General features: G+C 42.9%; 2 protein-coding genes across 6 annotated transcripts in view; both read right to left on the reverse strand.

Annotated features, from left to right (window-relative positions):
• Nucleotides 1-1,518: 1,518 nt before the first annotated feature.
• Nucleotides 1,519-72,844, reverse strand: ENTREP3 (endosomal transmembrane epsin interactor 3). Of its 4 annotated transcripts, none has more exons than XM_069218431.1 (12): nucleotides 68,961-72,844; nucleotides 34,456-34,512; nucleotides 33,386-33,550; nucleotides 31,054-31,176; nucleotides 27,841-27,948; nucleotides 26,665-26,825; nucleotides 25,111-25,210; nucleotides 21,755-21,845; nucleotides 17,660-18,256; nucleotides 14,023-14,088; nucleotides 9,274-9,527; nucleotides 1,519-6,683 (listed from the first exon to the last, which is right to left on the reverse strand). In XM_069218431.1, exons 1-12 carry the CDS (start codon nucleotides 69,234-69,236, stop codon nucleotides 6,513-6,515), a joined length of 2,169 nt encoding a protein of 722 aa, XP_069074532.1. In that variant the 5' UTR covers nucleotides 69,237-72,844; the 3' UTR covers nucleotides 1,519-6,512. The 4 variants fall into 4 exon arrangements, with proteins under 4 accessions (XP_069074532.1, XP_069074531.1, XP_069074534.1 ...); XM_069218430.1 differs by having other exon boundaries at nucleotides 31,054-31,182; XM_069218433.1 differs by lacking the exon at nucleotides 27,841-27,948 and having other exon boundaries at nucleotides 31,054-31,182; nucleotides 72,379-72,844.
• Nucleotides 72,845-100,641: 27,797 nt separating this feature from the next.
• Nucleotides 100,642-144,179, reverse strand: part of SCAMP3 (secretory carrier membrane protein 3) — a 68,724-nt gene continuing 25,186 nt past the window's right edge. The window contains exons 2-9 of one of the 2 annotated variants that reach the window (XM_069218436.1): nucleotides 132,554-132,631; nucleotides 125,994-126,158; nucleotides 122,830-122,950; nucleotides 117,117-117,245; nucleotides 116,844-117,003; nucleotides 112,725-112,826; nucleotides 108,720-108,837; nucleotides 100,642-103,594 (exon numbers count right to left, since the gene is read on the reverse strand). In XM_069218436.1, coding sequence (XP_069074537.1) covers nucleotides 103,448-103,594; nucleotides 108,720-108,837; nucleotides 112,725-112,826; nucleotides 116,844-117,003; nucleotides 117,117-117,245; nucleotides 122,830-122,950; nucleotides 125,994-126,158; nucleotides 132,554-132,631 — 1,020 coding nt within the window. In that variant the 3' untranslated portion in view covers nucleotides 100,642-103,447. The remainder of the gene's footprint in view (nucleotides 103,595-108,719; nucleotides 108,838-112,724; nucleotides 112,827-116,843; nucleotides 117,004-117,116; nucleotides 117,246-122,829; nucleotides 122,951-125,993; nucleotides 126,159-132,553; nucleotides 132,632-144,179) is intronic. The other variant, XM_069218437.1, reaches the window with a different exon arrangement.

The raw sequence follows: 144,179 nt of genomic DNA on the forward strand, positions 1-144,179 counted from the left end.
TGGCCAGCATTTTTGAAGTTTCGCAAGAGATGCTAATTACTGATTGGGCATGCGTGAAGTAAAATATACCTGTATGCCACTGTGCCCTCCATCTGGAAACGTTAACCAAATGCACTTCTTGAATTTACTCAAGTGCATTGAAGCATTCAGTTTACTGTGTGCACTATGGGAAAGATTCTCAGGCCCTAAAACTGAGAATCTCTTGAAGGAAAAATAATGCATGCTTATGTCCTGCATTACAGAAATGCTGTGTAAAATAATTACATTGGGTTGATGTGATAACTGTAGATTTTTGACAATGTTATTCAACAACAAAAGCTGGAACCCTGAGGCATTTTTCTGCAGATAAGGACTCTACCCGTAATGTTAGCCCCTGTCTGCTAAGTAATGGACAGTCAATGCCATTAAGTCTACCCATTTCCATATAAGTAATGCTGAAATGAGTATCCAGTCTTACAGTTTTCCCACATATAATCAGGGCAATTGAAATTATGCTGCAAAGCAAGAACAAATTATGCATCCGGACTCAGGAAATCATGCAGCAAGGAAAGAAAATTATTGTGTGTAATCCAGCACATTCTATGGCAGTATCATATGCGTTTTTTATATTTTAGCACACAATAAAAACATCTGGGGAAACATATCACCTCATTAGTACTAGTTTAATACCCAAATACAAACCTGCGCAACTAAAAGGGGAATAATAAGTCTTCCACCTTTGCAAAAGCGTTGCAACAGGACTGCACCACACATAGGGGGTCTTTGACCGCCAGGGCTGTTTTGGCGATTGCACCACCAACAGGCTGCCGGTGCAATCTTGTGTATTTTGACCGCGGCGGACCCGCCACATTTGCCCCGGCGGTGATAATCCGCCTGGGCAGCGGGATTACAAGTCCCCGATCGCCAGCCTTTTGCCAGGAAAAGGCTGGCGGTACGGGGAGTCGCGGGGCCCCTGCACTGCCCATGACACTGGCATGGGCAGTGCAGGGGCCCCCTGACAGGGCCCCATGCAGATTTTCGCGACGGGTCCATTTGCGTGTGTTGCAGCCCAGCGGGAATCTCAAAATGACCGCGGCGGGAGTGCGGCTGCATTGGCAGCCGCCCGGCGGTCAGATCTTGGCGGGCGGGAGGGCCATAATTCTTTTTAAAGTAACCTTTGACCCTTTTGCACTATAAAGATATTTTATTGAATTCTGTAAATTATGCTGCGCCTCGTGAATTATGTGGTTATTTCAGTAAATCCTTAACTATGCGGAAAATACTACAACTGCAAAATCGCATAATTCCAGTGGCCCTGCATATAAGGAAATATTGCTTATCCAGCGTACCTATTTTCCTGTAGATAAGGAATTTAGGACCATATGACTACCCACTGTTGACACTCAGATCCTACATGGTCTCTGCACATCTCACCTCTTTAGAAGGCTATGAGGGCATTAATTATATTAAGCTGATGCATCACATCGCCCTCTCTGTACCCCATGTAAAACCTAGAAATAACGGTTGGAAAGAATGTTTAATTTGCAAGTGTGGTTTAATTCTATTTTTCTCATTGGCATCTTGCTATCGGACCAGAGGCTTTGGTGTCGACACAGTTCGGGGTTGGCGTGGATACTTCCTTACGCCAATTCTCTGCATGCTTTGAACACATTACAATCAAGGGAAAGGAAATTAATACTGGGAGCACCATTTTGCACCTCACACCTGCCTACGGAAACAGGGGCATGTCTTTTGTCATGCAGAAGATGAGTCAAGGCAATCATCCCTAAAATGGGCGTCAATGTCCAGAGGGTGATGGGGCGGTGGGTGCAAGGCCTCAAGTACGACATTTACATGTATAGCGTAAACATCCACAGTCCGGGCTGCGAAAAGTAATTAGCATTGTAATCTGATTCCTTTCCACGGCTAACAATTATTTCTTTAAATATATTTCAGCAGAGTAACTGGAATATGTCAGCAGACAGACAAAAGGTAATGATGAAAATACTTGTACATGTTTGTCTCCTGAATTTCTCACAGCACCTGTAGTTTTCAACCATAGATATGTTAGAGGACACAGAGTGTGCTCCTTGATTCACAAGACTGTGCAGAAGGAGTCTAAAAGTAATCAGTACTTTGCATGGTATTTTTTTGCAATTCAATAAGGCAAAACGGAATATATGTTGGTACAGTAAATCAGTACCCTTTAAAAAAAAAAAAAAAGCTAAGTAGCTAGTTAAGAGCACAATTGTGAACAACAGTATTAGTCAGCAGAAGGCAATATATAAACAGAAAAAACATCAGGATGTACTAATGCTCAAATCGAGGTATTAATGCAGGTGCTCAACTCTTTGTGTGGGTGAGTACGCAGTTAACATGATGATCATCTGTGCTATCATACGTGTGTACAAATGTACCGGTACCATGACTGTCAAGTAGTCCTTGGCACAGGTGAAACAGTGTACAACTTCGTCATTTTGTTTATAGTATGGAGTTTCTTTCTAATAGGTTTAAGATTTTCACAGTAAGCCCTATATGCATGGTACCACTGCACTGATCTGTCCCTGTAAGAGTGTTCTGTCTCTTCACTGTCACTTCAAAAGTAAGTCAGTGTGCTTGAACCAGTGTGCTTAAGTGCAGCATTCCAGGCGTCAGGCAATGCCCAAGTGATCTGGACTAATGGTATGCATCAATTATACAGATAAACGTTGAAGGGGAGAGAGTTGTGCAAGGATGTGTGTGAATGGCCTGGTTCAGTGTACAGCAATGGAGATATACAAGTGCAGTAGTATAAAATGATACAGGTTTATCACTGTAAATAATGGGTCTGTGCAGATATTGGTGCATAGCTGTCGTTGTCAAGGGTATAATCATTGATTAGTATAAGGTGTGGCTACAAAGATGTATCTCTGCAGATGTGTGTTAGGTGTTTCAGTGTGCAAACTAAGAAAACTGTACATCGGCATCCGTGTGGAAGTGTATGACGGCGCAAGTGAATCCGGGCACACAGTCCGACTGGTGTTTTGTTGGATATTTGGCTGTTGTGGCATATACGGGCAAATGTGGAACTGCACAAGTGCTTCATTGTAGAGTGCTGGACTTTAAGTGAACTTAAGTGTTCAAACGTGCTTGTGTGAGTATCTCAATGATAGAGAATGAGTGGGCAGGTGTATGTCTCTATGTATGTGTACATGGGTTATGAAGGTATATCAATGTAGAATATGTATCAGTGGAGATCTAGGGTTTATGTAAGAGACGCAATTACTTGCTTGACTCTCAGAGCTGACCACTTTCTACACAAAAAGTGTAGTGCAACTGCTGTCTGGCTCAGTTCAACTTTTGCAGTTGTTCTTGAAAGTAGGATCGATGTTGACGTTGTCAACAGCTGCCAGCAAAGATTTCCAAAGAGTGAAAGCATGTCCGCTTTGCTTCGAGATATAACAGAGTGACTAACAAGTACGAGGGAGATATGTCAGCAACTGTGAGCAGAAGGTCGATATATTGGAAATTAACACCTTATGCAAACCAAACGTGATCTTACGCGTAGGTCTTTCAGTTATCGAGCTAGTGAAGGGATGAAAGTGTCGTGATGTGTCTGTTTTTTCATACTGTTCAATAGGTCAGCGACCAAACTGCAGATTAAATGCAATTTTTCAAGAAGGCACTGAGGCAGCGCCTTACAAGAGACAATACCAAAGCTCATCCATAATGAGGTCATTACTGTTTCTGCCCTATCTTGGGGGAAATCTAGAAAGAAATCCTTTGAAGATTCAACTCAGTCGTACCCCTAGAGGGTACAACTGAGTCATACAGCTTGCCAGCTGTTTCAAGCCAACTGACAAGCTGGGAGGCTCATTTCCACTTGGTCGACTACAGTTTGTTGGTTAAGCAGTTTCTATCTGTGCCCAAACAAAGGACATGGCAGCATAAATGTAATGTTTTGATAAGGTTTGTTGGAACAAGCAAGACAACTATCAGGTTCACTTGTGCAACTAAAGTTAACTGGCTGCCAAGCAGAAAGTTGGGTTTTTATCTCGGAAGGCGGTTTAAGCAGGAGCTGGTGGACAGCTTGACAGAAAACTTGCTTCTTTCTTGAAAATAAGCGACACACTTTTGCTGAAGTCTAACTTCAGCGAGTGCTTCTCTGATTCGCTGGAAAGGTACTAGTCATATGCATGTGTGAAAAAATCACGTATGCCTTGGTTCTTTTCAACTTGCACGCCTTACATTCATCTATAACAGCCAGGTATAGTTTTCCACCATTTTTTTATGCTTAATCCATGTTTAATGGACTCCTATGTTGTGCTTATGGTGAAGGTCTTAACTAAAAAGTCATTAACTCAGTTTAGGATGTTGGCGGAGTCTACTTGCACTAAGACGATGGGTGGCACAACACACGGTGGTGGGTCTAAAGCATATGCTCTGATTTCTGGCATGGTCTGGATGGCGTTAAAACTGGGGTGCGGCAAGTGCAGAGCGCCTGACAGTATCTGTGTATGAAGAGTACCATATACGGCTGTACAGAATAAGACAAGTGTACGTTCATGTCAGTATGGAATGCCTGTACAGGTGTAACAGATGGAATATATGTGCGTACAAGTGTCACAATGCAGATTTCATCCATGTTAGGTTTATAGGTGGAAATGTATGACTATCCTTACCCTGTACTACAACCTTTGGAATGAAACGGCTCAAGATGCAGGTGTCTAACTGTAAAATCTAAGTGTGTGCATGTGCATCACTTATGAGTGGGTAAAGGTATAAGTGCATCTCAGTAGAACGACAGTACCGGTACGGCAGTGCTGAATGCATTATGGTACAGGTACATTATTACAGAACGCATGACTGCACTAGTGTGTCAGTGTGGAATGTTGCAGGATCAGCTGCATCACTGTAGAAGTTATGAGTCAAGATGTGCCTTGGATCAGCATACAACGCACAGCTGTAGAAAAGTGTCATTGCATAATACGTGACTGTACTGTGTCTCAGCAAAGAATGTATGGCTGTACAGTATATCTGCAGCGTTGTTTATCCTACAGGGGTATCCTTGCACACGAGATCTGATTACACTACAAGGGTAGTGCCAAGGTAGAGGGCTACAGATTGTTGGGAAAGCACTCTATGTGGATGATGATGCTGAGAGCCTCGTGGAAGGAAGGAACTAGATGGTTTCAAGGGGAAAGACGTTGATATAGACTTATCCTTGGGGTATAATATGAATGGAGTAAGATTTATGTTGAACAACTCTGAGGGAGGTGAGCTTTGTGAAAGAATGACTGAGGGAAAAGACTTACTGTGAGAATGATTTGGATGGAGGAATTATGTTGCAATGGATGGATGTGTTGAGGTACGGATTGGTTCTGGAAAGAAGTTTGGGAATGCAAACAAGGACTCAATGGTTGAATAACTTTCAGGGAAAAGGACCACAAAGGGAAAATGGCGTTAATGGTGGAAGACTCCATGGGAAGCGAGGTTGATGGATCAGGGTCCATGGGTAATGATGCTGACGTAGAAGGACACAGGTAAGAACAACACTGATAGGGTTAGACCGCTAGGGAATGGTGTTAATTCATATGACTTCCTGGGGTGAATAACGCTGAAAGAGGACTCCATGCACTAATGATGCTGATCTGGGAAGGTTCAAAGGGGAATTGTGTGGATGCAGAAACACTCTACTATCAAGTGATGCTGATGGAAATGAATGCATTGAGGAATGACCTTGATGAACAAGGGCTCAAGAGCGAATGATGATGATTTGCAAAGGATGGGTCAATTTAGTTTACGTTAGCCAATTGAATGGATTGTTGCAAACTCATTAGCTATGCTGGGTTTGCACAAAAAAATAACCATCATCGGATTTCCATTAACTGCATGCAAGTCATCCACAGAGCAGGGCACCATTATGCCATGAGAGAAGCATGATTCCCCACAGATAAGAAGAAGGATTCACTCGACTGGAAGAGTGTGCACGGATCTCCTTCAGCCACGAAGAACTAAACAGTCTTTGTTCCTTCTCAAAAAGGTGATCAGGGACAGATGAGTGTCATTCTGACTGGAAAGCAAAACAGTTTGGAGGGGGTAATATGTCTCAACTCATGGTTAAGCCACAAAATGCACCAAGAGTGGTCCTAACCCAAATCTTCAGAAAACTCCTATTTGAAATACCATAGTCTACCATTTTGCTTTTGTGGATACATCTGAGGCTCTCCATTGGTGTTGAAGATGTGTCAAGCTCACAAGTCCCATAAAGGATTTGGGAGGTTTCATCCAATTTGGTTGGTCTGGCTGGAAATCCAGAGGATCACTTGGATTGTCAGGTGCTTGACAGGCGGTTCTTGGCAAATGACTGATCCTACCTGGCACTATAATACTTTACAGATATGCTGATGTTTAGCGAGTATTCTCCACTGATTTCCTACAGCTTCCAATCATTTAATGCAATAAATGGAGGTGCTGCACGATCATCATGAGGAATACACCTCAGGGTTCCCTGCCATTCTGGCACGCTCGGCAGTCAAAGCCTCCACTGTATGTCAAACCATGCTCTCCTTGTAGGTTTCGTTGAGACTATGTGGTCGCTGGCGCCCACTCTCCAACCTTCCTCCAGATAGTAGGCGGCGCAGGGAGGAAGTGGAACTTATGTCGCCACAGCTTCGTAGATGCATGGCTTCCTGGCCTGGTACTCGTAAAAGATCCTGCGGCATCTGCAAAAACGAGAAATTATAAAGTGGGAAATAAGATACGGGGGCAAACGTCCATTAATGTAATTATAAAATAACGGAGAACTATTCTATTCTTAGACTAACACTTAAAAATGTCCTTAGTTCACGCTAAAGGTGAGACCAGAAGTGACCTGAAATCACTTCCTGGAACTGAATTCTCTTGCCAGAGTTGACACAAAATTACCTCCCTGCGATTAACTGTAACTTAAACATTCAGCGTAGCGATCTGCCATTTTTTCAGCTTGCGTTCATGTCAGCTTCCACGGAGAATCATAACCAGCTTTTTAAAAAAATAATCTTAATTACCTTAATTTGATTGGCAAGGAAGAAAATATATTTTTTATGACGTAATATAACCTCTCTCTAATTACAGCCCAGTGTCTAAGCTACTGTTGGCGTATTCAGGGCACCTAGCGCAAATAAGGAAACTGGACCCTCCATCGCCTGGTTTTAAGGTAAAAGGCCACTCACTGGAATGGATTTGGGCCCCTGTACCTGCTGCATTATAGCTACTACCCTGTTTGCTCCCTCTTTGATGTAAAATACTGGAGAACATTGTTTTAGGTGCCTAACTCTGAATCTCCGTTCTAATAACTTGTTCAATACACTTCAGACTGGCCTCCCTGCACTATACTCTATTAAGTCAACAATGCTCACATATACAACTGGCTTCATCAAAGCAGCTCATCTTAATTGTGCATCATGAGTACTCATACTTCTTGATCTTTCTGCAGCATTTTACATGGTTGACCACGCCAATCTACTCTCCTTGCTCAACGTCTAAGCTTCGCTTGCTCTCCCTTAAACTTGTTCTCCTCCTAATTCTCAGATGTTTCTTTTTTCTGGTAGCAGGTATTTGCAAGTCATCATCGGACACTGCTGTTTGTGAGCGCACCTCGAGACTTCGTCCTGTGTCCATGCTTGTTTTCTCTGTACATCATCTGCTTTGCTCATATCACCTCCTCCTTTGGCTTCTCATAGCATCTCGAGGCTTAATAACACCCAAATATTTTTCAGTTTCTCATCTTTCTCACTACTCATTTAAACAATTCATAGTGCTTTACCGCCCTTTGCCACTGGATGGCACTACGACCCCACAACTACATGTTTTTCTTTTGCTTTCCATTCTAAACAGCCAAAGCACTGATAAATCCCCTTGTCCCCAGTAAGTAGGTTTCATGTTACTTGTGCTTGTGGCCCTCCACAATTATTGCTTTGCCCCACTAGACAAGGTCTTAAACTGTGTTAATTGAACCCTCTACAATCTACCAGGGCACTCTCATCTTTCCCTAACAGCACCAGGCTTAATGGGTCTGTACAAAAAAATGGATCCCCTCAGAAGTTACATAGAGGCTGATTTAAAGGCAGTCAGTCCTGCGGACAACTCAAAACATTCACCAGAACAGGTGTCACGGCTGTTCCTGTCAATGTTATAAAAGTGTGAAATACAGCTCCGTTAAACATGACGGCAACCCATCAAACTTTCACGATGTTTTACTTTTTCCAAAAAACAAAACTCCCACAACAGGAGTTTGTTTTTGGAAAAAGTAAAACCAATGGCCTCCATACGATGAGAAATGTCTCCCCTGGTGTAGGGTCATTATTATTATAATTTTTTTTTTTTTTACTGTCTCTCACCGCCAGGTTTTACGTTACAGTACAAACAGCAAAAACATATAACACTTTAAATCGGATGGACTGTGTTGTATGTGAACCTCCGATGGCCCATAGTTTGCCCCGCCGTTGAAGGAGTATGTCAGTGATGGAGTAATCTTGGTTACTGACATATTTAAGGTCTGCATGTCTGTAAATCGGGCAGGCGGACCTTCTGTTTGTCGGAGAGGGTATTCCATCACAGTTGCAACACAGTATTCTCTCTGTCAAACTCTAAATCAGCCCTTTAAACTTATTGCTAAAGCTAGTCACCGATTATGACCTGTCCACCTTACTTCCACCTTCACCCACAAGCACCCAACCCGAAACCCGAGATCTTCTGGCTTCACTGAGCCTGTGCTGCTGCTCTAGTATACTACCTTCTTCTTTTCTGTGGATAGCAAATGACAGGGCCACCGAGACCATGCAGGAATTTAACACTTGAAGCTAAGGAGTATATGCTAATTTCCGACAGCCCTCACCATATATGTGTATGCTCTTGTATCTTCACATTCCTGATTCCTTTTCCTTAAGAGCAAGAGAGTGAAAGAGTGAGTGAGTGATTGAGTGAGTGAGTGATTGAGCGAGCGTGTGTCATGTGTTGTTAACCACAAACAGGTTGGGGTGCGATGTAACATGGCTGTTCTACTATAAAATATTTACTTTTTGAAATGCAGTGATGCAAAATAAATAAGCATTTATGCTCAGCCCTTTCATCAGCTGCTGTTATCTATGGGGATCAAAAAATCAAGATTACACACACCACTCTCGACGGACTCGGATGCAGATTTGCTCCCTACTATAGAAGTCTTTGTTGCCATGCCACAGTGGATGGATGCGAACTGGTCTGGCATAAATGGAGGCGTAAGAGATACCTGTAGCTTGGTTGTACCTTGAGCACTTGGGCATGAGTACCTACCTGCTTCTGGCAGGGGGAGCTGTTGCTGGCATGCTCTGCACCTGGGGCCAGGTTGCGCTTGGATCTCTGGAGGAAGCGGGCTACCAAGACCCTAGTGCCACGGCACACTTTCAAGTCACCGAGAGAGAGTGCGCCACTCTGCGAGAGCCGCTGTACCACCTCCTTTGTCGCACGCAACTGCCTCTTCCCGACTGAGCATGCACGTACCAGGCGACGAGAGCCAACACGTGTCAGATGCGCCTCCGAGCCCAGACCTGTGAAGGGGAGAAGCAGAGTGTGAATCGTATTGTTGAAAAATCTGTCACACGCCACCTCTAGAGGAACACAGGAGTGGTTTGGAAGACTGAAGGCTTTAGAAAGGGCAGTCCTTCAGAGAATCCTTGCACTAACTCACAATCATGTCCTTCCTTTATCTCCCAGTCTCTTTCAATACCAAAAAGTGTGCTTAAAACATGCTGTCTTACATTGCCCCACAGTATTCACTACAAGTTAACAATCTTTTCCTTACGTGCACACCAAGGGAGATGGAAGCTAAGCAGGAAGAGGGGTATGAGTGAGTAGGGCAAGGAAACACTACCTAAGATAAAGGACATTGGCTTGAGACTTACCTCCATTTGCCAGGTTTTGAGGTGGATGACATGAAAGACATATGTACAAGCAGGTACGGCTGAGATGGAAATAGCCAACTTAAACAAATGAGACCATCAACTTCTGCAGAAATCACACAGGGGTTGAAATAGACCTCACTATTCTCCAGCCCACCCCTGACCACACATCTCCTGCACACATAAGTATCCTTTATACATGTACCAGACAAGATGAAGGCACAATATCTCGGTTACTCACATTAGTGTCAAACTCAACGCTGGGAAACATGGGGCCTGATTCACAAATGTAAGCTTACAGTTTTGTGAAAGTGTACTACTTTTTATTATTCATAAACTATGTGCTGAGTTTTACAGCTCTGCTCTTCCTATATTTGTGTGTGCGAAGTTCTCTACACCGATGGCAGAGTCTCCAGGCGCAGAGAACTCAGTTCAGCTTCCTTGTGTCCTATGTCAGTGAGCAGCCTCATGATCTCTTCCAAAATCTAGACACGGAGGAGGAGACAGGCACCAGCAGGGTCCTCTGCCTGGAAAACATCTTCTCAGGGCTGGTGTGGATAATCTTCCCCCTAAATACAGAAACATTTCATGTTACCTGTTCCAGGAGGGCCATTATTAATCCTGCTTTAGTGGTGCTGGTGACAAGCAAGAGCCAACCGTGGCAGAACCTCCTTTAGAATTCAAACACAGGGGATGTGACAAGCCGTCTACAGAGGTGACTGTGTTTCCCCCCAGGAATTTCGGCAATACTCTGATCTTACCCCTAGCAACCGAGTCTTGGCAATTTGTAACTGCAGATGAAAGAGGTGCTTGAGGTGCAGGAGGGTTCTCTGGTTGGATTGATGTGTTGGTATGGCAACATCGGAGAGTGTGACCTATCTGGGAGTAGAGCGGGCACTGGAGCTATTGCAGTCAATGTCCTTGGAGACTGTCACCCTTCCAGCCACGGTGCACTTCTAAAGGAGGGAGCAAATAGGAGCTAGCCAGCACTCACCATTTACAGTGAGGAGGCAGGATGCAGCTGGTAGACAGTGCAACAGGTGACAGCGGCTGGACCGTTGTGTATGTCTATGAAGTCAAACTGGCATCAGGCCTACAGAAGTGTGCTTACAGTGAAGAAATGCAGAGTCTGGTGACCGCCTGGGTGGTGAGGCTGCTGTATTACAGCTCACAGTCTGGTGTAAACAGAGAAGAGGGAATGTGAAGGTAAGGATCATCTTAAAAACAAACAACAGGGTTGTAACTTGAAGCCTGGCTTGGGCGAAGAAAAGGGACTACTACTGAATTAGGCACCAATTTAGGCATTTACGTTTATCTGAGCGGGGAAAGAAGAAACTTGCGGAGTATCAATAAAATCAATGAGGTCGTCAATGCAAGGGCCAACGAGAAGGAAAAAATTTATAGCAGTGGACATCTTTGTCCTTCAAAGAAATGAAGGCAAATGGAAAACAAGAGGCAATCTCATATTAACACATCTCCCACTAAAGACCAGAGGCCGATATATAAACATGAATTCGCCAACCACACATTTGTAAACCAGAATGTGCAATCTGCACAGCTGCTGGTGTGTGAATGAGTGTTCAATCTGCAATAAGGCAAAGTTGCACTGCCAACTATCTATTCGTAGGGGGTCGCAAAACAACCTCCCTAATGAATAATGATTAGCAAGTCACAATCTGCACCCCAGGTGATTGGCTACAAGGGCAGGGATTGAGGACTGCTAGGGACGGACTACTCCCAATCCTGCATCTGCATTTTCCTACGGGAATCATTTTTTTTTTTTTTTTTTATAAAGACTTTTTTATTTTGCAAAAAGAAAAGAAAAGGGTAAATACAATGGTACATACATGTAACAGGATGCCAACGTGCATCTAACAACAGCCGAGCCCATACTCCCAGACAGTACAATATGATTGGTGGCTATACTTTGTTTAATCTAAGGACCTGCAGCAGCCTCCCACTTCCCCCATATCTTATTATATTTGTTTGGACAGCCTCTGGCCTCATATACAAGTTTTTCATTCTGCGCACACCAGTCTACCCCTTTTCTCCATTTAGTCAGTGTTGGGGCACTTATAGCCTTCCAGCCCGCCACTATATCCCTCTTGGCTACCAGGCACGCCACCCCCAGGAAAGCTCGGTCCGGTCTCCTCAACCCAGTGTCGCCCATGATCCCCAGTAGAAGGGGCAGAGGATTCCTCTCTATGTCTTCCTGTAGGACCTCGGAGATTTCCTGCAAAACAGCCTCCCAGTATGTCACCATGACTGGGCAGGTCCATACCATGTGGAAAATGTCGGCTGTAGGGTTTCTGCAGCGAGGGCATTCCGCTGTGGGGCGTAAGCCCGCTCTGTGTAGTTTGATGGGTGTGAGATAGGCTGTGTGAAGATAATATGTTTGTATCAATCGAAGGCATGTAGCCATCGCTAGGGCGCGTGGGGCCATCAATGCTTCGTCCCAGTCCATCTCCTCCATGGGGCCCGTCCATCCCTCCCACCTTCGGCGGATCATTTTGTTTTTAATGCTGCTCATGTCCATTAAATGTACAGGTTCTGCGTTTTAAAAAATGGCTCCCACTTGGGAAGACAGCAGACAGTGGTCCACAGTACCCCCTTATACCACCTCAACTATGGCAAGAAAGACTATGGCTCTTATTCAGAGGTTGGAGGGAAATGAAAATCTTCAAACATGTAAGACATGGAAAACAAAAAGCAGAGCCCACTGATCAAATATCCTCTACATTTCTGTATTTATGGTTAAGACAATTCAGCTGTATACTTAATGTGTCCTCCATAAAATTTAAGAGGGGATTTTCAGTTCACCTAAAACTCCTAAACTTGTCTAGGGTCGGGGAATCCTTAAAAGGCTCAGGATCATTACAGCCTAACTATGAAGGCATCTCTAGAAGGTGGAGGGGTGGTTGATGTCCTCTGCTGTTGGGAGTCTTTTGCACGCCCAAGAAAGCCTTTTGCAGTTAAAATGGTATTGTAACCTGTTTGCTGCATATTGCCATTAGACAGTGAAATGCTTTCAGTGGGATTTTGTCTGTCTATCATAAAACATCGGTGAGTACAATGGAGTGTATGAACCACAATTAAAAAGAAGGTAAAGAGGTGCTGCTGCAGAGGTGGCGGTCAAACACAAGAGCAGCATTGAAAGACATGACATAAATGAGCATGACAAGAAAGCCAGCACGTTTTAAGCAATGGGCTGGTCCTTCACCTTCTTTAAGTATTGGTATTGATCACAATAGGTTTAAAAAAAAAAACCTTAGTGACAGGTTTGACAACTCTAGTCCACCCGCAGAATGGTGGGAGAGGAAGGACAAGGAGCGGGCCTAGACCACTATCAGGACAAGGAGGATTAGGACCACAAGTACCAAATCCAGGAAGCGCAAAAAGAATCAGTCAATGAGTACAAAGATATTGGCCATAAGGACTAAGGTCAGGAGTACCACAGGGCCAGGAACATAAGAACTGGCTCTAGAGTACCACATCCACTGAGGGACAGATGAAGCCTCCAGGAGAACCACCATTTTGTGAAGACATATTTACTGGTCCTTCATTGACATCATTTGTGCAACCTTAAAGCTACTGTACTCTCTTGTGCTCTCTCTCTCTCACAAATACACTGTGATCTACACACCTTTCGCCATGCACCAATTTTGTGGACTGCTCAGTGTATGGAAATTTCCAGTAGGCCATCTCTGGGTGGGCAAAAAGGCTTTCAGCCACAAACTAGTCACCCTTTATCCTGGTGTTAGGTTGCAGTAGTGATCCTACCCTATGGGTGGGCATATCTTTTTGGTAAACCTCCTAAAAGGTAGGACATGACCTCTACTGCTGAACATCCAACCAAAAACAAAGAGTAAATGCTGTGAACTCCCAGACTGCCCAAGCCACTGGAGAAAAAAAAAGCAGAGGACACAAATGAACACTCTTCGGAATTCCTACACTTGGGAGGCAGACATCCCACCCCTTCATGAGGGGCAGGTGTGAGGACCAACTCATCAAACGTCAAAGGCCCAGTTCCACAGTCCAGTGACCAAAGAATGACCTGTCACCATGCAGGGTAAGGACCAAGCCTTGATTACTGAAGGATGACTTTCCACCACTGAACATTACATTCTCTTTCTGAGAGCCTCACCAGTGTCTCCGGAAAAGTTAGAAGCATCTTCCTCCAAAGCCTTAGTGTAGAGAAGCTCCTGGTAACCTGTATGACAAAAATGAACATGAAAAAGTCCCATAACTCTACAGAAATACGCTTAGATCCTTTTTATCTGTGTATACTTTAGCAGAGTGAACAAAAAAAGACAAGCTCAAATCACCTACTAACACAGGCATAAAGACGTGTTATGACAGTCACATATGTAATTAGAGATACAAGTAATTCCTCAGTGTGACCGTCATAGAGTGCATCCATCACTTATGTCAGTGGTTCTTTTGACTGCTGTGGACCCCCACTTTATCATTACTGGAACCCAGGGACCCCCACTGAATCATTATTGGAATCCGGGGACCCTCATTGAGTCATTACTGAAAGCTGGGGACCCAATCTGTTAATATTTTTTAAGCAGTCGTGGACCCCCTGAGAAGGCTTTGCGGACTCCCATGGGTCCCTGGACCACAGGTTGGGAACCATTGACTTATGTTATTATTAATCATGTGACGTTATTGTGCATTTATCATGCCAGTTGGGATGTTGTGTCAATAAGCATACCCCATTGGTTTACAAAGAATCATTCCCTATCAGACACTTTGCTGCACTTGTCACATAATCCATGATGTGATGGATAATTTTCAATTGTTAATAAACAAAAAGTTTCAAGCTCAGATGTATCAAATGCTACAAAAAGTGGTACATGGAAAGATTGAAGACAACACACTCAATCTTTTGAAAAAGTTAACATGCCATCTTTCTTCTATTAATTTTATTATTTAATAGAGTAGTGAGAATTTTGTTTAGAGAAGATCTTTTGCCTTCCTCAGGAAACCAATACTCTACATATGAATGTGTATTTGAAACTGGGTTGATAAAGTCAATGTATATTTGTCAAGGGTATTTTGTTGTTTCAAAATGCAAGCATGTTCATGTTTATCTTGGAAAGTTCTAATGGCATCAGCTACTTCAAGAGGCTATTCAAAGTTTAGAAGACCTAAACGTTTTGAATAATTAATTTTGGTCTGATATTCTTAATCCTAATGTGTTTATTAGGGTGTACTGTAAGTTGCTCAAGATAATTAACAAACTTTGTAAAAAGAAGACTTGTAAAATAATCTTGTAGAAAGACAGAAAACGTAACTTCAACAAACAAATACATATTTTAAGGAATATGGCAAGTAAAAATAGGAGCCTTTGGAAAAAAAAAACGGGCATAATGGAAATAAACGGCGGCGCTGCTCAAAGGCGAGCTTAGCTGAGTGTCTTGCAACTCAAACGAAGACGAAAGACTCAAGGCTACTGCACCAGACACCCTACAACTAAGTCTTCCATGGCAGAGTAATGTGAGGTTAAACGGAAGTGCTTAGAAGATTACACCACTGACAAATAATTGTAGATAAGTCACGACTAGGGTATAATAGAGCAGTGAGAAAGTGGGGCAGCTGTGCTGCTATGTGTAGCAATAGATGCAAACAGACAAAATGGAACGAGATTCAAACAAAAAAAAATTACAACAAAAATAAGGGATGGCGTATTCAAAGTCGGTAGGAGGGTGTGAGAAAAGGTGTCGACTGAGTGGAAATAGCCACCCTTCAAATCAACCATAAAAGAAGAAATGTTTGCTATACGAAGGGCAAAAGAGGTTAGCGATGGGTCATGGGCAAATATGAAAGCGTATATTGCCAGGTTTTTAGAAGCAACAGGAAAAGCAAGTTGCAGAAAAGAAGGTATACGGGGGTACCTACAGGTGTGAATGGGACTTTAGGGCATACATTGATTATTTTAAAAAACTTGTTACATCTCACAGGATGTACTCCAATAAAAAAACATAAAAATATAAACAGAACCAAGGGGCACTTGTATAAATTAGCCTGACAGGGAAAATAGTGTTGCCAATTCACCGTCTTAAAAATTATTTTGCAGGGAAGCGACTCTAAATTAGACCTATATCCCATCCAAATAGGGCTCTAACATATTACGTTTTTGTATAGTGTTTCGTATTGGAAACAAGAGCATTCAGCGACTGTATACTGTCCGAACAGAATAACCATGAATCTAAATTCGAGAAGGTATGTTTTAAATCAAAGTTGGGATTCAAGTGTGTATTCAAGTAGGCTTGTGTTCGGCTAAGAGTAACATTGTTTATATTGAACATAAATAAAACAGAAGCATATATTGTTGGTAAAATAACATTTTAATTAGAATCTGGTGAATGTGTACATGTTTCTTTCCTAAAAACCCTCTATATTGGCCATTGTATTTGGATGCCCTTGTAATGCTGACTGTGTGTTACAATGTCAAAATAGCTAGAAAATTCCACTGAATGTGCTGTGCAATTTCCTTTAATCATTTAAGAAGGTTATCCTTGTCTTAACACAGCCCACTTCAGGATATGGTTCATCACTGCCACATAATATTACAACCACCATTCATTTAATCAGTCATTCGAGTCACATCACTGCCACTTGTACCAAACAGTATACTAACTTTCTCCCAAAGACACAAGCCTTTCAGGGTCACAGTGATAAGTAAGCTCCTCTAGTTTGATGTGAAAGACGTCAAATAGACCTACTATTAACAATACACATAAGTGGGCTTTGTGTCCTCCTTCTTCATCCATTGGATTTCTTCAACAAGCCTCTTGAGACAATCTTGCCCAGATCTAACAATATTTGACGCAATGCAGCAACACAACTTGCTGTGCTGCATCAAATGGAGAGAGCAGGAATGCACCATAGTTACTAAAATATGTTGCATTCCTGCTCGCTCTCTGCGCTGGTGCACTGAGTGCTGCATAGCGCCAACAAAGACATCCTTGCACCACAGTGCAAGGGTGCCGGTGTTACAGGCAGGATTGTTTTCATGCTAGAAGGGACACCTTTCTACACAAAAACAACCCTTAGAAGCATATTCCTGTTTCGATTATTCCATTATTTAGACAGTGCAACACCAGAAGTTTGACATAATTAGCTTCTATCGTGCTCCGCAGACCTTGATGAACTTTTGGAGGTCATTACGATTGAGACTTAGCATCATAGGATTCTCATCCCTTAACATGGTCTTTGGGAGGATTTTGTGAATGATTTTGGTCATCGATATTATACAATGGTCTAACTTAAGTTTGATTCCTTCTTTTCTGACCTCCCTATCAGCACTCCATAATCGACACATTATAGTTCAGATGATGACCCTTGAGTAATTGGGGTCGAAATGGCATCGACAATCGAGACAGCGAAAATAGGCTTTTGGGATTTACTACATGATACTTCTTAATCCTTCTCTCAACATTTGGTGCATGTACTAAAAGCAATATATTTTTTGCGTACGTGCTGTTTGCTTTTCTTCTTTAATGTGTATCACATGCGCCGTTCATGGGCACTAGTCCACAAGCACTATGTGTTCACTTTGGTTTATACACTGCACTTATTGTTTTTGATATATGTTGATGATGCTGTGTATAATCTTCTGTTTATTAATTGACAGCACAAATGTAGTAACTTCTGAGTGTTTTCCCCTTAAACGCAGGGCACGACTGCAAATATATTTACTTATAGCACACACACATGCATTCAAGTGCCTGTGTGGCCATGCAACAATCCTCACACATATCGGGTTCACTTACCAGCTTCGTAAGACATGGAGATGCCTGGGTCACTGTGCGACTTCTGGAGTTTTCGGGGAGCCGTAGCTCCAACTGGTGTGCGAGGTTGGGACAGCTCGCTGTACCTGCGCTGCGGGCACTGCGCAGCCTGGCAGGAAGAACCATGGTGCGGGCAGGCTTGGCCTCTATCCCGTGTCACTCCAGCAGAGTTTTTACCCTTCACCCGCACCTCTGGGAAGCAGGGTCCAACAGAGTGGGCAATGCTCTCTAAGCGGTTGCAGCTGCGGGTTTCGGCTCCTCCCACGTGGGGCAGAGTGTCATTGCGTTCGCCAGGTGTGGAGCACGAATATGACCGCTCTCCTCGTGCCCTGGGTGTTGGGGTTTCCTCGAAGGGTCCCTGGAGGCCAAAGGTAGGGCTGCGCAGGTGATGACCACACTGCACGCAGTCCACACTGAGGCAGTAGTCTGCGCGGCTCCGCTGGATGGACCGGAAGAGGACGTAGTCCACTGATCGGATGGATCCCTGCATGTCCAACAGGCACGAGTCCTCAGAGGGGCTACTGTCATCCGGGATATCAACAATCTCTGACATGACCAAAGAGGCGCTGTCCATGGACACTGAAAGAAGGGAAGCTCATGAGGATCAACACTTCAACACACAAGCTTAATGAGTCAAACACACTAGCATCATGTATTATATCAAAATGGACAAATAAGTGGGTAAACAGGTTTCACATAAGAGAATTACCTCCTCAACCCTCTTCCGTGCTCTAGTCCTTCATCACATCATGAGAGCATTCCCCTTGTACACTCATGCTGGTATTTCAGGTGGAGCCATGAACATGGGGTAAGTGTGCCTTTTTTCTTGTTTTGAATCAGGTAAAATGTGGCACTGATGATTGTGGTAATTCGCTTTTGTTACCAATCACCTTGGTTTCCACTTATGTGTCTGATGAGGGTGAAGAAGGAATAGGTATTTTAGGTCGTACCACATTTCCCTCACTTCCGTTGGTCTGTCTCTTGTGATTTTCTGGAGACTTCCATTGTTAGTGAAGAGGCTGAATACTAAGTGATCCAAAGACAGATTTGAATGGGGCAGTTCAAATGTCTCATCAACTTTACGAATCTAAGACTCATGACAAGAACCATGATCACCACTGAGCTTCCTTAAAATCGTGGTGTGATGGTCACGGCCAACATCCATGTTTGCTTGGGGTTAGTACTCTACAATATGATGGAGCAATCTGCAGCTCTTACGGGTTTTAGGGAGTCATATGGGCCTACATGGAGAAGAAATGTTTGCAATCAGTCTTCTGAAGGGTTCTTGTTTACTCTATCGACAACTAAAGGCTCCTCCTTAGCTCTGCAGTTTTCCGAAGGGCTTGATTTGAGCCTCTCCCTGAGATACTGGTGCAGCACCTTAAGTTTAGGGTTATATTTCTGGTTGCTATCAGGATTCTGACACTTATGGGCTTTAAGTAAAATTTATCATGGGCATTTTGCTTAATGATTGGTATCTGGGCATTTTGCCCGACATACTGCTTTTAAATCATGGCCATAGAGTAATCTCTAATACATCCTCTGAGTTTCACATGAAGCATTAAATTGTGTTGACCTCATATTTCTGGATCCAGGATCAGAGAATGTTAGAACAAATCTTCTGGGTGTCAGACCACCATAGTAACTTACTTCGACTCAGTAGCAGAGGTCATCAAATACAGTAAGCTATTTGTTAATTTGGGTCCTGCGAGGTGTGGTTGGAATCCTTCAACATCTCATCCACTAGTTGGGCTCAGACCATCATGTCTGTGGCCCATGAATGGGCATAAGTGGATCATCCAGGGTTTTCTCTCTACAACTCTAGCTGTTTACTGGACCGTGGCTCAAGGGGTCTCTCTGAAGGATATTTATAGATCTGCATTAAGGCGACCACATCAAACTTTGTGGAGAACTGAGAGCTCTGGAGTTTGTGTCTAAGGTGGTGTTCTATGTACTGATGGAGTATTTGTACAAGCATTACATTCGTCTGTGTAGCTGCTCTTAGAGTGATGGCTGTTTTGCCCTGTATTCAAAGCCATTAAACAGAGATTTTGTATATCTTCATGATGGAATTAATGAAAGAGACAAGGAAAAGAGCTGATGAGGCAATGCAACCTTTACTTACAGGTAAACTCTTTACACTCATCCTTTTTCCTCATCAGAGGCCAGGGTAATTACACAAGACGAATGGTGGCGACCTGCATGCCCCTGCTGCGTAGAGGGAGAGGGCAAACTAGTCTTGTTGGGTTTATACTGACATGGACACATGTCAAAAGTGCTCTCCATAGACGGAGCAAAGTCCTTCACACTGTCAATACAGGTCACAACACACAAGTTAAAAAGGAAGAAGGATGCACCAAATCGTTTTTTTCATTTTCCAATTTATTTCTCCATGAACAAGTTCAATTATACCTACAGTATGTCCATACTGAAAATTCCAATTTGATTTATAAACCACAGTTCTCTTTTGTATAGTGTTTGCCAAACACAATTCTATCTTGCATGCCAGTGGGTGTTTTGCAACTTTAACAGCGCTGCTTCATCCTTGAATTGATAATCATATTATTTGGCATGTTGAACCAGAGTTTATTTTATTTACCAATACCTATAGAATGAATACAAATAAGGTGTAAGCAGAACTAATTGCTGATCAGTATGTAAACTAGACTATGGTTCCATTAAAAATTCACACATATCATTCCATGAAAGAATTTGTAATGAATTAATACCTACATTCACGTCATTGTAGAAAACAAAATTTTCTTCAGATATTTTGACCATATATCGTTGAGAAACTGGGAAATCATAATAGCAAAAAATAAATAATTTATCAGAAGCAAAACCCTAAATTCATTAACATTTATATCCACAAGGTAATAAAATGTTCACTATTCTAACTGACAGGCCTGCGATTAATAGTTCGATTAATAGATAACCTTGTGTTCTTGTTTGCTACCTCATAAGTTCACTAAAAGGTTTAATCCAACACAATACTCTAATTGGAAACATGAAGATCTATCTAATTTTCATCATTATTTATATTCTATTGTATTTCTATTCATTCTATTGACATCCGTGTATAAAGATGAACTCTGGATTAATATGATTATCAATTCAAGGATATACTGTCTCTACCATGATAAAGCGACATGCGTGAAGTCATGGAAACGTGTTTGCAGGCCATTAACAAGAGAGAATTGTTGTTGGTAAAAATAGTCAAGAGAGAATTGATATTTATAGATCAAATATGACATTTCAACTATGAAGATACAGAAGACATAGTTGAACTTGTTAGTGAAGAAATAACCTGGAACTTGTTAAAATATTTTGATGCCCCCTGTTCACATTTCCATTTTAAGATTGCAGCCTTATTGAGAGTAAGTATTTTAAGATAGCTGGAGTCTACGTGAACGTGGAATAATCATGATGTAAGGAAGGACGGCAATGAGGTAGTTTGAATGGAAGTAATGAGATTACCCACAAATAATTAAGATATTAGCTTTATAATCAAGCATCACAAATTAAACTCAACAATGAAAACGGGATACATTGAAAATAAAATGATAGTAAAATGCTGCACTTGAGTTATGATCAAACTCAACTACATCAATATGTTAAAATTGCATCCACCGTCTTGATAAACTCATGAGTGTCAAAATATTAAGCTTGGACGTTTAACACACTAACATCAAGAATATGACGTGGTTAAGATGACTAGACTCTTAGCGGTAAATGCTTGATAGTCAATGTGTTAACTCCTAAGCAATGGGGTATGAGTATTAGTATTATGTTTCACTCACAAGTTCCAACATGGTGAACATTTCCATACACGCAGACATCACAGAACGGATCTCATGAGCGTCTTCACAACAAGCTTGCAAATGTCATTTCTATTAAATTCATGAGTATTTCAATAAATATGTGGCCATTACTATTTTAAAGGTATCTCTTTTCCTCTTCCCCTCTTTATTTCTTCTTTCTTCTTGCTCTCCACTTCGTCTCCCTCTTCCCACCCTTACATCTTCCCACCACCTTCGTATTTCTTGTTGAGGATGGTTCACGTAAGAGACTTCTTACCTTCTCCACTGAGGACTGTTGAGCTCACCCCGTTGCACGGACTTGTCCGGGATCCTTCTTGTGGCTGGGTATCAAACACATTCAGGGTGGCCTGCAGCACACAAAGCAAGCAAGATGAAGCTTTGATGAAATGGGTGAATGATGAAACATAGCTATGATCCCATGCAGCGATCAAGTCGAGGTGCTTGAGGTGAACAATCAGATAATTGTTTCATACAGGAACCTTTAAGGGAGCAGTCGCATTTCATTTCTTGTATCATATTTCAGCGCCCACCCTTTCTGCTCTTGATCAAGTACTATAGACCGAAATGAACCCCTGAATTTTGCCTTTTTAATGTCCAATACATCCAAGATTTCACTCTTTGTCAGGCAAACGGACTACATTTCTTGCACCAATATCCCTTACACTTCAAAAATATTCCCTAAAACATTGTTTGAATTATGTCCAGTGCATCCAATAATACATAATTCACAAGAGCAATTCAGCACCATCTGGTACTGCCAACCATTTAGGACCGTAAACACCTCTCAACCCACATCTCAATGAAAAACGCTTACAGCGGATGCAGCATAGTCTAGAGATGTGCCTTGCAGAAGCACAGAAGGGACCATGTAGCTGGGAGATATGGACGTCAGCCTGAACCCTTCACTGGCAGCGGCACAGGATGCGGCCTAGACTTGTGTGCACAATCGAGTCCTTAGGAAAAGTCGCACTTTCAGGCTAGGTGGCCGTCAGATGGTGTTTACCTCGTTGAAGCTGTTCTGGGGCAAACTAGAAGTCCAGTCAAACTGTGCTTGCCTTAGGAAAAGGTTGTTTTCTAGCAAAGACCCTGTTCTTCGGCCACTAAGGTCTTCCCATTGCGCTCTTACTTCACACCTTTCTCATCATTGTCTTTGCAGTGCCCTAGGTGCGCACAGTTGTATCTGTCTGTGCCTGTGGCTTTACGGAAGCCCCCGCTGCTGGGCTCATCTATGCCTGGGCAAAAGGAGGGTGATTCAGCCTGGGCATTTGAGGTTTAGGCACTAGGAGGAGACATGCAGTCATGTGGCAACCTGATTCTTACCCCTCTAACAGAGCCGCACTCCACTCCTGTCACCCAGTTCACAGTACAGTGGCAGCTGTCATTCTTCAAATACAAATAAACTGCAAGAGACAAAGGCAGCATTGGCCTGTTCAATCCCCCATAACTCAAACCAGCTGTCAGCCCATGCATAAGCTGCCGTTACCACTGCTGACTGACAATCTACCCCCCTCCACACACACACATCATACGATTTGTTGCTTAGGATCCGGGAACTAGGTATTGTGGTAACAAATGTATACCATATTGAGTGTTTACCCAAGGAGCCACTTCTTTCAGTGCAATGACTTCCATACCACGCCTGTGAAGTCACCTCCTGCTGTGTCACTTGGTCAAAAGTATTGTCCTAAGGCTGATGAGTTCCATCTTAGGAAAGTTGAAAGCTTTAGTGCTTTCTGCATAATCACTCCCAAACCACAGAAGAACACTCAGAAGGCCACAACCACATGAGCAGCTGATCAGGTAGGTTGGGGGTGAGGCCCAGAGTACTGGAAGCCCAGGACAGACTTCCATGGGTAGCATGGCGCCATGGCCTACCCCTAGGTAGGATGCTGAACAGATAATTGATTTTTACCCTCAGCATCCAATGGCTACCACCCTTGCACTACAACTTCATCCTTGCCTCTTATGACATATTTGTTTCTGCATCTCTGTAGTATGTCTCTCATCATCTGCGAGACATAAAGGGATCCGTTTGAATACACAGTGGAGTCATCTGCAACACATCAGTCACCTGTTTCAATAAGATCTCTCTGTCGATTGAACTGTGAGACTTATTCCAATGTTTCCAATGTCCAACTCCCTCTCAGGCTTTGATTCCTCTCTTCACATGGCCCTGATTTCCAGCTCACTGTCACGTCCTGTGTCCTCTTACTCTCAAACCTTGCTCCGTTTTAACAGACTGACATACCTTGCATTCTGTCATAGTCACCCCTATATTCAGGGTCACACCAGGGTCTTTACTAGTAATGATGCAGTTCAGGGTGCGAGCCCTACAACCAATCAGCACAGCACATCACAACCAAACAGAGCAACCAACATTACACCAACACCATTCTGCGCAGCCGACTGCGCACCGCCCTCCATAAACAGTAGACATACAGGGACCAGGAGAGGGCCAGGAGTTCCAGATCCCAGCACGCAAGGCCTTCTTATAGACCTTACGTTTTTCTACTACTCCACGTCGGATCACCAGCCTTGCTGTCAAATTCACAGCATCGCATTGCTTGACTTCCCGTAAGGAGCTGAGATGTTATCACTTTTCTGCCTTGACACGTCATTCTCTAATGGCATCCGCTCCAACCAGTCTCTTCAGAGTCCTATTGTAACACTGTCTCTGCTATGCACTTATACCTATTTTCTTCTTCTAAACCCATTAACCTCTGTTTTTGTGGCACATTAAGTGCCTGTCTCTAATATGCTCCATCACCTGGCCGCCTCCTTCGGCCCCACCTTGTGACTGTCTCTTCTGAGTCCAGTTACCTATCATCTCTGAGCCCTGTCACCTTGCAGTCTTCTAAGAGTTCGGTAACGAGGTTATATCCTCTCTCTAAATGTCTTCACCTAGCTATATCTTATAAGTCTTGTTTCCCTAGCTGTCTCTCATTAGTTTCGTTCCCTGGCAGTCTCTTCTGAGCACCCTGAGCCTTGTTAGCCCCCTCTTTCCCATCAGTTGCTTTATCTGGCTGAATGTCTTTACCCGCAGTCTCATCCGAGTCCCACCGTCAGACTGTCTCTTTGGGCTCTTTATAGATCTGAGTCTCGAGACCTGGTTGTCCCCTGGGTGCCTTTATCGGGCTATCGCATCCAAGAATAATTTCTTAGCTGTCTTCTCTGACCTTCGTTGCCCAGATCTTCGCTCGAGTGCCTCACTTAGCACTCTCCATAGTGTCACTGCATGACTGTCCCCTCCAGGTCTTGTAATCTACCACTCTCCTTCAAGCCACCTGAGCCTTCCTATCTGGCTGTCTGTCTTATTTTGCTGTGTCCTATCAGACTTGGTACTTGGCTGTCTCGTGAATGCCTTTACTTTGCAATTTCCCACTGCATGACTCTCTCCTTCGACTCAAACTCCCACTGCATGACTCTCTCCTTCGACTCAAACTCCCACTGCATGACTCTCTCCTTCGACTCAAACTCCCACTGCATGACTCTCTCCTTCGATTCTTACCTGATCTCTTTTGAGTCCCATTCCCTGGCTTTTCCCTCTGTCTCGATTTATTTGACTTGTCTCTCTGCATCGCTTTACCTGGCTGTCTCTTCGCATCTTTTTACCTGGCTGTCTCCTCTGATTCCCATGACGCTCTCATACGATGGGGGGAAGTCTGTAGGGTGCAGAGGAATCGGGCTGTCCATCGATCCGTTATAGGTTATACTGTGAATAAAAAGTGCAGAGGTCACAGGAAATCAGACGCACTCTCCGCAAATTTGATACCTGGTGGGATGACCTCACCCTTGAGCTGTATTCACATGCCTCACAGAGCCGCATAAGTGTCCTAGGGGCATCCAACCTCTATCTCGCAAACTAACCACATTATTTCTCGGAGTCCTATCACCCGCATAGCCTTTGCCGCATTTCTTTTCCAGGTCTGATGTGACAGTGCAGTGGTTTGAAGACCACCTTTTACAAATTGCTAAAATAAACTGAGAGGTCTGGCCCCAACCATTGTAATGTTTCTGCTTCACATCATATCCTGACTGTTTAGTGTTTCATTCCATCTCCTAGGGATTGCTTCACTGGCAATGCACGAGGGACTACTTTACATCTCAAAAGTGCTCTGAATCATCACACATTAAATTATTTATCATACAGATACTTTTTTTTTTTTTTTACAAAAAGCAACTGTTCTGTATTTTTCATTGCCGCAGTTTTTTAACGCTTTAATTGGGACTCAAAAGGCAATACAGACCTTCTGGCTTTGCCAATGCATGTTTCCTTGTGTGTTCCCTGAGAAGGAAACGTACAATATACACCCCCCTTTGGCTTTACCCTTTGGATCTCACCTTTCTATATTTCCTTTTATCTTCAGCCTCATATATGGGTGTCAAATTTTCCCCTTGCAGCCAATTTTAGGACGAGCGCAAGCGCTCTGGCCTGTTGTAATCTATCTGAGGGGCTTTTAACCACACCCACTGCACGCCCATCACTATCACTCGTTGATGGGCTTGCCTTTCAAAACTCCTTTGCTATCATTGATAAATGCTTACGTTTGTCCTTCCTTGGGGTAGTTTTGTTACCGCCTTGGACACTGACCCTGTTACATGGATAACTGCACATTTGCCGATTCGTTTGTATGCGAGCGAAATTCTTTTTCCTTTTGTGTCTCTCCTTCATGCTCATGGCGGCCGTGGCGCTTTGAATCGGCTCACTTATATCAACTGTTTTACTGTAAATTTTCAATTTATGTGGCAAGAAAAGTCCAGTTAGGAATTTACAACGATGATAGCTCTAACTCAAGCAAACACAGGACTAATTGCATTGCAAATTCTTCTTAATACTTAAAAGGTGTAAGGAGGAGCCCTATGATGAAGCATGCCACTTGTGGTCTTGGCAATGGCTTTAGTCTTTCAGCAAAAGGGTTTATTGCACAACATACCTATGTCAAAAGATAGAATACTTTTTCCTAGAGTATTCATAATAGGATAGGTAGTAAATTTGACTGGTTGTACTGTAGGCATGGCCTCCCTCCTTCCCTGAGTGAGCGATGAATGCAGTCACATATATTCAGGACTTGCATGGCAACCTCAGCTCTCATATGCATGCAACTCTGATTTGCCATTCTCGTCAACCTAAAAAGAAACTCCATGCAAAGCCTCATTTATACATACCTCTGTGCATCAGTCTCTGAACTGCATGTGTATTCCGGGGGGTAGTAGGGAGGTGGAGGTACTGGAGGGACAAACTCCTCGAAGTCCAGGATATTGTGCAGGAAGGTCTCGTGGGGTGAGATACACTCAAGATTGACAGAGGTCGATCTCTGTGGCACAAGCTGATGAGGCAGGAAGAGAAATGGATCATCTCACCCACACCTTCCCACCAAAGAAGCAAGAACATGAGGGTAAGCTTCTGAAAGCCCACCAAGGAAGGTTACCAATAGGAGTGACGTATACTCTTGTGGCAAGGTGTCACATGCAGGGTAGATGATCAAAGGAACAAGTCTGCTTGACCAGGAGTGGTAACTTAAGTAGGCATTGTTTTAGGATGCAGGTTTGGTAGAGAACTAGAAGAACAAGCATGCTAAGCAAGAGTGGAGACAAGGAGTATTGTGGTTATGGGAGGCAGGTCCGGTGTAGAATGATAGGAGGAGGTGTGCTTGAACCACACTGGGGACAGTGAGTAGAGGTGGTTATACAGGACAGGTGAGGTGAAGGGCCATAGGAAGAAGAGTTCTTGAATAGGAGTGGACACAGTGAGTAGAAGTGATAATAGCATGCAGGTGCGATGGAGGACCATAGGAAGTAGGATGCTGGACCAGTAGTAGAGTCAGTGAGTAGAAGTGGTTAAAAGAATCAGGTGCGGTGGAGGACCATAGGAGCAAGAGTGATTAAACACAAGTGGAGACAGTAAGTAGAAATAGTTGTATAAAGCAGGTGTGGTGAAGGGAAAGAGCAGCCATGAGCAGACATAAATGTTCTGAGAGGAAACATGCTTTGTGACAAGAAGCTGAGAAGTAGTGATTTGATGCAGGTCAGTTAAGTGGTAAGACAATGTTTCAGGAGAAGTGGTGAGCAGAAAACTGCTGAGCAAAAGTGTTGGTGGATTAGACCCAGTGACAAATATTGCCCTGCAGTAGTGAGTGAAACAGTCATCAGTGGTGGAAATGAGGGGTGAGGGGTTAGGGGATGGGGGAGTAGGAAGGCATGAGGAGTAGAGTGGTGAGCAGGGGTGTTCAGCAGGCATGGTGGTTAAGGTGAAGAGCGGGATTAACAGGTTATTGAGCAACTGTGGGATGCCTGGTTGTTGAGCAGTGACCATGAGCACAGCGGTAAGTGGCAAACACTTACAACATGAATGATATCCAGAGAGAAGATCTGGATGCAGCAGATGACAGCCGACAAGGTGCAGATGATGGTGGAGAGTATGGTGAGACCACAAACACTGAACAGGAGGTCCTAGACACCGGGAGAGAGGTGAACACAGCACAGTGTGAATACAGAGAGCGAGGTGAACACAGCACCGTGTGAATACAAAGAGAGACAGGTGAACACAGCACAGAGTGAATTACAGAGAGCGATGTGGACACAGCACAGTGTGAATACAAAGAGAGACAGGTGAACACAGCACAGTGTGAATACAGAGAGCGAGGTGAACACAGCACAGTGTGAATACAGAGAGCGATGTGGACAGCACAGTGTGAATACAAAGAGAGACAGGTGGACACAGCACAGTGTGAATACAAAGAGAGACAGGTGGACACAGCACAGTGTGAATACAAAGAGAGACAGGTGGACACAGCACAGTGTGAATACAAAGAGAGACAGGTGAACACAGCACAGTGTGAGTACACAGACCAAGGTGAACATAGCACAGTCTGAGTACACAGCCCAAGGTGAAAACAGCACAGTCTGAGTACACACACCAAGGTGAACACAGCACAGTCTGAGTACACACACCAAGGTGAACATAGCACAGTCTGAGTACACACACCAAGGTGAACATAGCATAGTGTGAGTATACACACCAAGGTGAACACAGCACAGTCTGAGTACACACACACCAAGGTGAACACAGCACAGTCAGAGTACACACACCAAGGTGAACATAGTATAGTGTAAGTATACACACCAAGGTGAACACAGCACAGTGTGAGTACACACCAAGGTGAACACAGCACAGTCTGAATACACAGACCAAGGTGAACATAGCACAGTCGGAATACACAGACCAAGGTGAACATAGCACAGTCTGAGTACACAGACAAAGGTGAACACAGCACAGTCTGAGTACACACACCAAGGTGAACACAGCACAGTCTGAGTACACACACCAAGGTGAACATAGCACAGTGTGAGTATACACACCAAGGTGAACACAGCACAGTGTGAGTACACACCAAGGTGAACACAGCACAGTGTGAGTACACAGACCAAGGTGAACATACCACAGTGTGAGTACACAGACCAATGTGAAGACAGCCCAGTGTGAGTACACAAACCAAGGTGAACATAACAGTGTGAGTACACAAAGCAAGATGAAGACAGCATAGTGTCAGTACACGTGAACACAGCACATTGTGGGTACACAAAGGCAGGCGAACACAGCATACTGTGAGCAGTGACAGCAAGGTGAACACAGCACATGTGAATGCCAACAACAACATCAGTATTACACAGTACAAGTAGAGCAAGGAGAAGTGAATTCATCACAATGTCAGCAATACGGGCACAGTGAACACTGCACTGAGTGAGGACTGATTGCATGGTGAACACAACAAAATGTGAACCCTGACTGCTAGGTGAACACAGCACTGTGCGAGTACTGGCAGCGAGGTGAAGAGAGAAAAGGGCAAGTACACAAAGAACAGAGTAACAACAGAATGCAAGGTGGGCAGAGGACCTTGTAAACACAGTACAATGAGTACAAAGAGCAATGTGTGCACAGCACAGAGTAACAATAGCGAGTAACCGGAATACAGATAGGAACATGAACACAGCAAGTCGAGAGTAGTAAAAGCCGTCAAAGCTAAAATGAGGGACCACTGAGACGAGTGACCTTTTGCAATCAAGACATGAGGTATTAGATAATGGCATGGAAGAGTACGGAGGTGCATTTCATTTGTGGATTTATTTTGCAAGCTGACTGAATATTGAGTCTCAGAGGGGGAATATGGCCCAAGGGCGGGGTGAATAATCACAATGGTCATAACCTACTGACAACTGTCTGGTGACCAGGAGGTTTCTGTCATTTAAATATTTAACGCATGACTTGAAAAAGTATATTGTACAAACAATTCACATACACAGAAAAATGACTTTGTAGTCCTTTATACTAAGAGGCCTTTGTTAGTTTGCTATATAACACATGATCAAGTTAGAGATTTCAGGCTGTCAATTGGGTTGATTTAAAAGACTCTGCTCATTTTTGGCGTCCGACCCAGGAAAGGTGCTAAGAGCAGGGTGTCTGTCAATAAATAACTCAGTCCTGATTCACAAGAGTTTTCCTCTGAGTAGCTGTGGCTCACTCTATCCTACTTAACAGGAATTTTCAAGGACCAAGGCCAAGAATATCCTTGTAGCACTGGGTTTTACCAAAATGTATAACACTTAACGTTGTGAATGTCATCCTCACTGTCATTGCAGTGGCGAATCCTTAGACATACTCAAATAAAAAACTGAATGAAGTGAAATACAAAGCCTAGGCCACGTTAGTAAGTTTTATCTAGCTTCATTTGAAATAGGAACTTGATTCTGTTTTTTGTTCAAATTCGAAATTCATTCCGATTTATCATGCCGGTGGTACCCATGTATCATTCAAAGCAACATGTACTGCATGTTTTATAGCATGGTGGATTTGTATATCTACATTATTTTCATATGTCTAATGGTAGCCTGCAAAATCCAAACTTTTGAATTCTCTTTTCAAAATCTGTTTAGCTATTGATTCTAAGTATTGTGTCAGTAGTAGAGAGAACAAGAGACACAACAAGGAAATACCATATTCAACAAAAACAAGACAAAATTAATGATTGAATGTAAAGAATGACAGAATGAATCCAAAAAATGACTACCCTAGAAATTAGAATGCAGGATAATAGCTCAGGAATGACAGAAGGGGTTTGTAGACCAAGAATTTCAGAGCACTCAAATATCTAAAGGAGGGTCAGACGTGGACCCCAGCAGTGACAATGGCACAGGCACAGACCAAGGGACATCTCAGTACAGCGAATACAAGGGATGGGGATATCCTTGAAAAGAGAAAACAAAGAAATATGCAAAGACAGAAAGAAATATCACCATAGAGAGAAAACAGGAATGTTCCAACAGGCTGATTTTCCTAAATTACAGAATTGGGCAGTGACCTATGGTATAGATCAGGAGACTATTCCCAGGCCAGAAACCAGGATAACATCACAGGATAGAAAAAACCTGCATAGTCCGGTATATTCAGCAAAGAGAAATGTCACAACATTTATGGCTATTTGTAAAGGTGCTACTTTACCACCACCAATGTTTGGTGTCCTTCGCCGCCATTGCCCACTTCCCTGGGCAAGAACTCACCTTTAGGGTGCCACGGATGGCCTTGCACTCGGGGTTTGGGTACATAGTGATCATTTCCTCGTCTTTCTTGCACACCGTGGGCTGAGCCTGCTCAGTCTGAGCCTGGCAGCACACACACCAGTCCTTCTCCTCGTGGTGGGATGGAGTGGAAAGAAGAGACAAAATTAAACAAGGAGGCAGGGGCTCTTAAATGCAAGAAATACCAGCTTTACTACAGTGTGATCCTCACATTAAGATGGATAACATTTTTAAAAAGCAGCCTTTCAGCCTACCCAGATCTGGTTATTTGAAGACTGCATTAGGGTATATCTAAGCCAAAATATTGACGGATTACTTAAAGAAGATATAGAAATTTCACCAAGCTACGTGTATGTAGAGCTAGGTATAGAACATTTGTACAAACTTAACTTTTGATAGTTTGTCTTTCGATAGTCTTATAATAATATTGTAACCCATTGATATTCTGGCTTCGATATTACCAGCCTGATTGTTTTTGACGTACCCATAAACTCATTTGCTCACAGTCTACCACCAACTTGTAATTTAACACACCAAACAGTATTACATTGCATTCTACTGCCTATGAAACTACAAGCTTCATTTAGAGAGTGACCAGATTCCAATTATCTCAGAAGATGTCATGGCCCACCTATTTACTTTTATATATTAGTGAGAAACGGCACTGTGACAGTATTGTTTTCTTAGATTAATTTTAAGCATTGGGGTGCGTTGATCAACTGAGTACTGAACCCAACTAAACAGTGCACAATGAACATGTATGAAAATCATTTGTAAATAATCAAAGACGTAGACAATTTGCTTATTTGCTGGTCTCTGGTGGATCTTACTATTCTATGACTTAACAAGACCAGTTCTAGTGATACCTGTCAGTGTTTTAAGACAATTGTGCTTTGAGAAAGGCACATCAAATGAAAGAAGACTACGTGAGCTGATTATCAAAACATGACAGAAATGGACTAGATTTGAAGATTCACATATTCTCACTCTAAAATTGCTAATGTTGGTGGCTTCCGGTGAAAAAATATGCAAGGTTCACAGGACACTTGCAAATCATACAAATCAACTTACAGATGTTGAATACTAAATAAAATGAAAAACACTGTAATATTCAAGTAATCTTTACTGTACTAACTCGAACAATAAAGGAAATCTAAAATGACACCTTCTTAGCCTTTAATGTATGTATAACCCGTCAGACTAAAGCTAGGAATTCTGAGGCCACCTTGGTTCTCACATCATATATGCTAACATTTGCCCAGCTTCAAGACTTTTACCCAAGTTTTGGAAAGCTATGTTGCATGTCACTGGAGCAGTGACGGCCTGTGAAATAGTGGGGATATGTGTAGTTGTGGCTGAGAAGTTAACTGAAGAACCTGGTGACCTATGTTCTAATCCTGAATCACCAGTGCGAGAAATGGTACGATCCCAAGCAGATGATTTCATCTTTTTTGCCTAAGTTTCTTGTGCAGGAGGAAGCTACCAGGGGCCTGAAAAGCGTTGAAAAGAAAATGTGATAATTTGTTCTTAAAGCTATATCGATCCATTTGTTTAGAGAAAAACATATATTTTTCATCCCTCAACATTTATAAAGCGAATGTACTTTATCATTTGGATGTTAGAAAGCATTTTATACTGCACTTGTGAGAGATTTTTCTTTGGATTACGAATCATTTCATCTTCATGTGACTCAGTTGCTTCTCTACCAAAGGTGGGAGCACTTAGAAACAGCCTACTGTATTGACCACTGTATTGAGTGATTCAAACAATGTCATAGCCAATAGTTTCAGCTTATGTATAGTGAAAATACGTTCTCTTGTTTCACAAGTACACATGGAGAAACACGGTATGGCCAACAGAAGCAAAAACTTCCCGACAAACTCAGCCGGCACAATATGAGCACAAGTTGTGCGTGCTACTTTATTTAGTCGTACACCCGAATGCATCATATGCTGTAATGTAGAGACTGGCTTTCAGGTTAATAATGCTCCTATATGAATCCTTTGTTTACCAATGTTGTGATCTCTGTGCACTACTCTCTTGTTCAAACTTATTCCATAGGTTACAAGTTAGAAAGCTACAAGGCTATGTTTTAGCATAGTGACAAAGTTTGCTAGAAATACTACATTCTTCCGACATCTACATTCCTGATAAACCCCTTCTTCACCCCTCATACCAGCACTCTGTGTAGTGAGCCACATTATGTGCCAGGAAATCTCAGGCTCACAATGCCTCATCTCGTGTGTAAAGTGTGGCCCTGGGTATAGAAGCACGGTGAGGGGTCCCTTGGATGTACCCAAACAGAAACACAAACCTGTAGGAAGGCATCGGTGTATATCCGACTGTACTGAGTGTAGGAACTCTTCACCCTTTGGCACAGGTCAAACGATCTCACCAGCTGGGCATTCTGGCAAGACAGGATGGATCCAGCCAGGCTTAACATCACGCAGAGGGCAGAGAGCAGGGTGAAGAATGTTATCTGTGAGAGAGAGCGAGAGAGACCTACTCACTACTGGGTTGTCCGCAAGATCAAGGTTGTCCTCACTGCTCAATGGGATGGGCAAATAACCCTTTCTCGTGTAACACACAGAAGCTCTGTAATATTTCTGTCAAGTCCAGATGCATAGTTTCTTAAGTCAGGCTTATTAGGAGGAAACGATTACTCTGTAATAATCAAAGACAGGCTGCGTCTGACTTCATAATACCCCAAGCTGTTTACGGTGTAAAACCAATGCCTTCAAACCAAGAGCATTGGTCACTTCAACATCCAATAACATGAATATCAACTCTGTCCCGAAACTACAGCCAGCAAAAAAATGCTTTTTGTAGCGCTAAATTAATGTGTTTCATGACAGAAACAGAGTTCGCCCAAAAGCCTTCTCCACATACTTAGCAGCAGAGGCTGCGTTCTGAAAGTGTGCCACACTGAACAGAATTGACAATTCCTTCCAATAGATAGAAATCCTTAGATTACAAGCTGCATATTGTCGTACTTTGTGCCCAAGACTGATGCTATACTTAGCTCACGAAAAGACACTGGAGATCACTTGCACCAGGGCGCGTATGTACCCAAATGTTGAAGAATGAGGAGATGGTGACCATCTTACATGCTCCTCAACTAGGCATCATTCGTGTACAAATGTGACACAGGCAGCATAATGTATGCTACTGAAAAGTAGAGAAAGACTGAACTACGCAAACATGCAACAATTGACGGATCACTATTGGCACAAACAATCCAGGGCATGTAGGTTTTTTGTGGCTGTTGATGCACTTCATATTGTCCTCTATGGTCACAGAGTGTTACTTGCTTAAACACGCCAAAGATGGCAGGTCCCCATGAGGGTTGTCGTGCCTCGGTACACAATTCATACATTGACTTACCATGAGTGTGAAAGGACGCTTCCAGGACACAACTCCGATCAGTCCAGATAGCGCCAACTGTAGGTAGAGCAAGAACAGGTATCATGGCATGGAACAAAGAGAGTCCTGGACGGGGTGGAGACTTTCAGACAAAGGCGTACAAGACCAAATCATGAAAATTATAGGAACATAATTATTAATGACATTTAAGGACTCACAGACACTTAATTGTGGTCCACGGGGTTTAACTTAACAATCTCTCAGTAAGTTGCATGTCTTAGGTACTTGTTTATTTTTCATTTTAACTCCTTTCCCAGAGGCTGAAATATTCTTCTGCAAGTAAGTACTTATTTAAGTCACCTTCAAATATCTCGGTTTCCAACAATCATCACCAGGCACTTTAATTAAGAATCTATTTTCTATTTAAGAAGGTTGGTCTCAATCACACCTCCCAGAACTTGACAGTACAAAATAGCAGCCAACTGAACACCCACTCATAAGCTCGGGATACAAATCCTGGAGGACCCCGGGCTTCCTCTTGGCCATTCTCCATTGTCCACCCAAGTTAGGACAATTTAGCAGCTGGAACCACTCTTTTCTGTTAAACATTATCTTTTCAGGACTCTGGCACTGAGATGTCTATATTGAATGGATTTTTTGGGTACAAAACAACGTTAACAGCTTGAACAAATGCCCTATTGTAACAGATTTGTGAAGACAACTCAGAGGAATATGAAAGTTATGATTTTGTGCACTAAAATGAGTGTTTTGCTCTGCTATTAGCTGTACATCTCCCGGGCATTTTCAATCCACGTCCTTAGGCAGGAATATTCCTTATCTGGACGTTTTCCTAGGAATGAAGAACGTAGATGCAGTAACACTCGCATAGTATCCAAAGTCAGCATGGCGATACTGTGGAGGGGGATTCCCACAGGAGGGTCTTCAAGAGCTGTGCATAAAGTACAAAGTTGGAAAATTAAGTGTATCAAGTTAGGAAGAATACTTGTCAGATGCAATGTAGCAGTGTGTGGAATTTGCTTTTGCATAATTACATGAAATTATGGAAAAAATAAACACTCTTTTGCAAAATGCAAACATTGAGTGTTATATTTTAATGCAAAATGCATCCTAACATCCATTTTGAACACAGGAACTCCTTTTACACTTAAGAAAAAGTGCAGAAACTACAAGTGCCACAAACAGCATGTTGCTTGCATTGTGTGTATTTGCTTTGTTCCCATATACTTACACAAAATCTTTGCTGTGAACAGTGCTTACTTGCATGACGTGACATAAAATCATCATTTTGGGAAGTTTGTTTAACATGCCTAACTCAAAATTATGAAAGGTTATGCCTGCGTAATGGAAAATTTGCCTGGGCCTAATGCGAAGTCATGGCCAGGGATTGAAAGTCACTGGAGTGATCATCAAAGGCACATCAAACAATGCAGGCTCAATACCAATCCACGGCTGAGTGAAACAGCACCATAAGTATGAACCTATTGTGGGCATGTTTCCCATCCTGGTTCAAGGCACCCTCAAGTCCAAACCATGAATCATTAGAATAAAGTTTTAGAAGTAGTGTTTGCAAATGAGACATGGACAGGCATGCTGCTCACCTTCAGCAAAGGAGAGATGTTATCTTTGATTCAATTTGGACTCATGTCCACTGCTTCATTTGCGCATGTGGATAGAGGGGAGGGGCGCTGGCTCTCAAATCTGGGAATCAGGACTCATACTTTGATGTCGAGCAAGAGAGAGGCAGAAAAGGGAGAAACGATGAAAGCAGGGATTAAAAATTACCTGCAAGACTGACAAAAGGGATAGGGAATGGAGGGCTGTGGAAGAAAGAGGCAAGAGTTTGAATCAAGACTCGGCAGCCTGGCTCATAAGAAAACTTTAGGTCGCTGCAGTTATGTTTTCACTAACTAAATGCACGTCTAAGATTATAGCATATTCAAGATAGCACAAACTGCACCTTTAGGACAAAGCACATTCACCCTGGTGCAGAAACCATCCGTAGGTATAGTTGATCCCAAGAAATATCAGCCTACATCTAATGTGCCATGGTTGTTAAAACATCTGAGAGGTTGCCTGGCAGATTCTTCCAGGGGTGCTGCCAGAACCAAGGCCTTGTAAGAAACAACCTTTTGTTTTCTGGAAGGTCCTCACTGCAGGAGTGATGCTGATCATATGAAATTGAGGGAGAGTGCCATACCAGCAATGATTTTCAACCAGCTGCAGTTTACAATTATTGCTGTTTCTTTTAGAGGGACGTTGCTCTACAACCGCATTATCACTACCCACATTACCACCACCACCAAGTTCTGTTTGCAGGCACTGGTGGGCTTTCGCCAAAACGCATCAAGTGCTCCATGTCCAGCCTCAGTTTGTCTCATGGGCAGCACTGACTCAGAAAAGATGGTATCCCTATGTTTCTCTGGTAATGCTTAGGGGACAGTGTGACAATTATTACTTGTCCTTGACAAAGGGTGTGCCTCTTGACAGTCCCTCGGTGATCACTCAGTCCTCTAAACACAGCAGCACAGCCCCACCATGCATGTCAGAGGAAGGGCTGGGAATAGTCTCTTGATTCATCACTCAGCCCACCGGAATCTACATGACATCAAAGTGCATTAATCATCCCCAACTCAACTTCTTCTGCTATTACTCATTGATTTTAAGCTTGCCTTTAACTATGTACAGCACACCACTGTGTTTTGGCTAGATTTCTGCTGTAGAAATACCATATACCAGGGGTCACCAACCTTTTTCTGTAACAAAAGCTACTTATGTTCAATGAAAATCACACCAAGCTACTAGATATTAGTCTGGTAATAGTGACCAAGTCACACAAGTTTACACTAAGGACCGCCCTATGCAAGATTGCCAACAGTGATCACCTCAGTGCATCAGGCGGGATTGTCAGCAATCTGAAATGTGAAAAAGGTTTTATCAATTTGGAATGCCCCTGTAGGGTTAATGCATGACAGCTGTAGTTGCAATGCCCATGCTTCAACGTAAAAAGTCAAGCAATAAATCTCCATAACACCTCATGATTTATCACTCAAATAGCATTAAATAGATTTTGGAAATCCAGCCATTTGGTTCCAAATATCAACTAAGCTTGTAAGGCCTGGAATTACATTTACTTGTGTCTCAAATAAATGTTTTTCAATTTTTAGCTGTATGTACTATTGCAACATAGCAAAAGCTTCTAATTTAGAAGGATGGGGTGCACAAAGGAGAGCTACTTACAGGTAGCTCGAAAGCTACCAGTAGCTCACGTGTGACTCGCTGGAGAAGCCTGCTGTATACGTGCGTGCATACCAATCTCCTCAGTTGAGGCAGTGCAGGTCTGGAGAATGGGTGGGCATTGCACAAAGCTGGAAAGAGAGCCCCTATTTCTTTATAACCCTGTTTTACAAGTACTCTGTATATGTACGTGTGCTAGTATAGCAGGAAGACAGAAGAATGGCAACCTTTGAGCACTGCATAGCACTGCATAGCAGGACGCAGCAGCCAGAAAAGAGTGCTGAACATGTCCAGCCATTATCCCAGCACCGTTGGGTGGCAGGTCCCAACTGGAGCAGAACAAGGACTTCAGCAAAGGACCAGACATGGTGGGGTTGCAGTAAAGTTCCACAAGTTGGCTGCTTATAAGCAGGAGGAAGAGACTGGAGGTGATGGGAGGTAGGCAGCAAGGTGTTTGACATGTTCCTCCCTCTACTTTCACCTGGCACTCTGCTGAAATCGAGGCTGCTCACCGTGTGCTCCAAAACAACCCCCCTTGAGTTGAGCACCAGTGTGTAAGCAAGACTGGGGGAGAGTGGGACAGGTTCTAAACACAATGGAGGATGTGACCAGAACGTGATGTTGGCAAGGAGAAGAAGAAAGAAGGAAGTCAAACCACCACAGGAATGGAGAATAATGGAAGACAGGCAAGTAGGATAAAGCAACAATGGCTTCCAAGCCAGCAAGATTCATCCATCTGAGCACTATTTTGTGCTCTCAGGGGCATTTTAAGATTAACTGAGCAATTCATGCTCAACACATAAAAGCTTTTTTTCAGATAAATCCAAAATAGATGTTTATTTTATTCAGCATTTGATCATATGCAAATGAAAATAAATTATTTTCATTTACCAAGAATTACTGTCACAGCCAACAGGTTTTCGCAGTCTTCATTGTTTCCTCAGGGTTCAGGTAAAGATACCTTGAGTTGCGGTTTATTGGTTCACTCTATTGCCTCTTGTATCTACCGATCTTACATACATTTCATGTGTGTGCCCAGAATCTGGCTTACGTATCTTCATATAAGATAACTCGCCTTCAATGTTGTTTGCAAGTTCACACTCTGCTGTCTACCAATATTGCTCAGAGCACCACTTCCGGCCAAAGTCTTCAAAAACAAAAGAACAACTAGTTTGTGATCAACTGCGGCACCGCGGCATTATATCTTCCTCTCTATAATACACCCTCTTTCCCTCAAACCCTACCTTTTTCTCTAGTTGGCACGCTTTCCTCTAATATACCCTCTTTCAATATGCACTGAGGTCTCCAGACATAGTCACATTATATATAACATCATGTACTCTCTGAGCACTTTTCTAGAGAGCTATTGTCCCTGTTCTATCCACACACAGCTCTCTTGTTTATTCCATAAAAAAACTTACCACTACCAACTGAGGCCCAAACATGCTTTTCTGGAACAGACAGACCCAAAACAAAATTACGGATGATCCATGCTACTAAGCGGCTCATCCAAGGCAGGCCCATGGGTGTTAGATCTCCCCACGCCTATAATATGGGAGTGACATAAGGTGTCCATCATTTGGCCAGCATGAATTAAGCATTGCCAAAGAAAAAAGAACTGGCTTTTGTATAATGTACACACACACATAAAACACACATGTAGGTATGCAAACATAAAAGTACCCATGTACGCATACTGAAAGACCCACGGGAATAGATATAAACTGATCGACATACTGGCTTCTATGTATGCCTGACAAACAAGTTTATAGGCACCCATGTACACATGTCAACAAACATACAGGAACCCAAGTGCATGAAACAAAGGATATACAAGCATCCATGCGCAAGGACAAAGACATACAAGTAGCCATGCACAAACCAACTAACGTTCAAATGGCCATGCACACAGACCAAGTGAAACTTTTCTGGCAGAGTAACTATTTGCCTGATTTAGAGTTTGGGAGAGGGGGCTACTCCGCCGTATTACAATCCTTTTATAGACTATGGGGATCGTAACACGACAGATAGGATATCCGTCACGTTTGTGATGGAGTAGCCCGTCCGCCAAACTCTAAATCAGGGACTTTTTATCATTCAGCCAGGGGCTTTCAACTGAAGATGGAGAGAGTGGAGCCTCACTGCCCATTCCATACTCGCCTTTCCTTGGAGAAATCATTTTTTACTGGCGGCCAACTGACATACAGGGCCCGATGCGCAGGAAGCAATATGCAAACAGCCATCCAGGACAACACTCACAACAGCATAAAAAGTAATGTAAATCAGTAGTACAGGCACTGGTTTGGAAAGATTGACAAGAATGTGGATGGACAGACTGAGAGATGGGCCCTTGACTGGTAACAGAACTAGAGAGATACATTTGGACACATATATCATATGCAGATTAACACACCCACAGACTCCAATGCTCACAGACTAACAGGTATATACGGGTATATATGGTCCTATGCAAATAGGCCAAAACAAAGGCACCCATGCTAACAGACGTGAGCACATAAGCATCATTCTACACAATCATTCTACACAATACAAAACACATACTAGAGCACATACAGAATTAGGTAACTATGCACATACAGGCAACATGCAAGCAAGCAAGCTCATACATGGCACATAGAAAAGACAAGAATGCAAGCCTTGTGTGCTCTTATTCCTCAACTACTCAGCAACTGCATCAAATTCTAGACAAAGAAAGCAGCGGAGTGCGAATCCTGAACATATCATAGGCCTCGCTTTGGAGAGTCATTGTTAATAGATAATGGATGCTTTAGACTCCTTGTCTATTCAGTCCTAACCCTTTCTGAAGGGTTCACTCAGAAGTGACAGTGGAGCAATCCATAGGCATGCACGGGATACAGGTTGTCATAGAAGTTGACATATTTAATCCCCACAGAAAAGACGGTGTAGCATTACCAAGTTGTGCACTTGAGAAACACAGCCATGGCCATTCATATTTAGAGTCTCCATTGAACCAAAAATGGACATCCTTCTGGCTTGTAATGCATATAGGCAGCCATGGTAAACGGCCTGAGGAGTCCACCGAGAAGTGGCAAAGCAATCCAGAGGCAACACTGGATCCACGCAGCCATTACATATAATTTCTAATGTCCACCCAGGAGTAAGATGGGAGCACTGACTGGCATGCACTGACTCTAGACAGCTCTTGAGAATGAATCAGAGAGTACATCCGGGAGCGACAGAAAGGGTACCCGCAGGCATGAATGGGAGAAGGAAAAACAAAGTAGAATCTCTACAGGGACTTCTGAAGACAGAAGATCCTTCAACTTTGAGATTAGGTAATGAACTTGCTGCACCTACATTTAAAAAAGTGCTTGTTGTTCCCTTGAATCTTGAATGGCAAGATGATTTTAAAAAGCCTCAATGATTGGATCACTAAAAGTGCTGTTGTCACCTTTCCTGGCTGGTCAGCTACATGGAATTAGAATAACTGATCAAGCATTCAGATCTAATTTTATTGTCCGCAAAATATGTTCAGCTCTGAACGGTCTCATTCTGGGCAGAATTTGCTGAATTAAAGACAGCCTACTGCATAAAAACTTTAGGAACTTTTCATAAAACTGTGATTTCCATCATACTATTCTTAACTCAACAAAATTTCACTTTGAGGATATACAATTTCATGGTACATGGATGTAAAATTAAGAAAAGTAAATCTATACTTGCATACATATAGTTACCTTCACAATATTGTGGGAGTCAATATATTGGCCACAATATTTTGGTATGTCTATGTCTCTGCTCTCAATATTGTGCAAAACAACCCTCCAAATGTTGTCCTCTCCAACTTTTCACGTGTACACACAGGGCTTAATAGATGGTTTAAGAGAACTGGGGAACTCTCCACTGGTTCAGATGTGTTAATGAAACCCAGATGATCATAAGCTATGCATCTCTCTGGTATAATCTGTCAGCAAACAGAGCTGTGGATAAGCAAGTTATAAGTAACAATTTTGCATGGTCTTGTGCAGTGAATTATGATGGGAATGCAGGGCACTCTGACAATTACGTTGCGTTAGAATCGAGCAGGGGTTTTGAAAACCATCTAAACTTAGTTAAACCACAAAAATCTAAGGTTCTGTTCTTCAGCGACTTTTACTGCAACATGATTCTAATGATACAGCTTCTACTTTTTTCCATTTTGTGATGCAATGCAGGAGAGCAAAACAAGATTTTGGTAATTGTGTCCATCTTTTTGTGTCTTGAGACGGTCTTGATTTCAATCAATTTTTGTAGCAGACAGGGATCTGAACGAAGCCTGCAGCATTTTTATCCGGTAAATAATTTACAGAATCTATTTTGCTGTATACAGGAACTTGGAATTTAATATATGAATGAAGGAGATATGAAAAATAAAGTTTGCCACCTTTTTATACTTACAGACTCTGATTGCACTGTATCATGCATACTGTGATGTTACTAATGACTGTCAACTCTTAATGAGATGCCTTATGTGACTTTGTGGCTAGGATTACTTTCAATGATTTGTAGGTTTTACATTTGATTATTGACACATCAGAAATTTCTATTATTTACAAGGCACTTTGACTAATTCTTTCTACTATTTGCTTTTTCTTGAAAAACACTTGCTGGCATTAATCCTATAATTATGGTCCTTTTACTTATTAGGATGGAAATGACCTCTACACTAAAGCAGGGGCCTGGACACTGATCTAGTGGGGTCAAGTGTTAGGCTCTACTGTAAAAGAGAACTGAATAAAATGATTGAGGGGGGGCTAAAGGCAGTACGAGTGATAAAGACTGTATTGCAAGAAGAGACTAACACACTGATCAATGGGGTCTACCATAAAATAAAATAAAAAAAATCAAGGCCACTTTATATAGCGACAACTTCAAATACTGAAGAAAGTACCAGAAAGCAACACTGTTGCCCTGAATTACTTTGCCATTTGTTTGGAATTATTACTTTTAGGGGAGAAACTCTGCTCTGGGAACTTGGGCAATCAAGAAGGAAACGGACAGAGCATATTGCTTGAAAGTTCTGCAAGTGTTGACCACTTTTTGAAAAGTCAAAAATCAGCCAAAACCTGTAGATAGACAACAGTGTTTTCAGAGATATGGTAAGAAGTGTGGGTCAACATGGCAACAAACACTCCAGCCAACGAGAGGGAATTACTAAAACGAGTAATCTTGGATAAGGAGACACAACTTCTAGAAACACACAGGCTGCAGATAGCTCAAAGTCACACAAGACATCTGTTTGGACATGCCACATTGGTGTCCACAAATAGGACACAAAAGGGAAAGTGTTAAAAAACATACATTCAATGTCTGCATTAATCCCAGCCAATGTTAGTTTCTCAGGCTACTTTTCAGACCAATATTTATCTCAACTGTGCTACTTCAGATAGGTTTCAAGCTCGCTGGGACCTACAATTCAAGCTGCATCCCACTGTTGACATTCAACCAGGCTGAATACATTCTGTGGTTGCTTGTGATGGCTTTCAGAGGAGGCATGGTGTAGGAGTTTTGTTTGGACCATTCCTGATTTGATGAACTTTAATCCAAGTCTGTAATGGCACTGTCAAGCCTAAGTGATGCAAACCACAGTGAATAACGCAGGCTGAGATTAATTCAAGCACCACACTCATCACTTTGTGTGCTGTATAAAAGATTAACAAAGATATATATATATATATATATATATATATATATATATATATATATATATATATATATATAATTACTGGAAAAAACACAAAGGTTCCAGGGGTGATATAGTTAGGGTCACGTTTAACCCATACAAAACCATATAAATTCAGCAGTTATAGTTATGTTAAGAAACTATAACTGGTGGCCTAAAGTTATTTATCGGCACGAGTTATAGGTTCTTCAGATACGTTATATTATAACTAACTGCTGAACTTCTATGGTTTTGTGTGGGTACAAAGTGAACCTAACTATAACATTCCAGTAAATATATATATATATATATATATATATATATATATATATATATATATATTCTGTGAATTACTATTGTTTTTTAATGTAAAGTAATACATTCCTTGCCCCACGATCAACCACCCGGATCCACCCAACCCCACACCGTGCATGGCCTTTCGCTGTGCTAAGCAGGGACATGGTGTCAGAGTTTGGATCTGTGGATTCATCACAGATTTACACTTGGGATTGTGCTGTGCGCTGCGGTGGATCCATAGATAGGACAATTTTAAAAATTGGGCATTTTTTTGGCCATAAGGGGTCCCTCAAAGAATCCTCCATGTGTCCTATCGGGTCAGGATACTCTATCCTAACCCCGTGTGTGTGTTTTTATTTATCATTTATTTTTTTCTCCCCAGGGGCCATGCCAAGAAATAAAATGGCGGCCCCCAACTTTCCTTTTAGGTTGCAGCCAGCCAATCAGGGCCTCCGTGCTTTCACCAGGATCCACAGGTACCCTGCGCGTCCGCGAAGGATCCGCATCCTTAGATATCTAGATTTTTATTTTTTTTACTAATTCCAAAACTATTGAACAAATTTACACCAAATAACAAAGAGTTATTTCTGGACCAAGAGATCTAGTTTTCTGCCAAAGTTGGTGTCAATCCGTTCAGCGGTTCGGCCTGTAGTTGTGTTCAAAAAATGAAAAATATCCATAGACAGTGCATGGGGAAAAAGTATTTTATATATATATACGTGTGTGTGTGCATGTGTGTTCTGGACACTGTATACAGACTACAGACTAGGGCAAACAATTAAAGCCAGCCCCACCAAAGAAAGTGATTACACATAGATCATGTTCACCTTTTGCAAGAGGTCTAAACATTTATTAAATAACAGTGTTATTAAGGATTCCCTGTGGGAAAAAGGAGCCACAGCCTTTTTTCAAAATAGTTTCTCCACTTGCAAAATGGTGAAACCCTGTGCCTCTATCTAGTCTAGGTTCACTGGACAGAAGCATCAGAAGTTGACAACACCATACTACTACACATTGATGGAGTTTTCATAATAGCAATAGACCTGAACAATTTCTACTAACATATACACATGCCAAACAAGAAAAAAAATGATTATAATTAACTATGGGTAAAGAGTAAATACAAATGAATTCATTAAAAGATCTAGCCCTAAAGCCCTGACTCTACTTGTAAAATTATCCCAGACGGATAACAAAAACTGTACCAGTGGCTGCAGCTTATCTGGGGAGAGAAAGAATAGAAACAAATTCTTTATTATTTGTTGTTGAAACTTCATGGTAGCATTATAGAAGGAAACTGATCCACTCGGGTGCATGTGCTTGAAAAGTGAATGTGCCTACACCCTTCTAAGGCACCAAGGCCCAATGCCCAAACTTTGGAGAGGTAGTCACAGGAGCTCAAGATGTGTTGTCTACTCCTGGATTCACAAACCCAGGTGAGAATAATAAGTGTGATGATCGCACTCTTTCAACAGATACCACATGCAAGACTGAATATGAGGCTAATTCAAGAATGGATCACAAAATCAAGGGTTGCAGGATCTACAAAATAATAGGAAAGTTGTGTAAGTTATGTAATAGCAGAACTATCGATCTAAATAAACAAAGGGTTTTCAGAAGAGTTACTCTAGACATAACCATTCTAGCAGACACGATCCTCAGAAGATGATCTTTTCATTTTGCAGACCTAAAGGGGAAGTGAAGCAAGCAAAATAAACCATAATTTGAAAGTTTCAGTGTTACAGGCTGTATGCCCGGTAATCGAGGCACCTGTAACAAACACAGAAGGTCAGGTCAGAACAGACATCAGCACAACAAATTGCATTTTGAACAACGAAAAACAAACTCTGTAGTAGTTAAGCAAAGATTAGACACTTTGAAATAGGGCCATGTGCAGTAAACCCTTGCTTGTAGCACATTCTGTAAACAGACAACAAAGTAGCCAACTTATGTAACAACTTCATAAATATTCAGTAAGTTGAGACAAATAAAAGATAGTGAGCTATCTGTTCCAGGATTGTGGGACACATTTAAATTGGTTTGCAGCTTAAAATGAAAATGGCATATTCAAGAACTTTTCCCCCACAAAGGGAAATTATTAAGTACTGGCCTGGGAAGTAGCAAAAATGTTTCCAGTGACATCCCTCGACTGCAGATCACAATAAATCCTGTTTCAGACTGCCTAGGTTAACAGTTATGTTTAAAGGAAAGTGTCCATCAAAATAACTACTGTGATTATGGAACTGTTCAGTGCATTTGTTGTGCACACTCATTCATTATAATTGTTTGAGTGTAAGCGTGACAAACCGGAAAATATATTGTCTTCATTATGGAGGTCCCTGGGTTGCATACTTAGAAGCACTTGATGCTGTCATACCATAATGTCACTGACCTATGCAACTGCCAACATTTTCAAATACTGAAAAAAATCCCAGTGGCATATTACTATCATCACAAGCACAAGTATTGTCACACAATGTGTATATTTATTGCAAAGTTTTTTAAAGCCTGGTAATTTTTAAAAGGTAAATGACATTTGAATGATCCTACTATGTTCTGATCCATGCTCTGCAGCGGCCGAGTGGGCAGAGTTACGGTACTATTACAGAATATGTGGTAGGGGAAGCAGCACAGAGAAAGAGAGAACAAGAAAGCACATGCACACCCTGGAGTGCTCAGAGAAAAAGAACAAAAATAGTTCCCTGATCGGAGTCCTGGAAGGATACATGTCATCCTCAGTGAAGGAGGGTAAAGACACAATAGTCCAGAGGAGGGGAAATATAAAGAAAAAGTACGACAGCCGTCTATTAAGAAGCAAGGAATGATACAACAAATGATAAGCAGTGAGCTGACCAAAACCCCAATCTAAGTACTGGTACTGCACACAAAAGTGTTGGTGAGCCACAAAAATGAAATTTATATATAATTTAGCCTAGACTCCAGGAGAGTATGCTGGAGGAGCAGCTCTCATGCAGAGGGCCTTGTGCAACAATGAGTAATGATGGAGAATCAGGTGAGGCAGGCCTGCTAACAAAAAAGTGCACGTGTCACAAAGAGGAGGTACTGTGTCCCACCTTCCCATGCATATTTGCGACTGGCTTTAAATATAGTGTTTGTGCTTTAGGGTGTCCCAAAGTGAATGCTAGGGGTAGAAAAACAAATGTGACATGTAGTTTTGACCAGCTCGCAAAGGCAAGCAGTACACCAAACCCTAATCAAAAGACAACAGATAGAAGGTAAGCTGTGAACAACAGAAGGTGACACCCTTTAAGGTACTCCATCCCCTTCGGCGCTCCATTCTCTTCTCTTCACCCTACCCAATTTGCAAGCCCAGGAGCCCTGGGAAGCCTGATGATGTGGGGCAGAAGCCCAGTTATACACAGAAGCTGCATCTTACCTTTAGTTTGTTCAAAGTAAGCAGTGAGAGCAAAGTGAGAGCTAACTGGTGGGCTCAATCCCAAGAAATAAATTTGGACTGCATTTTAGATCCATTAAAAGAACGCTTCATACCTCAGTTAGGGCATCAAAGTTAATTAAAAAGGAGTAGAAAGCTACACGGTAGGTGGTTAATTGATTGTGTATTGAAGTGCAGTGTGGCTTTTTTGGGATACATCTTGGTGTTGTGCATGGTTAACTAGAGTCGTACTCGTCCTAACTTTGATTACTTGTGCATAAGCATGTAATGGAGGAAAGAAGAGTGAGGGATAGAACATGTGCCTTATATCAGTTAGTTTAATCATGTTTTATGTGTTACTTATGCTGTCTTCTGTGTCAAGTAGTGGAACATGTGCCTCTACAATGGTGTTGAAGTGTTTATGTGGGGAGTTGAATGAAGTGGTGGGAGACATAGCTGAGCAAAAGAGCTGCCTGCCATCCTTGAGAAGGCAGAGGTGCTACTCCTCGGCTGGGCTTGAGGCAGAAGAGGAACTCATTGGCATATACTTACTAGAAGTAAATGCTGCATAGAGTCCAACCAAGAGTGTGTGAGAGAGAGAGAGAAAGAGAGAGAGAGAGACAGAGAGAGAGAGAGAGAGAGAGAGAGAGAGGAGCAATCCATAGAAATGCATTGGACGTCATCCTGCCATGTTATATGTTCCTAAGAGCTCATCCAGAAGCCACCGTGAGCATCCTCAGGCACGCAGTGCCGTGGTAAATGCTCAGAAGAGCACACTCAGGAGTTATACAAAGGCAAATGACAATCATGCACGGGATACCCGCATTGATAGTCAGGATCTAATGACTTCACCCTGAAGCAACAGAAGCCAACCCACCAGTAGGCAACCACAGCACATGACCTGTACAGTCCACAGAGAAGGGAGAGAGCGTCAACCCAGGTCATGCCCTGGGTACAGGCAGCCTTAGTAGATAGATCTTTACTGGAGGCATTGCTATAGACAACAGGAGCAACCCATAAACACAGAGGGTCAAGGGAAATATTGATAACTCACAACAATGTCCCAAGGGGCATCATTTAAAATAGACAGTTGTCATTCATACATTACTATAAATCAATGTAGTGCATATGTAAGTAAATTTACATTACAAAAAAATATGGCCAACTATATGACATAAAGATATATTAAAAAAATGTTAAATACTATCTATATGTATACTTGATTAATCGCAGTATCAAGTGTGAATACAAAGATCTCAGTGTGCTAAGTGAACACTGAAGTGGACCGCGCAAAGTGATACACACAAAAAACAAAGGGAATGGTGAAAAGTAACAATAATCCAATACTGTGAATGAAAATAAATTGACAAATGTTCATATATGTATATCATTTCACAATAAAAGTCTCTTTTAGCAGGTAAGCCGTTGACGGCATTTCAACCTTTCACAATATAACAGGTCATCATCAGGACAAAGAGCATGAACATTGAGATTTCTGCCTGTTACTGTTCCAGTTGGCAGTGTATGCTTAACGATGTCTGATTATACAATTAATGGCAAGGTTATGCAGGCATCCATGGATAGTTCAGCTCATAGAATCATCAATTTGAATTAGGCTCTAGGGAAAAATCGTCGTATTAGGGGGGACGGCACCGCCACCTGCCGTCCCTTCTGTTAGAGCAGCAATTCCCAACCTGTGGGCTGCGGACACCAAGGGGTCTGTAACACATTCCCAGGGGGTCCGCAGGCCTGAGACAACAGGAAGGCACTTCTCCAGCTGGGGCCTCTCGACATAAACACGTGCATGTTTTTATTTGTGTAGCAGCTTCAAAAGCCTTCAAAGTTCCTTACACAACCAACAGCTTTTGGGCAAAAATAAAAGCGTCAAGATTACTCTAGTGAATAATGCACCTGCTGGAGTTTTGTCTAGTGGCAGTTTTGATTTATCTAAGGTAACGCAGATGGTTAATATGCCTGCTACAAAGAACAGTATTTATTTGCATAGCACAATGGGTTAGTTTTTGTCACAGAGATTTTTTTGTTACTATTCAGTTTATAAGTTACAATCTTACTCTAGTACAGTGAGCTATGAACTGCCATCAAAGAGCTGCATGCAAACTGCACGGCACAAATTAGAAAGTTTGTTTGCGTAGGAATACATTCTTATTATTAAAGTCAATGCTAACCACTGTGTTATGAATCCTGAGCTTGTGTTTCTCCAGACCAAGCACTCTTAGGAAATGCCTACCAGTGTGGCTGACACGTGAATCCTACACCTTGTAATCCCCTGTAAAGTCCTCTGAAACCCTATGGTATGGGAGGTGATATAAAACAAAGGAATTACTTGTGACAGAGAGGCTATGGAGATATGAGAGGCCCTCATGGTTTTACTTCCTTTCCCCACCACATATTTATGAAGAAAAAGCTTTCTCAGATCTTCTGTACCTAAAAAATAAAAACAGAAATCGCTTGGGAGATGTAGAATCTGACCTGGGGATTCAGCTTTTCTAAATAAAACCAAATATTGACAAGTTAGTCACCAAGATGCAGTGCCAACCTTCCCAATAAAATTGTGACTTTTCCAATATAAAATAATTATATCATTAGCAATTTGAGTATTTGTTTGGTGTGTACTTGTTTGTGTATTATTTTGAGAATTACTGTCTTAATGTCTGAAATTTAAATTGTACAATTTGCTTGAGGGTCCCTGACTTCCAGTAGTGATTCAGTGGGGGTCCTCAGGAGTCAAAAGATTGGGAACCACTGTGTTAGAGGATTTTTTCCCTACAGCCTAATTGAAAACTGATGATTCTATGTGCTGAACTATCCACAGACACCTGCATAACCTTGTTATTAATTGCATAATCTGACTTTGCTGAACATACACTACCAACTGGAATAGTAACAGGCAGCAATCACAATGTTTGTGCTCCCTTTGTCCTGATGATGACCTGTTAAATTGTGAAAGGTAGAAATGCTGTCGACAGATTTCCGTCTGAAATAATACTTTTACTCTGCAATGATATACATATATCAACATTTTATTCATTTTTTTCATGCATAATATTGGATTATAGTTAATTATCGCCACCGCCTTTGCCTCGTACACTTCAATTTCACAAGCACAGAGTGTTCACTTTGCACTTTTTACTCACACTTGAGGCTGCCATTACTCAAATTTAAATATATTTAAAAATAGTATATAAAACATTTATGGATTATAGTTGCCCATTTTTAAAAAATGTACTTACATATGCAATACACTGATTTATAGTATTGTATGAATGACAGAAACCGGCTATTTTAAATGATGTCCCTTGGGACTTTACTGGGGTCAGGCACATTTGAGTAATGGCTGTTAATGGAAGACAAGTAATGGTTTGGAAGAGGCATTCCAAAACTGAAAGGCAGAAAGAACAACCAACTAACATTAAAATGCAACACGCTGACAAATGCTGATGGTGCCGCTCTAAAGAGGAACTTATTTCAAACACAAAATGTGGAAAAACAATTTAGCAAGCCTAAGGCTCTGGTTACTTGATTTGTGAAACACTTCACATATTCACCTTAAAAGGTCCAATTGCTCCTGCTGGTCCCACATCCATTGTACCGAGTAGTGGTAGAAGGAACAATGGGCAAGTCCTGGGCATCTTTGAAAGAAAAACATTGGTCTTCCTCTTCGTGACGGGCTCTAGATTAGAGCCAACTCAAGGAGGAAGGTAGATGGTCACTTAAGCTCAGGACATGGATCAGGGAGCATGCACAGTGCAGTCATATGCTGGCCGTCAAGAAATCAGGCCCCGGCACCAAGTGGTCAGAGAAGCACCCTTCTTCATAGCAGAACAAAAGATCTACCTTAGACTGACGTCACTTTACCGCAAGACATTGCTAACAAAACTCTCTCTTTAAGGTTTTTATGTAAAGAGTGTTTTCCCAAACCTTGAAGTTGACCTCCAGTGTAATGTTGCATGGGGATCCTTAGAGTGCCCCAACTGGACAGAGCGTTTGTACACCATGTGAAAGGTTTAGGAGGGTTCCTAACCTCGTTTATCAAGCAAATGCCTTGAGGTGCAGAGCACATACACCCCAGGAGCTATGTGATGAAACCTAAAGAGGAGAACAACAAGACAATACAAAAATAAAAAAGCAATTTAAAGTTGCAGAGTCCACTTTGTCAACAGACTAAGTGCAAAGACTGGCCTAGAGGAAAGCAGCAAGAGTATAACCGGCTAGTAAGCTACAACAGTCTATGCTTCAAAATCTTCACCACTGGGGCCCTGCAGAGTGGACTGCGTGAATTGTATTATTAAGGCTGCTTGCGGAACATGCCCCCCTTACTGCGGGATTTCACAATGACTGTTAGGGTTAGGCAATGAATTCCTTAGAAAAATTAACCAAGCAGTGCTAAAATTTGGGGAGGATAGTCTCCTTTCACTCTCTCCTGCCCTCATGTTTATATAGGGAATTAAGATGTATATTAGAGATACTGCGGACTAAGATATAACGAATTAAATTTTCCCTAAATGTGTATCTATCTGTTCATATATCCACCAATAAAAGGTTAGAATTAACATAAACTAACTATAATCCTACATTTAACCATTATGTACCCGAACTATGCACACTCTGGGACTACATACAACAAGTTACAAAAACTTTTGTTGTAGGTTAAGAAACTTTTTTTTGTTGTTTCTCCCATGCCAGAGTCCATCTACCCCAAATACAAACTTAAGAGTGCTCCACGCTCCAAGAATACCAATCATCTAAGCCAGGAGCGGCTGTGCCCCACTCCTCTCTTCGGACCACTTTAGACATATCCAAGCTCTATTTATTTCTTAGAATAGCTTAAAAAGCATTACCGTCCAATCCAGCTCTATATTTTACTGGCTTGCTCTATTTATTTCTCTTAGTGAACTCGACAATCAATTAGTTCTGTGATTACATTGGACAGTGTCCATGCTCTAACAGTATGGTTAGGCCATTATTCCACACACTGCGACCCCCACCTGCATTCCAGACTATGGGATGTTTGGCTGCTGATGGAAGGTCATGTATACAGGGCTCTTTAACTGCATCCCTTGTGGAGACGTAGGCCAAGTCTCCGCCCTTTGTAAAATGTGTGCAGTCTCACAAAAATGCCCAAGGCAAGATGACTGCACTTTAGGGTAGCTCTACCGGCCGGGCGCTAAATCTGTATATTATTGTGCCATCTGCCTGCCAGTGGAACACAAATTGACCTCCACGGTTATTATGAGGTGGAGTGGGCAGCCCTGAGACAGTATTGGGCCGCAGATCGATATTGGAGCGGACATAGTAGCCTATGGCTGTGGGCTGGTAGATGGCTTAACCGCATAGAGAGAAAGTGATAGGGAGGACTGTGGGGGTGGGGACGCCCAGTGGTCCACGGAGACACCCAGGCATATACATGAGATGAGCCTGCTCGGTGGTTGTTGGGAACTGAGAGAAGCACTGAGCTGCTGGAGTTGTAGTGGTGCGCCGGCTGTGGGAAGAGAAGCCCAGCTGATCGGCGGGACAGTCGGCCTGCGCGCAACTTGTTGATACCTGCCTGCACAACTGAGGCCTGAACCCATGAGGAACAGGGTCAAGACTGATTTGCATATGGCTGGGTTCAAACTGGGGTGGCATGGTGAGCAAAATAATGGATGGATTAAACCCAGATCTGTGACTGGGGGTGAATGTTTGATTGGTTCCGCATTCCGTCCATCCAGTTACGCTATCCCACAGCGTTCATTTTGCTTTGCTTTTGCCGCCCTAAGTGCGCCGGGTATGCCCAGACGTGGGTCCCGGGCTCACTGTGCCACTGGATTCAAGCTAGCCTGGCTGATGAGGGGTGAAACCCCGAAACCGGTCCCAGGATGCTTGTTTCCGGTCCAGGGAGAACCTGGCCTGGCAGTTCGGGCTGGACTGTTCCCATGAGGAACAGGGTCAAGACTGATTTGCATATGGCTGGGTTCAAACTGGGGTGGCATGTTGAGCAAAATAATGGATGGATTAAACCCAGATCTGTGACTGGGGGTGAATGTTTGATTGGTTCTGCATTCCGTCCATCCAGTTACGCTATCCCACAGCGTTCATTTTGCTTTGCTTTTGCCGCCCTAAGTGCGCCGGGTATGCCCAGACGTGGGTCCCGGGCTCACTGTGCCACTGGATTCAAGCTAGCCTGGCTGATGAGGGGTGAAACCCCGAAACCGGTCCCAGGATGCTTGTTTCCGGTCCAGGGAGAACCTGGCCTGGCAGTTCGGGCTGGACTGTTCCCATGAGGAACAGGGTCAAGACTGATTTGCATATGGCTGGGTTCAAACTGGGGTGGCATGGTGAGCAAAATAATGGATGGATTAAACCCAGATCTGTGACTGGGGGTGAATGTTTGATTGGTTCCGCATTCCGTCCATCCAGTTACGCTATTCCACAGCGTTCATTTTGCTTTGCTTTTGCCGCCCTAAGTGCGCCGGGTATGCCCAGACGTGGGTCCCGGGCTCACTGTGCCACTGGATTCAAGCTAGCCTGGCTGATGAGGGGTGAAACCCCGAAACCGGTCCCAGGATGCTTGTTTCCGGTCCAGGGAGAACCTGGCCTGGCAGTTCGGGCTGGACTGTTCCCATGAGGAACAGGGTCAAGACTGATTTGCATATGGCTGGGTTCAAACTGGGGTGGCATGGTGAGCAAAATAATGGATGGATTAAACCCAGATCTGTGACTGGGGGTGAATGTTTGATTGGTTCCGCATTCCGTCCATCCAGTTACGCTATCCCACAGCGTTCATTTTGCTTTGCCTGAACCTGGACTACAGCAGCCTGATGTTGGGACTGCAGAGGTGGAACCATTGGCTGTGCGTTCTGGGATGCGCTTGATCTCTCCTATTGGAGGGTCGCAGGTGGACCGGGGACTCCTGAGGTGAGAGCAGCTCCGGTATTCAGAGCCTGATGCTGGTGCAGCTGGGCTCCCGGACGGTGCGGTGCACTGAAACACACCTCACGCAGTTGGTGGGTACAAGGCCGCATGGGGTAATGTAGAGACAACTGAGTGGTGGACATTTAGATAATAACGCTACTGAAGGGCAAAGGATGAGAATGCCCCCATTCACAACTGCGCAAAACTGATTGGCTTGATGTATAAGAGGCCCGATTGTGAACCCACATTTGTGCAACTCCCTGAGTAGACAGACGGGTTTGGCAGGGGTGCTAGAAGAACTTGATGAAGGGGCGCTCAATGGGTTTGTAGGGAGCAGCTACACCTGATTCCACATAGCTGGTCTGCCGGGACGGAACATTGTCAGCTAGATCTGAGGGCTTAAAGCCAAGTTGCAGCAGGATCCTAGTTGCCCTTACAAGACCGTTGTGTAGCAGGGATCTGTTATCCAAGCCACCTGGACCTGCCCGTGTACCACTTGGGAGTTGCCCAACACGACTGGTGCACAGAATTGTAGCAGGAATGTGTAAGCGGGAAGAGCTTTTCAGCACCCCTATAGACTGTGCAATATCTATAACTTGAAGACTCGTAAGAGCATAACTGTGAGGCCTAAGTGTGACAATTGCGACAGACACAACTGAGAGACCCTGGCTGTGACACAACACCGTGCAACATGTGGAAGGCAAAAAAAAACGAGTCTCAATTTGTAAGCCAGACCTTTCACTAAATCAGCACAGAACACCACACCTGATAGTGAACAGGGATTAGGCTCACAGAGTACGCCTACACTGGAGTCTACCTTGTTGGCGATGAGAACTAGTTCGCAGTCCGTTGATGGAAAAATGTAGGTCTAAACCTACGCATCAATCACACGAACACCAAGCTGGATAAGCAATCAGCGAGAATCGCAGCGGTGGACTAGAGGATCTCGATAACTAAAGATGGCTTGCAATCCGTCGATACCAAAAGCCTCAATATGGAAAAAGTAATGGCAATCATTCAAGTAAAAAATTAAGACTTAGAGGCAGGGTCGCAACACAAAACTCTGCGGATTACTGGAGTCTCAAAGTCCACCAACACTGGGAAAATGGAACATTTTGTAGAAACAACACTGACAGCAGTCTTTGGAGCTGAAACATGTCCTATCTTGTAATTTTGGAAAGAGCGCATTGTTTGCTCGTAGAGCTGCCTCCGCCCGGGGCACCATCGTGCCCAATAATCGGAAAGTCATTCAATTATTGTGACAGAGACATGGTGCTTAGTATTGCACGTGAGAAAAGAGAGATCAAATAATGAGGAAATCAGATTGAGTTTATCCAAACTTCACACAGGCGGTTCAGGTGGCCCACCAGGAGTTCCTGCCTATCAAGAAATTATTACAAAAGGCTCACATTCCATATGCAACGCTCTACCGGGCAAGACTTAGAATTGAATATAATGGAAAGCAAATCGTTTTTACAACACCCAAGGCAGAAAAAGACTACATCAAGTTGCTTTCCCTGCAGAAACGAGAAAGAAACCTGGAAGACACGGATGATGAAGATGTTCCATTGTCTAAATAAACTGGAATTGTTCTGCTCACAACTGAGCCCCATTGGGCACAAGTGTTTGTTGGGAAAAGGGAGTTTCATTCCGCCTCACTGAAGGTGGCAATTTCGCTGCCTTAGTGAGATGGCTGATGTGATGGCACACTCCAGCACAGCACGGCCACCTTCATCCATCTGGAGGGGAATTGGGCACATGGCGTCACCTCAAGAGGGAGCACCCCAAATTGGTTTGATCTGTAAAAGTATATGAAATAAGATTTTTATTCTACAAGTTGGCAATTTGGGGAATGTCTTTAGCAGGTAGTGATAGCTGAAGTAGGGAGGGAGTTATGGTTGTAGGACATGTGCATCACCCGAAGACATTCACTCTACCTGTATGTGTGTACGATATACAATTGTTCAGTGACTCTTGCATGTACATTTGGAAGGCAAATCTACATAATTGCTAAATCAGGCGGTACAGGTATATTTGTCAGCTTGAATGTACGTGGGCTAAATAACCCCAGAAAGATTTGAATAGCCCTGAACTACTTAGATTGACATGACATTCAGGTCACCCTACTACAGGAGATGCATCTATCATTCTCCTAAGGCCCAAATATGGGCTCTGGTTGGGTAGCATATTGACTTGCATCATCCTATTCCTTTTATGCTAGAGGGGTCTTGATATTAGTGACGAGGTCAAGCACTCCTTGGTAGATGACCAGGGATGGCTTGCAAATTGCACAGGGACTACTCTATGACACCCGTATCATCTGGGTAAATAGGTATCCCCCTTATGTAGATGATCCTACCTTCTTCACACAAGTGTAGATAAATATAAACACTACTGCCATCCACTGTCCTATGTGGTGGAGACTTGAACATGTATTTGGATCCCACCCTCGATAGATCAGCGCTAACAAAATGGCATTGTAAACAATCTGCACATGTTCTCCAAAGGGGCATGGGGGAGTGTGGGATGGTGGATGTATGGCGGCTTCCGCACCCTCTGAAGAGAGGAGGCACATTTGTGTCATCAGTGCATGAGCCGCAGTCCAGACTGGATTACTGATTGACCTCTAAGGAGAGTAGCTTGTGGGTGGCAGAGAGTCAGCATATACCTAAAACACTTTGATCATTCTCCAGTATTGATGCCCTTAGCCATACCTGCTATTACTTCCCCCCTTTACTTGGCGATTTTGTGAGGAGGCATTACTGGATGCTGTGTTTAACAAAGGCATCAAGGCAGCAATCATTGAATATTTTGAGAAAAATGTGGGAAGCTTTGCCAGATGGGACACACTCTGGCAGGCCTTTAAGGTAACAATTAGGGGGATCTGTACGAGCACCCAAGCAGGCGTGTTAAAAGCAATCCGTACCAAACTACACAAAATAGAAACCACAATACAGTCCCTTGAATGTTCCTATGAAAGTAGGCTTGTGGCAATCCATGAGCATTTAGCAAAATTGCATGATCTGGCGGCTCAGAAGTCACAATTTCTGTCAAAATACCATGTAGTGAGGACTTACAGAGACGGGAAATGGCTGGGATGCAGCCTGGCGGCTCAACTCAGAGCACCAAGGGGTGCTGAGCAGGTAGTGAAAACAGAAGATGATGACATATATGAACATTATGAAATGCCTGCTATCCTCACCTCTTTCAGGCAATTGTATGCAAATCTGTCCCGGACCCGGTAAACCGCTCCAGAGGCAGAAGTTTGCCGGTATTTGGAGGACGTAGCACTGGTGTGGCTGTCTCTGGGGCAGCGGGAGGATCTCCTGCAACTCATCACAGTTGAAAATGTTAGGGAAGCAATATGGGTGCTCCCAAATGGCAAGGTTCCTGGGCTTGATGGCCAGACTGGAAAATTCTGTAAGGCGTTCTATGAGCTCTTAGCCCCCATCTACATGCTGTGTAGGAAGAAGCACATCAGAAACAGATTCTGCCTCCTCCTTGTGAGAGGTGTTAATAGTAACCCTGCTGAAGCCAGATAAATCACCGGAACTCTGAGTCATACAGGTCACTGTCCTTAATAAATATCGACATTAAAATTCTGGCCAAAATACTAGCTACCTGGCTACAGCCAGTACTACCAACACTGGTTTTGCCACATAAGTCCGGCTTCATACCGTCTATATCGACTGCTCACAACCTCTGTACTATATTTGCCCTATTTCATCAACTGGACCCCGCTCTACAAGTGGCGGCGATTTTATTGGATGCCGCAAAGGTGTCCAATTTTATAGCATGGGATTATATGTTTGTCATTATGGCCCACATGGGCATAACTGGGGCATTTCTGCAATGGCTATGCCTCCTATATTCAGAGTGCGTGGCATGAGTGTGAGTCAATGGGCATGCATCTGAGAGTTTCTGTATGGTAGGGGCATGAGGCAGGGTTGTCCCCTGTCGCCATTGTTATTTGCAATAACTTTGGAACCTCTGGCATGTATTGTCAGACAATGACATGACACATTTACCTTGTGGTTCTGGCTGCGGCCTTTGAGTATCTCACTCTTTGCAGATGACATAGTACTCTATGTCCGAGACTCTCATGTGAATTTATCTCCCATGATTCACAAATCCATTAAATTTGTGTATTACTCTGGCCTATGTATTAAGTGGGCGACATCTGTTATAATCCTGCTCACGCCTGACACCAACCAGTACCCAATGGACTTTCTACTTATATAGGACACAGAGCCAGTGAAATATTTAGGAGCATGGATAAATAGAGACTCTGGACAGGTAGTCCGGGCAAACTATGGCAGATCTATTTCGAAGCTGTAAGATCAAGTAACTAGATGGGGAAGCGCAGGACTTTGTTGGCAGCTGCTGGAGGCGGGACCAGGCCCCTTAAAACTACCATTGCGCTCCCGCCTCGCGGGAAGCGCAGGACTTTGTTGGTGGCAGCTGGGGGGCGGGACCAGGCCCCTTAAACCTACCACTGTGCTCCCGCCTTGCGGGATGCGCGCTGGCGGCGCCCGGGCAAAGCCCGGGCCAAGGGCAGGCCCATCCTTTGCCCGTCATTGACAGGGCAGGGCCTAGTCTCTTGGTTTTCCTTTCTCCCCCATATCCATTTTGAGAAATTATACTTAATTTAACCAGGATGGGGAAAAGGAAAGCTAGTGGTAATCCCATTGGGCAGGGAGGGGCGAGGAAACTACATCGGCATGCTGCTGAAAATTGCACATTGACCCAAATTGACGATCTAATAGAGGAAGTAGATAGTTTGTTAGCCCCCAAACCCTGCAAGTCCTCCAAGAGAGGGAACGATATTGCAACCAAAGGCATAAAGTCTTTCCTTATCCCTGCGACTAGAGAGCTGCTATTAGAATCCCCACCGGGGACTCACTTGGAGTCTACTTTATCAGAAACCCTTGTTTACCCCATAGAGTGCCCTAAACCGAGTGTGACTAATCAGCAGGACAGTGTGTCACCCCCTATAAACTGTTTTAATTGTTTCTTACACCTTGTCTCTTTGGCAACCCCTAGTATAGAGGAGATTGCACCAAGGGACGCTGAGGAGGCATTAACACACTTAGCCACCCAGAGGGAACGCCCTGTTGAGGCACAGTTAACACAAATAAGAGCAGAGGTGGTGAACCTAAGAGAATATATCACATCCTTGAGTCATATGATACATGAGAAGCTGGACGGTATAAATGCCGTAATTGGGGACATAAGGAAATCCTCTTTCAAACCTGAGCTTACCTCTCTATCTAAGCAAACTCAATCAATTGAAACATCTACGGCAGGAAAGCACTAGGGAAAGAGGGCTGGAGTGGCATCCCACAATTGCCAATCGGAAGGCTGTGTAGCCCCGAAGTGGCCAATCCAAACAAATGTGATATCAACTTGAAAACAAGCCCTCAGAAAACAGTAATAAAGACCCCTACGGAGTACTCTGTTGAGCCAGACTAAGCATAGCCAGTATGACATATATATGATGAACATTCCTAAGTTAAATCATGGTCTTAAGGAACAAGGGGATTCACTCAAAAATAAAGTAATCCACTGGATAAGGGGAGTAAAGAAATGTAGGTCCGTTATACGGGACAACATAGTTAATGTCCAAAGATATTCAAGTGATAGCTTAGAAACGGACCTCCTAGGGTTGAAATTGAACAGCCAGAGCCGAGTAAAGTGTCTTCTAGCGCTTGAGCAAAGATTGAGACCTGGTACCCTATCCCAAGTAACTCTTACTCAAACAATTCCGCCATTAATGGCCAATTTGTTTTTTTAAAGGCAGCCACAGCAATATATTGCTTCCCAGTATATGTACCTCAAGGCAGGGCTTTAGGATTAGTCCAACTCCAACCGGGGATTGACGCAAAGCTCCCATAACGATGGCAGAGAGGGACGATGCATCTACTAAAAGGGTCATGGAACCCAGTGCCCCAAGAAATCTGTCATTGGGCATCGCGGGAACAGAGGTAGAAATACATTGTAATGGCCAAGTAAAAGGGTGGGACTGTGGAGTGGCATCTTCTATAAAAAAAGGCTAACGAGAGATTGTTAAATATAGGGGATGGTAATGATTCCCTTATTAAATTTTTATCCTGGAATGTGGCAGGTTTGCTATCAAAAACAACTAACCCAGAGTGGTGCAGTTTTATAGATCAACACCATATTATTCTTTTACAGGAGACATGGGCCCCTTCAATGATTTATAGAGCAGGATACTGGACTTTTCAGAAGGCTGCGCTCCCATCGCCATCTGGGAGGGCTTCAGGGGGATTGATAATTTGGCTAAAGCATGATCTGTTCCCCAAGGCGAAGGAGCTATTTGGCCCTACTAAGGATATATTAGCTGTGGAGGTGGAGTTTAGCAGTCCAAGGGGGCCTACTCGTATAGTATTTGTGAATATATACATTAGACCTGGTCAGCAAAGCATACAGATTGCTTTGCTGAATTCGCTCACAGATCTTTTGAACCATCTACCAGGGGGGAAGGGCATAATCATTGCAGGGGATTGCAATATGCAATTGAGTCATAAGGTCGATTATGAGCAAGAAAGAACCCAGTTTGCAGACCCCTAGGATAGATCAGGCCCGGTTCAGGTCACAACAAAGAAAATGGGGGAGCATTAGACCTATTCGAGAATCGAATAACAACTATGGGACTAAGAGCAGTAAATGGGAATATGAAGTCGGATACTCCGGCCTTGCCTACATATAAAAAAGGACTATATTCGAGCCACTTAGACTATATTCTAGTAGACGATATACTCTGGAACTCTCTCATTGATATGGTTGTCTCCCCACGGGATGATAGTGACCACCAAGCTCTCTGCACATCCTTCCTAACCACCACATTTAATTGTAGTAAACTGACTAAATGGGTGAAGCGTAATACTTTAATAGCGACAAATGATTATATAAATGTGAGATGGGAAATGGTGGCAGAAGATGCGAAGTTCCAGATATCAATATATAATGTAGTTATATTGACTCTTCTTCCCCTCAAGCACACTGACTTTGCACTGGTTGACCTGATTAATTTACATGGTACTTTGGTCAACCCGTTAATACCTTTCTTTCAGGTAGTAAGGAGACGGGTAGAAACCATGGGTAGATCCCTGAGATGGTTCTCTAGTTCTTGCCGACAGGCCAAATTACAGCTGTTGGAAGCCTTGCAGGTAGGGAGTCGCCGGGAGATAAGAGCAACTAGGACTGCATATAAAATAAAATTGAAAAATACCAAAAAAGAGTGGGAAACTAAAAAATTGGAATGCTTTGGTAGATGCTCTCCATGAAAAGGATACAAAACTGTTTTGGAAATTGGTGGCAGAAAAAGGACATCCCCAAAACGTGGAGAGCTATCCAGCAATCCTGCCAGAAACCTGGGTGTCGCACTTTGGAAATCTGTACAAAGTGGTTCAGATTAGTTGCATCAACGTTGCTCCATCAACACTAGAGGGGCCTTCTACTTCTTATATACCAACCTCTGGGGTAGCTATTTCATCTAACTTTGATCTGGACCCTTTTTCCCTAAAAGAAACTACTCTGGCCCTTCAAACGTTACATAAAGGAAAGGCCCCCGGTCTAGATGGTATTCCAGGTGACTTGTATCTATCCCGACCCAGAACTTGGTCTTTATATTTAAACGTGCTTAGTAACGTGCTTCTGAGGGGTGGTGGGCTTCCCTCTACATGGCAAGGAGCAATAATAGTTCCTGTCTTTAAAAAGGGGTCAAGGGAATTACCAACCAATTATAGACCAATAAGCTTAATTGACATGAGTCAAAAAGTATTTTGTAAGCAGGTCCTGACCAGATTGCAGACATGGATAGAGGACTGTCAGATCCTCTCCAATTTTAAGGCGGGATTCAGGAAAGGAGTCAGCGTTCAGATTCAACCTCCTCTGCTGGAAATAACTGATACTCAATAAGAGCCACTTGTATGTGGCCTTTATTGATATAAAGGCTGCCTTTGATCTGGTCCCACGGGACTTGTTCTGGAATGTCTCGGAGTCATATCAACTTGACAAAGAACTGCTGAGACTGATAAAATACCTTCACAAGGGAACTTATGCTCAGGTACGTTGGTCTCAAGGTGGAGACCTGACAGAAGCTATACCCGTTGATAGCGGGTCAGACAGGGGTGTGTCCTAGCTCCCACACTGTTCAACCTCTTTATCAACGGTGTGGCAGAACAGCGGACGCATTGTAACCATGATGCCCCGGAGCTAGTAGGAGTCCCGGTCCCCATTCTTATGTTCGCGGATGACACTCTATTGATTTCAAGAACCCCAATGGGCCTTCAAAATGAACTTGATGCTTTTTCTATCTTTTGTGCCGAGAGGGGCCTTGAAATAAATCCAACTAAGACCAAGTTTATGGCCTTTAATCTGCATAAGTCATTCAGGGGAAAAATGACTTTAGCTGGACAATTGGTAGAGAGAGTTAGCCAATTTGATTATTTGGGGATCAGACTAGCGGATGACAAACAATGGTCGCCACAGATTGGAAAGAGTCTGTCTGTCCTCCGGCAGAGGTCAGCAATGATAGGGAGGAAAATTGCAAACATCTCGGAAGGGGAAATCTCACCTGCCATTACTGTATATAAGGCAGCGGCAGTGGCGGCTTCAATTTATGGTGACGAATTATGGGGACACTGCAATTCCAGAAGCTTGACAACGGTAGAAAATCGCTTTATGCGTAACTTTTTGCGTTTGCTGACGAGTGCTCCTCTCACACCCCTCAGATTTGACTTAGCTCTAAATGAGATCCATGATGAAATTGCTCTGAGACCACTTATGTATTGGGTTCGTCTTTGGACATCAGAACATCTGTCCACCTATCAAGCAGCAGCAGCTGAGCTGCTAGCGGATGGTGGCGCATTGAAAATTCCTTGGTTCAAATATATTAGAGATATGAGCCAACTCATTAAAATGGAGGAGGTGTGGAGAGATCCTTGTAACTTAACCAATGAAGCAAAAGTACGCATAAGGTGGTGTTACTGGGAGATGGTTCTGGTGCAGACTCGGATCAAAAAGGATCAAGGTAGCAGTACATTACAGTTTTAGACCATAAATGTAGCCCCAAGTTTGAAGCCTATATGGACAATATAAACCCTCCTATTATTAAAAGCCTCTTTATTAAATTTAGGCTAGGGATTTTGCCACTCAAGACATTCACCGTAAGGTGGAGTAAGGAGGATAACAATTCGAGCTTCTGCCATTTCTGTCACGAGCAACCAGAGACACTTGCACACTTTGTATTCTTCTGCCCTAGATATTTGGTCCCTAGAAAGAAGTGGATTATTCCTCGATGTGGATCACTGGGGATAAGGAAATACAATACATCCTTATGAATACTGGCAAGTGATACTAGTGACAAGGAAGTCTTTGCAGTCACAAAATATCTCCAAAGTGCATGGGCTATAAGAACTAGAGGAAATCTTGCTGACTGATTGTCAAAGCTTAAAACATTTTTGACAGAAGCAGATAATTAAGTGGAACTAAGTCAGAATATTTTTTAATTTTATACATTTTTATAATTTTATAATATTTATTGCCTGTCTCACACTGTTTTTGCATTTGTGTGCTCATGCAAAGTATTTTAGAAGAAAGTGGCAGGGCTCTTCAATGTATTATATGGCATTTTTCTCTTTTTATCCTTTTTTCTATTTTATTGTGTGAATATGGTATGTTCTTTTATTGGAAACTTTTATGGCTTTCAGCCGAAATAAAGTGCATTTACAATGAAGTAACTAGATGGACGAGGCTGCCTCTGTCCCTGGCGGGTATAGGATAGGAGTCCTTAAAATGGAGATATTACCTAAATTCCTGTATCTATTTGTTAATGTTCCAATTACTCTGCCAGAGTATGTCTTCCAGGAATTGAGGACACAATTCCTTAAGTTACTCTGGCTGGGTCAGCAGCCCAGAATCAGTTGGAAAATTCTCACCTTATACGATAAAGGAGGGGGGTTAATGACCCTATTATCTTTATCTATGCGCACAGGCACTTTTTACCCCCTACTGGTACGTAGCCCACAATTACATGCCATACATAGAAGTGGAACATGATGATGCTCACCCCATGGCACTCACTGCATTCATAACACACAGGCGAGATGGGGTACCACTCACTGAGATTAACACAATACATTCTACATCTGCAGATTGGCAGCAACTAAAGGAACTAGAGGTGAAACTTCCATTATACTCTCCAGCATTGTCGCCAAGACACCACCCTGCAATCATGGACACACTGGAAGAAAAAGCACTTCAAATATTACCCAAATGGGCTTACACAAGATGGGTGATGTTTACCCTAACAACACTTTTGTAACCCTTAAGGAACTCACGTGTGATCAGGGCCACACTCTATTACTGGCATTCAGCTATTTTCAGCTGAGGATAGCTCTGCACGCCTTCTACCCTCAGTTCCTGGACGTCCCTCCTGCTCTTAATGCGCTGCAGGTCCTTCTCACTAGCTATGACAACACTTAATTACTAAGCTCTGTAATGTGGCGAGGATAAGCTGGTGACCACTGCAAAAGCTCTGGAGCGCTGTAATGCAATACTTCCTCGCCCTATGAGGGAGGCCGAGTGGACATTCTCTTGTGCGCAACTATACACGCTCACTTCTAATTGTAATTTGAGATTAATTAATTTTAAATTCTTGCACCAAACATACTACACTCCTGTCAAACTCTACAGATTCAGGGTGCGGGATGATGCAGGTTGTGTGGGATGTGGGGCGCTAGAAGCGGACGTTAGACACATGGCCTAGTAGTGTGCTCCAGTCATGCAATATTGGACTCAAGTTACAGAAACTGTAACAGAAATGGTGTCGGAGCCAGTGCCCTGTGATCTGTTTACTGGGGAATGGTCAGAGATCTTCAGCCTACTATTCGTAGATTTGTGTCAGTGGCTTTGTTGTTGGCAAAAAGAAGGGTGGCTTTTCATTGGGGTAGTAGGGTCAAACCCACCAAGAACTGGCTATCTGATATGACGTATTGCAGATCCCAACTGGAACTCTATGCGGAGCAATTACCAAAAACTTCTAAGCCCAAGGACACATGGAGACCTTTGATAACATATTTACTAAGGAGCCAGGGGAAGTTTAGAGCTACTGCTGTTGCAGGGGTGGATTTATGTGTCTCATGTGATTGCTGTGTTGTGTTACAAGGTCAGTGCTGCTCATTTATTTTACTGTTACATCTCAATTTGCCCCAAGGGTGTGTTGGAGGACGGGTGATTGCACAAATGTTATTATAACTTGATGTACTAATTGGTAATGTCAATAACAAAATGAAAAAGTATTTAAAAAAAACATTTACAACCAGAAAACATATACAGTGAGAAACTGGGCATATGTATATATGTTTTCTAAATGCAAATATGTTTTAATCATTTTCTTTTACCAAGTATTTTTGATAAATTGTTGTATGGCGGTGAATTTTTTGTTTTATGAACAAATTGTTTTGTTTCATGGGTTTGGAAACAGAATACGTGTGAAGGGTGACTGACGCCTTTAGATGACATGGTGTGTGGGCCTGTGCACAAGGGTGATCTTACTGCTGGTTAACTTTGGCCACTGTGGATCTGGCAGCCTACATACATGCCCACTGTTTCCTTGGTCTCTGCCCCAAAACTGTAGCTGTATGATCAACTGAAGGTAAATATCTGCTCTGCTCCTATACACAAAACAATATTCGTCAATGTACATGAAAACTAATGCCCCATTCTCTGTGCTTTGCTTTCAATGCCTAGCATCCAAGGGAACTTGGTGTCTGGAAATAAAGCTCCACTATTGACTGGGTAAATACAACACTACCTTCCCTCACTGCCTCAGAAACCCCAGCAAAACAGGATAAAGCAAGGAGATGATAACACTTGTTGATTTTATTTTGGAAGAAGCTTGTACTTTGGCTTCGGTTTCTGGCCAGTGAATGCAAAATATAGAACAAATCGTGTTCCTTCAAGCCAGTAAACTGTGATTCACCTACATTTTGAGCAGTCTCTGTGCAACATACCTGAAGAGTAAGTTTGCCCGGGACAGGTTATTGCTGTTGGCTCTTTATCCCGCCCAATAAGCACCAGGCCTAGATTCTGGAAAAGGTCCTTACCTGTTTGTATTCTGTCAAACCAGCATTGAAAACCTTCAGGTGTAACTGCATTATCGACTTTGTAGTTGAAAATATTTTGAAGTTAATCTGAAACATCAAATTGGCATCCTGTCCTTACATTGGGGATTGGAGTACCCAAGGAGAGCAGCTTGGTTATCTGACAAGTGTGTATGAGCCCTGGTGGTCCTGGGACACTAGTGGCAAACTACAATACTCGCCACCCTTACTGCTCAGTAAACTCCGATTACCCTGGACCCAAAGATAAAGCTTGACAAGACATGGCTGCTCCAACCAAACAGAGAAGCCCCTTTATATTCAAGATATGATCTGTTGAGCCTCTCATTCACTGACGTCCCTTAAAAAAGGGCAAGAGGTGCCAACAGACCACACCCTAAAAAGTCCCTGGGATGTTCAGTTACCCATCTTTCCAATCACTCCCAAGATAAGACCCTATGTGCAGTAGAGAGCACCCCCATCTTCCCACAAACACATACTTATTCGAGGCTACATCCACCATAGTTACCCACAAACATACCCATGGGTAATTCTTTCACCAAGTATGTCCTAAACAAAGGGATAGCTGCGCTTTCCTCACTCACAGCACACCTTCCAAGACTGGTCCAGTTGTAATCAAATCTAATCCTCTACAGAAATATCCAGTCAGGGGAGACCTGGAAGTATACCCACTCCTATGCAGCAAGTGTCAGGATAGGCCCAGGGCTCTATGCCAGGGCTCACTTTGGACAGGCAGATGGGTGCCACTCAGTCCTAAAGGGCACTGAGGAGCTTATTACCCTCAGAGCATCCTTTAGGTTGGGCCATGGGGGCAGGGGGGGTGCGCTCCACCTCTTGGAGAGTAAATTAGAAAATGATTTACACAATACACTTTATAGCCTAAATCATCTGTGTGCTTTTCGCACACACAGCGCCCCAAGGGTAGTGTTCTCTGCTTCCCCAGTGAATGCTTTAAGACGGATTCACCTTGCTACCACCCACACACGAGTATTCCTCTTCTCTAGAGCACCCCAGATAGACAGGCCTAGCCGTGCTACCACCAACAGTGCACCCCACAAGTCTACGGATATTCCTCTGCACTAGAGCGCTCCTCAAATCCATAGAATTCCCGAGACAGCATCGAAGGTTGCCTCCCTCCTGCACCCCATCAAAACAGGCCCAGAGCCCCACCCTCCGGGGTCTTCCTCAGAGTCTGGCCTGTCCCGTTCTGCTCAGGGTGCCATTCGATGTAGCTTCCCCGAGCTCAGTGAAGTTAAATGAGGCAGTATCGGCCGTTTGGTGTGGGGCCCCCACTCCCAGATCCATTACTGCAAAGTGCTCTTAATGGACCTCCTTTTGAGCCAGGGAAATGTTCAGCAGTGACTAGCAGGAGCTAGAGGAGCCCAGCAGGCACGTAGGGACAGGGAGTACAGTGCGGTGCAGGGTGCAACCGCTTCTGCACAAAACCCAAGGCTATTGTCTCTGACTCTCAATACCTGCACCAACAAATATTAATAAACCCACGGGTGCGAATCTCAGCAGGGCTAACTCCTTTCGTCTTTTTTCGAATTTAGTTCCATAATTGGGATTAATTTTTTTTTTCTTCATAAAGTACAGTTAATGGATGCACTTGCAATAAAACCATAATTCCGCGACATCTTACTACTCCAGATGTGGTATCTGAGTTTACAATATCCAACATCAAAAAATGGGTTCAACCTGCAAAAAAATTATATATCCCATAATTTTAAGAAATATTTACATTCATATAAATACATCACAGACCGAATTCCATCTTCCTGATTCAATGATCGGTACAATCCCTCATCGACACAGACATCCTATAATACAGTTCACAAGGAAGAAAAGAGGGAGACGTCTGTTTGGCACGGACTTGAACCCGTGACCTCCAGTGGGTGCATGCTGAGCTACATAGCCAAACTATATAGTGACCATCTGTAGAGTACATGGCTCATGTGGAAGGGTCTCTTGAAGCTTTGTATAGTAGGAGAGGCCAATATCGTGCTCAGGGGATACACGTAACACAGACCTTTGAAGAATGAAAGGCTGAACAGCCAGGATAGGACTGAGTCATGCTGATTTGCAAAGTAGATATAGATCTCGTAGTCAGGCGCACACCCACACCGAGTTATAATGCTGGATCTTTACGAGGGTCACCATACCCATATCCCTTTTTACATCCATTTCATTGCAGAAGTCAGCCGATGCTACAGCCACGTACATTCATTACGCACTGCCCCGAATTCATCTCCAGATTCAACCACCGCTTACAACCTTATTCAGACACTTCCTTCAAAGGTTGACCACTGCCAGCTAGAATGACCACTGGTCACAGGGTTCAACCATTATTTACTCCTAAATTAGGCATTCACTTTTTTGCTAGATCCAGCCAATACTGATTATGAGATTCAGCCATCACTAACCACCAGATTCAATTGTGACAAAAACCAAATACCACTGGCTCCTAGGTTATTGCTTGCTGTTAAATTCAGTCAGAGCCAGCCATCACTTACAGCCACACTCATCCTCCACCTAGGGGCACATTAGGCTATTACTAACTCCTAAAATCTGCCTTTACTGATCATCAGGTCCAAAGCCATCATGTACCACCACATTCAGAGACCACTGGCGGCCAGAATCCGCTATCTGCACACACAGTTATCCTAAAAATCCAAATTTAGCTACCCCTTACTTCCATTTCAACCACCGCTTATAATTAACAAACCATCCTTAATTCAGTTATCCCTTACTGGCAAATGCAGACTACTTACTATCAGATTTAGCCATCACTGATCACCAGATTCAGCCATCCCATGCTCCCCGATTCTGTCACACTCACCGAGAAGCCGGCCCAGGAAGGACAAGAGTGCTTGATTTTCAGGGATGGTGTGATGGTAGCAGCCACCAAGCTTGATGTGATGATAAGAACCCCCAGGGTGACCTGGACAAAGCCAAGGGCAAGTAAAATCTGCGACCAGGTTCGTTGCACTCGCAAGTGTGAGAGACTGCGGGAGGTCCTGGCAGTTAGCGAGAGGCTGGAGTCAGTGGGCGATGGCATGGCTTTGCACAAAGGCTTGAGGAAGTCCCACCACAGGTAGCAGCCAACAGGACTCATGGGAAATAGCGGTAAGTATGGCAGAACACCTTCTTTGAGAAATTCCACCAAATCCAGGAAACGATGGACAAAGTATATACCAACCACTCACATTTCTATAAACCTCCCAAGACACATCCAGATAAAGGCAGACTAACCTCAAGTAATGAAAAAAGCTGGTTTCAGTTTCAAAACAGACAGGGTTTTTTCACTCCAACAAAAAGCTTTCATACCCCCGAGGCTCAAGACTTCCACAAGTGTGGCTGATGTGCCTCGCATCTGGCACAATTACAAAATTCACAAGAGACTCCCTGGCCCCACACTGGACCCCCAATCCATGACCTGAACGATCCATCGCCGATTTTTAATCATCCACGGATACCAGAATAAAAACTCCACTCAAGAGAGTAGAAAGCATAGATGGGGTTACTATTTTAATTCCAAGAAACAATCCTGCAAGGTTTCAGCATCTAATTTCAAGAAATTGCGTAGCAAGGTGATTAGAAAGTGACTGAAGAATGCAGAAGAAATGATGAGATCCTGATGCAGAGAAAACGTAACAGAAGGATAGAACAGAAGCCATTTTCAGAGAGTGCTTGCTGGAAGGCCACATCGAGGAGGATGCTCCAGCCCTAGAGCTTGTGCGTAAACGGCAGATTCATAAAAAATTTAACAAGTCGTTGGAACCACACAATGCTTTTATTTATTACGGAGAAGCATAAAGTGCAAAATGACTAAACCAGCTGAAAAACGCAGAAAAGCCTTGGGCAGGAGAGACCGCAACTGACTGTGAAGTAAATATAGTGCAGGGTTGACTCGCAAAATAGTGCTTCTTAAGGGTGCCTCGGTTATGGAAACAGCCTGACGGATCTGCTTCAAAAACTCAATGGTGCTTACGGGAAATTCAATGCTTCCGCAATGGGATCCATCAAGCGCTGGCCGCTGTCGGCTTCCTGACGCACTTCAAAAAGGGGAATGCGCCAGAGGTGGTGAAAAGGTTTTGATTGCAAATCACACTTCCCATGAGAGCAGGATCAGTCTATGCTTTTCAGTCGGATACAGATAAGACTATGCAAAACATAATAATCTCTGTCAGTCAGCAGGCCGTTAAAAAGTCACTGTGTATCAACTTGCATTTCAATGGACAAGCCCCATTTCAGTATTGCTATTTCATATGTAGAATACTATAATCCCATAGAAAAACGCCTGTTATGATGCAATTCTAGGTTCACTATTGAAAGCACCTAGATAGACTGTGTTGGTTTTAATCAATATCAAGCAGATCAGGGCTTCTATTCTCAGGCAGTCCATTACCCCAGGTAATAACGCTGCTCACACTTGGTGTTGACTGCTGTGTTATCAGTTTACAGGGAAGCGTTTGGCAGCATGACCAATGGATGAGGAAGGCAGAAAGGAGTAGAAAGATGGTCAAGTAGGTGAGGCAGGTGCAGGGAGTTGGATGAACAGAAGAAAGTAGGCATGAAAAGACGTAGAAAGATGTCAGATGAAGAGCAATCAGTCAGAAACACAGATGATATTAAACAGGCAACTCCAAACGCAGTTTGCAAAATACAGTGATGAATGAAAAGAAAGGTTGCCAGATGACATTCAATTATTTGGTGTAAATTTTGGAGAACAGCCGACCAGCAGATGATTGGTGTCAGATGATACGCTGGACGAAGGCCACATTAATCAAGATGACAGAAATGATAGGAGCAATTTGGTGGATATGAAGTTGGAAGCAGGTAAAAAGTTCCAGGTGCGGAATGAAATGATGGTTGAATGTCCGATGTGGCAGCAGTCTGAAAGTTTTAGGTGCCACATCCAAGGATATACCACAGTGTCAAACTGAAGGCATTGTACAGGATGCCTTCTTAATTAAGAAGAGGCATTGGTGCCCTCCAAAGTTAAAGGGAACAGAACTATGTAGTAAACACCAGCTTCTGGAGAGCATTAATTTAGGCTGAACAGCTGAAGTCTGTTAGACGAAAGATGAGATGAAAGATTTTGGAGGGTCAAACAGGATGGCTGACGCTACTTAATGATGGGTGATTGCAGACAGATGACGGTAGATGGTCATTTCCTAGGTGCCAGCCGATGGATGAGATCGTGGGTGCATGGTGAGTAGTTAACTGGTGCAGAATGAGTTGTTATTTTCAATTGACTGAAGCATGCACGCTGACAGATGATGAACGATGAAGTATGATGGCAGTCTTGGTGGCCAAGTAAAGCTGATCCCTGGAAGTCAAATTTTTTCTGTGCCCCAAATTAATCCATCAGTAATACTGGATTTGGGGAGCGGGGTTTGCAAGTTTTTCCAGCCTCAGCCAGGCAAGTCTCCAGCCTTGTATGTGTGGGAGGATTTATAGATAGGTGACCCCGTTCTCTGCGGTAGGGTGCTCAGTTGTGCTTTATCTGGTGGGAAAGGGATGGAGATGATCCCCTCTGGAAGATGTGGTTGAAATCTGCTAACACTCCACTCGCTTAAAGTGGGCTGATTTTTTTGGGGAGCAAGGGTGTGCAAAGTCTTAGGGCTTCTGCTATGCACAATCCCCTTAGGGGGGTGGGAAAGGGGTCTTTCCTTCTTGAGGGGAATATTTAGTGTGGTGGAACAGGAAGTGTTCCTGAGAAACCTGTCTCTTTCCTGGAAGAGAACCCTCTTCTAATCAAGGATCTCTTTTTACCTAATAAGGGGGACCCTTTTTAGCCTGGAGTAGGTGGGGGGGGGGGGGGGGTCTGTCTCCTCTTTCTGTAGACTGGCAGGGGGTGTTTAAAGGGCACCTTCTTTAAAATGATGTTAAGGTGGGGAACCACGAATGCCGAGCTCCCTTCAGTGGGGTTGATCCTTCGGAATTAGAAGCTGTTTTCCCCGGGCATGTTTCAGATAAGTCCTTCCACCCCGACGGCCTTTCTCCCGGGACCCTTGCCTCTGTATATTCGGGGACTCTTTTTCGGGCGCAGGGGGTTCTCTTACCAGATGAGCACAATAAAGTCTGGGATGCTCATTAGGGAATGGGGCGATGTATGCTCTTTCTGTATGGCTCTCTCGCAGAGGCAATGTTCTCTCTCTAAGATAAGGTGGGGGTCCTTGCAGAGGGAGCCCTGTTCTTGGCGGGGCACATTCGCCACATTATTTGTCGCGAGGAGTGGGGTGGCCGGTTACCTTTCTTTGGGGTATCCCTCCTCTCCCAGCCTTGGGCGGGACGCTGTGTTGCAAACCCCGTTCCCCGCTCTCCTCCTTCTGCAAATGCCATCCCGCAGCACCCGGAGTCGGCCGCTGGGGGCGCTGTGCAGTCAGGACACGGACGGACAGGGGAGAATCTCCTCGAGAGGCGGGGAGGGCCGTGAACGATCATAACAGGGCGAAGCAGTCGCAGAGGCGAATATTGTTTCCAGTGATGACAATTAGAATTTAGGGAGAAAAAAATACGTATTAAAAGAAGACTGTTCCCATAGCCTAATCATGATTTTTGTTTAACCAACAAATATAGTTTGAGTCAAAACAAAAAATTAATCCGGCTTGGTAGGGTCTTCCTTGAGAGTTAGATATTGCTTTTCTTGTCTTGTAAAATTCTTTTTATTTTCCTTACAAGAGACGCGCAAGAGCTGTCACGCTGGTCCGTCCTCATTGTCTAGCATACGCTGGCTAATGTCACGTGACAAGTATATGCCGTGAGCGACGTGTATTTACGCATCATGGGACTTGTAGGCTTTTGTGGCTGCAGAGGTTGAAGGTCCTCATACAGGGACTTTTTTTGCTGTTTAGGCAATAGTGTTGAAGAACCCTCACTGAAGAATCTGTTGCAGGCAGCAGTAATGATACTTGAAAACAGAACGAAGTTCGAGTACAGACATCATTTTATGGCAAGACTGGAGATTCCAATTATGCATTTGTCTTTTCTTTATTTTTAATATCAGCTCCAGACAAGAACAAACTACAGATCCCATAAGGCAAACAAAAAACAGCCAATGGGAATCAAAAGGTAGTTTCAAGTAGTGCACCAATCACAAACAATCCACTATAATAATACCTATCTTGACTGAAAACAGCCCTCTTTTCTTGCTGCTCGCAGTCAAGATAAGTATTATTTTTCTTCACTGTCGCTTTTTTTGTACTGTTTATCGTGCGTTTTCTATAAGGGCTGTTCTGTTGTTGGTATACTAGTATTTATACACTATTTTCTGTAGTCGGCTCGTAGCCGCATTAATTTCTGCAACTCGCACCAAGCGCTCGCTTTCCAACTGCTGTTTCTTAACACTTCTTCTCAGCGCGTCAGCATTTTGCTGTCGCTCGCTGAGGAGGAAGCGGCCTCATACCGTGTTGTTCATTCTGTAGAAGCTGGTTTATTCCGACGCCGGTCTGCTAAGCCGCTTTGCTTCCGACGAGGGATTTCTGGTGGGCGTGTGTGTTTCTGCCGACTTTCTTGATATTAGCCCATAGGCGGAGTTTGGCAGTGTTTTCTCACTCTGAGAGGAAAAGTTAACCCTTTCCTACTTCTGTACAAAGAAATTGTTTACTTTGTTGCCACCATGGACAGTTCTGGGTCCCATTTATCACATGAAGAGGAGGAAGACATCCTTAAGGAAAATCTAAATGATTTTATACAACTGTCTGTTGATCAGGCTATGTCAGCTTCTTGGCAAAAACTGTCAAAGAATTTGGAAAATTCAGTGGTAACTCTAGTGTCTAAGACCATGCTGGCCCATTCTGCGGAGGAAAGCAGAAAGCGTCCTGCCACATCAAAAAATTCCAAAACGACGCTGTCGGTGAGTGATAAACTTTCACATAGGACAGAGGACATGGTCCCTCAAGGGCCTCCTGGTAAGGAGGGGTTAATTTCTAAGCCCTCAAAGAAATGCATGGTCAAATCAAAACACTTGTCTTCTCCTATTAACATAACTAAGATTTTAGACACTGACGATGAGATGCAGGACCCTAATTCGGGTACAGATAATTCCGTAAAGGACGTTGGGGAATTTCTCTCCCCTCCTCCTCACAAAAAATCCAAACCTGCGTTCCATGAATTTTCAGGGTCTTGCACAATCTATGACACGCAAGGGGTTCCAATGTTTGACCCAAGTGACATCCAGCATCCAAATTCTACGGAGTGGGTTCTCTCTGAACATGTGGCAGATTATGTAACAGCCAGGTTACGTACCCCTTTGGACAAACAGGTGCGAGCAAAACTTAAGTTGGAATGTCCCCGTCCTGCCCTATCTTCCAAAATTACAGCAACCTCTACGATTGATGCTTCATTAATCACTTTTTTCACCAAATATGGCAAAGATCCCCGAAAGGGGGTAGATAAAGCTTGGTCTACGTGCCAGGACAAGCTCTTGGATATTGTGGGACCCTTAACCAGCATATTTGGCTTGTCCGAAACTGCCCGGCTGGAACACGTTTCTATAGATCCGGAGGAACTTTCTTTATGGGCACAACGTGCAGTTTGTTTATTGGGGAATGCAAATTCCTTGATTACACATGAACGTAGAAAAGGACTCCTGCTTAAGCTTGATCCAAAATTGGTCAACTTAGCAGGTGCGGATCCTGGTGTGAAGGCAGAAGGCTTGCTGTTTGGAGACTCTTTTATAAAAGAATTGAGCAAATATGTGGCAACCTTCTCCTCCCTGGACAAAGCGCAGCAGTCACTGAAAAATATGTTTTCAACCCAGGTTTTCACCAGGGCCGGCAGAGGTAGGAACCGCTTTGCCGGCCGTCCCTACGCCAATCAAGGTTCCCACGGTCCCTACAACAACACTTATCAGGACTACAGACCGCAGTTCTACCCCAAAAGGAGCAGGGGTTTCAAGAACAAAGGAAACCGCAATGCCAGATTCTCTGCGCAATCCGTTAAGTCAGCATGTCTGTTCTCCAGTTGTGGGGGGGTCGTATTTCTCAATGCCTGCCAAAATAGGAGGAACTTACAAGAGATCCCTAGGTCCTAAATACAGTTCAAGGTTATGTTATAGAACTCTTTTCAGAGCCTTTTCAAGGAAGTTTTCCTCCCCTTCCACAGTTTTCACTTCAAATGACAGAATTAATTTAGTTAGAAATTCAATCTCTTCTACAAAAGCAGGCAATAGTTCCTTGTTCACTAGATCCTTCAGGCTTTCTCAGGTCAGTTTTTCTGGTCCAGAAAAAGAACAAGAAGATGCGCCCAGTTATCAACCTAAAGCAATTCAATCAATTTGTTCTATATCGTCACTTCAAAATGGAAACCACCCTACATCTCAGCGATACATTACTCCAGGGAGATTGGATGGTAAGGCTAGATCTCCAAGATGCATATCTTACAGTTCCCATATATCCCGTCGCCCAGAAATTTCTTCAATTTCAATGGGCTGGTAAGTTTTTCTGTTTTACTTCCCTTCGGCCTGTCCTCCGCTCCATGGTATTTCACAAAACTGATGAAGCCAGTAGCGGCCTTTCTCAGAGCTCGGGGCATCAGACTAGTTATTTACTTGGACGACATTCTGATTATGAACCAGAATCGCTCTTCCCTTCTGTCTCAAGTTCACATTACTTGCACCCTGCTTGCGGAGCTAGGTTTTATTATAAATTACGAAAAATCTTCCTGGATCCGATCCAAAAGATCGAATTTCTAGGTTTCCTGGTAGACTCTGTCTCGGCTACACTTTTACTTCCATCATCAAAGATCAAGTTCATAAAGTCCGAAATTCTACAGATTTTACGCAGTTCTCGTCTATCCCTCAGATCTTTGGCAAGGGTTGTAGGGCTACTCTCTTCTTCAATCCAAGAGATCTTCCCAGGTCCGCTCCATTACCGTGCTTTCCAGAGACTAAAAATTTGTCACCTTCAAAAAGGGCTAGCCTACACAGATTTCATTGTTCTAGACCAAGATTTGCATGCAGAACTCCAATGGTGGATAGACCATTTAGACGCCTGGAACGGCAGAACTATCTTCGCATCAGCCCCAGATCTTGTATTAGAGTCAGATGCAAGTCTCTCGGGCTGGGGAACCTGGTGTGGTACAATCTCGACTGGAGGCTCATGGTCTCTAGAGGAGTCAAAACTGCATATAAACTATTTAGAGATGCTTGCCGGCTCCTTTGCAATCAGGAGCCTCGCAAGAGACAGAATTTCCTGTTCAGTTCTTCTAAGAATGGACAACATTTCCGTGGTTCGTTACGTTCAACCGTCTGGGAGGCACAAAATCCAAACCTTTAGCGGAATTAGCAAAAGGGTTTTGGGAGTTCTGTCTTCAAAACAGAATCTCGGTTCAAGCAGAGTATCTACCGGGCAACATCAATTTTGTAGTGGATTGGTACTCCCGTCATTTCCGGGACTCCAGCGACTGGATGCTCAATACGCAGGTATTCAACAACCTTCTCCGCAAATGGGGCCCCATCCACATAGATCTTTTTGCATCCCGTCTCAATGCTCAACTCCCACGATTCTTCAGTTGGCACCCGGATCCTCTAGCTCTTGCCTTCAATGCGTTTTCTCAGGATTGGTCATCCTCCCTCAATTACACCTTTCCTCCCTTTATTTTGATTTCCAGAGTGCTGGCGCAAGTCAGACGTCAACAAGCCTCTCTAGTGCTCATAGTTCATTCCCAGGTGTGGTTTCCTTCCCTCCTGGAACTGTCAGTCGAGCCTCCGTTCCTAATTCCCTCCTTTCCAGATCTACTGACCAACCCCCACGGCCTACACCACAGTCTCGTACTTAATAAAATTAAGACTTGTCTTCATAAATTACTAGGAAAATCTACATTCTATGTAATTATAAGAATATATACCAACATTTTAGAACTGGAAAGTGGGAGATTTTAAGAAAAAAAAAATCAGGGAAGTAGATATTACCAATTACCTTCTAATGAAGCAGCAGTAATTTCAGATGAGAACTAGCTATAATAATGTGATTTCTGGCACCAAAAATTGAGATTCTCCTACCCCCTTGAATCAGGACTAGTGGCATTAATTGTAATTGTATTGTATTTCAGCGTCCTTTCATATATGATAGTGAAGAAAAAAAGAGGGAAAGTGAAATTAAACAATTGCCTAGGATCACACAATTTGGTAAAGCGAGGAAGCTGGGATTAATCCTAGGTGTTCTGCAATTGTGCAATATAGCCTCTGAATGCTTTTCCTTCCCTCACAATTACCTTACAGGCACCTCACCCCCTCTGGATCACCACCCTTCTGGCATCAATGCGGCCCTCGGTCACATCACAGACAAAAACTTTTGGCCTCTGGGAAAATGTTTGTCAGTATCCATGGCATAGGGGAAAATATATGCTGCAGGTCTTTAAGGAACCTGGCTACAACAGGTGACTCTAAGAGAGAAGGTTGTTCTAGCAACTGCTAAAATGCCAAGATGGCAGAGAGATGACCATTAGCTTTGCCTAGAACAAAGCCCTGCTGAGCCAAAGTCAATGCAAATGATACAACCTGAGATAAAGATGCAGAAAGGTTTCAACGTTGTGGAACGCACACCATGAAATTTGTTTAATCTGCAAGCTTATACTGACTTGGTGTAGGGACACATGGCTACCAGAATAACATTACAGATTTTGACGAAGGCCGAAAACTGTCAACTGTTGCCACTAAATCACCATGCATAAAAGGTAGGGGGTGCGCAGGTTCAGGTGGCGAACCCTCCCATTTCGATGCAACTGAAGAGCCTCTCGAAGGGGCAGCCTGACTGAAGGACCAATGATCATGCTAAGCAGCTCTGGATATAACTCGCCATGCCCAGTCCAGAGCCACGAGAATTACTTGGGCCCGGTTGTTCCTGATCTTCTTGAGAACTTTGGGTAGAAGTGGTATTGGCAGAAAAGCATACAGAAGGCCAGAGTTACACTGTAGATTAAACGCGTCTCTGAGCGAGTCGCCTTGGAATCCCCAGTGCACAAAAATGCCAACACTGCACATTCTCAGTGGTGGCGAACAGACATAGCAAAGGCTCTACCCACTGATGAAAGAGACCTTGCACCACCTCCGGGTGGAGACGCCATTTGTGATCCGCTAAGCATCTTTGGCTGAGTTTGTCCACTCTGGGATTCAGAAAGCCAATCAGATGTTAAACCACCAGGGAAATGCCCTGATGTTTCAGCCATGTCCAGACGCAGAGCCTCTTGACAAAGGATCCAAGACCCAACTTTGCCCTGCTTGTTGCAGTAGCTTATGATGGTGGAGGACCTGCACCAGTCTTCCCTTGATCGAAGGAAGAAAGGCTTTCAAAATCAAGTAAATTGCCCAGAGATCCAACAGGTTGATGTGGAGATCTGACTCCACCGGAGATTAGAATCCTATGATCTCCACCTCTCCCAGATGGCCACCCCAGGCCAGGGGTGATGAATCTGTCACTACAGTCAGCTCTGGTTATCAAAGGGAGAGGGGCCTGCCACTGACGCAATTGTGGTTCGTTAGCCACCGCTGCAGGTCTTTTACAGCTCCCTCCGAGATGTGATCCATGTAGGAGAGATTCCCCTGATGCTGCACCCACTGGGACTTCAGGTCCCACTGCAGAGCTTCATATGCCAACTGGCATGAGTAACCAGCAGGAGGCCACGAGACCCAATAGCCTCAGAGACTGTCTCACCGAAATCCATGATAGAGGCTGAAACAGCATAATCATAGCCTGAATATCCTGGACTTGCCCTCAGGAGGATAGGCCTAAAACTGCACAGTGTCCAGAATGGCACCAATGAAAAAGAGCATCTGAGATGGAGTCATGTGTGACTTCAGTATATAATGGTGAAACCCAGTGAGTCCAAGACGTTTGTGGTTGTCTGTAAGTGGGAGACGATTGTCTGAGGCAAGCTCAACAACCAATCATTGAGGTAGGGAAAGACTGGAACCTTGGACCGCTGCAGATGAGCTTCAGCCACCACCATCAATTTCATGAACACCCAAGTGGCGCAGGTTAGACCGAAAGGAAGCAATACAAACTGGCAGTGCTCTTGTCCCACTGTGAACCACAGGTAATGGCTGTGGGCAGGCAGGATGGTGAATGGGAACTATGCATTGTGCAAGTTCAACGATACCATCCAGTCTCCTGGGTCTAGGGCAGACAGAACTTGGGCATGCAGGAGCATTTTGAACTTCTTCTTTTTAAAGAAGAGGCTGAGAAGGCACAGGTCTAGGATAAAATGAAGTCCTCTGTCCTTCTTGGGACCAGAAAGTAGCAGGAATAACAACCACAACTTACTTATGAGGCATTCACCCTCTCTTTGGCTCCCTTGGCCAAAAGAGCTAGTACATCAGCCAATCGTAAATGGGTGGTGGGGTAGTCACAAATTGGAGGAAGTAGCCCCTTTGGATGATCTGAGGACCCAGCAGTCTGATGTCACGGATGGCCAGTTGGTCAGGTGATGGCGTATCCTCCCCTCCACTGGGTGGGTGGTCAGAGGGCCATAGACAAGCCCATGGACCTGGACATGTCCTTCCTGGGGATGATGAACTACTGCCCCCAGTGGATCCCTGAGTACAGATCCTATGATGCATTCTTGAGGAAATGCACACTACAAGATGCATCCAACAACATTGTATGGACTAATGAACTTGCAGAATGTTTCAAGAGACTGAAGGGGGCATTGTCTACTGCACCAGCATTGGGGCTGTCTGATTACAAACTGCCCTTCCATCTCTATGTGTCAGAGCAAAATGGCATTGCAAATGGTGTACTGACACAGCAAGCATGGCTCTTGAAAAAGACCTGTGACGTATTACTCTGTGACCTTGCCTTCGGCAGTGACTGGGCATCCAACCTGTTTGAGAGCAGTGGTGGCAGCCACTGTGATGGTAGAGAGAGTGGCTCCTATTATGATGGACTACTCTTGTATTGTTTATGTGCCACATTTGGTACAGTTGTTGTTGTCATCAGCAGCAACACAGCACTTTTCGGTAGCCAGGCGCATAGGTTATGAGGTCACATTGTTGTCTAACACTAATATCACCATTAAAAAAAAAAATGCCCACCTGTTAACTGGCAACATTATTACCTGCAACAGGTGATTCTGATGAGACCCCTGACCATGACTGTGTTGAGGTTGTAGACCCCCAGACCAGATTTACAATCGACACCATTAGAAAAGGCAGACTATGAGTGATACACTGATGGTTCCTCCAGCAGACTAACAGACTCCGATTACAGAGCAGGGTAAGCTATAACTACAATAGACATCGGAATTGAAAGTGCAGCTCTAATGCAAGGCCCATAAAGGAGCTAATACCAAGATAGCCAGAGGAAATGCCATGGCTGACACAGCAGCAAGCGAGAGCATGTTACAACCAGTACAGATGGTGCCCCAAATGGCAAAAAAAAGCATTAAAAAAATTCAGCCTATTCAGAGACAATTGTTGCTAGCTGATGTGAAGGAAGCACAATGGTCTGCAACACCAAATGAGGAGAGAGTGTGGATTGATGCTGGGTGTTTGCAAAATGATGAGGGATTATGGGTCCACCAGGATGAGAGACCTGTGGCTCCATGCAGTATGTTCCTTCCCTTTACAAGGCTTGCTTATGGACCCACTCACATGGCACAAGGGGAGATGAATGAGCTAATTATACAGGAATGCACAAGGGATAATAGCCTTCACTGCACAATTCTGCTCCCAATGTTTAGTCTGTGCCCAACATACTAAAGGCCGGTGCCCTGCTACATATGATCACTTACCAGTACCACAGGGGCCATCTACCAATGTTCAAATAGACTTTGCCTATATGCCCCCAGTGAATGGATTTAAATATTTGCTGGTGTGTGTGGATCAATTTTCAAAATGGGTGGAGGCGTTTCCTACAAGGAAGAATGATGAGGAGACTGTGGTGCGATGCTTGATGAAAGATATCATACCCCGATTTGGGGTCCCCCAGGGCATTAATAGCGACAGAGGGGGTAAATTTGTGGCTGCAGTGGTGCAAAAGATGTATGAATGTTTGGGAATAGAGTGGAAACTGCATGCCCCTTACCACCACCAAAGGTCATGACAGGTGGAGAGGATGAACTCCACTATAAAAAAATAGATTAGCAAAAACAACTGATGCAACAGGCCTGAAATAGCCTGATGCTCTGCCTTTAGTGCTGCATGCCATAAGGGCAACGTCATCTAGGACAACCGTTTTTTCCCCCCATGAGGTACTGATGGGGTGGCCTATGTCTGTGGGGTTGAGGTTGCCTCTCCCAGCATCTCAAGCAGCAATGCTGTGGACAGATGAAAACATTTCTGACTATGCTATAAAATTGTCATCAGTCTTGAGGCATCACCATCTCCAGGTGAAGGAAGCTTTGCCCCAACCGTCCTCAGAGCCCACACATCCTTTTAAGCTGGAGACATGGTCATGGTGAGAAAAATAAAAGATGTTTCTCTTAGTTCTAGGTGGACTGGACCACATCTTGTGCTCCTGGTGACGCGGACGGCGGTGAAGGTACAGGGACGTCCTGAGTGGATTCACAGCACTAGGTGCAGATTCGCACCAACAACAACCAAGACCGACGTGCCTGCAAAGGATGAGCACATGCAACCTGTGGAGCAGCGCAACATACCAGAAAAGGGGGAGACAGACCAGACCATTCCTAAGAACCACACTGAGAGCTCCTCATCAAGTGTCAGGTGACACCAACCAGTGCAGTTGAGTGAAGCACACAACATAGTCCTGAAGAAAGGTGATGGTCACACCTGCAGAAAAATTGACTGAAGAGGACACCACATGGCAGTCCGTGAAACAGCCCCTGAACAAGACAACTGCAGACCAGAAGGAGAAGCAGAGGACAGCACACTGCATGCCATTGCTTTACTGACAATTAGAGAAAGTGGCTTAGAACAGAATAACAGAAAGAATTCATATCCACGTCTATAACTTTTGCCATGCTCCAGCAATTCTGTAGTAAGAGCATCTATTCAGTTGAAGTTCTACCTCCTACAGAGCAGGAGCTAGCCCTCGGATATCTTAGAAAACAACAAGATTTAGAGGAAGCACATAAAGAAATGTTTGATTTAATGGCTATAGATCCATAACATATGAATGCACTGGGTACTAGCATACCATTTGGTCTATGTTTAAATAATGAATACCTCATAGGTGTATATCTAGATGACAATATCTGTATTTCATCTAAAGAAAATGTGTGATGCCATCAGAAGATATGTATTTTATTGATACGTTATTACTATGCTTCTGCCATGTATGTATATATTTTTGCAATCAAGTATGATATTACTATCAAAAAGGAGACATTGTTGAGAAAAATATATATTCACATGTATGTACCTACAGATATGATACAGTTCTGATTCTCTCCTCCATTATCTGAATCCCAGTAAGACTTCCCTGCAGACGTCTCTGACACATATGCCAGCTGTGTAAACAAACCTCTCCAAGCCACGTTGTTAAGTTTAGCTCGGTCTAACACTTTAAGTTCAGCCAGTCAGCAACCCAGCCCCCTTTTCTTTAGGGACCACCTGTTGTCTGTTCACATGTTCATGCTCACACTGCATTCTGTATATTTTTACTCTATGGCCTTTAAGTTTTGTATATGCAGCATGTCTTTTGTATGTGCGTGCCCATTTTTGGACTGTGTCCCCTTTTGGGGTTGTGCTGTGACAGCACTTATTAACATATATAAGTGCCTGACTTATATGCTTCAAGGCAGTAGATGCCAGCTTGTAGGACGTAACACTGGGATGTGCGTCTGCCTTCTGCCTTGGTCTGCCAATAAACCTTGGCACCTCAAAAAACATTTAATCTGTTCCGGAGCCTTGCCTGGTGTTTGTGTTTTCTTTGCGTCACTCTGAAGAGGGTTGAAAAATAGTTTTCCAAACAATTATTGCTGGCAAAGTTATGTTTTTATGGACAAGAAGACTAATAAACAAAGTTCCTTGGTAAATCACAACTTTACGAACCCCTTTTAAAATATACTGGGGTCAGTTTAACTTTCCACAAAATATTGTAGCACTAGATTTAAAACACCAAATAATCATCTGGCATTTTATTTGAAATTGCACTTTACACAAATATTCTAGGACTCGAGTGAGAATATTGAAGTTTACTTCCCTGCGGCTACAGAAACCTCTGCTGCATGAGGACTTTCATGGAAGCAGAACTACAACAATAGCACCTACTGATATAGAAGGACTCAGGAGCTTTGCTAAATTTGGAATGTTATTCCATTTCAGAACATTTGTAATAGTATGAGGAAGAGGCAATGGCGGTGTAAAGATTTTCGCTGCCACACATAGGTAGTTCAGTCTGGCTGTGTTATTTATATTTGGTATTATTTAAATTGTTTGTTGATTACAGAACAACACATACAAGAAAGCTTTAAAACCAGGGCAGAATATTCCTGTGAAGCAGAGGAAAAGGTGGTGGAGAGAAGCAAAATAATCTGGAATGGGAATTACCTTCAGGACCTACGTATGAAAACATTGAGGTCTCTTTTTAGAACCAGATGTAGCAAGAAGAATTGTGCGAGCTGCTGTTTAAAGTTGTACAGGCAGAAACCCTCAAAATCTTTTAATAAACAACCCCTCTTACGTCCCCCATCCTGTGGAGAAGACCAGAGGAAGACTAAGGAGCCTAGCATTGGCTGAGGTTGGGGGAGTGTGCTGGTTCTTCACACTGCAGGGTCTCATCTTCACTCGCCTGCCTGCTGAGGAAGTAGAGGCTCACACTGGAACCTTGTCTTGAAAGGACTCCCTAGGCCTGAAAGACTTAAAGACAGTGCTGGCGATAATACAGAACGAAGCCTGACAAGAACCAGGTTGGTGGCAGTCGGTCATTTGGCTGCATCCATCTTGTACACCAGTTGAACCATCCATCACAGGGTGTAATAATTTCTTCTGATTGAAGGGGAAGTGATCAACTTCTTCTTAGGCCTCCTTCATGGCCAAGGACTTTAACCACAACTGCCACCTCTTGGCCTGACAGGTATTCATGGTCCAGGCAACCGGGTCAATAAGATACACGAACTTTAGCAGTTTTTAATCTACAGTTACTTTATTCAGTTTGATAATGAACTGGTACTCTTCCTGGGCATATTATAGCATATCGGTCAAACTCGTGCCTACTTGGTATGATGGTGTTGGCATTAATATTGGAATGTTGTAGCAATAGACCACCAGATTATTACATTTTCTTCTATTAAATTTTGAGACCCTTCACCTCCTTTTCCCATTGGATGATGTCACCTTGACTTCCAGGGAAGCTGCCCACCAGTGGAGGATTAAGCAATACAAAGTCTTTGTTAGTCATTAGCGTCCTGTACCTGATGCCCTATCACTTTGAGATAGCAGGCACAGATAAAGGCTTCCTCCATATCTCTTGCACCTGCTTGATAATCTGAGGTTCTTCGCCTATGCCTGGCATTGGTTTGGGGAAGATGTTACAGCCACAAAGGCATAGATGCCCTCATTGTCTGGAGGGGGTACCAGTGTTAACAATGGATAGAGCCTCCACCCTGATGTTAACATAGCATCTAGCTGGTTGCAGGTCCTGGAGGTCATTGATAGCACACTCCATATTGGTGTATGACTCCACCCTTTGTTATTTAAAGGGGTTGATTGTTTAACCACTTAAATCATCTGTGTCTAATGTAGAACATTGCAAGCATAAGAATGTGAGCCGCATCAGCTGCGGCAGCAGCGGATTTCGTTGCTGAGGTGAAATACTGTTGACTGACAGATCTGAGCCAAAGCAGCTAGTGTCTTTGGTGCAGGATTTCACTCCAATAGAATCAGATCTTTGTTATGCAGCTGGACTCTGAATAATGTTTTGCAACTTAACATGAGGCAATGAGTAAACAAACTCACCCAAGGCCTTTGCTGATCCTCAAATGTGCCAAGCTCATTTCCACATAGTTCTGCTGGCTTGTTTCAGTACATATTTATCGAAACAAAAATCCTTTTATGCACTGATCATAGGCCTTCGTTGTATTTGCTGATGTGAAAGGCATGGGTACGACCTCACCCTATTGACGGGTTTGTGATGACAAATGCAGGAGTATAATTTTGATATCCAATACATATCTAGTATGTCTTCTTTTGTTCATTTTCTAGTATTCCTCGTTAGTACCATTTGTAAGGGAGGTGTTCAGAATAGATACTGAGAAAGCTTTAAGAGATATGTTTCGTATTTATCACATAACTGTGTGCCCCACAACAGATGTAAGTCCTTTTCGTTTGGTGTGTCGCAAGGAACCTCTTAACAAGCTCGTCCCAAATTATATCCAAGAGGGGAGTGGAAAGATAAGTGCACTGTTATCCATAAAGTGATAGATGGAAAGGTACATGAACCAGATACAAGAGTGGAGAGGTGTGACAGAGTGCATCATTGCAAGGCTGACAAAGTCAAATGTGGTACACAAGATGCATTCAGCATTTATTACAGCTACCTGTATAAATTAGTCATCAAGGTGTCTGTAAGAGGTGAAAATGGAACATTGCTGAGTAGGAAGCGTGTTGCTAAGTGCTAAGGTAATTTGTGCAATGGCGGAATTAAATCAATTTGTGTGAATTTCCGAGTCATTGTTTTAAATTTTGCAGGTCAAATGGCAGTGGATCTATCTTCCAGTAGAGGGAATGCGAGCAAAGGCGATGTCAATAATTTTTCAGGCTAGTTACAACCAGCCTGCAATAACTAAAGGGACGATCTCTAGGACAGTTGTGACATGAGTTGGTGGTACAAGTGATGGTGTTCTAACTTAAAATTCTAAAGTCCAACAACATCCGAACAGGGTGGTGTAGAAGCCAGCCGATTTGACGATCTATGTTGTTCAGTAGCCATTTTCTCTGCATTGTATATGTTTTACTCCTTTCTACAGGTTCTCTACTTAGTGTCAGTTTCATTCATAACATTGTAAGTCACCTGGTGTCCTTGGGTATTCATTCTTCCAGTTCTTTGCATTTGAAATTGATCAAACATTGTTCTAATATAGAAAGCTGCAGGCATTAGAATATAGCATGGTGTCTGCTTTGATTGTGGCAGATTCCTATGGACATTTGAGTTAGATGATTATTCCAAGGCAACAAAACTGGTGTCTCTGCTGCAGGATTCTCCCTCAATAAAATAAAACCTTTTTTTTTTTTTATACATGTCAATCTCTGAAGGATGTTTCACAACTTAACACCCAGGCAAGACACCTTGTTTGAAGAGGACCTGGCAAGCACATCCTCGGAGTAATAGTCGAATCTTGAATGGCAAACAGATGCACCAGGACCAGAGTCGGGGGGACAGTACCTGGCTCTTGGTTGCAGTGCTGGTTGGGTCAGTGGATGGGTCATAGGAGTGGTGCGATTGGTTTATTTTCTAAACCAGTGACCCTCACTGTAGACTATTAGAGCTGCACAATCGAACCAGGGAGCTACACAGGAGGAGACAGAAGTTATACCGAAGTAGGGTGGAGCTGTACTGAGAATGTAGAAATGAGGCACTCTTCTCATGAAACAACCAACAAGGAACCTTCCGCTAGAGAGGTGAGAGAAACATATTTTCCACAGAGAGAAAAAGCATCTTGACCTTTTTTTAAAAGGACTCTCAGCCACACAAGTGTGTGGCGTATTTCATCATCGAGTCCTCACTCCGTAAGGACACCAATACCAGGTCGGCTCAACCCCTCTTTTGAAATGGGCTGTTTACTTACCAGTTATGGTCGTTAGTCAAAGTTCAGCTCTCCATTGTTACAGTCCCTACTTGGTGCGCTAACATCTGAGGGCCGACCAAGAAAACAAGTAAAAATACAGAAATGTATCACTTCCGCTTCCTGGGAGAACAAGCTATACCGGGTGTCGACCAACAATAATTTCTGATTAAATCAAGCTTTTTGCTTAGAAAAGAATAACAAATATTCACAAATTTTCTGGTTGTACCTCCTGCCCCAGGTTGGTTGGGGGTCCAACAGAGGACTGTGAGGAGGAAGACCTGAAGTTGGAGTAAAGAAGATTACAGGTAAGTAACTGGGGAACCACCCCCTTGTCTTTCTCGTCCCAGTCCTTACTAGGAGGCAAATCTTTGTGACACAAAAAGTAATGAAAGGAAGGTAACAATATTCAAGTGGAATGCAATGCCACACTGGAGAATCTTTTCCAACAAACATAGTCGAAACTCCATTTGGAGATGGTAATGTTCTATAAGTGTATGTGATGATGGTCAGGTTGTTGCCATACATTTTTCACAGAGGCCACTTTTACCAAGGGCCGAGATACAGACATGCCTCGATGGCATCTTCCTTGAACCGCACCTGGCAGCACCGGATTCTCCTTTTCACACCACAGAATAATGGTGTGCTTTAACCAGTTACTCAAGGTGGCAGATAATGGTGTCAAATCCTGACCAGACAATCCAAATGTCATAAACCCATTCTTCCAGCTGTTCTGCAAAAATAAATTGACAGCAGCTTCGGTACTGTCAAAGAATGTAGTGCTTCTTTTTCTGTAGGGGTTGGACAAGAAAAATATACCAAAACTACCAAGTCTTGGTATGTATAAAATTCAGATGGGACCTTGGGCTGAAAAGACTGTCAAGGTCTCAAAGTTACTTTATCTGGATATAAACAAAAAATGGGTCAGAACATAAGAGACACACATTTCCCAATTCTCCCTCCAGAACAGATAGCCACCTGATAAAGCACTTTCAAAGAAACAATAACAAAAAAAAAAATCCACAGAATGGGAAAATGGTTGAAAGGTGCAGTCTGCATATCTTTCAAAACCAATGGAAAACACCAGGGTTGAATAGGGAAATGGATTACTGGTCTTTTCAGAAAAAAACTTCTAAGAAGCCTACAAACAAGTGCCTGTATACTTCACATATCAGCTTTTTTTAATGCTGCAATTGCATCCAGGTGCCTTTGAAGAATGGAGAGAGTCAGCCCAATACAAGGTTATCATTTAGAAAATCTAATTCCATGACAGGACCTCTGCTAACTGGATCTGAAATGTTTTTACTCACCAGACTAAAAACATCTCCAATATCTCATAAAGCCTCTAAGTAGCTTGACATATAATTGTTTGTTTGAAGCGGCGAATTCCAGAGAATAATCCAAACATTGAAGTTTGAAAGGTTGAAGCTCAAGACCCACAGCGTGAGCAGTGTTAAACCCTTGAGGCCATAGAACTGAGGCAGCAAAGGAAAATAAGACAGTTCCACATGAAGCGGCCAAGAAGGGACTACCACCAACCGAGGGAGAAGTGGAAACGAGGGATTTCTGAGCCCCTGTGGAACCTTTAACCAAACTGATGTATGCTCCGTCCAAAATCTTTGAACCAACTCTGGGATCAAAGGAATAGGGTTGGGATACCATCAGTGTTGAAAACGGACAGCCAGAAAAGAAAACATTCTAATACCTTCTGAATTAAATTTTCCTTCTGCCAGAAGTACAAATTTTGTAAAGATCCTTGGAGCTGACACTTACCCAAATGAGGGAACCTGGAATTGATAATGGCTTCCCAGAACATTGGAGGGTGGAAACCTCTAGGATGCTTTGTTCATTGACACAAACAGGTAGGCATCCTTGAGATCTGCTAAGAAAAGGAAGTCCCATATCTTCAGCAATGGTAGCATTTATTTTATGGTAAGCATTTTGAAACCTTTAATAAGGAACTCTTTTTTACACACTTTTAAAGCTAAGGCCTGGCCTGAACTACTCTGAAGATTTCTGAACAAGAAAGAGGATTGAATATCATGTCTTTTCCTTCTCAGTCTTAAGGACTAGGACAAGCAATGGAGACAGGGATGTAATGGAAATATCAAGATATCGAGAGGCCCACTGTAATATTTGACACTTTCAACCCATCCTGGTTGTTTAGCTGGCTGGGTTTTACTTACTGGGATTGCTGTGCCCATGCTTACAATGTTAAAAGTGAAATTACTGATCCCACTATGTTCATTAAAAAGGAAGAAATATTTAAGTGATTGATAACCATATACAGGTTCCGTGTGGTTTGCAGAAAAGTGAAAGGACCCAAGTCTCTCCAAAAATGCATGTATGAATGGCCCCTTGTAACAGCAAAGTAGTGTTCTTCTTCTTTAAATTCAGTTAAATGCACAAACTAGTGTAAAAATACTGCAATGTGCCTTGAATGGAAGCTATGAATGGAGCGTTGTTTCCAGGCACCACACAACAAATCATGTGCATTTGGCAGAGTTACAGCTTCTTGTAGCTGGCATTCAAGCCTCTTTCAGAATGTACTGGTCTCCCTGCAGGTAATTCAAGGAACCAAAGATTTCAGGAGCAATGCTGTCAAGTTCAGATACCTGGAGTCAGGGCAAGTCATCATCGGCAAGATCCAAGTATGCTCACATTTTCTTGTGTGGTGACTGCAACATGTTTATCAAGCATTAAAACCATGGGTATCAGACCTACTATCAAAGAGTGCTTTATGGCACAGTGAAAACTTCGTGGTGAGCTCTGGTACTAGGTCAAAGACATAAGAAAATGTACTTCACCAACAGACCCAGCTTGTTTACCAATTGACTGTAGGTACCAGGTAAGTAGTGTGAGCATTTTGTGTTTTATTTTATTTAGAAAAAACACAATTTGTCAAAGATGCTGAGAAGGGTTGCTTCATCTAAATGCTATTCATGAATCTCTTTTGACTCCCTGCTAATTGTATCTGCAGCGTGTATCCTGCCAGCCAGGGGTGATCGACTAAGTGAACATTGTTGTTGATTGCCCAGTGCCAGATTGACACATAATAGACCCTTCCAAGTTTATTTAAAATGTTGGCTTCTCCTTTGATCATAGTTTCAGGTCACTCACAAGGCTGCTGTGATTTTCCGATATTAGGATGCTTAGGAGACATCATACAACTTCAGAATGATTCTTGGGGCTCTGCTGTGCAAACAGTTGTATGGAAATGCCTGTTCTATGGACATTTTGTCTTGGTCTTCTCAACTATCTTTTTCCAGACTTCAAACGTCCTAAACATAGCAGCCTGTCTTATCTTGGCCTATTTTCATTGGCTTCAGATTGGTTACCAGGGCATTTTTACAGCTCTCTGTCCTTCATCCAGGACTTCTCCATCTTCAATGTATTTTCAGCAATACGTGTCCTGATCTCTTTTCTCAGCACAACAATGCATATCCCCAAACTGCTTGTCATCAGCAAATTTCATATGGGAGGTCAGTCCTCTATTTAGGAGTCTTGTCCCAAAACTCTCTGCCATTGCACTGCACTAGCAAATCAATCAGCTCCTCTTTCTGTAGATCCTTCAAGACTTTTCTTTTCCCTACCACTCTGACACCTCTCACACTTTGCTTTTACCTGTATCACTGACTGATCTACATTTCCTAGCGCCAGGACTCCTTTTTGATACCAAAGCAAATCTTAAAATCCTATTTTTCATTCAATTCATTGCATCATTGGGAATGAGGGAATCATTTCATTCTCCCATCTTGTTCAGGTGATACAACATAATGGTGCTGGCCCTCAAACTCTGCACAACCTTGCCCTTCATTTGAGTAACCTAAGCCCACTGCTAGCATCCCCTGGCCACTGGCACTATTAATTGATTTAGACACATGCATTAAGTCTTCCTATATCCGTATGCCATGCATCCATGGTTACTGTCCTCACTAACAAATGCTCAGTTGTGGATCAGTGTAGATTATCTTCACGGTGGGAATTTTCCTTGCGGAGACCTCCTGTCGTTGAGGTTCTATTGCATAGGTCTTGCAAAGCCTTGCATGAGAAAACATGATTTAATCATTCACAAAAGTTTCACCATAGCCATTGACCCCAACGAATGGTGAAAAGGAATCATCTTCTGAAAAGTCAGATTGTCTCCATCATTGGAGAGAACAAAGGATATTGAACGTTTGCGCCATAAATTTCTTATGGCAGCATGTTAATGTGCTAGAACCGTAGGTTGGTGCAGTCTGCCTTTGGGTAAAGTGGTATGACACAACTATGAAAATATGAATTCTACATGCGTAAAGTGCCTCCTTTGAAAGATGATATAATGGTTTTAGCTGTCTCTGTATCTTACTTGTCTGCTGCAAGGCATTATCTGCACCATCAAAGGGTAGGTCTTTAAACTTCCAGGGGAAAACCAGAAATATGAATTCACCAATAATGTCTTCGCCCAAGATCTGGTGCCATCTGCTTCCTGGCAGCAAAATCTGCAATGAAGAATGCCCTGATCCATGTGTATTGTTCAGGCTTCCGTCTTGTGCAGTAGTTGCAGCCTTTTTTTGTGCTCTTTGAGAAAAAGCTGTATTAGCTCTTTTGGGTCTTCCCATAGTTGGTGGGTGCAATGGCTCAGCCAAACCTGCAGCGATCTGCCCACTAAGACTCGGAATAATTGATCTGGGACAATCAGAATCGGACAGTCTATGGGGACAGCTCTTGTTTGGATCCTGTGATTCAGGGCAGTATTTTTTCACAAACCATGCCATAAATAATCTTTCAGGGTCTGGCACCTCATGTCCGACCCTATTTAAAGACCCGTGGTATCACTTGGAAGAAAGGTGTGCTGCCTTTTGTGAACTGATGTGATATGAGGCCATCTCTAGGATTTACAGACCTTGGATTGCAAGTGAGCTGGGCGGACGTTCCAAACCTGATCTTTCTTCTCCTCGAGGTATTACCCAGATCCTGCGTAAAGTCGGACCGTCCTGAAATGATATGTGCAGTAGTGTTGTGTCCATGTCCTACTCCATACCACGTTTATGTTGCTGCTAGGGCTAGCTTTCATTGAGAAGGGGTGTGTATCAAAATTCATGTATGGAACACCATGGTGGCAATCAAACGCTTTCGACATTTGTGCTCTAACCAAAACTTAATTAGATGGACATGGTGACTTTCATGTTGTTTCTAATTAACAAGGGACTGCCTGTACTGCTGGTCACTACTGGTGATCTTCCTGCAGCTTTTGGTCATTCTCTACATTTCATTTTTCACCTTCCACACTTTCCGTTACAATGAAACTCATACCCTGCTCCTCCACTTCGCTCTTATCACCTCAGCAACCATCAGGCTTTTACGATGCCCTGAAGGTTCTGATATCCTATGCCAAGAATGCAGTATCTTTATTTACTATGAATTTAGGTATTTACAGTTTAGTGGTTCTAAATTCAGAACCATAAGTAACTCGAAGTAAAAAAAGAAAACTCTCATACGTAACACTTGACAACATGAGATCTGTGGAAGATTTTAAAGACATGATGAAGGGTTAAAATTCAAAATGACAGCCTGGCGGTCCAACAATATGGCCTCCTTTTGGTGCCCCAAAGCATGTTATGTCTGTTCCAACATTTCCGTCTTAATAACCTTTAGGTATATTACTTTGACTTTCTAGTTAATCCTCTCCCATTGTAGTTTGATAGGTCAGTTAATCTGTTACATTATATGTGTAATAGAGTCTCAGTCGCTCCAATACATTTTGGTCACTGGAAAAATGATGATGGTATGTAAACCATTTCGGGACAGTCGGCTTCAATGCAAGTCTTTTCCGTCACCATAACTATTCATGTGGCAACATTTCCTCCCATTTTATTACAGGGCACTTATTTGGACTGGGCACTACTTAGAGTCCTTCAGAGGCACTTAGCTGTTCCAGTCTTGAAACAACTAGTTATTCACAGCATAACACATCAGTACCTGTTCCACAACAGCTTTCGTCTTTAAGGATTTTCTGCCTCAGTGCCAGTTTTAGGTAAAAATGAACATTCCTACATAAAAAAAAAAAGAATAGGCAACTCAGAAACAAAGCATGCAAATGCCTATGATATACCACTGAGTAACAATGGGCACTTATTTTAAAACAATGTGCCCAAGATCGTATGGCACTGCAAAACTGAGGCGAGACTTCGTGGCACAGCCACATTTCCGTATTCCCATCAATGGTCCTCACCAAACTGAGTAAATCCATTAACCACATTACGTTCACCTTTTCGCCAACCTTAACCTAACAGGAAGAGTTCTAAAAAATTAAAAGCAGTAGAGGAAAAACATGTTGAATGAAACATCTTCTTGCGCCGAAAGCATGGTTAGTATGAAGGACAGCTAGACTTTCAAGAAATCCATTGCGTATGGAGGCTTTGATGGAAAATGCCTGGCCTCCAAGTGTGACCTCCAATCCAGTAGACCACTTAGCCATAAAACGTCACAGGGTGTACTCTTTGGAAGCAGAGGATACATCACAAAAATGGTTAGTTTCCTTTCTTGCTTATCATTCCCCACCACCCAGGCTCTGAAATTGGATCCTTCCACATCTTCAACCTTCAGAGTAAGAGCCAGTGTTTCAGGGACAGTTTTTAATGCCTTGACGGAAGTCTTATTCTGGAATCACAGATAGTAGCATGAAATGCTTTACAAATATGTTAGGTATCCTCCCACAGATATTCCTTTACTCAGCTATGCGTAAAAGGGTTCAAGACACGACTGCTCTTGTGCTCTCTCACCTGGATTACACAAACTGACCACACCATGGTTTGTAGGTAGGTACCTCGGTTCTGGGTCAAGAATAAAGTCTTGCTTTTTACCTCAGCTTCCTGCATTGAAAATGCAGACCTACCAAGTACCAGCATGTGACGACATAAACGCATACTTGACTGAGACAACTTGAGATCTGTGGAATATTTTAAAAGCTGAATTCAGGAGCAAAGTAAAAAAAAAAAAAAAAAAAACAAGACAGAAGGGGGCAGCATTGCGATATGCTCTCGTGTTGGTTGCCCTACAAATTTAATGTCAATGCACTCCTAACAATCCAGCTTCATTCGTTTTTAAGGCAGTCTTGCTTTTTTGTTACAGTGACTGTAGTTGAATCTGTACATACACAACTACTAGTACCAGAACACGAGGACAAAAGAATAAGTTACTTTCTGTTGATAACACTCTTTCTAGTGGCTTCTCTAGTTGCAGATTCCTCACCTTGTGAATCTCCTAGGTGCCACCCTGGAAGTGGAAACGCTTGCAGTAGGTCCTGCAGGTCAACCGGCTGTGCCACCAGCCTCCATCAAGACCCATTCTTCTCTAGTAACATAACAACATAGGGTTGCATAAAGGCACCATCTTTCCCAAAACTTTCCCAAACCCTCAGACACAAAGCGTGGCTTGCAAAATTGAGCTTGTACTGAGAATACACAAACCACCTTCGAAAGTCAACTCCAACTAAGAAGGAGACTGGTGATGAGGAAGCTGTGGTCAGGTAGCATATCCACCAGAATGAAAATGTCACTTACCCAGTGTACATCTGTTCGTGGCATCAGTCGCAGTAGATTCGCATGTTCTGCAATAGCTCGCCATCTGGTGTTGGGCCGGAGTGTTACAAGTTGTTTTTCTTCGAAGAAGTCTTTCGAGTCACGGGACCGAGTGACTCCTCCTTTTGTCTCCATTGCGCATGGGCGTCGACTCCATCTTCGATTGTTTTTCCCCGCAGAGGGTGAGGTAGGAGTTGAATTGTAGTAATAGTGCCCATGCAATGGAGTGACTAAGTATGCACCTATTTAAGGTTGAGATGATACATATATAAATAATTGGAGGTAACTTCCAAACTGCTACAGGCTCCCGGGGAGGCGGGTGGGCACATGCGAATCTACTGCGACTGATGCCACGAACAGATGTACACTGGGTAAGTGACATTTTCAGTTCGATGGCATCTGTCGCTGTAGATACGCATGTTCTGCATAGACTAGTAAGCAGTTATTTCCCCAAAAGCGGTGGATCAGCCTGTAGGAGTGGAAGTAGTCTGAAATAATGTCCTTAATACGGCTTGACCTACTGTGGCTTGTTGTGCGGATAACACGTCTACACAGTAGTGCTTGGTGAATGTGTGAGGCGTAGACCATGTGGCTGCCTTACATATTTCTTGCATTGGGATGTTTCCTAGAAAGGCCATGGTAGCACCTTTCTTTCTGGTTGAGTGGGCCCTTGGTGTAATGGGCAGCTGTCGTTTAGCTTTAAGGTAGCAGATTTGGATGCATTTAACTATCCATCTGGCTATACCTTGTTTTGAAATTGGGTTTCCTGCGTGAGGTTTTTGAAAGGCAATAAAGAGTTGTTTAGTCTTTCTGATGTTTTTTGTTCTGTCAATGTAATACATCAATGCTCTTTTGACATCTAATGTATGTAGTGCCCTTTCAGCTACGGTATCTGGCTGTGGAAAGAACACTGGTAGTTCCACTGTTTGATTTAGATGGAACGGTGAAATAACCCTTGGCAAAAATTTAGGATTGGTCCTTAGGACGACTTTATTTTTGTGTAGTTGTATAAAAGGTTCCTGTATTGTAAACGCCTGAATCTCGCTTACTCTTCTTAGGGAAGTAATGGCGATGAGAAATGCCACCTTCCAGGTTAGGAACTGTATTTCGCAGGAGTGCATGGGTTCAAAAGGTGGACCCATAAGTCTAGTTAGGACAACATTTAGGTTCCATGAAGGAACAGGTAGTGTTCTTGGTGGTATAATTCTCCTAAGGCCCTCCATGAATGCTTTAATGACTGGTATCTTATATAGGGAAGTTGAATAGGTAGTCTGCAGGTATGCAGATATTGCTGCAAGGTGAATCTTAATGGAAGAGAAAGCTAGGTTAGATTTTTGTAAGTGAAGCAAGTAACCCACTACATGTTCTGGAGTTGTGTGTAATGGTTGTATTTGATTAATATGGCAGTAGCAAACAAACCTCTTCCATTTACTTGCATAGCAGTGCCTGGTGGATGGCCTTCTGGCTTGTTTTATGACTTCCATACATTCTTGGGTAAGTTGTAAGTGCCCGAATTCTAGGATTTCAGGAGCCAGATTGCTAGATTCAGCGATGCTGGATCTGGGTGTCTGATCTTTTGGTTGTGCTGTGTCAACAGATGTGGCCTGTTGGGCAATTTGATGCAGGGTACCACTGATAGGTCTAGCAGCGTTGTGTACCAGGGTTGCCTTGCCCAAGTTGGTGCTATCAATATGAGTTTGAGTTTGCTTTGACTGAGTTTGTTTACCAGGTAAGGAAGGAGAGGGAGAGGAGGAAAAGCGTAAGCAAATATCCCTGACCAGTTCATCCATAGGGCATTGCCTTGGGATTGTTTGTGTGGGTATCTGGATGCGAAGTTTTGGCATTTTGCGTTCTCCCTTGTCGCAAACAAGTCTATCTGAGGTGTTCCCCAGAGTTTGAAATAAGTGTTCAGAATTTGGGGGTGAATTTCCCATTCGTGGACCTGTTGGTGATCTCGAGAGAGATTGTCTGCGAGTTGATTTTGTATCCCTGGTATAAACTGTGCAATTAGGCGAATTTGGTTGTGAATTGCCCAATGCCAAATTTTCTGTGCTAGCAGGCTTAACTGCGTGGAGTGCGTCCCTCCCTGCTTGTTTAGATAATACATTGTTGTCATGTTGTCTGTTTTGACGAGAATGTATTTGTGAACTATTATTGGTTGGAAAGCTTTTAGTGCTTGAAAAACTGCTAGAAGTTCTAGGTGATTGATATGCAGTTTTGTTTGATGTACGTTCCATTGTCCTTGTATGCTGTGTTGATCGAGGTGTGCTCCCCACCCTGTCATGGAAGCATCTGTTGTTATTACGTATTGTGGCACTGGGTCTTGGAAAGGCCGCCCTTTGTTTAAATTTATGTTGTTCCACCACAGAAGCGAGAGGTAAGTTTGGCGGTCTATTAACACCAGATCTAGAAGGTGACCCTGTGCTTGAGACCACTGTGATGCTAGGCATTGTTGTAAGGGCCTCATGTGCAGTCTTGCGTTTGGGACAATGGCTATGCATGATGACATCATGCCTAGGAGTTGTAATACCATCTTTGCCTGTATCTTTTGTGTTGGATACATGCGTTGTATGATGGTGTTGAAATTTAGAATTCTTTGTGGACTTGGAGTGGCTACTCCCTTTGATGTGTCTATTATGGCTCCTAGGTATTGTTGTACCTTGCGCGGCAGAATGTTGGATTTTGTAAAGTTGACGGTGAACCCGAGTTTGAAGAGGGTTTGTATGATCTGATTTGTGTGATTTGAGCACTGTATGAACGAATGGGCCTTGATTAGCCAGTCGTCCAAATATGGGAACACATGTATTTGCTGCCTTCTTATGTGTGCAGCGACTACCGCTAGACATTTGGTAAAGACTCTTGGTGCGGTTGTTAATCCGAAAGGCAGTACCTTGAATTGGTAATGTATTCCTTTGAATACAAACCTTAGGTATTTCCTGTGCGATGGGTGTATTGGTATATGGAAATAAGCATCCTTGAGGTCTAAAGTTGCCATGTAGTCGTGTAGTTTTAGCAATGGCAATACTTCTTGTAGTGTGACCATGTGGAAGTGGTCTGATTTGATGAAAGTGTTCACTACTCTGAGGTCTAGGATTGGTCTCAGCGTTTTGTCCTTCTTTGGTATCAGAAAGTACAGGGAGTAAACTCCTGTGTTTATTTGTGTGTTTGGCACTAATTCGATTGCATTCTTTTGCAATAGTGCCTGCACTTCTATCTCCAGGAGATTGGAATGGTGTGTTGTTAAATTTTGTGCTTTTGGTGGTATGTTTGGAGGGAATTGTAGAAATTCTATGCAATAACCATGTTGGATAATTGCTAGAACCCAAGTGTCTGTAGTGATTTCCTCCCATGCTTTGTAATAATGACCTATTCTTCCCCCCACTGGTGTTGTGTGGAGGGGGTGAGTGACCTGTGAGTCATTGTTTAGTAGTAGGGGTTTTGGGGCTTTGAAATCTCCCTCTATTTCTAGGGAATTGCCCTCCTCTATATTGTCCCCGAAAACCTCCTCTATACTGTCCCTGGTAAGTGGACGGTGTTGCTTGTGAGGTGCTGGCTTGTGTGCTTTGACCCCGAAACCCCCCTCGAAAGGGCGTTTTACGGAATGTGCTGTAATTCCCTCTGCTCTGCGGGGAGTAGAGTGCGCCCATGGCTTTGGCAGTGTCCGTATGTTTTTTGAGTTTCTCAATCGCTGTGTCCACTTCTGGACCGAACAGTTCTTTTTCATTAAAAGGCATATTGAGAACTGCTTGTTGAATCTCTGGTTTAAATCCAGACGTTCGGAGCCATGCATGCCTTCTGATAGTTACAGATGTATTAATTGTCCGTGCAGCTGTATCTGCAGCGTCCATGGAGGAACGTATCTGGTTGTTGGAGATGGTCTGTCCCTCCTCAACCACTTGTTTTGCCCTATTTTGGAAGTCCTTGGGCAGATGTTCAATGAGATGTTGCATCTCGTCCCAGTGGGCTCTGTCATAGCGCGCAAGTAGTGCCTGGGAGTTCGCGATGCGCCACTGGTTTGCAGCTTGTGCTGCGACTCTTTTACCAGCTGCATCGAACTTGCGGCTTTCTTTATCTGGGGGTGGTGCATCTCCAGATGTGTGAGAGTTGGCCCTTTTCCTAGCTGCTCCTACAACAACAGAGTCTGGTGGCAGCTGTGTAGTGATGAAAACCGGGTCCGTAGGAGGCGGCTTATACTTTTTTTCCACCCTTGGTGTGATTGCCCTACTTTTGACCGGCTCCTTAAATATGTCTTTTGCGTGCCGGAGCATACCAGGGAGCATAGGCAGGCTTTGGTATGAGCTGTGGGTGGAGGAGAGTGTGTTGAACAAGAAATCATCCTCGACCTGTTCTGAGTGGAGGCTTACGTTGTGAAATTGTGCTGCTCTAGCCACCACCTGAGAGTACGCGGTGCTGTCTTCTGGTGGAGATGGCTTTGTAGGATATGCCTCTGGGCTGTTATCTGACACTGGGGCGTCGTATAGGTCCCATGCGTCCTGATCTTGGTCACCCTGGCTCATGGTGGTGTGAGCTGGGGAGTGTGATGGAGTTTGTGCTGGTGAAACGTTAATCACGGGCGGAGGAGAGGGTGGTGGTGTAACTCTTTTCACCACTTTTGGTTGTGGTGCTTGTTCCGTCTGGAACTCCAACCTTCTCTTTCTCCTAATGGGGGGAAGGGTGCTTATTTTTCCTGTCCCCTGCTGAATAAAGATACGCTTTTGCGTATGGTCCACCTCAGTTGCTTGTAGCTCTTCCTCAAACCTATGCTTTTGCATTTGGGAGGTTAGCGAGTGCTCTTCTGTATAAGAGCCTGAAGCTGGGTCGCTTGCAGTTTGTTTCGGCATCGAAACTTTGTCTGCGTGTTTTTTCGGCTCCGAGGTGACTTTTTTCCTTTTCGGGGCCGAAACCTCTCGGCGTCGATCTGTTTCGGTGCCGCTGTCTCGGCGTCGAGCCGTGTCCACACCGGCATCTCGGTGTCGAGGCTTGTCTCCAGCACTTTCTCGGTCCCGAGAAGGCTGCGTGCCGGTGTCTCGACCGGAGTCGGACGATCTCGGCACTGTTTGGGCCTTTTTCGGTGCCGACGGTCGGTCACCGAATTTATGGGTCGAGCCATGGCCGGATGGCAGTGGCGTCCCCTGGGCCTTGTAAATGTTTCTTTGTGTGGTTTTCGACGTCTTACTCACGGTTTGTGTATCGTCGAATCCTTCGGAGTCTGAGTCTTGGATCGAGAAGGTACCTTCTTCTTCCTGTTCCTCGAACTCCCGTTGGGCTGTCGGTGCGGACGCCATTTGAAGTCTTCTGGCTCGACGGTCTCGGAGTGTTTTTCGGGACCGGAACGCACGACAGGCCTCGCAGGTGTCTTCGCTGTGCTCAGGTGACAGGCACAGGTTGCAGACCAAGTGTTGGTCTGTGTAGGGGTATTTATTGTGGCATTTGGGGCAGAAACGGAACGGGGTCCGTTCCATCGGCGTTCTTCAGCACGCGGTCGGGCCGACCAGGCCCCGACGGAGGATCGAAAAACTACCCCGAAGGGCACCGGAGCTCTTCGATCTTCGATGCGGTGTGGAATCTAAGTACGCCGATCCCGAACGCAACAATACCGACGAAAATCTTCCGAAATTAGCTAATTTTCCGTTCCGAAACTCGGAGCGACAGGAACACGTCCGAACCCGATGGCGGAAAAAAAACAATCGAAGATGGAGTCGACGCCCATGCGCAATGGAGACAAAAGGAGGAGTCACTCGGTCCCGTGACTCGAAAGACTTCTTCGAAGAAAAACAACTTGTAACACTCCGGCCCAACACCAGATGGCGAGCTATTGCAGAACATGCGTATCTACAGCGACAGATGCCATCGAACATAGTACTACCGAAGGTACATAACATTCTTTTGAGGGATAATTCGAGTCAGAGGTCCCTATCCCCTATGAATCAGTATCAAAGCAGAGCACCCTCATAAGATATAGCTCTGGGGATTGCACTTGCATCGGGAAGTCCTGGAGAACTGCCCTTCCTTTCTTTGCACTAGCTTACCCCCCACAATCACTTACATCACCGAGACGGTATTCTCTAGTCTATTACAGGAGAAGCTACAGGCACACCACTTGTCCTCCTGGTGCGGCCTCTCCTCATTAGCTGATGCCGGAAAGAGCAAAGCCAAAAACCACCCTGCTGCCGAGGGTCTCCAATTCCTTGCAAGCCAAAGAGTTTTAAGTTCTTTCCTTGAATGGGACGGACAATTTCAGGCAAAAATAATACATTTACAAAGTGAAACGATAGCTAAACTTGTTTTATTCTTTAAATAAAATGGGATTTGCATTTTGGCACAGCAAAAAAACAAGTGGAAATGGAAATGAGGGGTGATGTCCAGTTATTTTTTCAGCAAAGACACAGGAGCCACTAGTAAAATGTAATACGACTGGCAGGGTATGTAAATAAGATCACCCCTACCATTCACCCCACCCGCATCCCACCAACAAACACAGACTGCCACTTGCTACATTGCTAAATGCCAGGTGCTTTTCAATAAAAGCAAAGAAATGTTCCCATTTTCTCTGCTACTGATTGTATTCAGGTTTTACTTCCGAGCTGCTAGCATTACAAAATCAGGAAACTTCATGTGGGAGAGCAGCAGTCCATAAGCTAAGCATTTAAAATCTCTATATTTTCATAGTTTGTGAGGCAGTTCAAGGCATGCACAGTGATGAGTCACACATTAGTAGCTGTCTATACACATCAGTGATCAATAAGAAATAGAATGGAAATGGCAGCAGGACAATCAGGACCACAGGTGTAGGCGGCGTGTCTCTTTTCAGCCGCTTCATGCTCCCCTCTAGATCAATTGACTGGAGACTGACTGCATCAAAGACCTAACACTGGAAACAATACAGGCAGGCCATGCAAATGAGACAGTGGAAGTCAGAATGAGGGACAGCAGAGGGAAAAGGAATTAATTCAGAACTAAAGCAGGGAGTGGTAAGTTTGAATGGGATATGGGATCCAAGAAAAGGGTAATTGAAGAACAGAAGGTGGGAAAAGGTAACTGAAGGACAAGTAGTGATATAGAAAGAGAGACAGAGAATTAAAGAGAAAGTCAGCCAAAGGTCTAAAGATAAAGTAGCCTGTAAAAGCGAAAATTATTCAGCAGGGGGTCCATCTCATGCAGCGAGCCACTCACAGTTGCACCCTTCTTCTCATGGGCCCCAATATATTTACATCGATTGTGTCTGAAGTACTTGCTTTGGCTGGTAAGTCTCCTCACCTGAGGAAAAACTGTGGACATGTTCTGCCCATGGAGGTGAGAGAGTGGTTACAGACTACTCATGACGAGGGCTTCTGATGGATTGCCTGCACTGGTGTAAACTGCATTGTGAACCAGCAAACTGAGGTCTGTTTATCATAACAAATGTAATACATTCACTCCTGCAAGGCCATCAGGCTAATCACAAGCTTGATATATATTTACTCAGCAACTAGGGAATCCAATGCAGGCGTGCAAGGCTGACCTATTCTAGTGGCCATCCTTCCCTGAAATGCCAAAATTAGGAATGTGTTTAGGATGCACAAGTGGTACCTCTGCTCTCCCGAGACAATCAGCCTTCAGGGATCCAGATGGAGCACAAGTGTGTTCCAATTTCCTAGCCTTCAAACTAGGATTGCTGACACAGGTAGGAACAGTTGTTAATCAGTGGACGAGACTGGGAGGGTCAGGTAACTATAGCAGTGACTCTTTGGGTTGGTTCCGAAAGATCTTAGGAATTCAGGGTCGGCTGCAAAGATTCCTGGGCATGATTACAGCCTAAAACTATCATGTACAGAGATACATAAGGTTACAGGCAAGCCATGCAGACCCTCTTACAGAGAAGGCTCACAAAACTACTGACAGCTAGGGCGTGTGGCAAGAAATGTGGTAAAAATAATAGAAGACTCCATTTAGGAGAATGGACTCCTCATTTCTCACATCAAGCTTCATTGCATTTGTTTTCATATGCATCTCTTAACCAACAGGCCAGTGTTCAATTTAAGAGTTTTTTTCCAGGCAGGAAGAGCAAGCAGTGATAAAGAAGGTAACATCCAACCTTACTTTAAGGTAAGGGCTAATCATTGAATCTTGCACGGTGCAGCAGGTAGTGCAAACACAAAAATCTTATTAGATAAATGTTTCATAGTAATACAAGAAATTAAATTCATCCATGTGCTCTGTTTGCGTGATCTAGCTTGCTAAGCTTTCTGTGAAGGCTCCCTTAAAATGCATGCTGTGCCAAGAGTGCAGGCAGCACAGAAGTTTATGAAACCGTGAAATCGAGCAGGGCTTAAGGGCAAAGTTTTCTGAAACCTTCCTCCATACAGTGTGGTAGATGCTACCTTGAAAATAGCTATAAATTCTTCATCCACATTTTCCTCTCTTCAACTGATGGTGGGAGAAATGGATTAAATCATATACAATTGTACTAAGGGATTGCCAGTTTCCCCGTGCAGCCGGTTCCCTTACTGCTCTTGCAGTGATCAGCGCAATCTTCCACACAGTGGTCACAACATGCAAAACATCTACTTTCCCTTCCCCACCCTCTAGACATATCACATACATATGTTAAAAAAAAACTGTAGATGCCAGCGACCTATGTAACTATCTGATGCTCACAATGTCAAATTTAATGCAATCTGTTCTGGGGTCTTTAACGCTTTCTAAAACCCCCAAATGTTCAGCCTTCTCCGAACGCGAGGCAGAGAAATCTGGATTTCAAATGAATGGTTTGCTTGGAACCAGGGGGTAAGTGCAATTCCCCACTGTCCCTCTCCCATCCTCGCTTTATGGGTGTATGAATGGGCCAGTCGATCACAGTGGTTCAAAGAGATTTTTTACAGTCAATTAACAGATCTGTTCAGGAAACCAGTCATTGCATCCTCTTAAACACTTAATTAACCAAGGGTGAAAAATATCTCCAACTTCTGATGTGTTAGTGAATAATTCCAGACAAAGCGCCACGTTTCAGTTTCCTTTCAAACGAAAAACCACGAGATTGGAACCTTACGATTACTTGTTACGAGATTAATATTCCACATTGCCCACTGCTTTCTTATTGGGGGCGGAATGCGCTTTGTGCAGCCCCTGTGGCAGCATTGGCGGCAGCAGTGCGAACTGCCGGGTTGGAGAAGACACCGGCTGCAAACTCCTCCTGAGCCTTCTGGAAACTTGCATCTGTCCGGCGGTACATTGAGTGGATCTGGGACAGGGAAACAAGGAAATATAGCCAATAAGCAGAGAATCCACCATCTTATCCAAAATTTTGCATAGGCAGGACACAACAAATACAACTCTGAAAATAGTGAAACAATAAAAAATGGCCAGGTGGCGCTCAGAAAAGAAGCGTTTTGTGGACATAAATATTTTCTGCAGTGAAAAGGTGCACATAATGTCCATACTGCCCCCTCCCCTCCTTTGCTAGCCTAAACCAAGCAAAGTGATTTATACCTCAGGCTTGAGATTTACATGAGGCTGACACCAAGCAAGTTTGAATGTCTTTAAAAGGACATAAGCTGGTAGGGAAAATCTGCATGTGTACCAGTTAGTCAGTGCGACTCTGCATAACAAGCTGATCTGTGTCCAGCTGGTTCAGGGATCATGCATTTAAGGGGTTCATCTTTAATGAATGTTTGTAACATGTATGGGTATTTTAGATGCATGTGATTATTACGGGGCAGTGGAGGGCAGCACAGGGCCGGAGGCCAAGCCTAAGATCCAAGATTGTTTAGAGAAAGAAGAGAAGAAGCTACAGAGGTCCAAGAAGGAAAAACACAGTATTAACAGTGTTGAGATGTAGGGGCTGAGAGAGTATCGGTGATAATAGTAGGTTGAAGCTATCCTGTTAGATACCGACTTGGTGACCTGCTGTACCACATTAGGCGTGTTGAGGAGATTTTCCCCAGTTACCTTTATTCAAGAGGTGTCTGTAAGGTTGAAGTGTTCGAGGAGGTTGGTGTATGTGGTGTTGGGAGCATGAGGTGGTGAGCAGTGCAGAGATTTCGACTACGAAGCCTTTGTTTCACTCTGGGTGCCTGTAGATGAGGTGAATTATGGTAGTCTTGGTTTTTACAAGAGGGAAGCAGATTGTGAGAAGCGCCATGGACCCAAGTGTGATCTTAGGTGGTATTTGTACAGCACAACTGGCCTTGTTATCTTGCAGGTGGTGTGATTTGATTGTTGATCATCACAGTTTAAGGAGACCAGAACCTGTTTGCGTAATGGCACAGAGAGGGCTGGGGGGATATGAAGGCATGAAGAATAGAGCATTACACGTGGAGGGGAAAGATGTATGGAAAGGTGTGTGAAAATGTAGATTTTGTGTGTTCAATATCCATGTGAAGTGTGTGATGGGGGGGCAGTTCTGAGGGGCTGAAGCAAAGCAATTTTTAGGGCTCTCAGTTACTAGTCGTTTGGTTCACCTGTTTACACAATGCCAAGCCGCACAGTGTGGTGGCAGAAAAGAGGATGAGACCTCACATGTTTTGCTTCTTTTGGATCATAACAGAGATTCATTAGAGGAAATGCAATCTATCTTTGTCGGTTGGGCAGACTCAGACCTGTGGGGTTGCGAGTATGCTTGCAGTCTGTGGGATGGATGTTCGGCATGCTACATGTTTAAGCAGATTTGTGTGCTTTCCATGTATGTATGGATTTTTATTGTATGAAACAGCTGGTCCAAGTACAGCTAGGTTTTAAGGGCCAGATGTAGCAAAAAGAAAATTTGCGAGTTGCAAATTGCAAGTCCATGCGACTCGCAATTTGCAACTCGCAAATTGGTATGCAGTACGGTGTCTCAGACACCGTCTGCGAGTCGCTATGGGGTCGCAATGACCCACCTCATTAATATTAATTAGGTGGGTCGCAAATTGCGGCCCCATAGCGAGTCTAAGCACTCGCAAACATGGAGGCCTGCTGTCGTCAGCAGACCTCCATGTTCGTGACTGCTTTCTCAATAAAGCATTTTTTTTTTTTTTTAAGTGTAGCCCGTTTTCCTTAAAGGAAAACGAGCTGCACTTAAAAAAAAAAAACGAAACCTTTAGTTTCGGTATTTATTCAGGGCAGGTAGTGGTCCCTTGGACCACTACCTGCCCTGAAAAAATAGTATTGGGTCCATTCGCAAAGGGGAAGGAGTCCCATGGGGACCCCTTCCAATTTGCGAGTGGGTTACCATCCACTTGAAGTGGATGGTAACTGCGACACCCTTTACGACCGCATATGCGGTCGCAAATGGTATTGCATGCCACTCCGAATCGCAAATAGGAAGGGAACACCCCTTCCTATTTGCGATTCTGAAATGCATATTGCGAGTCGGTCCCGATTGGCAATATGCATTTCTGCATAGCAAAGAGGCATTTGCGCCTTGCAAACCTCGATTTTCGCCGTTTGCGACGTGCAAATCCTTTGCTACATCTGGCCCTTAGTGCTTTACGAGGTTCACGAATGATACAGATGTGCCTCGGGAGTAGGAGCTGGAATCTTTGCCATTTGTACCAGGAGGGATGTTCTGCCTAGATGACTTTTGTGGTAATGAGAGAATGGCGAGTATCTCGTTTGTCTGCCTTGCAGAAATACATGATCAATTCGGTGGCTAGCTCTGAGTGTTATGCACAGTGTTTTATAAGCGGTCTTGAATAAAATGGGGATCCAGACTGAAATGTTTATTAGAGTGGTGTTGGAACTTCCTGGGCAGTGATGTAGCTGCAGTTTGGCTGTGTTGCTTTGAACTGGAGTCTTTGCAGTAGATGGGCTGGTAGGCACAGTTTGAGTAGAATGCATAGTCAAGGCAGTACAGAAGAGTGACCATTATGGCAAGGGCCTTCCTGGGCTAGCTTGGAAACAAAAGGGCCTGAAAGACAGCGCTTAACTGTGCTCACTATAAAGCCTTGCTGGGCTAAGGACAGCATCAAGAGTAAGCTGTCAGAAAGGCACTCTTTACAGGGGATTAATCTCCTACTCAACGCACCAAATGAGGATCCGGGACCAGCAGGTCCAGGGTTCATCTTTCCTTTCAAGATTCAGGATTTGCACAATCAAAACACACGAGATAGGATTAAATGATTCTGTAGATGTGATACAACTGACCGACCAATGATTACCCTCAGTTCTCCTTACACCTTTTTGATTCATATTAGTTTCAATTACTGTTAGGTGCTTGAAGTAGGAATATACCTTCTGTGAGCTCTTGGTAAAGCTGTAAGAAAATGTTCCCTCAGGTGACGAGCACATCATTAGTTATAACATTTATTCACACAAGCTAGTATACTATCTGACTGGTATATTTCTATGATATGCCAAAGTCTGGTAGAGCATGTTACCAAAGCAAACGGCCAACAATCTATAACATGGGCTTACCTCCTGTACACAGTTACCTTAGTGAGATTCACATATTTGGCAGCTTAGGAAGGTCTTTTAGCCTATAAGGACTAGAACACATCACAGGTTGTGACTTTTTATTTATACATACTCACATGTTACCTCTACTTTGTATGCAGTCTGACTGGTATTATATGTCATTTACTTTGGCGTGTTACCAAACTACAAGTCTCACAGCCTATAGAATTTTTTGTTCATCATACTTTTACAGCAGCTGCGAGTTATATTTTGTACCAGTTAGCCCATATTGTCTGGGGTCCCAACATATGCCACAGTACTTGTCTACAAACTTATTTTCACACGTTTACAACGTATTAAAAAGAAAAATCAATGTGAAAAAAGGATGTGAACATCAGAAAACTGTGTACGTCGGGTCACGGTTTAAACCAAGCCACCTGAGGCAGACAATGTCTGCCAGGAGTGCGTTGTGCTCACCTTCAGCAGATTTTTATTTTTTAAATGGTTCTAGCCCCCTTGATTCCAAGCCATACGGTGAGACGGGATGAGTCTTTGACTGATCCACAATACCACAACTTCATATGTTGACAATATGACTTGTACAACTTTTGTTGGAAAATAGCGTCTTAAATTCAATTATATGAACTTAAACATATCCAATTGTGTTTTTGTGTCTATATTTCTAAGAGAAAGTTTGCAACATACAAAACAGTAGTGATATCTGCTCTGACTGTAGGTGGTGCACTATTGAAAGCAATGTTCTTAAGTAACATGTTCATCTCTTGAGATGACAAAAGGTGACATTGTAGGATTCCTGCTATTTTTCTTAAAGGTTTTTTTTTAAAGTCACTCTCAACATATCATAGATTGACTAAGACAAATATAACCTGATAACAGGTGCTCTGTTCCCTACCCATTTTTTCCAGTGATTGTTCACACATTTTGTGGGTCTTATGGACGTCTGAGTACACGGCCACAAACCTTTGCAACAAACTTTTATAGGAGTAACAATATAAGGACAAAAGTTAGATGAACAGGGGAATTTTGTGAACCTGTTTTTGTTCAATTCTTTTCCAGCCCCATATACCAGGTTATACACTACAAGATAAAATATTTTTCAAAAACATTCTGGACAACCAGTTTCTCATTCACGACTTTGGTTGAGCATTTTCCAATTAACAATAAAATAAGTGGTGCATGTGTATACACTATAAAAATGTAATTGAGTAACTTTAGTCTTCCATTTTTAGTGGAAATTTCCATTAGATAGATGAAGCAGTGATAGTTATAGTTGGTCCAAGGCTTTTGAGGTGAGTTCACTGCTAGTGAGGTTATCTTTATTCTGGGAGCATATGTTACTCACCTCGTTAAACCTCACCCATCAAACATGTCACCACCTTACGTTTGAAGAGAAACTACTGCATTAAGTTACTGAGGCAAATAGAGAAATGAAAGAGTGAAGAATAATGTGAACACTAAAAGTTAGAGAGACAATGCAAACAACACGGAGAATAAGGAAAATGTTCCTCACCCAGTAAGAATCTGTTTGTGGCATGTAGTGCTGTAGAGTCCCATGCTTAGCATAAGAACTCCATATAGTGTTGGGCTTGGAAGTATGGAAGTTGTTTTTCTCAGAAGAAGTCTTTCAAGTCACAAGGTGTAGTGACTCTTCTTGCCTGTAATGCGCATGGTCCTCAACTCTATTGTTAGATTGTTTTCCAACTGGCGGGTGAGAAGGGAGTGTAAAGGGTGATGTATCCTCATTAGATGACCATGCAAAAATGCTTTAATGTATAATGTAGATAATCCCAACCGACACAGTTGTCCGGGGAGGAAGGTGGGTGTATGTGAATCTACAGCACTACATGCCACTAACAGATGCTTACTGGCAACTCTGCCCCAATTTTAACAAACAAATAGTCCGACTCCTCCTTGCGAAGCTTTGGCTAATCTTCAGAACGATTGTGCCATCACACGTACAGAGCAGTACTCACCCGTTTTAGCATGATGATTCCCAGAACGGCTGTGGCAGTAAAGGACATGGCCACAAGAAGCATTATGACCGCAACCCCTGTGTTGACCTTGAAGGCACCGAGTGTCGCTATCCAGCCACTGTAACAGCAGAAAAGCATAATCAGATGGAGAATTTTGAGGGGGTGAGAGATAGGCAAGGGAGCGGGCAGAAACATTAAGAAGGAGTTGTGTACCAGTGGTGCCTTAAACCAATACGCAGGGCTTTTTAAAAAAAATTAAGTAGTATCACTTAAAACATTATAGAACGACTAGTGTTTGCAATGTACATTTTCTGGCAGAACATCACCAACATTTCCAATCCAGTTCTCACTTATACCTCCTTCCAATTTGTGTTGGTAAATTCCATTGTATATATGGTAACTGTTATGTATTTGAGGAACAACAAGGTCTATGGCCTCTTTCAGACTGAGCGGTACCAGGCAGTTTGCCAAAAACTTGCAAAAGTCAATTTACCAAACATGAGCACTTCAGATTCATTTAGAAGTTAGAGGGAGATATGTCAAAGGTGCTCATCCCACAATCACGGCTGCTGACTTTTTTCTCCTAGCCATGTTATCTATGTACCACAGTGGTCCAAGACAGGAAAAGTACAAAACTCTTTCCCACGCAATGCTACATATAACTTCAAGCTCATTACAATTTTTTAGTTATATATATTTTTTTTTCAACTCGGGTAGCCCTTTGGAGAACAAGGAAAGAGCTGACAGTTCCTGCTGTCAGGGCACTGGAACTTTTATCTTTTTTTTAACCAAAGCGGATTTCACATTTCACAGGGGAGATAGAAACTATTTTGGTGAAAAAACTGCAGACCCAGCAGGTAACTAGAAAGTTGGCTGGCTAGTTGTAGGGTTACCAGTACTGCTTCTAAATCGTCTTCATCCTTGAGTAAATTTTCCCCGTTCTACGTACCTGGAGTCGTTCCCTTTGCATGGTTACACTGTATTTTGGAAGGCTTTTAATGCATGCTTCGCAGGGAAACAGTGTAAGAATACGCAAAATAGTGATTTCCTTGAAGTTTCTGTTTGTTCGATGTGGATCTGACAAGTGACAGTTCCTTTGTTCCTGAAACTGAAGCTATATTGGGAGTTGGTGGAGAATCTCCATACTTTACTTGTACAACCGGTTCCCTTTCTTATGTACTACAGAATCTCTGCCCCTGCATGCCATGTTGTGAAGCCATAAATTAGCACTTTAGATTATTTGTAAAATAAATACTGTCCCCCTTGGTACAAGGATTTAGCACTTCATCTGTAAACGTATATGCCAACTAAAGAGCTGGTCCTGCAGGTGCCAGTATTCCCCAAGTGAATGGGCCACTTGAGCAATTTTACTTCTGTGCCCTGCCCAGGAGGAGGTGGACGAACCAGCCAGATCCAGCTGACTGACGCAATGCATGCAATGCGCCCCCTAAGGAGCAATTCATCAAGAAGCCTAGACATCTTTGCACTCCAGCTGATCAAAAGAACAGAGGTCAATGAGCTGCAGAAATGTATTCAAGAAACACATCTGCCTACGTCCAGACCCATAGCGACAAAGATCTTTTGTTTTCGCCCAGTGTTACCACTGTGGTGTGCTCTCTGATGTAAGTTGCTGGTTGCAATGATTTCACATCCATCTCAAACTTCTCTAGCCCCTGCGGTTCTGGAGGCACACCCAATTTAAACCACAGGTAAACCCAAATCCTAAATCCCAGCTTGGAATAATTGAACATAAATGTTCATTAGGTGCTCCTTAACTTTGGTACCAAAAGGGTCACTGATGCAGTCTTGTGAACAATAAAACCCCAGTTGTAGTGCCGAGTGCACCGAAGTCTGCTGTAAAGCTCCCACCTCCTCTGACAGCCTATTTACTGTCAAGTTGAATTAAGATAACACTTTTCATAACTGATTTTGGTACCTTGAATATTTAAGGAAATTGGATTGGACTATGTTCCCATGTGGGTATTACAGTTTTTATACTGAATCCCTTGGCCTCTTTCACTGGGTTTTCAAGAAGACATTCTACAAAGCAAGTTAAAAACAGGTACTGCTCCATTAACTGCATGAAGTAGACTAACTGTATGGAGGCCAAATAAAGCCCTGTATATTTAAGAGACCTCCCAAGCATCTCCTAGAAAAGGCCACAGTTAAAAGAAAATCTTGCAGATTCACAAGCTTGGTGATGGTAGGCAGCGGTGAGGAGAAATATTTTCTTACTGGGCTAGGAGAAATTTGTTGTTTCAGTGAAGTTGTGTCCCAAAAAAAACAGAATTGGCAAGAGAGAGTCAGTAAAAATATTTTTGGGAGAATGAAGACAATCTGAAATTCTATAGATTACGTTAAATGTGTGGAAGTGCAAGAGCACGTAGAAATAACAGGAAAGCCTCCACTGCTCCCAGAGAGGAGGCATTCTGTGACAAGATTAATTGTTCTACATCACAATGTTACATTGCTGAAGGAAAATCACAAGTCTGAAAAGCAGCTTTAGGATTGTTCTCCTGTCTGTAAGCAGCATAAACAAAAAGGCTTAGAGTTCAGTACTCAAATATATTGTCTGCTCCTGGTAGGGAAGTCTCGGCACAGTTGTTTTGACTCTTAAAATAGTTCTTTTTTACAACACGTATAACACGGCAAGGCATATATAACAACCAATCTTGGAGATTTGATAACCGAAGGAAAAGAACAGAAAAGGGGTGAGAAATGTTAACCATGCCTTAAGGCTGGGTGTGTGGAGAGAACCTCTAAGCCCAGAGTCGTACAGAAAAATTATTGCATCTTTTCGTACAGCTTCTCTCTCCCCCCACCATCCACTCTGTAAATACAGGCAATCCTAACCAGCTGGGAAGGATAGACAAGCAGAGTAACAGAGTGCTAATGGGCATTTGTAATTAAAGACCTGTTATGAACAGGACAACGCCAATGCACTCCAAAACCAAGTTTTTAACCGTACCATGAAACTACAAAAATGGAACAGAGAGCCATAAGGAAATCACTGCAGGAGAGACAGGATTAATATAATCAACCCCCGCTTCAGGGAAGGTGGAAAATTAATCAAAAATATACGATATCTTAAGGTGATGATTTGAGTAAGGAAATAAAATATTCAAAGAAGGAAAATGAGAAGTTGCATACATCTACTTAAATGTAGGTTTTTCACAACAAAAAAGCAATATTTTTCAAATCTGCTGGTTTAAAGTCAAAATGTCCAAATTATCTTTGGTATCAAACGTAGCTAGGCCCATAACAAGGAGGATGGTACCTCAGGACTGAAATGTGGAAGTGTGAAAGATTTCAATTTTTCTGGGAACATATAGTTTTAAGGATAATTATAATAATGATATGCACGCTTCAAAAGGTCTTTATTACTACCTGGTCTTACTCCTACAGAAGTGAACATTTCTTTTCCTCAATTCAAATTGTTTTATCTGGCAATACTGACTAGTAAAGTAACACCATTTTACGCTGTAGAGGACAAATACTAAACCTATGTTTTAGAAATTGGGTTGCAGTTTTTTGGTATTGTATCTTTTGAAAGGATGTTTATGGAGAGCTGTTTATCTTAAAAAAACATGAAATCTGCTAGCTGCCAATTAAAGAACTTTGTGTGAAAACTGATTGGGAAAACCTTTATTTGTGATTTATTGATCAGGTTTCAAAGTATTGGTATCTATGGTTAAGCTGTTGCATCTCAATAGTGCTCAGATGTTTTATAATTCAGAAAATTACAATGTTTTAGAATGTATTTTTGTGCAAACTGATTTCACTACCTTTTTTTTATAAAACCAAACAAAACAAATGTGCCTAGCAATTCCCTTAAATGGCAAGGCAGTACTGCAAATTATCAATATAAATCGACATCAATCGCTAGTCCAAAATGGAGGGATCAGTACCAAGAAACATTTGCAATACTGTGCTGGCAAAACGTATTTTACCCAGTCTTCAATCTTTTATCCACGCTATTTTGACTCTGTCCAATATATAACTTACCTGAAGCCCCAGCCAGGGATTCCAATTGCCTGCAAGACATATACAATGTCCTGCACGAAGAAAATGAAGAAGAAAACGAAGAAATTAAACGAACTGTCACTCCTAGTTAGAAAAAAAAGAATGGATAGATTTTAATGCTCACAATGAATAATAAAGTAAACATACACTTTTCATAGCAAAACTATTATAATATCCCTATGGTTTTCTAGCTACCTTCTACAATACGTAGCATATCACCATGACACAATCAGATTTTAAAAATGTAGAGATCACATCCCTTTTATGCTCACCTTTCCTTTATTTCCCAATACCCAATAATTTTTATTATCCTGTTCCCTTACCATTTCTTCCTCTATAGAAAGATGCCCCTAATCTCATTCCCTATTGCTTTCCTTCAAGTAAACTTCTCATAAGCTATACTTTCCACCATTATTTACCATTACCTTTATCTCTTTTTCTTTACCTGCACCTTTTTAAATAGTTTCCTGATTTCCTTATTTAACTACCCAAAGAGTTGCTTCTATATAGAGTAACTCAAGAGAGAAAATAACATGTCACACAAAGAACACACTCTCACACAGTGAACGATCTGTATACAGGCTTTCTACATTACAATGGTATTAACAAACCTATTACCCCAGTTAACCCTAGGGCTACTCACAAATACTTAATAATACTGCAAGACCACATTACCAAGAAGGACAGAAACAGTGGGGGTATGCTTTATTGTAAGCTAGTCCAACAGCACTGCTCCTTTTCATGACACATGCATGCACAGGCTACTCAGATCAGAGAGACCAGTTCAGCGCACATACTTGAACCTTATGCACAAGCTCCCACAGCCACTACATCACAAACGTGCATGCCACAAAACCAGGAAGACATCTTAAAAAAATGAATGGGCTGGTACCATTCATGCACCTTCTTACTAAATATCTGTCTCACACACAATATTCACAAAAGGTGATGTGGAAATGCTTGCAAATAGTCTACCCACTAACTAATTCCCAGGTCACTTGATCCCCAGGTGGCCAGGCCCTTTAGTACCTCTGTAAGTCCCTAGTAGATGGTGCCTCTAGGACCTATGGTAGGGATGCTACAGACGATCCCCCCAAGAGCTGCAGCACAGTTTGTGCCACTCTAAGGGACCTAGCACCAAACTCATATAGACCGCCACTGTAGGCTGCGTAACAAGGTACTCCAAAAAGTGAAAACAGAACATGGCACACACTTGTGTGCCAGGTCCCCTAACACTGCCTGTAATACTTATAAATCACTCCTACTGCAGGCCTTACAACCCTAAGGCAGGGTGCATTATATTACAGTTGAGAGCATACCTGCATGAGCGAATATGCCCTTACTATGTCTTTGTTGATTCTTAGACATAGTAAGTGAACAGGGAAGCCATTTTAAATACATTTATTTGACACTGGTCAATATGAGTACCCCAGCTATATGATGGCTTCACTGAAAATAGGGATGTTTGGTATCAAGCATCTCATATTAATAAACCGTCACTGAACCCTGTGATGAATTTATTAATACATGCATCCAGAGGGCAACTTCTCTTGCACCCCATGAGAACCAACCAACCACTGGTGGGCTGACTGACTAGTTTCCACCAGTCTGCCACCAACAGATGAGCGTCTGACACCTCCCTCACAAAGGGTGAGAGCCATTGCTCTCGGGCGGTCAGAATTAAAACACCCCTCTCAACAGTATGACCTGCAAATCTGGTTTTCCAAGGCAGGAGAGCTTCAAAGATGCCCACCGCCCTTAGTATGCAGATCTGGCTTCCCTCAGAAGGGAGATGCCAAACTCCCTACCACAGGGCTCATTTGGCACTCGGACAGGTAGGAAAATTAGCTATGCAGGAGGCGTGTTGCATTTGCAGGCTGGACACACCTCAAGGGTGACCAGCCTGAGCTGAACACAGCCTTGGAAATTTCTGTGTGGTGGAATTAGTAATTCTGGGGCAGGGTATTACCCACTCCCCCAAAGGAAATGGTCATCTAGGAGGCATAGTGACTCCGGGCCCAAGTAAGCCATTGGCTACTACCTTTCACTCCCCTTAACGCCCCTAAATTGAATATTTAGGGGACCCCCTGATACCAAGACCTCAGATTCACTGGTCTACAGAAGAAGAAAGACCCGAAAGCTGTGAAAAGCAAGAACTGAGGCACAGCAACTGACTTGGCCCAAACCCTGCCGGCCTGCCTGCTGTCCTCAACAATTGCGCCAAAGAGGACTCGTCCTGCCACTGTTATGCCTCCAAAATCCTGGAAGGACTGCCAGCACTTCAAGAAGTAATGAGGATCTCTTTTGGAGTAGCGGAGCTGCTTCCCTGCACCCTGCAGGCACCAAAGAAGACTCGCAAGGACTCTGGACCACCCAAGCACGACATTGGACAGCACCTGTGGCCCCTAGCCCGAGTTGATGTGGGGCAACGGTGCTAGCATGGTCCCCAGGGTATCCAGAGCCAAAGCCCACCTTGGGTTTGTGAACAGCTGACTTCCTGACACACATGCAGCCTCTTCCTCAGGCCTTCCCCAAATGCGAGAACCCAACACTAAATGACACCACTACACTAGAGCCCCGTAGCCCGAGGAGAAGTGAGCCAACGATGTCCCTACGTACCTTAGGACCTCAAGAGTCGAGCCACCTTGTGGGTCCCACCAGACTGGCCGCCCAGTCCCTGCTTGCAGGCTCTTTCTGACCAGACCGATCTCCACTGAAATGACCGGGACACCCAACACCGAGACAAACCTCTGCAACCGGACGCCCCAGAGCTCCCCTGAGGTGAACTGTTTGGGTGGCCTTGGATTTTGCCTCATATTCACCTCATGTCCAGAAGAACAGTCCTGTAAGTTACTGCTAAGTACCAGTATGCAGTGTCTGTTTCTTTCATATTGGATAACATTAGGGCACCCAAAGCATGAAACCACCTCGGCACCCGATGCCTCAGTGCCTCCTGAAGTGACCATGTGATGCTGCCTTGTACCTTGCCTCACATTTACTTTAACTCCAGAAGACGGGTCCTGTAAGTGGCTGCTAAGTACCCATTTGCGGGATATGTTTTTCCCCTATAGGGTAACATTACTGCTCCAAAAATTGCACCGTTTACTTTTGAAAGCTGTGAAAATTCATAACTCGAAAACTACTCACCCAATTCAGATGATCTTATATCAAAATGTATATAAAAGAATGTGTCATTTTTATAACTTGGTGTTAGATTTCTTTATTGTGTGTCTCGCTTAGTGCCTTTAGTGTGTGCAATACATGCTTATTACTACCCCTTGATAGGCCTAACTGCTTGTCCACACTACCGCAAAACAGAGCATTTGGGTGTCATTTGTGCCTCTGTAATTCCTCTGGAGTTTGCTTGGACTCTTTACACTGTGTACCACTTTTTGGTCCACTGTATAAAGAGCCAGCTTCCTACAAATCCTGGCCTGTGGCCTGATAAATTACAGTAGCAGAATCAATGCACAGTTTTTTCTTGTGCATCTTTATAATAATACCCACTCACTCTATGTCTATGTTGTATTACTGGAATCTATAAAGTACAAACCTTTATCACTCCACTACCTGGATTCATGCACACCACTCCTAACTCACCTCAGTCTTGACCCAGAGTACTCCCTGCTATTTCCATACTGAGGCTCACAATTCTACCATTTTAACTCAACCCTGACTGACTCGCAGCAGTCCCTCCTATCGTAGTAGCAATCTACTAACAAACAAGAAGTCATTCTCGATGGGCATCTGTGCACAACTATGAACGCACCTTGCAAGACCCACTGCTATTCTAGTGTTAGATCACACAGCTGTGCCAATGCACCTATAGCCTGTCCTACGGCTCCCAAGCTTTTTATTCAGTTGGATCCATACATTTTCTCAATGCAACATAATCTAGCCCTACATCACTGCTCTGACATTGTAATAGGGGAAAACACACCTGAATACACCTAAATCCTTTCTCTGCCAGCACACAGAAGCTAATAAACAGGGACCCTGAACAGGAAACATGTATTCGAATGCTAGAGAGAAACCCAGTCTAGTTAACTTGTGGACAAAGCTATTAGTTTGATGTTGCCTTTAATGTTTGGTGATACGTACCGGATGGCCTTGTACAATGGTCTGTACCAGCAGAGGAAGGAGCAAGGAGTGAACATGAGAGCCCAGAGGATAGAAAGGCCAAAGTCTGATCCAACTGAAGTGTTCACGCAGAACCACGCCATTGTGGCTATGAAATTCATAAGCAGTGTTCCTGTGCTATCTGCAATGGGATAACAAGGAAAGCAGTTTGTTAAAGAGAAAGAAGACTTCAAGGAAAATTCCAGTATCTGTTGCTTTGATCGATATGGGTGAGGTTTCTGTGTCCATACTCACAGAGCCAGAGGTAGTACATGGTATTCATAGTCTTCTGACACTCTAGTGGGATCTCCAATGGTATGTCCTGATAGAAGCACGGCTGCACTGGACAGAAGGACGGCAACGGGGGCCAGTTGTTCTGCCTCGCTGCAAATTAGAAGAAACACTTAACTAGAAAATCAAGACTTAGTCTTCATTCTGTCATTAACTACAATATAAATGCACATCCAGAATCTGAAAATGGCAGAAGGAGGGAGTGGGTCTAACCCAGCAACGTTTACAGTGAGCAACTTGCTTAAACAGAGGTAAGCACCACTTCAAAATAGATATTTTTCAGCAAATCCACATTCCATATAGCCAAACAGATTGTGTACTTCCACACTGCAGGCTGTCTCTATCAGAGGCAGCAGACACTTCCAGTGTTACTAATGGGAGTCTAATATGACCCTAGTTTGTTTTTTTACAAATAAAGAACCCTGCCATATTCCTTTGGTAGGCTGACTGGATTGAAAGCATATCAAAACGTTTAAGAAACAAAGGCAGTTTCTTACCAGGAGAGACCGGTTTTCTAAGGAAGTTTACTCCCAAACAACCATTTTGGGAAAGGAGAAAGGGCGCATAAAGGTTCTTGAGGAAGGGAAATGAAACTGACTCATCACCCAGCCCTTTCAAAGATAAGCAAATGAATGTGACAACTGAAATGCAGATACTGCAACAGTAAATATTCTGACGCTTTAAATGTATTATTTTGAGGCAAAGTCAACAAGTTTTCATGTATATTTTATCCACTGGCCAAGTAGGCCTAATTTCTACAGCACAAAACCTATGGCTGCCAGTTTACAGTACCACAGTATGGTTTAGAGAAAGAGGACTGTCTGCTACTAAGGCTAGGTTTGTATCCATGTCTAGAAGTTTTCCAAACATTTATCTGGTTCATCAAAGTAATGCCTTTAATATGGGGGCGAGGGCTCAAAGGAAATACTGTGAGCTCAGTCAGCAATACTAACAGTGCTTTCAGTATAAAAAGTGTGCACAGTAGCACAATTTAACAATTTATATCTACTTATAATACCCTGAGACTGCTTGCTCACTATATGCAAACACACAAATAAGTAGGAATGCAAGATTAGTGATTGTGTTCTTATAAAAAAAAAATTACACAAAAACATGCATATGGGAAAAAACGTTTTGCTAAATTACTGTATAACTTTAAATACTATAACTACCACGCACAAAACTGTTTGATGCATGCCAATATTTTAACAAAGGATTTAATGATGACTAATTGATGTACCTTAAGTATGATCAACAGTTAAATAAATTAGGGGGCTATCTATTGAAAAAGCACTCTTGTATATTTCCTTGTAGTGGTTCAGAATTCCAACTTTCAAGAATGCACTTGTCCTACGCCACCTTTTCCACCAACTCTGGAAAAGGTTTTACTTCTGCCCTTGTCGGGAGTAATGTGGCCACCTTTTCAGTGTGGGAAGAGATTAGAGAGGCGGTGGTGAATATTATCAAATGTGTAAGGTTGTGGGTGTATACAGAGTCACAACCCTGTACTACACCCTCATATGTAGATTTGCAAACAGTGGCAAAATTAGAGTCTTCCTAGAATCTAAAACCAGCTGTAATAAGATCCCCAACACAATCATACAGACTATTTCAAGTGTTCCAATACAATGAGATTCTATATTAGGGTTTTCATTTAGTTTCATGTAATCAACAACGTATTTCTAGTCCTATGGTTTCACTTGCAAGCCCAACGCACTTGGAGAAACAAATCGTTTGTTATTTCTGGGGAATAAACTGGTAACACAACCGACAGTGGAAAAGCCCAGGGCTGGAAATGTGATATCCTAATTATATTGAGGTAAGTGCAACCCTAGCCTATACCCAAGGCCAGCAAAATCTAGGACTGCCACTGTAATGCACAAACACTGCCCTAAATTGGCATTTTTAACGAAAATGAGTATTGCGTCTTTAAGTTTGATGTCTATTAATTCAGTTGTGGCCTAATAGCCGTGCTGATAAAATGCTCCCAAACTTAAGATAAAAGACTATTCTACAGGTATGCTCGTGGGTACTGGCTTGTGAAGTAGCCCACATTAAACAGCCTGTCACTTTTATCCTCGGAGCAGACAGCACGGTTAGTGGTGGTAAGGCCTAAAACAGAGCCCCCTTTCTGAGACTGGAACACATTGTGGGCTTATGTTCGGTCAGACAGAAGTCCAGCAAATAATTATGCACACGGATGGCTAGAGGACAGAAGGACCTGTAAGCGCAGAGCTATTCTGAAGACCAATAAAGTGTAAAACAACTGAGCATGATAGACGCTTATTCCCATTGTTTTCTGAATTAAAACAAATAAATTAATACAAGAACAATATTATTATTGTAAAGGCAGAATTTACATGCATGTGGTTTAAAATGGAAAGAATTTTTAAATTAGGATTGTTATAAGGTAAAATTTGTAAGTTGTTTCGTGAAGCACAATTAGAAAATAAATTTAAGATCTGACATTTCCCTAAACATCGATTCATGATCTTACACTTGAAGAATGACCTTTTTCCTTATGTAAAATCTCACCTAAGGACACTTGGGTTTTTATTTTCCTTTACATTAAATGTTATGTCTTTCATTCCATGCAGCAAACATCTTTCTATTTGTTATATACAATCAAAAGGCAGTTGTAGGTGAATTTTGTGGAGCCACATGTTTGCAACTTGGAATCTAGCAAGTGTTATTGCACAAAAATAATACTCCCAAAATTATGTGCAACTCATTCAAATGATCCTAACAATATCAGAACTTATCTTGCTAATACGCTTAAACTGGTTGTCATGCTACGAAAATATGCAGGGTATCAGCAGCAAGAGTTTTACATCGGAAGAAATACCCAACTAATTGACAACCCCAAGAAAACAGACAAATGGTCCTATCAATTTATTGATTTTGTGGTATGGAGTTAGCAATAATACAAAATGCTGCAGGTCGACGTCACCTAAGATCCATCTGAGAACCAATGATTAATATGCTAAATTCTTTGTTTAGAAGAATATTCCTGTACCAAACGAATTATAATTTTTACCTATGAATTTCCTTTTCTTTTCTTTCAGCACCTTGTGAATTAAATTATGTGCACATTGTTATATTTAATACGCCTATCCCACTACTTCTTTCGTGGAATAAAAATAATAAAAAAAGACAATGAAAAAGCAGTAAGGTAGTACAGGGTGTTAGGATATGGAAATTTCAAGTTGTAGATGTTAATCTGAACACAGCCTCTGAACCCTTAGGTGACTAAGATTGCTTTAGTTATGTATTTAATTTATTTTATTGCTGCTTTCATTAGGAACACCTACTATTTAAAGTGCTTCAAAACAGGAAAACTGTGGACTGCTATATGCAAGCAATTTATATTATCTTACCCCTTTCAAAAGTTCATTTTGGTATAGGTAGATGGTGCCACAACTAGTAATCTGTGAACAGGACAAATCTGTGGACATGACAGTTTACACCGGGGGTACAAACCCAAATGCATAACTCCACCTAGAAATATACAACTGTATATAGGATCCTTGGGGACTCCACGAGCGATGCAGAGGTGAGTCAATAACCAAGCAGCTGAACAACCGATATCCCAGGATTACCAGATGATCACACATTCAAATTTTCTCAGTTGTAGGGCTTCTATTTACAAATTGTTTTCAGATGTATGAGAAACAAAGCAACACTACAGTTGCCAGAATCCATGCTTGTAAAGACCCAAGACAGAACACACAATGTTCCGGTGACCAAATGCCATGTGGTAACCCCTCGTGTTTACATTTGTGCGCCGAATCAACTCTTGGCTCAATCATCTCTCTAACAACAAGCACAATCAAAGATTACAGGTCTGGCCTTGACAACTTTTTTCTTGTAATTTTCTTGTAATATATTTTTGGCAAATAAAGAAAACAAAAAAGAAATGCATTCCTCTTCTAACAGCCATGCACTTGTAATCAGACAAAATATTGACACTCTCAGTGCAAGACAGCCAATGGATGAAAGGGTCTGAAGCATTGTCCCATGCGTTGGTGGGCGGAAGTAAAAATATGAATACAATTTGAATATACCAATGGATGAAGAAGCCCTTCTATGGATGTATATTTGTATGATGTATTTTTAGGAAAACAAGAAAATGGCATGACAGCGAAAGCAGTCCCTAGGCCACATCTAAAATGCACAGCTTCATACGCACCATGTCTGTGTTTCTCAGAATGTCATCCAATAATGGCAGTAGAAGTCGTTAGAAAATTATCTACCATATGGCCAATCAAAGGGTCAGAGGAAATGGACATGGAAAGGCTATACTTAAAATAAATAGGTTTTCAATGCCTACAAAGTAGTGCCGGGGTAATGCTAATACAATGTAACACTTCCTCTAGATTAGGCAAGGCAAGACTTTCTCAGATACTCTTCAATCAATTGCTGAATGTTAGTCTTCCTAAATCGCAGTGGTGGTCCTTCTCCCAACTGTGATCAGTTTGGTACTGTGAGATGCCACTCTGAAGTGAACGGTACAAGTTTTATAGACTATAGAAATTGATAATGACACAGTGGTGGTCAAAAAAAGATTTCCAAATGATCCCTTTAAAAAAAGTTTACTCCTCGATTTCTTCCACCTTTAGGCCAGAATCTTTTTCTAGCCGCACTCAAACACACTCTGGAAAACTGACCACATCATCTCCAGATTAGAACTGCGCACCACAATGCGAGTGATGCTATGAATCAGCACAGCAATAACCCGCACGTCGACCGTTTGTTTTTTTAAGTCCCACTTCGATTGCTCCCAGCAGATGAGTAACATTTTTTCGTGAACTGTTAAGAGTGCGCAATTTACTTGTGCAGTTAATAATTATCTACATGTTTTCAGCTCCTGCACTTTAAGGGCATAACTGTGTGCTTATATTTGTGAGATAAGGTAAGCAGGGAGTCCCTGCAGAACTACTTTGTTATCAAACTGACACAAACATGCAGAGATGTCTTGAATGTGCAGGAGACCGAAGCAAGTATGAACCAAACCAAAAAGAACACCATCAGACATGATCATGTATGAAAATGCTATTTTAAAGGTTTTGTGGCACAGTAATAACAGACCTGTGTAATGCCCAACTCAACAGTGCTCAATTCATCGAAGAGTAAGACTCTCCAATCCACAAATCTGTGATGTGGAGGATACATACCGATCACTTTAGCGTACTGTGCCAGCTTGTAATTGAAATTTCCCATGTGCCGCTCAGTGGAGCAGCATCCAGTATACGTAACAGGGACATTTGCTCTCTCACGTCTTTTTACAAGACACTCCAGGCAGAGAACATTAGTGCCAGATATATCAGGCACCATAAGACTCGGTACTGCAACTAGCTGATCATTCATTTAGCAACAGCTCAGGCCATCAAAAGAAGTTAGCACAGTCTAAAAATTAACTTATGTGCGTATAAGAATCACAATCATGATGATGATGATCCATCAAAAACATTTAGAAGTCAGACCTCAGCCAGTGACAGAGTCCTTGTAATGGGACATTAGTGTACCTCAATTCTGAAAGCAGAAAGGCCACAGTTATGGAACACCATTTGCTACAGAAATATCTTCAACATTAACATAACTGAGATGAATCCCTCTTGTGGCACCGGTTACCACACAATGGTATACAAATTACAATTGCCAGAAGATAGCATCGTACTTGCAGCACTTCCAAGGCTCGCGTTCCGCAGCTCCCGCTCCCGTCGGTCGAGCTCTTCTGCTTTCCGGTTCAATTCTTCCTGCTGTCGCAACAAATCGGCAGTAGCTGCTGCCGCTGTCTCCTAGACAAAACAAAAACAGGTGGAGAGAGTGGAAAAATAGGTATAAGCTTCTGTAATTCAAGAGGCCACGGATACAAGTAGGGAACTGCTCCATCAGGTATACATCTCCCAATTTCCCCACCAATGCCTACAATAGATAATACAGTAATGCAAGATCATATGAGCATGCCACATTCACGCTACAATGGGTGTTTTTAAGAAGATCATTATGCACCATTCCATCCTTTTCCCACGTTCAGCCAGCAGATGGGTAACCCACAAAAAAAGCAAGTATGCTTTTGCAAACTAGCCATCAGAAGGAGAACTGGATGACGTGCGCCTGATGTTGAGTAACCGACTTCTGTATGTCCCACTGATGACTGCCTCACAGAAAGTGAGTATGCAGCATCTAACACCCAGACCACATTGACCCCAATGATGACTAGCTCCCAGACGACCAGTCCAAAGAAGATGAAGATAAGTACGTAGCACCATCAGATGCAGTGCTCACAATCCCAGCTCATAGAAGATAAACACCAATAAGGGACACCTCTTCAGTGCCAAGATACCCCTGAGGGTAATAGTGCGCTTGACTGATATGTACAAGAACATAACATGAGATGCAAAAAAGCATTAGCTGCACTGCCCACTTTGTTGTCACCGATGAGGAAAACTGCAAACCAGATAGAGTTATGTAGGTAAGGAATGGTAACATCACATCTAGCTGGTGGATGATTTGATCCCTTTGCCTCTCCAGACACTAACTGCAGAAACTCTTCCACTTCAATTCTGCACAGATCTTGCAGAAAGATGCTCGATTTCTTTCAGTACAGTCAGACATTTGTCTCAAATTTTCAAATGGCTGTATTGCACGCCAGGCAGTTACATTCAGCGATAGAATGTTGAGGTGATGGATCTTGCTAGACATTCTGGTGAGACCATGAGGACTGGATAGAAGTCTCCCGTGTGGCAGGAGGGATAGCTGGAGAATATCATGTGTATTCCTCCAACCTCTCCATGTCCACGCCATAGTGACTGCTGGATGGTAACTCCTTTTGACAAGTTCATCTTTGCAAATGATCATCTTAGATATACCTGTTTTTCCAATCCCATGGCTTCTCTTTATTGTTCTAGAGACACCCCTGAAAGGCTCTTGTATATAATCTGGATGAAATGCTCGTTGTGGGCCTTTCTTCCTGAGGAGGAGGTAGCACGAGTAGATGTCCATGTTCCTCTGGTGTCGTGGAACAGGTTTGTCAACCTTATTCTTCATGAAGAATGGCACGTTTCTGAACAGAAAGCTCCACCACACTACAAATTTACATGCCCTGTGGGTTTGCTATGTAACATCCATCCTGCTACTGCCAATGCCCAATATAGCCGCTTGCCAGCATCCATCATGCAACTTGCTACATCATCATTTCTCATATTTCACTGTACAGTATGGTCTATATATTTACAGTTTTGCTACCAGTCCTGCTAGCCACTGCAGCCACATAACACATATTAACCATATGGTCCCATCACCACATAACACCCTTTGCTCTCCACCTATTGAAAATGCTTACCCAAGCATATGGTAACAAAGACAAGATTCTAACAGAAAACCACACAAGAATATTTACACTCAGCAGTGCTAAAAAGTATTTTACCAAACATAGTCTAATATTTGATACTCTGAAATCTCTGAGGCAGGCTGTTGCATTTTCCAACCCAACTTTAACGTCGGTCTGTCCCTTTTACCTTTCTAACCGGGTGTGGCAACGGCAAAATTGTCATCCTGTTTGGCTCACAGGTTCCAATGCATGAAAGGGGTTCAAATTGTTCAAGTATTTGGCACAAGCAGCCCACGTCTTGTTCCAACCAAAAGATTGGCACAAACACCAAGGAAGTTTGTAAAGCAGGCAAATGACTTGAAAAGTAAACATTTATTACTGGGTGGCACAACCAGCCTTGAATTTTCGGCTTTGGTGGCAAGCTGGCTGGTGCCCTAAAATCTTTTTCTAATATCATTATGTTCTAATTCAGGTTTCCATGACTCTATGAGCTAGAGTACGTTTCTACTAGCAAGTTAATATGTATGTATGTAGGCTCTGCTCCACTCGAGTGTAAGCTTCTGCAAGAGGGCACCCATCCCGTTAAAGTCCCTGCTGGAGACAAATAGGTGCCCCTTTGCACTCCCATCTCCACTTAAGTGCCTATTTTCCCACTGTCTTTTGCATTACGCAATTTAAAACATGCATCTATTCCGAAATTAAAGTGTTCAACATCGTCGATGTAGAAAGTGGCAGACTATCACACGAACTCACACGCTGTGCAAAATAAAGGAGTCAACACTTGCCTGGGTGGTAAACTGTCTAGCACATCTACTGATAATTTGAGGTTCAATGAACCAGATCTACAGATAGTGGAACCCCTAAAAATTCAAACACCCCATCGTTTAACACAAGTGAAATTAAAATGTGAGGGCTTATTTAGTTTTCACAACAAAGCCTAGTGAGCTCAGCAGTCAAGGTTTTACCAAAGTCTTCATCTCGTTCCTTTGACTTAAAATATAAGAAATGTGGGCGATTAAGGGAGCTAAGAAGGCTTTGTGAAATTAAGTGGAATCCCTCTTTATTGTCACTGAACATCAATTGAAAAACACCGGGCATGAAAACTTTACTGTAATGTAAGCTGCAAAATGTACATTAAACGTACAGCAGAGCGCTCCTGGTGGTCAGTCGACTCAGTTGTTAACCTCTGTCACCTAGAATGTCGATTGGTATACAATGTACAACCAATTTTCCTGCCATATAAATGTACCAATCCCCATGCCCCCCCTCTGGTCAACCAGTTCCCACCTCACCTGCCTCAACCTCATTTTCAGTGCAGGTTGCATCCATCCCACTTTCAGTTCCATTCTCTCTATAATCTGTTATCGGCTTGTCCCCTATGTTCAGTGCCAGTCCCTACTACACCTTGCAATCTCATGCCCACTCTGCCAGAACACACACTTCATCTAAAAAGTGAACGCGCCATATGATCAATGTAATTGGTGTACTTTCTAAAACCATATGCCTACCTGAGAACCATAGGATCCATAGTTCTTGGGTTCTGTGGGGCTTGTTTTCTTAGGGGGCTGTGAAGCTGGTGGGGCAGGCTGGGGCACACTGGCTCCTGGAAAGGGTGGATTCACCGTTGGTTGTGTTGGTGGTACCCCCGTTGACGGATGATACGGTGGAGGCATCTGCAAAGAGAAGTGGCATGATGTGGTTGTAAAACGGTAATCCAAATCCCTCTGCCTGTACATCACACGCTGTGAAATGATCAAGGGGCTGACTGTGCGTTCTTGAAGATATTGTTTGGTGGCCACACTACAACCTAGAAGCAGCCCCTAATTAAATAAAAGTCCTAAGAACTACCTTGGCTCTTACGAGACCTCATCAAGCTTTGACACAACGCTCAATATGGACTGTATTCTAAATGCTCAGACCATCGAAACTTCTAGAAATTTTGAGCATGCAACAAAAAAAAGCACAATGTGTCATTTTCAGATGTCCTGGTAATTTTCTTAAACAGTTTTAAAAATGTTTAGGGTCTGAATTTTGTGAACAAAATCCTTTTTTTGGCAGGTTAATCAGAAAACATATGGAAAATGTCATTATTTGAGCTTCATAGCACCCGTGCCCACTGCATGAAGGGCAAGTACCTGAGTTTGGAACAAAGGCCTCCTGAGGGAGAGAGGGAGTGTACTGCTGACCATTTACTCGCAAAGTGACACCCTCATCTAGCCGGGACCTAAAACAATAATCACTTCCTTGTCTGGCCAGACCGGTCGCTTACCGTTGTGACCACACAGTCAGGTTGCCCACATTATTAGGCAGTGCTCTGTTCCTTGCTCGCATGGGCCTGCAAACACATATTGCCTCAATTCATAATATAATGAATTCACAGATTTATAAAGCATATGTTGAAAACGTAAAAAATTATAGCTCTCCGCGCCCTGCAAATAAAGTGCAGTGACATGTACGAAAATTCAGATTCCTCCTAGCGTCGGTTTATTTGGCGTGCAAAAACAAAGTCAAATTTAATTATTATTGTGATTAGGGTTGGTGAAAGACATTAAAAAAAATTCATAATGCTTATTAATTAACTAAAGAGAGAAATAAAGTCAATGGAAAAAGCAGAACACTTAATATAAGAAAATATATGTAACTGATATCATCCTCCACATCTATCCAAGTTTTCAGGATTTGTTTAGCACAAAAAAATATACACTTCTGGGATGAAAAGCAGCCTAACGTGTGGCCTAACTAAGTTTGCTAACTTTCCTCTTCGTGTATTATTTCAGTAATGATACCTCTCTGTAATCTTTGCATCGCTTGAATCACGTAAAGGCTGACACTCATAATGGGATTTACTATGCACATTAAAACACGAATGGAGAAAGTGTGTTTCCCTCAACAGCATGCTTTTAAAGCTACACGTAAATTTCAGCTTCGGCTGCAGCCTGTTACACAGACCTTTATTTTAAAAGTTGCTGATCAACTCGCTCTCCGATTGTCATTGTTAGAGAACCTGGCAGCATTCTCAGGTGACATGACTTAAGTAGTATTTTCAACCCAGTCTATGAAGCAAAAGTTTCATTTTGGTACCCAAAGTTCTAAAAGGGTCCCAAAACAGGTGTAAAACCAAGAGCAATGGGTGGGGTTACTCCAAAGTATCTTACAAAACACAGTGATTTAGGTGAACATAGAAGAGCATAGTTCCTATTTCAGTCATTTCTTTTCCTACTTCCACAGACATGGACCAATATCAGAACATGTCTGAAATAAAAGGATGGCCCCAACAATGGATATGGGGCGACTAGAGAGGTCATGTTATCCACACACTTCCGGATTTCTTCACGGAGACTCCGTGTTGCCCTGTGAGCCTTTAATCCACAACCTTACCTGGCAAAGGCGTAAGGAGCCACCAAAGTCACATGGCTTCGGCCACAGTCATCTCAGTGGGAGAAAACATGAATGTGCACTCACACACCACTACAACTAATGCTGCCTTTCCCACTTTTTGGGGAGGCCACAGAAAGGCTGGCAAGCGTTATCTACTCAATATTTAAGTTGAGCAAATATCACCCCGGCCGTCGAGCTACAGAGATGGTGAGATCACCAGTACATGTTATTCAAGGTCTTAGGCAGGTGTATAATGGGGAACATAAGTTCTCACTGCTAGAATGTATTGCTCACTGAGACATCCTGAGCCAGGCTAGTGAGCAGTGGAACAGACACACTACCACCAAGTTCCTGGGCAGATTTGGTGTTGCGGTCACAAGATATATCTCGGCATGGAATTCCATCTCCATGACCCTGAAGTTGCTTTGTTGCCAACACTTCTACGTACGCATCCTCTCTATCTAGTCTTCAATTAAACATTACAGTGTCAGACCACGTTAACAAACTGTACAATCCAATCCCCCTGCAAAGCCACTGTTTTGTCCAAAGAAACGTTCTTTGGATCCTCGAAAACAAGATAAAAAATCTACCCTTCAGAACTAAAAAATATCATTCTTTAGAGGACATGAAATTGATTAACGAAAGTCTCAATGCATAGTGCTAAATAAACAGATCACACCGTAACAAAAAGGGACAATCCGCTTGCAGGCTTGGGTTCAATGTTCTCTACACTGTTCATTTAGCATTCATAAAATGTGGACAAATTAGCTTTTTCCAAAATACTGCTTTATGTACTTGCCTTGACTGAACCTGGCGAGTTCAAGCTTGCCTCAAAGTATAACATGGAAAATAATTAACTTAAGTATTTTACTAACTACTAAAACGGGAGCCACGTTAATAATTCATTTGACACAAAAGAGACACTTACTACAGAAACATCCACTTCGTGCAATTTATGGCAAGGGGCAAGGTTTGCATTTTATTTTAAGAGGCCAAGATCTGCAGTCTAGATTTTTGCAAGCTTACAAAAGGTTGGAGGCTCTTTTCCTGAACGAGTACCAGCCTGTGGAGGAAGTATTTTCCAATCTATGCCCATTTAACAGCTTAACAAAAGGAGCCCTTATAGAAGTATTCTTCCTGTACATTTTCCTCATTTACTGAAAGGCTAATTTAAACATAATGAACATTTTAACTTCAATCTTCATGATTAAGGTGAAGTCAGATGAGCCCATTCAAAATAAAGTCTCCATCCAGGACTAATACTGGGCTTCCTATGAAGACTACTAGAATGGTAATTGGAAATAGCTCTTGTATTTATAATAATTTGATCTCAAACAGCACATTCGTAATTTAAGTTGATATTTGTAGAGTGCTTAAACAACAACATCAATATATTTAACATGGAGCAGCGCTTCGTTTTATTCATGAAGAACTCCCTCATCGATGCAAACATGTCTTGGCAGACTTACTATTTCTGTACTAAATAGAGAAGGGTTTGTTTTGCTGCTAATGTCAGAGAGTAACAAAGGTCTCCTGGCTAGGAGCAGTAGGATTCTGAGGCTTGGATAGTTAAAACGTTAGTAAGAAACCCACCAGTTGGAGGGGGTTGGGAGGGCAGTATTATAGGAAAATAGATTCCCTATAATGAAGGCATGATGTAATAAATCCAAAATGAAGAAAACGGAATGTTTTGCTTTATATACGAGCATTAGTGATTCACAGGCAATGTGACATTCACTTAAGGGAGGTGAAAGTTGAAATTAGGATAATGTAAGGTAAGGGTTAGATGGGGAGCTTTAGCAAAGGAGACTATGCCTTGGTTACTCTACCAGTAAGTACTGGGAATAAAGCTGGCACCCCTGCTGCGAATAGATGTGATACAAAGTATCTTCTTCATTGCTGTGCCATTGCTGTACTCACAATAATGCTCAACGCAAAATTTGCAGTCACAGTCTTCCTTTTTGGTCATTATTGCATTTCTGTTTTTTGGATTTTTTAAAATCTCATATAGATTCAGTTGAAATTGAGGAATAAGTAGCAAACATGTCAGCCATAATGCATAAGAGGAAAGAAAATAAACTACCAGTGCAGAATATGAACAGTTGAAATAGGGTAGAGGAGTGGAAGGTGTAGGAGAAAATGAATAGTGCCGCACAGTAAACCGCACAGTTTAAAGGTGCGTTGATATATAGATGAAGAGGCAGTGGGAGGGCTGGCGACAGGGAGAGGTGAGAGGGCAAATCAGGGCAAAAGCCAGAGGAGGGAGAGAAAAAGGAAAGATCAAAACCGGAATTGTTACAGCAGTAGGTACATGACAGAGTAAAAATGGGGAGCTGGAGGTCATTAATACATTAATAGAAAGGAAACAGCAAGAATGGGGACCAGTAAAGGGTGAAAAGGTGGCAAGAGTGGAATATAAAGTGAGAAGGGAGAAGAGTCCTCTGGGAAGTAGACTTCAGATAAAGTAAGGGTCAAGGTCCTAAAAGGGGGTCAAGGGCCAAGGTCCCAAAAGACTTAAAAAAAGGGAAGCATTGTGGAGGGAAAGAAAAATGACAACATTCATTTTCAGAATCATTGTGGTGGTTATTCCAGAGCCTTTGAGGGATGGAAGAATATGGTGGTGGTAGTGTACGTTTTGGGCTACACGTTAACCAACTACAACACATTTCAAGACGTGATCCATAGTGCAAGTACAGAAGGAGCACAGGACCAGCTAGAATATTCAAAGCTACAGGGAGAAGAGGTCTTGAAACGTTTGCAATTGAATATAATTTTTTATAGAAAGTTTATTCAGTGTTACTGGATAGGCAATGCTGATGCACTCTTGTTTTTTTTTAAAGATTAATCTTCTCAGAAAACTGTCTTATGTAGATAACAAAAGGTCCTCCTTCCTGGGATGGTTATTGGCTGCCTAACCGTCCGAAAGAGCACTAATTCCCCAACACCCCAGACCCTGGATAACTATGAAGTGTGTATTCGGGCTGGCAGACAGGCTGAGAGGGGGAGCATTACTTGCTTGACAAAGATGATACCACTACCGTTGTTTGGTTCGGGGTTTTCCAAAAGCAGACCAAAATAATGATCAGCCACAGACTGATGGGCTAGAAGCACGTAGCAAAACCTAGAAAACAGGAAGGGGTGGTAGCCGGGGAAGAACCAACGCTGCAGCTCACTGAGCGGTGATGAGGGCACACGGTGGGTTACTTGTCATTGGAACGCGCTGCATTTTCAATCCAAAGCTTTGCATAGTAAAGTCCAATGCTGCATTTTCTAGCTTGCTCAGAATCAGCGAGTCATTGGTACCCACAATTAAGAGGAATGGTTGATTCTAAAGAAGAATTAGCCCCTCCGGTCCAGGATAGTCATGAAAGTGTCATTCTGCAAATGCAGCAGGGGGTATAAACAGTCTGGGGCACATTCCTTCAGGAGCAGGACAGGGTAAGAAGGGCAGCATTGGGGTTGTCTAAAGGAGAGATTAAGAAGATTAAAGGCATGGCTCCAGTTATTACAATTGGTATGTTTGGCTGATCCATTATGCATCACTGAAGCAGAAAGACGGGTCTAAAGGCCAAATGTTGGCCCTGGACTGAGCTTAATGTACTGGAACAGGACCAATAGGATATCAATGATGAGGGCAAAGACTAATCTGCCCACGTGATGCAGATGGTGGTAAAAAGGCACTAGGTAGCTCAACTATGAAGACCAGATGGAATACATTTATACAGAGGCTGGTTTAAAGATGACCAGAGCAAATTATATGAAAGATACAGGAAGGGTTACAGAAATCTGTTAGGAGTGTTAGGGGGGATACCACAATCTGGTTGAATTTACAAGATAATGTCTGAAGAAGGTCTTGCGGTCCTTAAAAAGAAGTTAACAAAGGTTGTTCTGATATCTCCAAGTGCACAAGTGTTGTCATCTCAGTGCTAACTGGGGAAATTTGCTGCATAGCTTGGCTTTCGATGTAGCTTCAAAAGACGCAGGATATGTGGCCTGTCAATGGAGATTCAGGACAGGTAAAACGCCTGGTTGTGTCTCTCTTGTGGCATGGAAATTATTATTTTTAGTGGTTTAGCCAATCATGGATGCCACTGGCACAGAGGACGTAATGGTACCAGTTTATCATCTAGTGGCATTAACGATTATGTGAGGGCATCACAGTATAGGCTTCCCCAGTTTACCAACCTCAGGGATGATTCATGCTGGTTAGGAACGAAGGCTGCTAAGCAGAACAGGATTGAAAGCACAGTGGGCTTCGTGTGCCGAGGACTATGAAAAGAGAGATCAAGTTTGATGGAGGGGACACAGCAACGACCTTGTAACTTGCTTTAAGTGCTCAAACGGCTTTTTAGAAGATGCTGAGTTTATTCCTGTGGCAAATAGATTCTATAAAATAGGTTGAACCTACATTTAAGTGCAACATTCTTAAAATGTGAATGATGGGCGCCCACTCTCAAAATTCCTAGAGATAAAAAATACAAGATGATTCCAACCAAGTTAAAAGAAGCTTTGTCATACATGCACAAAGTTTAGGTGAAGCTGCCTGTTGTTGGTGGTGGTGTTTTTTTGGGGGCCAAGGCTGGAAGTGTGGAGACTGCAGAGGCTTGCATTTTCCCCCACCACTAACAATAAGCATTACAAAATAATGCAATGGCAACAGTAGACTTGAAATAACTATGGAGTTTCTTACCCCTCTGTCATCGAAGGGGTTGTACACATCCAGAGTTGCATATTGGTTGCTGGGCTTGTGCTCCGTCACGGCTGGATCCTAAGAAAGTAGCAACATTTCATATCAATACACACACAGAGCAAAGTTGGCACATAAACCATCCCTGGGAGCGAATACTCTTTCCTTAAAAAAAAAAAATCAAAAAAAAAAAAAAGAATACACCTATCCGAATGAATCGCAGCTAACACTGAGCACCTATTCTATACCTAAATGTCCTCTATGCAGGGACTTTTATAACAGATTTGTTTTAATAAATTGCAGTATGTCAGAGAATGACAAAACCCCTTTCAATGTGGTGGCCATTTAACAGGTTTACCAAAGTAGGCTTGTGTCCTCTCAGGGTAGCTCCCCCACTAAGGTATCGGATGACTTTCCTTATTTGGGTTGGAGAACAGGAATACCTTTTTCCTTTTAAGCATAACTTGATTCTATTCGGGAATCACAAGGTCTAAAAGAACACCATTCCTATTGAAAACCGATAAGAGTCCCATGATAACAGGATACTTGTAATCTTGCTCGGGAAAGAGCATACATTCACTTCCTTCTCAACAGGTTTTGAAATGCATAGGCTGCAAAGTTGGCCTTACAATGCACAACACCATCAGCTCGCCCCATCCCTTTAGCCAAAAGGACTCTACATGCAACAAATCCTAGAACCACGCTTAAATGGGAAAACAGAAACTTCAATCCACAGAATGAAAAGCACTGTTTGCTATTAAACCAGAGTAGGCTGAATGACTCATATGACCAAAGACCACTCAGCCTCTATGGCCAAAAGCCAACAAGCTGGTCTACTCGCCTGAAGCGATGTACATGTGGCAATAAATTCAAAGCATGTAGTCCCACGGTTGGCCAACAGACAGTCTCTCTTTCACAAAGCCTCCCTCGAGTGTGCAGACGCTTGATGAATAAATTATGGAGCACAGCTGAGAAGGGAGTAAAGGGATCAATTTCATAATTAGCAGACTGCACTTCAGACACAAACTGCATAAGGCTGACTCAGGCTGAATGTTCAGAAAATGCAGGAAGAAAGGACTTGGTGGAGGGCGGAGGGACGGGAAGCAATCCCCTGCAGGTTTGCTTAGGACACTGGGCAAATTGACAGGATGCGAGGGGATTGGGAGTGATTATTTTGCTAATAAAGCTGCGCCATCAAACGATTATGCTCAGCGTTTGCAAGAGAAAGCAACAGCAAGCAAGCACTACTTTCAGGATACAACCACTTGTATGAAGTGCAGCAGAAACCAATCGATACGAGGTGCTGCAGAGGTCTCCAGGTAAGTGGTTGGGCCAACCCAGGACTAGAACTACAGTGACATTAAACCAACACCCTCCTACAGGATGCACAAGAAGTGATGGTCTATTTAAACGTGGAAATCCACCATTTTGTGGAGGCAACCCCTTGCCATTCCTGAACAATGTTGATACATTTAGATTTTTTTCCACTGCCTCTCTGCTTCTACTTACCCCAAGCTCTGATGACTAGTCAACAAGACCATACCCAGACAGGCAAGATTCTAACCAAGGTGCACAGGGGCCCTGGATGCAAATGCCCCAAGACCGAGGGAGAAGGCCTGTACCCAGTGCCCCTTAGTCTAGCCACATCATAATGCAGCAGGTGAATTACACTTTGAGCTGAGCACAGCGCCAGCACTGCAGTGCATTCACTTGCATCACCCCTGGCAAAGACCCAGTTAGCCTGCAAGAAAAGAAATGCCGTGCGCATCTCCAGTAATGTATGTAGACATCAGCAAAGTGCATTTAAAAACATTCAGAAACGAGGGAGGTAGGGCAACACTTATGCCCTTAAGCTTCTAGCCTAAGTAGTTGTCAGGTGGGCATTTCAGTGTGTCACAGTAGCTCTCTACACCTTCCCCCAGGCCTTTGAAAGAAAACCAAAAAAACAGCCTAAGTGAGGATTTCTCTGGCACATGCCCAGCTAATGAACCTATCAAACCCAGAATGAGGAACAGAGATGTTAGTAGCATAGACACTACTTTGTATTGGCCAAAAGAGCTCGAGTCCCCCCAACAATTCATGTTTAAGGGTTCAACTGGTAGGACAGGGTTAACAAATGTGCCAGTTGACTCACTTTGTTAAGCCTATCTGGCTCCCTCTGAAGTCCAGGCCGAGCTGGGTCTTATATGTTCAAACTTTCCTCCTACAAAGATTGGTCTCATCACATTCACTGCAAAGAGGTAAATGTAACCTTCTAGAAGCAAGACACACACATATAAGGTACTTCTGGTTTGATTAAATGTGTCTTAGAAAGCTGAACTCATTGGAGTTAATACTGGCAATTAATTACTACAATGTTCGCTCATCTACCCAGGTATGTTTTTAATAATAATAAAAAATAAAAATAAAAAAAAACACAGTATGCAAATTATTGGTCTATACTTAAGCAAAATGTCCTCTTTCGATTTTAAAAGTGTAGTTAACCATAAACAGTCGGTTCGATAAGTTAAGAGACCTATATACACACACGCCCCTCCCTCCCCCCCTCTCTGCAGGTATACATGTGCTCAATGCTGTATGTTGAAGTATAAACCAGAACCACAATACAACAGATGACTGGTAATATAATGTAAAGCGTCACAGACACAGGACTCCAGATACAGACAGATTGAATGGTGTTCCTTGACTGCTTTCGGTGTGTCCTCAAATTGATTTTCTTTCTTACATCAAGTCTATCTTTTGTGTGACTCAAGAATCAAAATGGTCTAATTCCCATGTCTGATAGGCTAAACGACATAAAATTAAAAAGGTCATAATGGAGTCAATTACAAGAACACTTTTAGTTTCAGTATCCCTGCTCTTACTAGACTTGGGCGCACACGAGGGACCCAAAACTTTCCACGACTTTGGAAAGGAAATAGAGCGGCTTCCAGTTGTCTGAATAGGAATTGGAACTGAATAGGATCAATTCTCTTGGTGAGATGGGGATAGGGCAGTTCCGACTACTCAACCAGGGGCTTCCACTTCACTTCGGTGGGTTTGATGGCTTCTGTTCTAATGTTCTCTACCAGGTGGGGTCAGCAGATCAGCCTTCACTGCTTTTTGCTGGTTCTCGAAAAGCTGAAGGTGTTCCAGTGCTTTCTACAGAGCTTTGCCTACGCACATGGCGAGGGAAATAGCAGTGGCTTTCACCACACTCGCCTAGATGAAGTAAAAGAGTAAAGTGTTGTCTGCGTCTCACCCCTATAGAGTCCTAGCACTGATACGTACATACATGAGTCACAGCAAAGAGGTTGGTAAATTCCAGTAGAAGCCTAACCCCCTAATTGAGGGCTTTAGCAGGCTGCCATCTCAAATAGATCATTCACAGGCCCTAAAGAACAAGCATCTACAGGTAATTCAACTTACACTAAACACTGTATAAGAAGTAAACTCTCATTCGTTTGATCAGCACTTTTTGTGCTTATACATCTGTGACATCAGCGAGCAGAAATTGTACAGTGAAGCTTATCTAACCCAGTTTATTTAATTGTTCTTTAAGATTCTGTCTCAAGTTTGGGGGTATAGCCCCTTTAGAAAGTGATGCACAAACCCTCGCTCTTTGAGCAAGTTATCCCCAAGGGCTAGCTGAGTTTTTGGACACTGTTCTTAACACACTGTGAGATGCAGTGGGTAAAATACAATTTCCTCAGTGGCTCTGGGGCTACAGCAACTCCACTGTGTGTGTTTTGAGCTTTGAAAAAGGCTCTGCAGGAAGGGAAGAGGCGCACTCTACTGATCACTGAACCTAAGACTGTCAATATTCAATTAAAATAAAAGTAGCATTAAAAAAAACAGAAGATGGGAATTTTAGGTACATTGAGTTTCACTGTGTCTGATTTTAGGTATTGTATTTCTTCCTTTCCCCTTTAATATGATTGCTTCAGTGACAGGTCAGGGAAGGGCATTTAATTTGTCTTGTCACCAAGCCTACATACGTACCCAAAAGGCACCACCCGAGCTTCAGAAGAGCTGGAAGATGCCAGATTTTCAGAATGTGTGTGTGTTAAGCTAAGTGGAAATTCTTCAAATCATCAGCGGATATCCCCAAAATTCGTCATGGAGCTGGTACCTTCGCACATATGCCAGATGGAGCTGCCTTCAAACCTTGTACTAAGGCATCAATCTCCAGCCTCCATTCTATACAGGATAATGAGCCTTCAGGAAAATGAATACCAGTATAAACCTTGAACAGTCCTTCTGAAACTTATAGAAGGCTTCAAAGCTAATTTGATGGTGCTATGAAGGACCAGCCTTGATGGTTATTCAAGTTCGGTCTCCCGCATCAGTGGAACAAAGCCCTATACTTTATTTTAACCTGGGATGCCCAGTTTAGCAACAAGCATTGGTTCTGAGCAGAATATCTCTGGATGAACCACTGGTGGCCGATGATGTGTTCCTTGCCAAAGCAATGGTCCACGAGTGGAAAACCTTTCCAGCAGCCACTGATATTCTGTGGCAGTTGGCCCGTGAGCTGGATGGATGTTGCTGGAGGACACCATCCTTTTCATCGCTTGACAGATCTTATTCAACTTTGCCATAATAATACTCTTTATTGGCTTACAGTGCCCATGCAGAATTAGAAGGACTGGGTCGAAACCTTGCCCAGGAATTCAAGAGGCTTTCTTGAGAGGGAGTCTTTTCATGCAATGTTCTGGTGCTGCCACTGAATGTCGATAATATCTCAGTCTATAAATAAATTGAAAAGTAGTATTTGATATAGATATATATAGATATATATAACTAATTGAAAACCAGGTTTTTGCAAAAACATATGGGGCCAGTATAAAGACGAGAAGATTCCTTTTTTTGGTGGGGGACAGGGGGTATCCCAATGTCATTAAACAAGGCTTTCCTTGTTGTATAGTTAACATATTTACGCCCTTAATCCGAACAATATGTTGGGAGACAGGAATTCCACATCCTGATACATTATAAGTTGGAAAACCAGGTTTCTGTTTTTCAAGATTTTTACATATAATTACAGAACGCACCTGGTCCCCTTTTGTAATTATTTATGTTTTAAACTGGAAAAGTACAGAAATTGTTTTTATTTGAATGTCGTTCCATGCTCTCAACCATAACTATCCAGACAATAGCTGTGGATTTTATGCACACAGACAAAACTCTAGAGTCACTGTTGCCCCCAATTTGTTTCAAGTAGATTCCGTTGTGTCCCTTGTGAACATAGGGCAAGCAACAATGGTGCTCCTGCTTTAATCCTGTAAGAGTGTGTATTGAAAATAGGTAGGTTTGACCACTGATTTTCTGTTTCACCACTGTGCATATTAGTTGTTCAGTATTCACCAGTTGCAGATTACATTTTGTATTCAGTTTAGCTGCCTATTGCCTTTATCGTGGCGTTAGACATTGTAGTTGAGACATTGCAGACGAGCTGTGTTTTTCCACATGGTAAACTAAGCTTGTGTTTTTCATATTTTCTCTTACCGAACACGATAGCATGATAAGAAAGCACATGTTTTTTGTTTTCTCCAGTGCAGGGAACAGGTTGGCCTTGGAAGGGGAGCCTTGAAAGGTTGGCCAATTTTCAACTTTTTTCTTCCAACTCTGACCTACAGTAGCCAGCATGTTTGAATATTTCCATCTGAGAGGGGAGGGGCTTTCAGAAGGCTCCTTCCATGATTGTTTAAGCTATAAAGAGGTGGCCCTGGTCAGTAGCAAGAGAATTTCTGAGACCACTGTCAGAATTGAACGTCAAATGCCTGACATTTTCCCGTGAGGGTGGATATCTCTTTCTCGCAGTTGAACAGGGGTCATCAACTTGCTGGCATGAGAAAGATGAAGAGCTTGGCAGGCCCCACGGTGATGAATTTTTAATTTATCCTTTGCTTTGATCACATATATTTGCTGTGTACATTGCAGTTGAGAATCACTTTGATATATTTTCCATTCATTGCTGTGACTATTTTTAAACGTGTGCCTTCGACCTACTAATCTCCTTCATTTTTTTAGCAACCTCGTGGTGGAATAATAATAAATGTCTTCTTTAAACTAAGAAGTGCATTCCAGAGATTCTTGTCAGCTCGGTCATTAGTGAAAGCAAAACAGAGTGGCAATGAACTATAAATAAAATATTGGGATGTGAATCTAAAAAATTGTAATGTTCGATTTTCTATTGCATAGAGAATGTAATGTACATCTGTCAAGATTATAGGTAGGTTCTGTTCAGGTACGATGCACCATTTAAGCCAGCACCCACCACACACTAATGCGAGTCATCCCTCCCCCGAGGAAAATTACTTAATTTATCTTTCCCTCTTACAAACACATTCTCTGACTATCTGGATGCTTATGATGAAAACAAACAAACAACACCAGGAAATTCTCCATCACCAAGCCCAGGATGCATCTCCATCCAAAGTGTCACAAAAGTAGTTTTTAGGCTTTTAAAGTCAACAAGATGTACGTTTGGTCTCAACAGACATTAGATAATCAATGTTGTTATAAAAAAGACCAATATTATCACAAACATGAATAGGTCTTGTATTCGACTCACCACCATTTTTGCAGTGTAACATAACTAAAAATATTCATGTCCCTCCACATATTGATGGTACCCCTGGCAGTTTATGTTGTCCCTCGTATTCCCTTTTTAGTGTAGGATACCAAAGAGATTTAAACATAGAATGAAGCTTAAGGAACTGAAGTTGCACACAGTGTGTTAGTAGTAAAATGCTACGTTTTCAGGAACTTTCAATGTTTTGCATACTACTACTTATCGCTTTTAAATCATACAGACATCAAAGAGTGAGTGTACTTTCATCAGTTAAAGAAATGTAGAATATACTAGTTCCAATTTTGTTTTCTTTTACACACAATAAAATTAAAAATATTAAATAAAATATGATCAAAATTGTTTATTAAAAAGTCCCAAACAAATACCATAATAGAATCTGGAAGACTAGATAAAGAGAACCCACTGGTACTCAATATAACAGATTATAACCAACTTGCAGTGAACTCAGAAACTATTATAATCTTTACGAGACAAACAATCTGAGTCTGATTTTTCGAGTGCGGTGGCCTTTCTCCTGACTAGAAGCTGAGAACATTAATCACAAGGTAAAATTAAAAAAAGAGAGAGAAAATAAATACACATTACTCACACATGATTAGGCTGTTCGTCCTCCCTGCCTCTGCTGTGCTAGTTTCTCTTCAATCATATCAGATAACCCTAATACAGTCTGTCCTGAAATGGACACGTCCATTCCTCCCCCACCACTATTTATGGTTCAAGCACAGCAGCTCACATTTTACAAGCATAGAGAGCATCCCTTTTCTCTTATGCAAACTTTAGGACCATAGACTTATAAGAAAAATTGCAACTGGCAATCCTAAAATCTATCCACCTTTCATTTTAATATCAATGTTCAATCCCAGTGCTAATCAAGCCATACATTGGCATATATCTTCTTCTGAGAACTAATCTCTATCTAGGTGTATGTAGATTACAAAGTTCAGAAATCACATCTAGTTGACATGTATGCAATTTACTTTGTATCACAATATAATATTAAAACAGACGTTTTCTAATGATACTCAAAACAACAGCGACCCAGTGAGACCTCTGCGCAGACGCTAAATGTAAACGTAAAATGTATACATATCATCCACATTGGTAGGGTCGCCTCAGCTATGTCTTTACAATTTCCTTACTATGAAGACACTATTTAATAAATTTCTAGTTCCATGCTCCAGACACTTGTCCCTTAAATTTTCCTGATCAGTGCTATTAAACCGTACATTTCTGTTGGACAAAGTGTTTCCAGTTTAAGAAATGAAAACTGGTTTCCAGTACATGTAGGATACCAACTTTTCTGCATTTTTTTCTTTAGAGTGCTCAACTTTAGAATCACCTTCAGCTGTTAGGTTTAGAGGGTCACCTTTTCTATGTGGGCACCATGGATTCCTTGCCTTTTCCTGTACCCTATTTTTAATGATATTAGGAATCTGTGCACAGTGACCCTGCTATTTAATGCCACAGAGCACGTGGTCTTACTTAAGATGTGATGGTAAAATTGGTTCCATCCATTTAGCGTAATTAACTATCCAGTGAGCCCATTGCAAGGTGGCAGACATTTCACCAGAAGCATAGTATATAAAGCTCATACGTGGGCTGCAACTGTGTATTTATACCACCCACACACACGACAAAAACAAAGGACTGCCGGAAGCGGTACTGGGCTCTGGCCACCTGCAATTTAGAAGCAATGACATGATAAAAAAATGCCCTTTCTATGTATGGAAGCAGATTTTTATTTATTGATGTTGCCCCTAAACTGGCGGGCAAGTCAACAGGGCAGGCTTTTTATTATTTTTGAAAAATTGCAGGCTACATAGTTGAAATACTCTGCCTTCACAGTGACTAACAGTCCAGCAGCTATTTTCACTGTGCAGGTTCTCCAGGAACAGGACTATGTTAAATTTAAAACCCTTAATTTCTATGTTTGCCTACAAAAATACCAGCAACTTGATTCGGAGTTATTTTCTTCTCTGTTTTAAAAATTGTTTTTCATTGTGAAAATAGATGTTTGATACTTTTAGTGGAAAGCTAACTATACAAAACTAATTAGTCTTGCCTGAGCCAAAACTGGCTTCAAACTTGTGGTGCATTCATCTCATCTCTGGCGACCCAATACACATTCCTCATTAAACTTACCAACCCTTCTGGCCAGACGAAATAGCCTATACACTAGGTCTAGGAAGGAAGGGATTGCTGCCAATGATTGGCTGCTTAACAGAGAATAGTCACCTGGGAGAGGACAGAAGCAGCTGCCATTACAAAGTTCATCCTTCATACTATCTCTTGGCTTGGAAATGTCAAATGGGTCTCACAGGATTTGCTCCCATTCATTCACTGGGCCCTCCTAAACCCTCTGGCTCATGTCCCTGCAGGGTGGAAACTGTTCCTGAACATGGCCCACGTAAATTTGGAAGTGGTTGAGGGACAGTCACAGCCCCTTCAAAAGGAACAATAGGTTAGTCATTTTTGATTTAGGTCTTCTGGGAACATTTACAATAAAGAAAAGAGGTAGAGCTGTAACAGAATTTGGGTACAGGGTGAATATGTAGACAGGATAGTATGCAAAGCTAGTACCTCACCACAACTCCTCATAACATTCCTGATCCTGGAAAGACTACATCTGAAGACGGTCCTGCAGAAAGAAGACATCAGGACTCCTAACTCCTGCTGGCACCCAGGGACTGGAATTGCTCTACAATGGAAGATCTCCTGTTTGGCTACTTCAGTGACACAAAAGGCAGAGGGACTCCTAACACCAAGAGGGCCAATCTGATGTCAGAGTAGTAGGTCCTAAAGGAGCCTTTGCTGCAGACAGATGTTTCGTAGAACTCGATCCTGAAGACCCTAGGGCTACAAGGGTGACAAGGAGGGATTTTCCCCAGCAGTGAGAGAAAAGTGAGACTTAGTAAATATCGCAAACTCTGGGAGACTAGGACAGGGTCCTGCGGGTTACTAAGGAAGATCTCACTGTAGGCTAGCAAGTTTGCTCCACTCAACACTTTCTGCCACACAGAGACCCCCCGGTAAAGATATCTGGTCTGACTGAAACCTTGTGGCTGCAATTTACCGTCTTGCCCTGCTGGAGGATTCTAAGAAACAAAAAAGTGGCTAGGTCCACAAGATCTTGGACGGGGCAAGGTAGAAATTCTACCCAGCAATGATGTGCCTAGACAGCTAGGGGGTCCAGTGTTGCCCTCTTACAGGTATTGGAACCAAAATCAGCTGTTTCAGCAGGAGCTCGACAATAACATATCAGCCACAGAGGGTCACTCGCCGGCATCTGCTTTGAACCTTGACCCGTTGGGGGATTCGGAATTCCAAAAAAGCGTCAGAATTTAAAAGCTTTGGCCAGGATGACCTCCTTGGTGTATACAACTTCCATTTCATCGTGGTCAGCCTGAAATCGCACCAAAGCCACAAGCAACTGCAAAATTATGTTTTTCAATGACAATTTACTTTTTCAGATTGTCAGTTCCCCTTCTCCTATTTTAATCACGCTAATAATTTCTAATTAAAACATTTCCTGTTTTTATAAAATGGTTTAGGACTTTTATTGTGTTTTTTCCATAACTCTAATATTGTTGATACTGCTGAAAATTAACATCAGTTTCTATGGGGAAATGCCTGCTATTGGTGGCATAGTTACCGAGGATTGGGAAGAGTTTCACGGAGACATATATTGATACCTAACTAGACTGTGTTTATTACGTTCTAAGGATTTCACTTTCCCAATTTAACAGCACACTTTCTGACACTGACTTTTGCCTCCAGGGTCCACCGCCAAGTTATTCAGATGATATTATGAACGTCTGAGATGGGGATACTAGTCACAAATTCCTACTTCTGGTAAGCTGATCTGTGGGTACCCGTGTGAAAACTGGAACTGAATGTGAAAGCATTCAGTTGTAATGTTTGAGAGGTGTGCATGCCTGCTCTTTATGGTTACTGTGACAAAAGATGGTGCTAGGAAACAAGTCAAAGGTAAGTCATGCTAAAGGTATGTGTAATGTTCTCTCTTCCCACACAATATTCCCCAAAACTCTAATATATTGCTGAATGTCTTCTACCATTCCAACTTCCATGTACTTAGCCATAGTTTACTGTTCCTTACAAAAGAACCAAAGTTCCAAACAAACCAAGCAAGTTTGCTTTTTTAAATAAATAAATTAAAAATCATCTACATTTATAAATATATTTTAGTTCCTCATGCTGGATTCCCTTGAATGCAGAAGAGCGAAATGTGCCTATGCAATGATAAACGTATTAACAACCTGAATGGGTATATCGTTCCATGAAAATATGTTAAAACAAGAGAGGCGGTCATAAGCACTGCAGTACTTCTACGCAGTCCTGAAATATCTGCTACCTAGAAGACTGATTTCAAATTATCCAGAACATGTTATTCATTTGATAATCTCGTGTCCCATGACTGTTAGCATCCTGCTCTGCTCTACTCAGTAGCCAGCCATCTGCAGAAAGAATAAGCTATTCAGCCACGTCAGACAGATAGTAATGGAGATTTGCAATCAGTGGTTTTTTCTGTATTTAAAAACGGGGGTAAAAAAAAGAAATCCTGCTTCACAAAAATAAAAACCATAACTACTATAAATGCCTCGCTGTATGGAGAGTTGAGGACCTTTTTCATGGCTTCACTGTTGATGTTATTTTTGTGAAATAATAAAAACAGATTAAAAAAAACAATTATAAATGCTTATACAGCAGGATTACATTTGGAGTACATAATACAGATATGTTCTGCTTGATTTATTAACTCCTGGGTGCGGCAATGATTCACCAAGGGAATATTCAACCTCTACACAAACACTGACAATTCTATTTATTACTCCAACATGATTCAAGGAGTCTTCAATATTCCTGATCTAAAAGTACTAGTCAGACCACGTTCATTCATCACATGACATCTCTTGAACGCAGCACACCTGAATTAGAAAAAGGCAAAAACTCTCACCTTTTCACAAATCAGCCTATGTGTTTGAAGAAGCAAGGCACACTATACTAGCAACTTCGATCAAGCTAAAAAATTAA

The sequence above is a fragment of the Pleurodeles waltl genome, chromosome 12 (genome assembly GCF_031143425.1).
Source record: "Pleurodeles waltl isolate 20211129_DDA chromosome 12, aPleWal1.hap1.20221129, whole genome shotgun sequence".
Taxonomy (NCBI): Eukaryota; Metazoa; Chordata; class Amphibia; order Caudata; family Salamandridae; genus Pleurodeles; species Pleurodeles waltl.

Coding starts and splice junctions, on each gene's coding strand:
- ENTREP3 (XM_069218430.1), bottom strand. CDS start 69,236: ATGAGTCCTGTTGGCTGCTACCTGTGGTGGGACTTCCTCAAGCCTTTG. Junction 31,183..33,385: donor ACACCGATGCCTTCCTACAG/GTTTGTGTTTCT, acceptor TCCCACCACGAG/GAGAAGGACTGGTGTGTGTG. Junction 26,826..27,840: donor CTCTGGATATCATTCATGTT/GTAAGTGTTTGC, acceptor CTGCCTCATCAG/CTTGTGCCACAGAGATCGAC.